The 120,170-nt window shown below is 42.2% G+C and overlaps 2 protein-coding genes across 5 annotated transcripts; one reads left to right on the top strand and one right to left on the bottom strand.

Moving 5' to 3' along the window:
* Nucleotides 1–9,974: 9,974 nt before the first annotated feature.
* On the top strand, nt 9,975–35,046 carry LOC128732945 (E3 ubiquitin-protein ligase Nedd-4-like). Of its 4 annotated transcripts, XM_053826424.1 has the most exons (13): nt 9,975–10,592; nt 11,547–11,629; nt 11,688–11,981; nt 12,097–12,126; nt 12,238–12,352; nt 21,950–22,089; nt 22,161–22,242; nt 23,016–23,275; nt 23,352–23,493; nt 23,742–24,276; nt 24,344–24,468; nt 32,803–33,794; nt 33,860–35,046. In XM_053826424.1, exons 1-13 carry the CDS (start codon nt 10,542–10,544, stop codon nt 33,960–33,962), a joined length of 2,952 nt encoding a protein of 983 aa, XP_053682399.1. In that variant the 5' UTR covers nt 9,975–10,541; the 3' UTR covers nt 33,963–35,046. The 4 variants fall into 4 exon arrangements, with proteins under 4 accessions (XP_053682399.1, XP_053682401.1, XP_053682400.1 ...); XM_053826426.1 differs by lacking the exon at nt 12,097–12,126 and having other exon boundaries at nt 11,688–11,972; XM_053826425.1 differs by lacking the exon at nt 12,097–12,126.
* A 10,093-nt stretch (nt 35,047–45,139) lies between these two features.
* Nucleotides 45,140–115,801, bottom strand: LOC128732419 (uncharacterized). Its single transcript, XM_053825667.1, has 6 exons — nt 115,752–115,801; nt 106,321–106,403; nt 99,279–99,484; nt 67,817–67,888; nt 46,835–47,087; nt 45,140–46,760 (listed from the first exon to the last, which is right to left on the bottom strand). The coding sequence occupies exons 1-6, from the start codon at nt 115,799–115,801 to the stop codon at nt 45,214–45,216; spliced, it is 2,211 nt and encodes a 736-aa protein (XP_053681642.1). The 3' UTR covers nt 45,140–45,213.
* Nucleotides 115,802–120,170: the final 4,369 nt, after the last annotated feature.

The following is a 120,170-nucleotide window of genomic DNA, read 5'->3' as shown; positions in this document are numbered from 1 at the left end:
ATATATTAAGTTTTATCGCTTTTTTCAATGCCCGGTCAACTTAACCGTCAGTTGTGTATGACGCTTGATCAGTTTTTAATGTGAATATATTCATATCACTGCTTATTATTTTATTATGTGTCCATGTCCGCCGGTCCGGCAGAACAAAGGGATGAAATCAGAGATCTCCACTGCTGACGGTAACCCGCCGTGACCCATACCTGTCGCCAGGACAGGTGCTTGTCTACAGCCCGGTTCACTGCGGTTCGGATTAAAAATGTTCAGAGTAATAAAGGCTAGTTTACAGTTCGGAAAACTGACTCCGGGATTTTGCCTCCTGTGTTTTAAATGGGCATTGGGAATTCAATTCCCGTGACAGGAAATGAAGCAGCATAGCATAGCATTGCATAGTTTGACCGCCCGTGAGTTGCCCGCGATTGATCTAGATCAGCTGAGATTGCACAAAGAACCATCAGAATGATGCTTGGGAGTAGCAGATCATTCTCAGTGTGCATTTTCTGGTGATCTAATTCTTTGTGATGATCAATAGCAAGGCTGGCCACGCCCATGCAGGTCAATTGGGAGGGAAAGGAATGTTAGTTCGACACTTGCTGCTACTAGAGACCGAGGAATCCTCTGCATCATCCACAAGTGTCACAGGAAGGAGTTGTTGTTAGTAGAAAGGAATTGATCTGGATCCACCGAGGCAGGTGGTGCGATCATTCGAGCTCGTGTACGATTTGAGGACGTTGTTGGTTACGTGGCCATTGCGTAGTGGAGATCCAACATACCGATACAGGAAAAAACTATGAGACATCAGTTCACCGCACCGAAAGACATGTGCTATCAACATATTCGATTCGTTCGAAATCGCGCGCGCTCAGTTATTAAATACCGATAGACATCTGTTGTTATGCACGAAAGCTGTCCTGAGACAAACGGGTTTATTTTGGCAATTAAATTGAAAACATTGACTGCGCGAGATACGTTTCGGCATCCCTCGATCATAGAACCCGCTTAAAAACTCTGACCTCTTTATCAGGGAGCTGTATAAAAGCTATCAAGGTTTTGATATTTGATAATCATATGATTGAAATAACGCGCATTGTTCCTAGGTAACCAATTTTACGATTAAAATGCACGTTTATAAGATTTCAATAAAAGTTCCGGTTTGTAAACGCATCATTGGTAAATGTGCTCAAATGAATTCAAAATGGCGTTCTAAAACAACCGCTGTCGGAAAAATGCAACGAGCGAGACACGAAAGCAAACGATGCCAAATTACCATACGAAATGTACCATCAGTATGTAAGCACCGGTTCTATGAGACTAACCTGGATATTCGGAAACTTTCGTGTAAAGTCAGAAATTAGAAAATTTATATCGAGAAATATTATGCACATGCAAGATTTACGGTGGCTTGAGAATTTCGTGACAAACTTAAATTTATTATACCGGAAATTAGAAAACAGGCACAATGAAGTGTGCCAATATAGTCCCTAAGTTGATAAGCATTTCTTCCTATCAACACTAATATGCAGAGATATAGCGCCCTGCACGCGTAATTCCCGTGACGGGAAATGAAGTCTACATAAATGCCAGATAGTTAAAATAAAATAAATAACAATGCACAGTGGTCCAGGAACGAAAGTTAAGTGGAAACTTACTTTTACGGCTAAGCGTTTTATAATAGCTCCCTACAATGTTCAGCAAAGTTGTTCAACTCTAAAAGACAATTAATGCGAAATCAACGACTAAGTTCCAGTTTGGCTTGTAAACACATAATCCATAATAACTTTTTATAAAAAAGAGATAGAAGGATAACTTCTTTGACAAAGTTGTAGCTAAAGATTATATAAGTAACTTTGCCAAAGACATAGTAGGCGTATTTTTAGGCGTTTCTAACTTACAGGGTGTTTTACAACAAGACCTCTCAAAAATCACTTTTTCGCTGATTTCTTCAAATTCAGTGGTTTTATCGCATCATAATGTCTTACAAAGTTGGTTATCTTATCAAAAGACATATTTTTGTAGAACATTGTATGTTGAAAACTCGTTCGTATAACGAGTTCTAACGTTTTTCCTGTGTTTTTTTAATCTTTTTTGGAATAGAATATCTCAAAAAGGGGCAAACGAAAAAAATCAAACTTGGCCGTTTCTGAAAGCTTGGAGTGTTATCTCAAGCATATGTGAAAATAAAAAACTGGTTTTTTCTCTAACTCGAGTAATTTCATTTTAATTATTTCATGTTTGACCATTTTCTACTATGCAGTATTTTCCAATATCTTCTTGAAGACGATTAAAGTCAACATGTCAATAGTAAAAAAGAAATTTGTCGTATCTTGACACAATTTCTTCTGATTGTCACGTAAAATAGTCTTCGAACTCCAGATATGACATCAGTTTTCTATCAGCACCAGCTGTTTTTGATAAATATCTATCTGTCAATTTTCATTATTTTGCAAATATGCTCAATCTACCATCAATAATGTTTTAAAATTAATTTTCAATAAAAAAGCAAAAAATATTGGTTATTTCATACGTAATATTGTTAACTGTTATTTTAGTTTTATGTCATTTTTTAATCGCAGGTAAGTATATCAAAACAGAACTATAGATCCTTTTCGAACTTCAACCACCTTATATCAGTACCTATATCGTTGATTTGGAAAACAAAAAGGGTAGTCATTTATTTGAGAGATTCAATAAATGTTTTGTTTTCGAAATATTTTATTATTGTTAGCAATATAATAATTTATTATATTAATAATTGGTTTGCGCTTGGTGGAAGCTCCAGAGTACGTGTACAATACGAACGATTCTGTATTGCAATGACTGGATCGAACGACAGCAGGAGGCGTTTGAACACATCCTCCAAATTGGCAATCCGGTTAAATTTTCTGACGTGAAATTCCCTGAACTTACAAATACATTTATTTAGCGTTTCCTGTACCTCTTCGCTTAATAACCCTATGAGTTGTGCCGTGGCCTTAATAATATCTGCGCCGTGTACTAGCATTTTATTAACGGTTGACGATATAGCTAATATGGAATTGAATGGGAAATAATCTCCTAAACTACCGAATTACTTTCACGAACATTTTAGATACTAATTTAAAATAACAATAACGGTACCCTCAAATCTTTTGACAAAAAACTCCAGGGCTCTAATAGGATTTGCTTGAAAATGTTCTTCCTTTTTTACTACGATCATAGTCATGTTCCTGTTCCTGAATACGTATAAGACGTCAATTTTGAAGACTTTTCAGCTTTCTGACACTAAAGTAATTTAAAAGATTACTTTAGACTAGAATCAGAAATATCAATATAAAGTTTAATTGCATGTGCATATATCCAAGTGAAGATTTCCATGACTATTTGTAAATTAATGAAAATTGTAAGATAGATATTTATCAAAACCAGCTAGTGCTGAGCTCCATTTGCAGAAAGGACGATACGACAGTGATTATTTGAAATCCAGGATAACTGCTAACCAGAGTACAGTAGTTCTGTGGAGACCACGGCCCTTCACTCTAAACCACCGTCGAACTAACTACGCGCGCAATGAACCAGCCTGCCGCTGTATGCAGCTAATGAACAATTTTAGAAACATACTAAACTTAAACATGTCGACTGATACTATTAAGAAAAAACTTTCGGACTATTTCTGAGAGGTCAATTACATGTACTCTAATACCACTGCATTTTATATTATTTTGTATTTGGTATTATAATTTATATTTATATGTATGGATTGGATGACGGGCGAAGTCCATATATCTTGACAATAAACAATTGTCCGTTATAAAAACTTATTTGATGAATATTTCAGCAGTGGTTCGAAAACTAGCACTAGGTCAAAAAACTAGATCTCTTAACTTATCCGGAGTTCGAAGACTATTTTACGTGGCAATCAGAAGAAATTTTGTCATGGTACGACAAATTTCTTTTTTACTATTTACATGTTGACTTTAATCGTCTTCAAGAAGATATTGGAAAATACTGCATAGTAGAAAATGGTCAAACATGAAATAATTAAAGTGAAATTACTCGAGTTAGAGAAAAAACCAGTTTTTTATTTTCACATATGCTTGAGATAAAACTCCAAGCTTTCAGAAACGGCCAAGTTTGATTTTTTTCGTTTGCCCCTTTTTGAGATATTCTATTCCAAAAAAGAGTAAAAAAACACAGGAAAAACGTTAGAACTCGTTATACGAACGAGTTTTCAACATACAATGTTCTACAAAAATATGTCTTTTGATAAGATAACCAACTTTGTAAGACATTATGATGCAATAAAACCACTGAATTTGAAGAAATCAGCGAAAGAGTGATTTTTGAGAGGTCTTTTTATAAAACACTATGTAAGTTAGAAACGCCTAGAAATACGCATACTATGTCTTTGGCAAAGTTACTTATATAATCTTTAGCTACAACTTTGTCAAAGAAGTTATCCTTCTATCTCTTTCTTATAAAAAGTTATTATGGATTATGTGTTTACAAGACAAACTGGAACTTAGTCGTTGATTTCGCATTAATTGTCTATTAGAGTTGTACAACTTTGCTGAACATTGTGGGGAGCTATTTTGAACCACAAAAAACTTTCCACTTAATTTTAGCTGCTGGACCACTGTGCAATGGTAGAAATAACGATTTGGTTAGCAGTGTCCTAAAAAATGAACTAACGTTACATCGACTTCTACCTTGCCTTTGTGTGTATCTCGTGCGTAAGAAGAGTGTATAGCATACAACATATGATGTTTCGTCTTAGGTCCGCGGAGAGTTATCGTCAATATGCGGGCGTGTGCGTGTGGTCTGGTTGAAAATAAAAAGGAACGAGAGAGAAAGAGTAACAAGCTGCCTTTAATAACTTTAGAACCAACACAAATTCGCGAGGAATATGTGCGTATGTGTGATGCAGACAAGCGAGACAGACCGAGGTAAATCCAAATGCTTTACAAGACTGAACGATCAGTTTTTGGACAGACGTACAGATGAACAGTTCGGTGAGCGGTTTGCGAAAGCGCAAATTAGTTTGACTGGTCACGACAATAAAGATGATAGTTTTCCAGAAGTGTAAACCAAACAGCGGAATTTCAAAAGCTTTTGAAGCTTTCGAAAAAGTATCTCTACAAACTCTTTTTCCAGCTGAAAAAATACATTCTGAATTGTTTCCGAACGGAAAAGGTGAACAACGGTTTAATTCACATTTTAATTCGCAAAACACTCTTCCCGCGTAACGTAAACCAATCGTTTTTTTCGCTGGTGGAGACTTGTATAGAAACGTCACCGGAAAATTTTCCCGTGCCAAATTCCGTGTCAAAATCCCGCGTCAAATCCCATGATTCGCTTTCCGAACTGTAAACTACGCCTTTAAGAAGGTCATTCCAGCGGGGGCATGGTATCGCTTGATTAAATTGTTCTTTGACACTCTGTACCAAGGGTATGTAATCATGCTATCGCTTTCACATGTAGGAATGAAGAGACCATCCTTCAAGTAGTTCGCCGACAAGCAGAATTTCCATTGTATTTGTATAAAGAGATAGCTGTCACTCAGACCAAAACGTCAAAAAAAAAAAACGGTTACACACAAGGGTAAGACGCTTAGAACATTGTGGCAGGCTTAATTTAGAGAACAGTTTATCACTGATGAACTGACGTGACACGGGCGTTTCATTTTTGACTCGCAAGGTCTTGCAAGTAAACAACCACTTGCTTACAAGCGAGCGATCGCTTATGTCAAACAGCAGAGCGATGTACAAAGGTACGGGAGACAGATTTATGCAAAATTCAGTTTGTTTCCCTGGAAATCTGTATGAATATTGGATATAACCCGGTAATTCTTTGTGTATTGCAAAAACAAAGGATAAAGTAATTTTTACAAAGGGCAAAGTTAGTGAATGCCATTCTGCCAAATCTGTTCTCTACTTTTCCAAGATAAATAGCGATCCGTTGTGCAGATGGTGTTATACTGTTTAACGTATTTTGATACAAATTTTCGGACACAAGTTTTTCAAGGAAAATGTATGGGATGTCATGTCGGTTCGTCGGTGATTTAGGTTTCTCTCCCCTAAGTGGCCGAAACGCAGATGCCACAGTTCACTTGCCATTATCAAAATTTTGCACTTTTTATCTTTCTTCGCTCTATCTTTTCCTGCTTTTTCCTTCTGCTGAACGACCGCCGCCGCTTCACTATCTTCGACTTTAAACTCTGGCACATCATCGATTTCGGTCTCCACCGTCTCCACACATTGCACTAAATCGTATTCATCTAGAAGTGTGAGCATCCGAAATTTCCAGGCCGAAAAATTGGCCCAGCGCTACGCGGTGGCACTCTTCCTTCTCGCGTTTCCCCATTTCGCGGTTACTTCGACACTACGACCGGAATCCACTTGATTCGACCGATATTCGTCCTGGACTCGATGCTGGGCCCATAACCTATGGGCGGAATGAGATGACGGAAGAGAAAAAACCGACTCAAATTTATCGAATAAAAATGGGGGGCTCCGTAGCCGCAAGGTTACCGAGTCTGTTTTGACAAGCGAGTGGTCGTGGGTTCGAACCTTAGTAGAATCAGGTCATTGGGTGTCAAGTGACTAGCATGAGTTTATTCTCAGGCCCCTCATTTACCCTTCCGTCATGCTGAATTCTCTATTTACCCACTGAAGCCGCTTGACAGTGCAAATGTCCCTCCTATAGTTAAGTGTACTGGTCAGAGGAATGAATGAGTCCTCGCCAGGGACGGCTATAATATGGGATAGTACTGGCAGCGAGGAATAAGTGGGTAAAGTAGATCAAGCGTTGAAGAAAGGGTAAACCCTGTAGGGACTATAGCAAATGATCAGTAATATCTCATTGAGTAAACGGAATGCAAATATTAAATTTGCTAAAAATTCTATCTTTTATAAGAAACCATTTTAGCGTGCATTAACGTGTTGCTCACAACGCAACAAACATCGTTTGCTTGCTCTGCTTGACTCGAGTGGCGAACAAGCACACGAAAAGGATGACTAGCAAATAGCCCGGAGAAGTGCTATGTCTTTCGGTTATATAGGAAGAAAAGATATGGAAAGAAATAGACGCGGGAAAATTTGGTTGATTCAAATGTATAGAGCGAGAGAGGGATTGATTTGGTGTTCATAGTTCATTCAATTGGTTATAGTTGAGAAAGATAGACGTGAAGTTAAGTTCGGTCACGACAAACCCCAATCGACCTTTTCGCGTGCCTAATAGCGGCTAGTTAAAGCCCTATAAAGATATACTTTTATAGGGCTTGGCGGTTTGTGGGTACAACCACAGACAAACAGACGAGACACTCGCGATAATTCCATCGTCCAATCAAAAACCACTCATTTTTCAAAAAAGCATGTTTCGCAACATGGCCACACCGCGGCGCGCGAGTGTTGCTTTGAGGTTTCGATATAAAACCATTCAAATGTACAAAACCCTACAGCATAAAACCCTGCAAATGCAAGCTACTCCGCAACATGCATAACAGAGGGTGCTAGTGTGCAAGCAAAATGTGCAGGACGATAGTTTTTAAAGGATTTTCTTCTAAGTCGGTTCGTCAGTGGTACAACTATCGGTAAAAATAACATGCTTTTGGCAACTCAGATCACGTCAATTTTCCCCTTGCAAAACTGTCAAGCGTACGTTAGCAAAGTTGCCAAAAACATTGAAATATTTTCCAAAAGTTGCGCCCATTATCCGCCATTAAGCACGCGGAAAGGTGGATACACACAAGCACGCATAAAATTTAATAAGCATATCGCTCATTAGCGATTATAGCAAAAAGAAATGCAGTGCAGGTCATACAGCAAACACCCGGGCGGTGTCACAATAGATCTATACTATACTGGTCGCAGTGATGAGTCCACACATGGAAAAAAATCGAATTAAAAACATTAAAATGTTTGACTTTTGATACAAAGCACAAAAAAAGGTATCTAATGTTTGTGTTGTCAGCAGTGACTTGCGCATCTAGGGATAAGACAGTTGTGAAAAATACACTGAACGAGATTGCACTCCGTTACCTTAAGCACCCTGATCTTGTTAGTTCTTGCACGCCCAACTTCTCAGCGAGACTTCGCTCTATTCGTTCTGCAGGGTTTCCACATCCGCTTACAGGATCCGTTATGTTTTCACAGGCACAGCTTGCACTCCTTCACCGTTGCACTTAGATTCGTAGCTGAACTCTTCAAACCGCTTGTACGGGACGGTCACGAGGAAAGTGACCAAAGGCAGGCTCAGAGATCGGATCCTCTCTGGAGCCACCGAAATGTACGGGTTGACCACGGTAAATGGGACCAAAGGCAGGCTCAGAGGTCAGTTCCTCTCTAGAACTACCAAGATAAAAAAGGTGGCTGGATTGCTGAGTTTAGAAGGGCTTCCAGCGTCGTTAAAATGTTAAACCCAGAAAAGAATATCCAGCGTCGTTCCGCGAATTCTTAACAAGGGTGATTTTAATGACGGATTACTGTTCGGATGCTCAACAACCAGTGGATGGATACGTTTAGATCTCGTGAAGAGAGTTACCTTAACAAATGCGTGTGTTCGTCTGAGACACTAACAAGTACTAACAATTTAACCAAAAACTAACCGGTTTATACAAAGTTACAGGTAAATTCATTTATTCTTAATCCTTACGACTAATTGGAGCGAGAAAGATAACTTTTGTTTATTCCTACTTACCAATAGAAATTCAAGTCATCCTACTCTTCTATTCATTTACTCTTGATTGGCTTATTTTTCAATAAGGATTCGAGATTTATCTTTTCTGTTCTTAAGGCTTACATTTGATCCAGGTGAAAATGAAAAAAGAGTTAGAAAAGTGCAAAATTATTTACTGTCTAATTTCCTAAACTGTACCTGCGTGGTTGATTTTTCCATTCTCGTGCATTCATTCTTAAAAGGCGTTGACAATCTGACCAAATGAACAATATGAATGATTTACTCTGCCTGGCCTACCAAATTCATAAAATGATCTTTGTTAATGTCTAGATACAAAGAATTTCTTGGGTGATTCCGTTTCTTGTCTGATCTATTTAATGAAAATGTTTACGTCCTGCTTTATTCTGGTTTTTCCTAACGAGATTTAAATTAAATATCAAAACTTATTAAAATTAAGTAATCGATCCGCTACACCGCTTGGACTTCGTTCCGACAGTTCCCCTTACATACTGCCCATTGCTCCTTAATTACAACAGCGGGCTTAGCCGCCGGTTGAGCATGCGCTCATAGATTTCGACTCGGAAATTCAGAAAGCCGTCTTTTACCTCCCCGAGTTTGCTATTCGTTGCTGCTGTTACCGATCATCACTGCGCTTGCGTCGTCTGCGGTAATAAATAAATATACAACCACGCACTAAATTCGATGAGTGACGGGGGGAGAATCGAGCCCAATCCATCTTGAAGGATGACGGAAGTTTTCCGATCAATTCGTATCCATCACGAATCGACGCAACGCTAGCATGCCTGCATCGTGACAATAAGATTCTTCACCGTAACTTCTAACCTCTCTACTTTCGGCCCCATCATTTGAGCCGCTTTCGTATGTCTTACGGAGACGAATGAATCTTTAGATTTAAAGTCTCCGTTAACCCTTTATAAGGCCGTGGCAATAAAATTGCCACCAACGAAAAATATTTGTTTTGCGTCTATAATGACATCAATATAATTATAGAAGCAAAATAAAAAATTTTTGTTGGTGGCAATATAGTTGCCACTGCCTTATAAAGGGTTAACAAATAAAAACGAAACGAAACGTATGTCTCACCCCTCGTCAGAAAAAGTCCAACTGAAATAGAGCAACGTTGCAACACGCCCTCACTGTGATGTGATGGCAAATGACAGGGCGGCTGACAGCCGCAGTGGGTACAAACGTGCAAAACGTCAACTTTGCTGTCAGTCGTCTGTCGCTTTTTGGGTGGAGGCAGGAGGGTCGCATTTCACCAGCCAGAATAGGTGGGTGCATGGACGAGAAAAGTGTTGGGCGAAGAACGGTTTTCATTTCGAGTGCGCGATGTGCGTATAATTTTTTAGCAAGAGAGCTGTCGCTGCTGCTGCTACTGCTGCTGCCGCTGCCTCTACTGCTGTGTTCTTATTAAATTAAAACACTCCGCGGATTGGGGAATCTACAGCAGTGACAATCAGGTGTAAATTTTCCCGAGAATCGAGGATTTTCCAGCCGGAATTTGTGACGTTCCAACCTGCAGTGTGTTTTCACGGTTCTCCGTCGAATCCGAGTTAGGCCTTATAGCCTGGTTTTTGCGGTATAGAATGTGACCTTTATGGCAATTGGTTTGGCGGACTGCAGACGAAGACGAAAGAGAAAAGTGAAAATTTTTGTGCATTCTCTGGTGGTACGGAAGAAAAACATTAGCAGGCGGAAACGGTGCTACTGGTCTGGAACCGGGCGGTGATTAGTCATCGTCTCGCTGCCCGGACAGACGGGGGACCATTGTGAAAATTTCGAAAAAAGGCAAAGGAATTTGCCTTCTTTGCTTGTTGTCGCGGCGTTATTGATTGGTTCCTGCCTGCTGCTTGTCTGCCTGGGAAAGTGCCATGGCTGCTTTGCAGGAGTACGGTTTTCTTTCCGGAGCGGATGATCAGAATGTAAGTTAAAGTTTACATCAGGTGACTACCCGGGAAAGCTTGAGAAGTTGCTGAAATGTGAGAAAAGTATGCGAAGCTTGAAGAAAATCAGTGCCACGGTGACTCAGTGCTGACTCCTTCCTGTGGATAGTTAACCGACGTGGATGGGACGAATTTAAAAGTCATGTTTTTCAGAAGAAACGAATTGTGGAACCAGTTACGGATGGGTAGGCCACCAGCAGACCCATTTCAGCACTGGCCGTGAAACTAAGTCGAGCACGGCGGTTCTCGATTAGCTGCGGGGTGTTAATTGATTCGAATTAATTATGAGAGTTGCACTGCAACAATCCAGGCCGCAGGCCGATCGAAGTGTGACTTTTAGGTAGAAATTTTGTTTTCATTGCCGTAAGCGCTCTCGGCGGCACCGTTATCAGCCAGCACTGACGACGCTGACGGCGACCAGCTTTTGATTGCGGTGGTAAAAAAAAGAAACGCCGACATACAAATTTTCGTTCCTCGGATTTTCCTTTGTTTGCCAATTAAGGATACACCTTTGACATTTAACGCAAGGCTTCCAAACCAAACCACCTGGGACTGGGAGTGACATAGGGTGGGGTGCTAATTATACGTTTTACCATTAACGGACTGAATTTGTGGTTGTCTGCTGAACTCACGCCAAATGTGTGATAAGAATGAAATGATTTCGTTATCGATACCGGTGCATACGGGTTATCTTCGGTTTAACGTGAAAAAATAATAAAATGCGTGCCGAGGGACAGACTTTAGTTTGAGTGTGCTTACGAGCAAACAATTATGATTCGATTCCATAAATGTTGGAACCGGTACCGAATTAGATTACACATGAAAAGTATGACTCATCAGCAGCGCGCAATGTTGATAATAATAGATAGCTGCTTTTGGTTGCTACTGTTCTGATTGTTGGGATTGATAACTTAAGTCTTGCCTCTGTTGCAGAATGAGGATGGTGCCTGCTGCCGCTTGCGGCTAAAGGTCATTGCCGGGCATCAGCTGGCAAAAAAGGACATTTTCGGAGCCAGGTACGTCCCACCATCGCAAATTAATCGCAAATTATAACACATCTGTTCTGTTATGCAGTGACCCCTACGTTCGGATCGATTTGAACACCATCGCCGGTGACGAGAACATCGATTCGGTGTTGACGAAAACGAAGAAAAAAACGCTGAACCCCCGCTGGGATGAGGAGTTCGTTTTCCGCGTAAAACCGAACGAACACAAGCTGGTGCTGCAGGTGTTCGACGAGAATCGGCTAACGAGGGATGATTTTCTCGGTATGGTCGAGCTGAATTTGGCACAGTTGCCGAAGGAAAGCGCGGATGGTCCGCCGGTGCCGACGAAAAGTTATCCTCTGCGGCCCCGAAGGTCAGTAGGGTACGTTTGAGTTCGTTTTGTTTACCCTCGGTTCTGTTGTTTTTGGTTGGTTAATTTCCGTTATGTTTCGTTTTTCTTTTTTTTTGTGGACACTTGCCGGTGTCCGTTTTGCTAGGTTGGCTTGGAATCCCTCGACAGTATTTAAGTTTGTATAATTTGGAATTACAACATATTTAGTTCTATATTTGTTATATGCTGCAACGTTCAGAAACATAATTGACACCGATGTTAATATTGGGTAATTTTTCTGTTTTAGTGCTCGGTCCAAAGTGCGAGGTCAGTTGGATTTGTACCATGCTTATATCCAGGATCAGAATACCACCGGAGACACAGACTGGGAACTTATTGAATCGAATAACTCAATCTCTAGTGTAAGTATTCTTGATTGTTTGTTTCAACATCTTTCAGCGGTATCTATTCAATGCTTTTTAAAAATTAATCTAAATTTTGAGTTTTATATAAAAAATAGTTTATTTCAAGGATACTATTTTGGAATTAGCTCTCTAGAATGTTGTTGTTTTTACCTATATTGCAAGTGCTGTCAATTTTTGCAAGACATTGTGTTAATCATCAAAACTTAAACAATTTTAACGACAAGTTTAAAAAAACGCATTTGCTTCAAACTTAGCATGCCATGAGTTTGATAATGAAACATTTTCAGAAAACCATGTAAACACATAAGTACCAATGACTACATGATGGATTCACACTTAGCAACGCAGAAAACAACAGTAGCAGACATTTTAGACTGTCAAGCAATTTGCATTTGCACTTTTAGCCTAGTCAATACGGAGAACATTTAAAAAGTTCTTGCGAATTGTTTTACGAGAAAATCACACCCAACTGACATTCGGTGGAAAACTCTTTGAAGCCCAACGATTGCTCCGTTTGTCCCATAAATTGTTCTTCGGAACGGCAACTGAAGGAACATTCTGTGCTATGAAGGGCTCTGGGTTGAAGTCGTATTGTTTCATGCGAGACGACGGAGGCCGAATCCAATGAATTTTCGTTGTATTTTCTCTAAGCGATTAACGCCGTTCCGATAGTAGAAATCTCATAATCAGGCGTAGACTGCAGGATGCTGAGACTACAATGCAATGGACGTTGGCAAGAACACGTCGTCTTCTACATGTTTGACCTTAAATGGGTCTTGAGATTATCAGCAAAGGAGAGCCTGAATCCAAAGCAAAGCAAAGCCTGGATGCTAATTCCGTTATCGAAATTTGACCTTCTGTTTTTATACGACAGACGATTGTATAACAATTCCCGGAAAACTATTCCCCAGAAAATAAAACGCCGAAGCTTTTTTCCTAGAAAACCAAACCCCGGAAAGCACCAATAACCAGAAAACCAATGACCGGAAAGCATTAATCCCCTGAAAACTAATATCCAGAAAGTACTAATTTCCAGAATACTATTCTTCAGAAGGAACTAATCGCCAGAATACTGTTACTGTAAGTGCACCTAATTCTGCGCACCCCGCATTTCAGTAAAAACTTTCCAAATTCCGATGAATTTTGTCTTTTAACGCAAAATACGTATACCTTTAGTTCTTAATTAGAGAATATTTCAATTTTTATGTAAAATAATCAATGCGCACAATTGGGAGCAAGTTTTAACGTTCTTAGTTTTTCTGAAACTCTGGTTTTCGAATAACATTTCTTTATAAATGACTATTAATGACTATTACCAAATTCGTAAAGTAGTATCACAAACTGGTAGTATCTTATGAGTTATGGAATACAGTACCACCCCGCTAATCCGACAAATTCATGGCCGGATTATCGAATTTTGACTCGAATCCGGCGGTCAAACTAATGTCAGTGGGGTATTGAAATGTCGTGTTGTTTACATCCAGACTCTGGAAATTTCCGAAAATTTTTTCGCAAATACGTAATAAAGTTGTGTTGTACTGAGAAATGCTCAATTTATTCTATAAAATGCTTTTAAATTCTTGTTTAGCTTAGAATTGCGCAAGAACATTAATCTTTTGAGAAGAGTGATGAAAAATGGAGCTCCTGGCAAAATTGAACGCAGTTATAAGGAGCGCCATTTACCCTTTCCATTTAGTTGGAATGAGTAACATCTTGACTCAAATAAAAATCCCCAATGAAGGCAGTGTTCGGTTGAATGAAGCTAAGTACAATGCTTTTTAATTCGTCATCCGGATTAGCGGATCGTCGGATTATTGGGTGTCAGATTAGAGGTATACTGTAGAGTAATACGGGTTATTTGATTTAACTATTACAGTTGGAAAATTTAAACAGTATGTCATAGAAACCTCCCAGTTGGCTTAGAGGTATGACGCTGGCCTAATAAGCCAGTCATCGTATCTTTGAATCTCGACTGGGAGAGGCTGTTAGAGTCAATAGGATCGTAACAACTGGCCCTGGAATTGTCCTGCACTCTAACAGCTGGCTACGAAGTCTGTCGTATAAAAAAACAGAAGGTCAAATTTTGATAACGGAATGTAGCACCTAGGCTTTTGGCTTTGCTTTGTCATAGAAACCATTCACAACTTTCGGGCTAATCAATTGTTGGGTAATTATACTAAGGGGACTCAACTAAGTGATAACTGCTACTAGTCACTAGTCAGAAAACCTATAAAAACACATGCACCTAATTAGACGTGATCTCTGGGTGCTGCCCCCCCGCAGTGGCCGGCGCTTCCGACAGCGGGTCGCTAGCGAACACTCGCCTTGAATCATCTAGGAAACGTTTGCTATTAACAGGATAAAATGGGTGCCACATCTTGTAATAAGCGTCTCATTTGCGAAAAAAAGAAGTGTAATTTACTTACTCGTTACGAGTTACTCGTAGCATATTTCTGGATATTGGTTCTTTCTTGTTAATAGTTTTCTGGCAAATAGTACTTTCTGGGAATCGGTTTTCTGGAATTCAATACTTTCTGGGAATTGGTTTTCTGGAATTCAGTACTTTCTGGGCATTGGTTTTCTGCAGAAGGATTCTTTCTGGGGAAAATCCTTCGGTATTTTATTTTCTGGTGTTTAGTTTTCTAGAGAAAGTCGGACAACCCGACAGACTTCACAACCAGCTGTTAGAATACAGCAGCGGTTCCCAAATGGGGGTTCGCGAACCCCCAGGGGTTCGTCAAAACTTTAGTTCGCTGCAGAACAATATAGGGAAATCCGTCAGGGGGTACGCGAACCGAAAAAAGGTTGGGAACCGCTGGAATACAGGACAGTGCGGGGTCAGTGCTTCGATCCTATTGATTCTCACAGCCTCTCCCAGCCGAGGCTTATTAGACCAGCGTCTTACCTCGAGGCCAACTGGGAGGTTAGAGCCTGAATCCGCGTACCGTAAAATTAACATCGTTCAAATATAAGCACGAAGATGAGCGGGCCAAGATGGCTGCCTTATGGACTGCCGGACTTAGCAATAAACTCGTATAATATTGATTATTTGATTTTCGAAGCAAGACGTCGATCAGCTGTCTCAAAGCTCAGCTGTTTTCGAAGTTAGACGTCGAGTTTCTTCTTCTTCTTCTTCTTTTTCTTCAGCATTGAGCCGGGAGTTGCCATTTTGAAATCTGTGTTTCTGGTTTGAAAATCTGTAAAACTATCGAAAAAAATCTGTTACTAAATCTGTGTTACATAATTATGCTCCCATGAAGAAAAATTAGCATTTTAATGTTTTTGAACAATATGATTCATTCAATATCATCCATACGCTTTGTAAATTTTGATTGTGATGTGCAGTAATTTCGGTTTTGTAATTTTACCTCCCGATTACCTCGCCATTTCGCTTCCAGTGATAAAATTGATAAACTATTCTTCAATATGTAGCATATCTGTGTAAATCTGTGATTTTCAGAAATATCTGTCATCTGTGATCACAGATTCTGTGGTTTAAAATGACGAAAAAATCTGTTATTTTACAGAAAAATTTGTGAAAACGACAACGTTCTTTATTCAACTCGATCTTGGGCCACTCGTCGCCAATTTCCTATTCGTCTCAGAAGTCGCAAATCGCTTTCGACCTGGTCGAGACATCGTGCACGTTGGGCCCCCTGTTCCTGGTACCGGTGGGGTTGCTGAAGAGGACTATTTTCGTCGCACTGTCGTCCGGAATCCTTACAACGTGTCCGGCCCACCGTAGCCTGCAAACTTTTGCTAAATGTACGACGGGAGTCTCCCCAAGCAGTGCCTGTAGCTCGTGTTTCATACGCCTCCGCCACTCTCCGCTTTCAGTTTGTACTCCGCCAAAGATCGTCCGCAACACTTTCCGCTTGAACGCGGCAAGGGCGCCTATGACCTCCGTGAGCAGCGTCACGGCTTCAAGTCCATAAATAACTGCCGGTCTAATAAGGGTTTTGTACATTGTTAGCTTCGTGCGGCGGCGTATGCTTCCTGATCGTAGCGTTTTACGAACGGCAAAGTAGGCCCGAATTCCCGCTTGGATGCGCCGCTGGATCTCCTAACTAGTGTGGTTGTCCGCGGTCACCAGCGATCCCAAATACACGAACTCCTCTACCACTTCTAGTTCGTCGCCGTGAACGGTTACCGTCCGTGGGAGACGCGCGTTTGTTTCCTTTGAGCCTCTTCCTTTCATGTATTTGGTCTTCGACGCATTTATTTTGAGCCCAATTCTCCTAGACTCCGCTTTCAGTCTGGCGTAGATTGTCTCCGCCGTCGAAAAGTTCCTGGCTTTGATATCGAAGTCATCTGCAAAGCCTAGATGTTGGCTACTCTTGGTAAAAATCGTGCCTCTCGTTTCGATGCCCGCTCTTCGGATCACCCCCTCAAGAGCGATGTTGAACAGCATGCAGGATAAACCGTCACCTTGTCTCAACCCTCGCCGCGTCTCGAAGGGACTCGAGAGTGTCCCAGAGATGCGGACGAAACACATCACTCGATCCAATGTAGCTCTGATCAGTTGCGTCAGTTTGTCCGGAGAACCGTATTCGTGCATTATCTGCCATAGCTTGTCTCGATCAACTGTATCGTATGCTGCTTTGAAATCAATAAAGATGTGATGCGTGGGCACGTTGTACTCCCGACATTTCTGCAAGATCTGTCGGATAGTAAAAATTTGGTCCGTAGTTGCATGAGCCCCCATGAAACCCGCCTGATAATTCCCTACGAAACCTTGTGCTATCGGTGACAGCCGGCGTAACAGGATCTGGGAGAGTACCTTGTAGGCGGCGTTTACCAGCGTAATACCACGATACTTGCAGCAGTCTAGCCGATCACCCTTTTTTTTAGATGGGACAAACAACTCCTTCCATCCATTCCTCCGGTAGCTTTTCCTCCTCTCAAATCCTCGAAATAACCCAGTATAGAGCCTTTGATAGCGTTTCTCCGTCATGTTTATGAAGCTCTGCCGGTTGGCAGTCCTTCCCAGCGGCTTTATTGGTCTTCAGCAGCCCGATTTCTCGTTTGACTACTTGGAGATCAGGTGCTAGGACATTACTATCTTCCATGGGCGCCCCTAGGTTAATTTCCGTTCCGCCTCCTTCTACGACTCCGCCATTGAGGTGTGCATCGAAGAACTGCTTCCATCTGTCGACCACCTCGCGCTCGTTTGTGATTAGATTCCCTCCGTCGTCCCTTCCGAGTTTGGTTCACTTTCTCATAAAACTTGCGCGTGTCATTAGCTCGGAATAGTTGTTCTAATTCTTCACGATCTCTGTCCTCCTTTGGCGCTTTTTCCTCCTCAGGATCGTGGTCAACTGGTTCCTAGCTCGTCAGTATTTGGCCAGGTTCTCTCTAGTGGCAATACTTAGATAATTTTTCCAAGCAGTTTTTTTCCCTCCACCGCTTGTTGGCATTTCCCATCAAACGAATCATTTTGTGTACTCCGAGGCTCAATACCTAGTGCCGGGGTAGCGGCCTCTCCGATGGCCGAGCGTATTATGCCCCAACCGTCTTCGAGGTTTGAAGCACCTAACTCCTCGGAAGAAGGTAGTGCCTCGTTCAGTACTCGCGTGTAGTTCTCTATGCCCTCTATGAGAACGTGGTCAATTTGATTCATTGTACGTTGGTCAGGTGATCTTCAGGTGGCTTTGTGGATATCCTTGCGCGGGAAAAAGGTGCTTCGGATCACTAGGCCTCGGGAAGCTGCGAAGTTTATACATCGTTGGCCGTTATCGTTTGTTTCGGTGTGCAGGCTATGGGGTCCTACCACGCACCGGTCTATACATTTCTTCCCTACCGACTTGGGCGTTCATATTCTCGATGACGATATTGATCGCCTTCCAATCTATCACGCGAACCTGCATTCCGCCCAGCACTACAAAGCCCGTTCCCAGTTCGTTGGTAGGGCCACCGGTAAAACTGGGCCTTTCCGCCACGGATCTTCCATACCTTCTCTCCTTTGCGACAGATTTCCTGTAGAGCTACGATGCCGAGTTTGCGAGGTTCCAGCTGTTCAATCAGCACCCGCTCGCAACCTGCGAAATTTAGCGATCTGCAGTTCCAAGTCCCGAGTCTATATTCGTCGTCCTTATTTCGTCGCCTAGGTCGATGCCGAATATTCCGCTCCGAATATGCTTGAATGTTGTTAGTTTAAGTTTAATTTAGGTGTGTAGCCGTACTGGGGCAAGACTACCGAGTCTCGTGATGGGGCTGCCATCTTATAGTGCCGGGACTCACTATACCTCCTTCCCGGTTAGTATACGACCTTAGTTTCCACCGGGGTTGGTTACCCGATCTCCGCTAAGGTTGCTCGTATTCCGCCTGGTACTACGAGGAGGTCGGGATCGGAGTTGCTGGATAAGCGGCTAACGACCACTATGGGGTCTATATTCCGCATTATCCAACCATATACCAGGCGACGTCGAGTTTGGCAATTGCAATTTCAGAAGCAGCAGAGAGGTCGGAGTAGATTGCATCCGTTTGGAAACGCCTTGACATGTTATCCGTAGCATAATTATTACACGAAAAAAGATTTACCATGCTTGATCGATGTTTCATGATTCCATATCGAGGATCGGCGATGAATTATGTTCAATGGTAGAAAACTGATGTCATCAAAACTAGTTTTTCGAATAGCTTGGATTCCACTCACAAAGCAGCCTCGATAATTATCGATGTATTTTATCATTTTTCTTGTAAACCAGAAACATGAACACCGTTTTTCATAACGAGAAAAATTGAAAAGATTAAGAAGAGCAAGCAAACTTGCGTTGTATTTCTTGAGAGGAATAGCGGATGTCTCATCCGATCCAACGGAGGTAGAGTCTTCCCATGGGAGAAATCCTCAGCCGCACGAACCTGTCCGATTGGCGCGTTGGACACAGACGAAACTGAACGAAATGGACAGACTTACAGAAGTCTGTCCATTTTGTTCAGTTTCGTCTGACAAAAAGAGGCGAACTGGCCGCAGCGAACTGCATTGACCAATACGAAATAAGAGCTCCGGGCGCAGTTTCATGACATGGTTATGCAGGACAATCTGGTCGACGTTCATCGGTTTTCTAATGGAATGTGTTAGTGAGGACGGTGGCTTACGTATGCAGATTTGTGCTCAACTGCCGAAGGCGAATGAAAGGCGATCCGATCGAAATGTTGAAGGCAATGAAGAGCCAGGCGAAGTCGTTGAAGTTGGGGAGGTGGTTAGACGAATTGAAAACCATGATGAAGAATCGAAAACGTCCTACGAGCGTCCCACTGTACAAGTTAACGCCACTGGTCGACGAAAACGACGTGATTCGGATGGAAGAGCGTTCGGAGAAAACCAAATTTTTATCATTCGATCTACGCCTTCCGGTGATTCTATCGAGAGAGCACCATGTGACGGAGTTGATCATGTAGCACTGCCACGAGCGTTTCGGGTACGGTTATCGAGAGACGGTTAAAACGAGATTCGGCTGCGGTTCTACATTCCGAAGGTCGGTACGGTGGTGATGTACAAAGTATCGAATGCGTGTCAGTGGTGTAAAGTTTACCATTATCGAAAGGAGCAAGCAAGACGCTGACTGGGAAGATAAATGATATGAACAGCGACTGCAGCTGCCTCCCACAATGGGTAGGGTATGGGAGCGGTCGGTCAAATCGGTTAAGGAGGCGTTGGAAGCATCGAACGATGGGAAACGGTTGACAGATGAAATTCTGCATGCGTTGGCAACGACTGCTGATCAAGGCTCAGTACTTTTCGGTATAAAAACCTCTTAGCCAGGAAAAATTCCAGAAGGCCGAGACCGTTCTGCGGAAACAAGCGCAGCTTAACGGTTTAAAGTTAAAGCATAACGAGTTCCAGCAGCATCTACAAGCTAACACCGCTTAGATCAGAACAGAATTCTACGGATGGGCGGTCGAATGGAGGCGTCTACCGACGTGCCGTTCGCTAAGAGATTTCCCAGCATCCTACCCCGAAAGCGTGGGCTGACGGGAAAACTAATTCAACTTTACCACGAGAACTTCGGACACGCGAAACGGGAGACCGTGGTAAATAAGCTTCAGCAGCGGCTCTGAATTCCGAACAACGGAAGTGCAATTTCCAAGGTATCAGTAACTCAGCGGATGAGTCCGGTTCCGATTCAGCGAGTGACGCCCTATTTTCGCACACATTAAGCGCGATGGGTATAGGCTATTTGGGTCCCATCGAAGTGATCGTCTGCCGAAAAAAGATAAAAAGGTGGGTCGCAATTTTCATCTGCCTAACCACACGCGCGGTACATCTTGAAGTCGTCCTTTGTACCCAGTCTTGCATGATGACCATCCAAAGGTGCCACAAGGCGCTTGGGGCACCGACATTGCTCTTTCCGGAAAATGCCACGTGCTTCCGCTGCCCCCCAGTTGGCCTCGAGGTACAACGGTGGTCTAGTAAGCAAGTCTAGCAAGCAAGCAATCCTATGTTCGAATCTCGGTTGGAAGATTGCTAGAGTCAATAGAATCGCAGCATTAGCTTCGCGATTATCCTGTACTGTAACAGTTGGTTGAGAAGTTCGTCGGATAAGAACAGAAGGTTAAGTTTTGAAAATGGAATGTAGCACCTAGGCTTTGCTTTGCCTTTTGCCAAGTACTTCCGTGGTGCCGCCAACGAGCTGCAGAAAATCCACTACAAATGTGCGGAAGTTCCAGGCAGCGGCTATACAACATGGCATTTCAATCCGCCAGTCTAGCCGCACATGGGTGGAATATGGGAGCGGGTGGTGCGGTCGGTGAAGGAAAATTGGACGTTGGACGATGGATGAACCCTAACGAACGAACTGCTGCTGAAGGTCCTAGTGCAGTCGGAACATGCAATTAATTTTCGGCCATTGACATACATGCCGCAGGAGTCAGCCAATGAAGAAGCGATTACGCCGAACCATTTCCCTCGGGGAACAGTTGCGGCCAACTAGACTTGGGAGAGATGGACCACGGAATATCTGCCAAGCATCAAAAAGCGGACGAAGTGGTTTAAAGACCAGAAGTGGTTGAAGGTGAACGATCCGGTGTTCGTCGTCAATGGGAAGAACCAGAAGTGCTGGACCAGGGGCATCGCATCAGGCAAGCGAACGTCCGAATGGTCAAAAGAGTACTTGGCGATGCTCGAGGTAGATGCCGGTAAATCCAGGCCTTCCGGAGGACCCACTGGATGTTTTGGGCTGGGGTATGTTAGGAATACTGTGCAGCTCGACGGTATGAGCGCCGACGATAGAATAACTTAAACGCTTTCGACCGGCAGCCGCTTGACAGCGGGAAAGAATCAAAACTAAAATCATCATCAACTTTTATCCACAATCCACTCACGTTTTTGTAAAAAAAACTAACGGGTGTCTTTCCTACAAGCCTGTGAGTGGGAAGGATCGGCCGCTAGATGAAGAATACAATTCAGATAGTGCAAGTAACCTCTTAAACGCAGAATCAGGGCGACTGTAATGAGCGCAGGCTTCATGGGGTCCTGGTAGAGATAATTTCATTATTTTTGGTCACTATCCCCTATTCTAAAGTACGAAGAAGCTCATGAACTCTTTCGTTTCGACTCGGATTAATCCTTTCAAATAATTTATTACATTGCAGAGTTCGAATACCGCCAGCGGCAGTGGCAATGCAGTTGACGCGCTACCTTCCGGTTGGGAAGAGCGACAGGATGCCAATGGGCGCACCTACTTCGTGAATCATCTCGCTCGTTCGACGCAATGGGAGCGTCCTACTGCCGCGTAAGTATCCATAGCAGAGCTTCCAATTTTTTCGACAGCTGCTTAACAACAACACTTTTATCTGATTCTAGTTTGACTCAATCATCACAGGACAACGACATGGCGGCCGCCTTTCAAAGACGCGTTCATATCAGCGTGGACGATAACATTACGGTAACTATCCTACTGCGAGGGGGTTTACAACTGACTATCATGGTATGGTAACAACAGGCCTAAAAAAACAGGACTACGGGACAAAAATCTATCCACCCACACAAGAACACACTAACACCACCGATCCTCCAGCGCCGGATCGGCAGTTGGCGCATGACAATAGTTTTCCCCCCAAGTCTCATTTTGTGCATCTTTTCGTTTTTGTTCTATTTTTTTAACGCATGCCTACCATTTGAAATCGCGTGTTTCCGTTCTATTGGATGCTTTTATCTTAAAACTTCTTTAACACACAAATAAGCAGGATCACGATAATCCAAGCCTTAACTACGAATCGATTGATTTGCCCAAAGAGGATGAAGGTGAGGACGACAGCAACGGTGGGGAACAGACCACCGACGACGACCAGGCTTGGTTTTGCCGTAGCCAAACAATCGATTCCCAGTCCTCGCCGGTTGTCGAAACCGAAGATGAAGAAGAAGGAGACGATGAAGAGGAACGGTTGACTCCGGTCGAAGCTACGCTCGGCACTCGACTGCGACCGGAAGATTTGGTCGATGTGCTGTACCTAGACCTGGAGACCAACGACCAAGAGGTGGTTCCACGAACCAGTGTGCGTTTGCCGTTGATTGTTTTAATGTTTGCAAACTTTCGATTGTTTTTAGACACCTTTATTCTTTAGTTTAGTTTAGTTTCGTAGCTTGGAATTTGTTTCGGTTTGTTAAATGTTTTGCACTTCTTTTTGTGCTTCTTTCTGTGAAATGATAACAAAACAGGCCAGTACTGTGAGTCTCTCGTCGGAGCAGGCAGCGGCTCGGTTGGATAATTCGTCGGTGAACAGTTCCGTATCTTCGCTGCTGGCGGTGAGCTCAAACAATGGTATTGACGAAGGGTCGGTAGTGCTTCGTTCCGATTCACTGCAGTCCCTTCCGACTATTCGGGTCAGTTCGCCGCCCCATCTGCCGGCCGCTCTGGTGCGCAGCCCAACGCGGGTTGCTTCGATGGCACACCCGACCGCATCCGGCGTCAGTCGAAGGTTTGTTCTTCCTCGTTCGGTCGACTGCCAGTGTGGGTGTTCAAATAATGATTTTGGGTTTTTTGAAATTTTGAAGAAGAAGGCTCCCGACGGCGCTTCCGCCGCTTTTGCCGCGCCAACCGACCGTTGAGCTCAGTTCGGATCAGGAGGAGGATCCTCCATCGCCGCGAGACATTCCGGAGCTGCTGAATGACGAGGAACAAGTACCCGGTGGAGAGGTAAAGTGTTGGTTGTTTTATACGTGCTATTCGGTTACTGCTGTTACTTCCGTTGCTGCTGCTGCTCCTATACTGCTGCTGTTCCCCGTGTCCCCATGTGTGTGCGTTTGTTAGTGGGTAGTCGTCGTTTTATTTCCCATGCGGGTATCGCTATCGTAGAGCCTGTTGGTGGTGGAATGTTTCTAATTCGTTGCACATTCAAGTTGACTAACCAGAGGTTTGTTTCTTTGTTTTTTCGTCCACCACAGGACCCGGACCACGCAGTGCAGAATCGAGTTTTGCAGCATTTGAACGAGGCTAGCCGACGTTCTTCGAGTCGTTCGTCAATCGGTAGTGACGGCAGTGCTCGGGGACCGACGTCCGTCGGCAGTGGAGGTCCACCGGCTGCGGACGATGAAGCCGATGGCGGTGGAGGTGTAAGTGCAAGAAGACGATCGTCGACGAATAATAATAATGACCCTGGGGATGATCGTTCGTCAACGCGGTCCTCCACATCGAATGAAAATGATTCGTCCAGTAGTAGTCCAGCCGGTGCTGAAGCGGTTCTGCCGACGGGATGGTCCATGCAGTTGGCCCCGAACGGTAGAGTGTTCTTCATCGATCACAATGAAAAGAAGACGTCCTGGGTGGATCCACGAACCGGACGGGCGAGTCCGATGCCAAACGCGTGGAACAACTCGTCCGGTAGTGATGCCAGACGGCCCGAGGAAGGTTTGGCACCGCTGCCCGAAGGTTGGGAGGAACGGGTTCATACCGACGGGAGGATTTTCTTTATCGATCACAGTATGATGGCTTGCGTCGTTTGATTTATTATACAATTTTTGATTTCTTGTTTTGCATATTGTTTCAGATACTAGGACCACACAATGGGAGGATCCACGTTTGTCGATGCCAAACGTTGCCGGTCAGGTGGTTCCCTATTCCAGAGATTACAAGCGGAAGTACGAGTACCTTAAGGGACAGTTGCGGAAACCGGTAAGTTTATGGTTGAATGATCGGTAAATTCTCGAAAGTGAGACTTTTGCGAAGCAAATGGAGGCATGGAAGGTGCTCTACCTAAATTAAGTTAAGCAAATGGAGGCATGGAAGGTGCTCTACCTAAATTAAGCTAAGCAAATGGAGGCACGGAGTGCGTTGTTAGAACTGCAAATGTGCTGGAAAAGCAACAGGGCTCTTGAAAAAGGCACTGAATGTTACTGGAATACAGTCTCTGTACTTATCAGGGATAACTTGGTTTATAAAAGTAGTCTCCCTGATCGGAGACGCAAATCAGATCTTCTTGGACTTAAGCGCGGACCAGACTGTCGCCGTTCGTGACTAAACATCTTTCAAAGTTTTTACCGTGACAGCTTTGCCTTTATTCTAGCACTTCCTTGGGAGGTTTGAAACGACAACTAATACAATATCTCCAACGGAAATCGATTTTACAGGACTAAATCACTGCTTGACGAAAATATGAGTTAACGGTCTGTCGTTCATTAAGTTTTTGATCCCGACCATCAGATTCCTGAGGACTTCATTGGTACACAATCGCTTCGGTTTAATTTCTTCGACTGCTAAAATTAAAAAAAGAAGAAAACTTATCCAATTTAATTTTACTATGTATCAACACATTGGTCTGAATCGGTATTAGAAAGTTGATTGTTCCACTTCACGTCTGATGCGTCAAATATTGACACGTCTATCTCGTCAAGTAGTAAAATGAATGGTGCGTAATGTCAGCCGACAGACAACAGTGGAGAGGACGGTGCAACTATATCAAAAATATTCTGGGAGGTTGGTAAATATTATCTAAGAGTCTAAGAGTCTACCATTCGTATTGACAATATGATTAATCTGACTCAAGCCGTTGGCAAATATTGGGTCTGTTAAGTGAAACTCAATTTCAGTTGAGGCATTCGAAGGAATTTACCCGCTAAATCATCGTCCACTTCTTACTTACTTACTTAGTTGGCTTGCCATCCTAAGACATAGCCTGTTGAAAAAAGTTTTTCCAACTTATTCGGTTGTTAGCTACCGCTCTCCTCGCTCCACCTGGTCTAACCATCTTGCTCGCTGCGCCCCTGGCCGTCTTGTTCCTACCGGATGTGAAGCGAATGCCATCTTTGCAGGGTAGTTGTCCGTCATTCTTGCAACATGCCCTGCCCACCGTATTTGTTCAGCTTTAGCCACCTTTTGAATACTGAGTTCGCCATAGAGCCGTGCGAGTTCATGGCTCATCCTCCGTCTCCATACTCCATTCGGAAATGATCGGTTTGGGCACGGAAAATAATTGACATCCAAAAACCTTCGTTTTGAATTTTTAGACTTTCTGCGGAAACGCTGTGATACATTGGAGATCTGTTGTTCGGCTTTGCGTAGAAAACATTGTTTGACACCGTGTAGAAGGAGTACTTTAAAGCCAGTAGCGACAAAAGGAAACTAAGCTTTTTATGCTAATGCTGCTGCTACTCCTCTATCTTGTGCAAAGTGTTCCAATGATCATTCAGTGTGAGCCCTTTAAAGCAAGGGACGTACCAGCCCGTCGAAAACTCGCACTTTCTTCAAGGTTATGCTACAACGCAGTACAAACAGCTATTGGCAGTTCGGAACCGTGCACATTTCTACATGCTGCCAACGGTAGTTCCCTATATCAAGGGAGTGAAACGCATGTGTCAAACACCTTGGTCTGAAGCAGATTAACGCAAATGTGGTTGTTACCCAGATGCCGCTGAGTCGATCAAAAAGCACACTTTTTGTAAAAGCGCTCTGAATACATTGGTTGCCTGAGGAACGTGTTTTCACATTCGTAGTATATTTTCGAGAAGATGGCCGCATCAGCTGCTGTCGGATACTGCGCGATTGTTCAAATCGTTGGATGGTTTGCAATGGCGTAGATAGGAAATTTCCCTGGGAGGGGCCTAAGGAGTGCCTCTGAAAAAAATTTTCACTATGAAAATACCGATCTGCCAGTAACTATATAAATATAATGTTCTTAGCATAAATATTTTATATTGCCGAGTCGTCCCGTTTTTGACGCATTTATTTTTAGCCCAGTTCTAGACTCCGCTTTCAGTCTAGCGTAGATTGCCTTCGCTGTCGCAAAGTTCCTGGTTATATCAAAGTCATCTGCAAACTTTGCAGTGCAAAGCCTACGAGTTGGCCTCCCTTAGTGAAAATTGTGCTGCTTACTCCGATGACCGCTCGTTGGATTACCCCCTCAAGAGCGATGTTGAACAGCATGCGGCATAAGCCGTTATCTTGTTTCAATCCTCGTCGCGTCTTCAAGGGACTCGAGAGTGTCACATGAGACAAATCACTCGATCCAATGTAGTTCTGCCCAGTCGCGTCAGTTTATCCGGAAAACCGTGTTTGTGTATTATATGCCATAGCTAATCTCGACTGTATCGAATGCTGCTTCGAAATCAATAAAGATATAATGCGTGATGCACGTTGTACTTTCGAAATTTTTGCAAGATATTTCGGAAGGTAAAAATATGGTTCGCAATTGCGCGAGTCCTCATGAAGCCTGCCTGGTAATTCCCGGCGAAACCATATACTATCGTTGACAGCCGGCGTAACAGGGTCTGGGAGAGTATCCTGTAGGCGGCGTTTACCAGCGTTATGCCGCGATAGTTGCAGCAGTCGTGCCTATCAATCTTTTTGTAGATGGAATAAACCACTCCTTCCATCCATTCCTCTGGTAGCTTCTCCTACCAAAGCTTGAAAATAACCTAGTGTAGAACCTTTGTCAGCGTTTGTCGGCCATGTTTGTAAAGCTCTGCCAGTTGACGGTCTTTACCAGCGACTTGCTTGGTCTTCAGCAACCCGTTTGCTCGTTTGATTTCATGTAGATCAGGTGCTGGGACATTACTATCTTCCATGGGCACTCCTAGGTTAACTTCCGTTCCGCCTTCTTCTGTAACTTCGCCATTAAGGTGTTCATCAAAGAACAGCTTTCATCTGTCGACCATGTGGTACTCGTTTGTGATTAGAATCCCTCCCTCGTCAAAACTTTGTAACAAACGCCTAGCTCAGCAGCACTCTTTCTATCAGGGCCGGCTCGCTCAACACTGCTTGCGGAAACTAACGACCTTTATACTTACGTGTATACCAGACAAAAGTTGGCTCAACAAGACAAACAAACCTTTAGTTTCTCTTCTCAATAATAACTCTAATGGTAACATAACTTATTTATTGTAGGGATCTATAAATTGGGGAAAGGGATAGGGTTATGTTGCGGCCGTGCAGGATACGGTGAAGCTCATTCCGGTTTCTTGCGGGTCATAAAGAGGCTGACTTACTCTCATTTCTGTTCTTCAACGGGAACGTGTTTTGGTGGATGCCATCGACGTAATCCTCGACGAATTTGTTCAGTTCCTTTGATCACGTGGGCGAAGGTTCTATTCCTGGTGCTCGGATGCGGAGAGGAAACTCATCGGTTTCGGCGTTGGTAAGCTTTAGCCTTCGAAAATTCCGTTTCTTCCTGGCAACACACCCGTGTGACGAGGACGATATCGGAAAGGGGCTCGCCGGTCACTAGCACCCTTCGACAGTCCGGCGTATAGGCAACAGATGAAACTTACGGACGATTTCTGTCCGCTAATGCTTTCAGGGTCTTCTTCCGGTGTCGAGTGAGGTTATCGAAGAAACTGGATGCCACTACGGTCTAAAACAGACGATGTGCCGGTAAATGCACGTGGTACGCAACAACGATCGTACTTTACTGGTTCCGGAGCACTATTTCCTGGCGATTAGTTGGCTGGGCGTCGTGAGGGTATCTCGATAACTGCAGCAACTATGGGCCGAAATGCGTGGTGCAGATACTTGGTCCCGTAGGAAACGTCGAACCCACAATTCTGCCTCAGTTCCGGGAACTTTCCAGTTCGCTGGTTTGCGAACCTTTTAATACCGGATACGAAGCCGAAATTCCAATCAAAACTTGCACACGCGGAACACTTCAAAATGTGCAACAACTAAAGTGGCTTCTGTTTCACACAGCCAACTGCCATCCGTTTTCGATTCCCCTTTTCTTTCGCGTTTTTCAACCAGACAGAGATCAAATTTCGCACTCCTTCGTTTTGTAAAACTGCGTATGGTTGGTTGTATCGTAGAGCGACTCTATTGTCATCGGTATAACACCGCTAACAACTTAAGGCAACTTGAACAGGTGCAAATTCTCACGTGGATGTCAAACTTTCACGATCGTATTGAACTGCACGGCTTCTCAGACACTTTTGGGGAAGCTTGCACCGCAGTTGTGTATATGCGATTAGTCGAGGAAGATGGTCGTATTCAGGTCGGCTTAATTGCAGCTAAAACAAATATAGCCCCGTCCTATGTCTCGGCTTGAACTTAACGCAGCGGAAATTTTTTGCAAAGCTGATGAAACCGGTGACCGAATCGCTCGATCGTTTTCAAGCTCAGTAGTATGCTTAGACCGATTCGACAATAGTTCTTGAACGGCTTAGCAACTATTCCCTTAAATGCAACATGTATGTGGCGATAAGAGCATCCATGATTCTGCACATATTACCACGATGGCACTGGGACCATATGTCCACACACGAAAATCCTGCAGATTGTGCTATCCGATCATCCGCTTTGGTGGTCTGGACTGCTTTGGTAAGCAACGGAATATGTTTGTTAATTCACCTTTCAGGTACCAGTTACGAGATCGACAAGCGCATACTCGAACGCTAGTCTGCTTTAAATGTGGCATGTCGGCAACTAGCATATGTTAATCGTTTCATAACAATTATTAAAACAGTGAAGTATGCAATGCACGCTTTCCGGCACGTTCACACCATCAGAACTACACGAAGCGTAATACATTTATGAAGAGATTGATAGCTTGATAGTAGCGAGGTTTCTTCAAAATCGAAGATCAGCGACATGCTTCTATAACCAGACAGTGATGGAAGCATGGGAACCATGGGCAGCCGACTCGACCATTCTGCATTAAGCACTCCGTAATTGTAGCTAAAGGACATCAGATCACTACCTAGTGATGGTAAGAATACGTCAAAAACTATCTGTTGTAAACAACATACGATACCGGCGCCCACCACGGTATAATCTAGCGCGACTGAAGCAACCGGAGGTCGCCGAAAACTACGCGTTATCTCTCGAAACCGCGCCGCCGGAAGAGGGTGAGCTGGATGAAGCCCCTCTTGAGGACTGTTGGAATGCCGTGAAAACAGCCATTAACAGCGTAGCGGAGAACGTCCTAGGCCGTGTGGCACCGAATCGACGTAACGAATGGTTTGACGAGGAATGCCAGCAGATATTGGCTGAGAAGAACGCAGCGCGGGTACAAATGCTGCGTAGAGCCACCCGTCAGAATGTGGAGCGATACAAACAGAAGCGGAGGCAGCAAACCCGACTCTTCAAGGAGAAGAAGCGCCACCAAGAGGAGAAGGAGTGCGAAGAACTCGAACAGGTGTACCGCTTTTACGACACACGGAAGTTCTATCAGAGACTCAGCGGATCTCGCAAAGGCTTCGTGCCGCGGGCCGAAATGTGCAGAGATAAAGTTGGAGATATCTCGACTGACGACCATGCGGTCATCGAAAGGTGGAAGCAACACTACGAGCAACACCTGAATGGCGTGCAGGCGGAAGACCATGATAGCGGAGGAAGTGACGACATTGGTGTAGTAAGCAACGAAAATGTGCCACCCCCATCGATAAGAAGAAGTTAAAGTAACCATCCAGCGACTGAAGAACAACAAAGCAGCGGAAAAGAATGGCATTGAAGCGGAACTTATTAAAATGGGCCCGGACAAGTTGGCCGGCTGTCTGCATCAACTGATTGTCAAGATATGGGATACGGAACGACTACCGGAGGAGTGGAAAGACGGGGTTATCTGCCCTAACTACAAGAAAGGTGATAACCTGGATTGTGAGAACCACCGAGCAATCACTATCCTGAATGCCGCCTACAAAGTGCTGTCCCAAGTCATCTTTCATCGACTATCGCCAATAGCCAATAGATTTGTGGGAAGATACCAGGCCGGCTTCATGGAGGGTCGGTCTACAACGGACCAAATCTTCATCCTGCGGCAGATCCTCCAGAAGTGCCGCGAATTCCGAGTCCCCACGCACCACCTGTTCATCGATTTCAAAGCCGCATATGATAGCGTAAACCGACAAGAGCTATGAAAAATTTTGGACGAAAACGGCTTTCCGGGTAAGCTTACTAGACTTCTCATGGCTACGATGGATGGGATCCAGTGTTGTGTGAGAATCTCGGGTGGATTGTCGGACCCATTCAAATCTCGCAGGGGACTTCGACAAGGAGATGGTCTCTCCTGCCTGCTATTCAACATTGCGCTTGAAGGTGTTATAAGACGAGCGGCGATCGAAATGCGGGGCACGATTTTCAATAAATCCAGTCAATTTATCTGCTTTGCTGACAACGTGGATGCTGTCGGCCGAACATTTGAGGCGGTGGAAGATCAGTACACCAGACTAAAACGCGAAGCAGTGAAGATTGGATTGAAGATAAATACGTCTAAAGCGAAGTATATGCTGGCGGACGGGACCGAGCGCGACAGGGCACGCTGGGATGAGTTCGAGGTAGTCGACGAGTTCGTATACCTTGGCTCATTGGCAACAGAGGACAACAATACCAGCCGTGAGATTAAAAGACATATTATCAGCGGAAGTCGGGCCTACTACGGACTCCACAAACATTTGCGGTCGAACAATTTGAGCCCCCGTACAAAGTGTACACTGTGCAAAACACTAATTAGACCGGTTGTCCTCTACGGGCACGAAACGTGGACACTGCTAGAAGAGGACCAACGAGCACTCGGAGTTTTCGAACGGCGGGTGCTAAGAACCATCTTCGGCGGAGTGCTAGAGAACGGTGTATGGAGGCGCAGAATGAACCACGAGCTCGCACGTCTCTACGACGAATCCAGTATTCAGAAAGTGGTTAAAGCGGGACGGATACGTTGGGCAGGATATGTTGCTAGAATGCCGGACAACTATCCTGCAAAAATGGTTTTCGCATCAACTCCGGTAGGAACAAGACGAAGAGAGGCACAGCGAGCGAGGTGGCAAGACCAGGTGGAGCGAGATCTGGCGAGCACTGGGTGCCCGCGGAACTGGAGATCAGTTGCCATGGACCGAAACAGATGGAGATATTATACTGCGCAGGCCTTGCCGTAAGATGTTAGGCCAATTAAGTAAGTAGACATCGCGTCACACGACTATTAATACAAGAACTACACATTCAGAACTGCCATGCCGGTAAATCGCTATTGACTGTAGTTGGTGGTGCACTTAGAAGCAGCAGGAGATCTAACGGCAGCTATGTCCTTTTGAGCGTTAAAACGGATGTTTGCAACGAGATCTGGTCTGCTAATGGTACCAACCTGGTGGCAGCTGATCGGTAACTAAAGGAAACTTACATAGCCTTGATGTCACCCAGCAAGCGCTTTTGTTAGTAACCTTGGTATGCAGTGGAAATTTATTTCGTCGTCGTCGTCCCCATCAAGGCGGTATTTGGGAAGCGGCGGTGAAAAGTGCCAAGGGCTTACTTCGGTCAATCGTTGGGAATGAAGGGATGGCTTTCGAGGACCTGACCACTGCGTTTTGTCAGATAGAGGCTTACTTGAATTGCAGGCCTCTTTACCCGATTTCATTATCACCCGATAACTGCAAGGCGCTCACTCTAGGGCACTTCCGCCTGGGATAACCGTTAAACCTATTGCCCAAGCCAGATGTCTCGCGAGTTCAAATGAATCGACTTGATCATTGGGAGAAGGTCCAACGGTGCACCATTGAGTTCTGGAACAGATGGTGAAAGGAATACTTGGCAACGCTGCAGTCCAGGGGCAAGTGGCGAACCAGAAAGGAGGTGAAAAGCGTCAACGTGTCGCCTTCGTCTTGGGAGTTGGTCAGAGTGTCTGTAGTGCATCCGGATCAACAGAGGTCAGTCCGCATTGTCACGCTACTTCGATGCAAGACTGAGTATCAAGAGTCCAGCAAGAGTCCGGTTGTGTTCTCTTTCAGATTGAGGTGCTAATGCGCGTAACCAGTCTATCAACTAACGATATCTATATATACTAGCAAAAAGCAAAATTTCAAATCTTTTACTTCCAGCGAATAAGTCGAATTCTCTGGTGTCAGTGATTAGTCCATGTTCCATTACCTTCTCATTTTCCGGTTCGTCTGCTGCAACAGTGACTGAGTCGAGTCGAGTTGCTCGACATGACCTACATAATAGGGCTCATAACCTATATTATAAATCTCGAGACATCCTGTTTCTTCTTTGTCACCGAAAAGCAACATTGGTAAAAACATTTTTTTTTCGTTAAAGGCCAACGTTCCGAACAAGATCGAGATTAAAATCCGTCGTGCGTCCATCCTGGAGGATTCCTACCGGATCATCAACAGCATCACGAAGGTCGATCTGCTGAAGACGAAACTGTGGATCGAGTTCGAGGGTGAAGCCGGGCTGGACTATGGCGGCCTGGCCCGCGAGTGGTTCTACCTGCTGTCGAAGGAGATGTTCAATCCGTACTACGGGCTGTTTGAGTACTCGGCCATGGATAATTATACGCTGCAAATCAATCCCTTCAGTGGGCTGTGCAATGAGGATCATTTGCATTACTTTAAGTTTATCGGGCGGGTCGCCGGGATGGCGGTCTATCATGGTAAGCTGCTGGATGCGTTCTTTATTCGGCCGTTCTACAAGATGATGCTGCAGAAACCGATCGATTTGAAAGACATGGAGTCGGTTGATATGGAGTACTACAATTCGTTGCTGTGGATTAAAGAGAATGATCCGAGTGAGTTGATGTTGACGTTCTGCGTCGATGAGGAAACTTTCGGCTACACAAGTCAGCGGGAGTTGAAGCCGAACGGAGCGGACATCGAAGTGACGAACGAAAACAAAGACGAATATATTAAGTTGGTGATTGAGTGGCGTTTCGTTGCCCGTGTCAAGGATCAGATGCAAGCCTTTCTGGATGGTTTCGGTCAGATTGTTCCGCTGAACTTGCTGAAGATTTTTGACGAAAACGAGTTGGAACTGCTGATGTGTGGCATTCAGAGTATCGATGTGAAGGACTGGAAGCGAAACACGCTCTACAAGGGTGACTACTTTGCAAATCATGTGATCATTCAGTGGTTCTGGCGAGCGGTGCTATCGTTTTCGAACGAGATGCGAGCCCGACTGCTGCAGTTCGTAACCGGCACCAGTCGGGTGCCGATGAATGGTTTTAAAGAGCTGTACGGCTCCAATGGACCGCAGATGTTTACGATCGAAAAGTGGGGAACGCCGGAAAACTATCCCCGGGCGCATACTTGGTAAGTGTTTTTTTACAATTTATTGGTTACAAACATAATCTAATTGAAATATCATTTTTAAACAGTTTCAACCGGTTGGACTTACCTCCGTACGAGAGCTACTTAGCACTCAAGGATCGGCTGATCAAAGCCATTGAAGGTAGCCAAGGATTCGCTGGTGTAGATTAGACGAAAATCCCTCCCCTTAATTGAAGCATGTAAATATTGACAAAACCACTTGACCACCGCGCGGCGAGTGGACTCAAGCTACTGCTACCGCAGCTTCCGTTTTTTCGCCCCACGCCCCCTTACCTTCCTCTTCCTTCGCTACTTAGTAACGAAACATGACAATCCTGTGCCAACGCCGAGGGTACATTGCAAGAATCCAACAGAAGAATAGAAGTTTACTTCTCTACCTGCCAAATCTATTCGATTATTTCGTTTGAGTTGAGGAGTCACGTACTCGGGTAAGTCAATCTTTCCCTTTCCATTGTAATTGTATCATAGGAATATTCTAGCAGCTAAAGAACCTATAAACCAATTCTAGAAATCGATCGTGTTTAGAAAAGTAGCAAAAATTGTTAAAAACTGTTTTTTCTCTCCGCCACACATAATCATATGCCTTAGCTGAAAACAAAAAGAGCTCTAATATTTATACTACAAAACAAAAAAACAACGTTTTGGGCGTTACTGCAAACAAAAAAAAGTTGCCCGTTTAAAATCAAAATCAGTCGACCTGTTGTGCAGTTGTGTCCCTCTCCCAAAAAAATTTGCTCGGTTATTTGTTTTTCGCTTTGTACGTGCTACTAAAGAAACACTCCAACCTTGTCGACTCGTGTGTGATCTTTTTCGTTGTCGGTCGACGCCGTCGTCCTAATGTCGTAGAGTAGAGACAGAGACAGAGAGAGAGAGGTAGTCCGCAAAATGTACTTTATTCCACTTTAGTCAGACCCACGGAAAAATCACCGAAATGGAATTTGACACAGTTCCAACAGTCGGTCGCATCCGTGGCCGGCTATTACCGGCCTGGCTGTCACTGCTCTAGTGGTGTTATGTGTTGTAAAATGTAGAGATTAATACAGGAAAGGGAAGAGAGGAACTTCGTCGCCAATGTGATGGAAGTAAAAAAAGAGAAAAAAAAAAACAAGGAAAACACGGGAGAATTGCGTTTGCGAATGCGCACTAGCGCTCAGAGTTGAAAATCAAAGAAAAGAATTATTGCATAGTTAAATATTTTCAAAGTATTTTTAATTCTTATTAGATAAGAATGTAATAAACGATTATTAAAGACATTAAGCGTTGTGATGGTGTGATTTGAAGCAGTGATATTTCACAGTAATCTTACTCAACTTCTTTAATGAAGTCTAGATAAATTCTAGAAACGAAGGTTGAGCAATATATCTGATATCTAGGTACAATCCGGGAGTCTCACAACTGCTTGAACCGCAGGGTTTCATCACTACGAGTCTTGATTTGAACGGTCTTGAACGAAACAGGCAGGACTTCCATGGACTGGTTCATGATGCTGCGGATGGAGCCCTCGGACTTGACGAAAATACATAGACACCGACTGAATTATTCGTATATTGTTAAGCATCATAACAAAGTTACTGTAACCATAAGACCAATGCCAACAATCGTTACCATAGTAATCACATAGTAATGAAGAAAGTGGTAAATCTCCGCTTGTGTCAGGTGACGTGACGTCAAAGCGTGATATCGGGATTTCACGGTGCCGTTCTCAGACGCTTGTGTGCGTTCTGGGCACCCAGGCCGACAGTCCTACAAGATGTTAGCTGAACAGTTTCAGACTAATAATATCCATCGTCAGCAAGTATGACCGTGAAGCCCTTTCCACAGTTAATGCAAACGCTTGTTCTCTGAGGAGGAAACACATCGAGCTTCTTGAAATGAGAAGAATGATATTCCGAACATCACGGAAACCTGTGTTAAGCCCGAAATTAGCGTCCATTCTGTAGACTTTCGTCTCTTAAGACTCGACCGAATCAACGAAGGAGGAGTCCGTAACGATACAGCCATTCGATGACAAAGTGTGAGGTAATTGAAGGAGAAACTATAATGGGAGCATGCTGCTGGAAGGCTTCGAGAGCGGCCACTACAACTGACCGACCTTCCGACCAGAATTTCTAGAATGGGGTTTACACCACGTCGCCGGGCCTGGAATGGAGATGGAGATGGAGGACGAATTAGTATGCCTGGTTGGAAAGCAACTGCTACAGAGAAATATGCAGACGTATTTCTGCCGGAAGTCGTGCTTACTACGGACTCCACAAAATTCTAAGATCTGGTAAGCTTCACCCCCGTACGAAATATATAATGTACGAAACGCTAATAAGACCGGTAGTCCTCTACGAGCAGAAACGTGGACAATGCTCGACGGAGACTTAAAAGCACTGGCCGTTTTTGAACGCCGTGAGGACGGTGTATGAAGTAGAAGGGTGAACTACGAGCTGACGCAAGTCTTCGGCAAATCCAGTATTCAGAAAGTTGCTTAAACTGGAAGGGAATGCGCGGAACATGTTGTGAGAATGTCGGACTACAAAAATGGTGTTCGACTCAAATCCAATTGGTATGAAGAACTGGTTGCTCTAATAGGCTATTTCACGAGCTGCAAAATTGTTGTCAATGCGACTAAAATCCGTCGTCGTCAGCAGCATAGAGCCGAGGTAGCTTGTGTTGTTTCAAGCAGGCGTCTACAGTCGACTCGATCTTGGGTCACTCGTCGCCAATTACCCAGGTGTCTCAGAAGTCATATTGAGCCCCTCTGTTCCTGGTGGCGATGAGGTTCAACAGAACTGTTTTCGTCGCTCTGTCGTCCGGTATCCTTACAACGCGTCAGGCCGCGGGCAGCGTAGCCTGCCGACTTTCACCAGATGTACGATGAGAATCTGTCAAAGTAGTGCCTGTAGCTCGTGATGCATGCACCTTCGCTACTCTCCGCTGTCAGTTTATACTCCGCCGCACCTTCCGGTCGAACACGGCAGAAGCGCGTATGTTCCCCATAAGCAGCGTAACAACTTCAAGTTCATAGAAAACTACCGGTCAAATAAAGGTTTTGTACATCGCCAGCTTTCTACGCCAGCGAATGCTGATCGTAGCGTTTTGCGAAGGGCAAGGTAGGTCCGATTTCTCGCTTGAATACACCGCTGGATATCCTTACAAGTGTTGTTTTCCGTGATCATCAACGATTCTAAATATACGAACTCATCTACTACTTCTAGTTCGTGGCCGTCAAGGATTACCGTTCGTGAAAAGCGCGCGTTTGTACCCCTTGAGCCATTTTATTTTATGTATTGGGTATTCGACGCATTCAAGTTTTAGCCCAATATTGCCCAAGATTGCCTTCGTAATAGTAAAGTTCCTGGCTATCAAAATCATTTGCAAAGCAGTAGGATAAGCCTTCACCTTGTCTCAATTGTCACCGTGTCTTGAAGCGACTCGAGAGTGTCTCGATGCAATGTAGTTCTGATCAGTCGCGTCAATTTATCCGGTAAATCGTGTTCCTGAGTTATCTGCCATAGCTGGTCTTGATCGACTGTATCGTATGCTGCGTTGAAGTCAATAAAGATGTGATGCGTGGGCATGTTGTGGCGCGTTGCCATTTCTGCAAGATCTGTTGGATGGCAAAAATTTCATCCGTTCACGGGCGTAGCCAGAAAAGTTCCTTGGGGGGGGGGAGGGTTTACAAGAACAAATCTGACATATCCTAACCGTAGGCAGCTTATTCAGGAAATGGAGAATTATTTTCAGTTAGAAACTATTTTGGTTGAAATTGAGTGTTCTTCTTCAGACAAATGCCGCTTAGTTGGTTTCGAGGTACGATGCTGTTCTAACAAGCCAGTCGTCGCATGTTCGAACCTCGGCTAGACGATGCTGCAAGATAGAGTCAGTAGGATTTTTACACTAGCCCCGTCGTAACTGTCCTGTACTCTAGTAGCCGACTGCGAAGTCTGTCGATGAAGAAGGGTCAAGTCTTAGAAGGACGTTTAATCCCACGGCTTTGCTTTGCTCAACAAACAAAAAATGAAGTTGAAATAACAGAGTTAAAGTTATGGCTTCCCAGCTGGCATTGAGGTACACGTTGTATGCGCGAATCTCGGCTGGGAGAGGCTGTTAAAGTTCATAGAACTGAGTCTCTTCGAGACGCAGTGAGGGTGCTTAAGAACAACTTATCCTGTATGATTCTCAACATCGCTCTTAAGGTGATCCGATGATCAAATTTCGAAAAGAGAGGTTTGATTCTCAGTAAATGTAGCATACTAACTTCTTGGCTAAGCAGATGACTTTGCCAGGTGGCTAATCCGGTGACAGAAACTTTGCCACGACGAAGGCCATCTGTGCTAGACTGAAAGCGGAGCCTAGCAGGATTGGGCTTTAAATCAACGCGTCGAAGACCAAATACATGAATGATAATAACTCAATAATTGGTCGTTGTTAAATCAGACCGAGCCAAGTAACAAAAATCTTATTTCGAGAAAAACGCGTTCAAATTTTACTACTCTGAATGGTTTGTAGCTATTAATTGTTCGAAATCATCTCATAACATTGGCTGTTTGCAACATTTATGTAGTCTTATTAGAGTAAAGCTTAGAGCTTAGAGTAGCTTAGAAAATTCTTGATCGTTTGCTGTCATTAACTCATTCTTTTAAATTTTGCGATTCGGTCATCCAGCGGCATATTCAAGCGTAACGGGCCTTTTTTGTTTTTTTTTTGAAGGGGATTTGACTACTTTGTCCATTAATTTGAACTTTTGTAGTATATCCCTGTTTACCGTACGTGCCATGCAAGCCAATTGCCATTTATAGACAACTAGCCATTTGCTCCTGCACATTCCTAGTCAGGTATAATATGGTTTATGAAACCGATAACCTTCCCGGGATTAGCAGACCAAATTTCACTAGGAGATAAGCATGTCTTGTCAAGAAATTTAGCTCTGCTCATGTAAAGCGCACTACTACTGCAAAGCAGGTGCAACGGGCCTACTTTGAGCTTCGCTAAACGCTGCAATTAAGAGGCATAAGCCACCTTAGGAACCTGACAATGTACAAAACCCCTATTAGACCGATGGATCATGCTCACGGAGGACTTACGCGCCTTTGCGGATGACATTTGACGAAGTACAAGCTGAAAACGAAGAGTAGCGGAGGTACATGAATCAAGGGCAACCTCCCCTGCTTGGGAAGATTATCAACGTACATTTGGCGAAAGTCGGTAAACTACAGTGAACCAGTCACGTCGTAAGGAAAACGGTGCTATATAACAACTCCACCGACACCGGCACAGAGAGACTCAACGTGCGAGATGGATTTTCCTGTGCTTTAAACAACATGGCCGAGCGATGCTGGCAACGAATCTCCCCTGGGTTATTACTAAGATTTGGGAGGAGGTGAAACTACAGGGCCATAGATTTAACGAGTGGTTTGGTCCCATCTACAGAAACGGTAATCGGCTCGACTGCTGCAACTATCGTGGCCGTTTAAAATGTCGGGAGCACAACGTGCCCATGCAACACATCTTTATTGATTTCAAAGCAGCATACGATACAGTCGATCGCGACCGTCTATGGCAGATAGTGCACGAACACGATCAGATGAACTAGATTGGATCGAGTGATGTGTTTCGTGCACATCTCGGGGATACTTTCGAATCCCTTCGAGACGCGGCGAGAGTTGTTATAAGGTGACGGCTTTTTTTTCATGTGTGGACTCATTACTGCGACCAGTAAAGTTGATCTATTGTAATATCGCCCGGGTGTTTGCTGTATGACCTGCACTGCATTTCTTTTTGCTATAATCGCTATTGAGTGAGCGATATGCTTATTAAATTTTATGCGTGCTTGCGTGTATTGAGGTTTACCCTTCCTTCAAAGCTTGATCTACTTTACCCACTTATTCCTCGCTGCTAGTACTATCCCATATTATAGCCGTCCCTGGCGAGGACTTATTCGTACCTCTGACCAGTACACTTAAACTATAGGAGGGACATTTGCACTGTCAAGAGGCTTCAGAGGGTAAATATAGAATTCAGCACGAAGGAAGGGTAAATGGAGGGGCCTGAGAATAAACCCATGCTAAAGTCACTTGACATCGAATGGCTTGATTCTACTAAGATTCGAACCCACAACCACTCGGTTGTCAAAGCAGACTCGGTAACCTTGCGGCTATGGAGCCCCCCAAGGTGACGGCTTATCCTGTATGCTGTTCAACATCGCCTCCGTGGGGGTGACCCGGCGAGCTTTATGGGCTTGAAATTGTGACTGTTGGAAGGTGCTGCGGACGTTTTTTGGTTGAACTGATAGCGAAGAATGTCGAAGGCATATGAATCATACCGAACGACAGCGTGATGAAAACGGTATTTTCAAGAACCACATCGACTCCAGAAACAGAGGGACTAAACGTGTAAGATGGCTCAATTTGGTCGAAATAGATTTGCGATTTCTGAGACGTCTGGGAAATTGGCGATGAGTGGCCCAAGATCGAGTTGAATGGAAACGATTGCTTAAAACGAGCACGAGCTACCCCGATTACGACATTTTGGTGTTCTACAGAGGAGTCACCTTGGACTGTTACTTTTCTGCACATTTTGTTAAGTGTGAGGTCTATTGAGGATTGCAAGCAGCTAAAATGGATGCAGGTTACTACTTACTTAGTTTAGTAGCCGAGAGCCGGGGTGGCTCTTGCCGTATCAACATTTCCTCTCCATTGTAGTCGGTCCTGGGCTACTCGTCGCCAATTCGTTGCGCGTCTCGACACACGTAAGTCGGCTTCAACCTGGTCGAGCCATCGTGCACGTTGAGCCCCTCTATTCCTGGTGCCGATAGGGTTCTTGAAGAGAACGGATTTCATTACACAGTCGTCCGGTATCCTTGCGACGTGGCCGGCCCACCGTAGTCTCCCAACTTTTGCCAGGTGTACGATGGGAATCTCTCCAAGCAGTACCTGTAGCTCGCGATTCATACGCCGCCTCCGCCACTCTCCGCTATCCGTTTGTACTCCACCAAAAATGCTTCAATACATCGTTGGGTCTCCTTACTCGTATTATTGTCAGCGGTGACCTGAGATCCCAAATATACGAACTCATCAACCACTTCCAGTTCATCGCCGTCAATAGTCACTGTCCGTGGGAGGCAAACGTTGCTTTCTCTGAAGCCTCTTCCTACCATATATTTGGTTTTCGACGCATTGATTTGTAACCCTATCCTCCTAGCGTCCGTTTTTAGTCTGCCTTAGATTGCCTCCGCCGTCCCAAGATTTCTAGTAATGATGTCTAGGTCGTCTGCAAAGGCTAGGAGTTGGAATTCTTTTGCTATTAGGGATAGACGACGCAACAAAATCTGTGAGAGCACCTTGTAAGCGGCGTTGACCAACGTGCAGCAGTCTAGCCGGTCACCCTTTTTGTACACCTTCCATCCACTGCTCCGGCAGTTTCTCCTCCCAAATCCTAGAAATTATCCAATGAAGTGCCGTTGCTAGCGGTTCTTGGTAATTTTTGTAGAGCTCTGCCGGGAGTCGGTCCTTTCCGGTGGCTCTATTATTCTTCAGCTGACGAGTTTCTCGGCGGATCTCATCGAGATCGGGAGCCGTCATGCTGTTGTCGTTTTTAGGCACTCCGAGGTTAACTTCCATTGCGTCTCATGCTGCTATATCGCCGTTGAGGTGCTCATCGAAATACTGCTTCCATCTATCGATCACCTCGCGCTCGTTTGTTATTAGATTCCCTCCCTCGTTCCTACACATGTCAGGTTTAGGTGTGTAGCCCTTACGAGTTTGGTTCACCTTCTCGTAAAACTTGCGCCTGTCATTAGCCCGGAATAGTTGTTCAAGCTCCTCACGATTTCTGTCCTCCTTCTGGTGCTTTTTCCTCCTCAGGATCGTGGTCAAATAATTCCGCGCTCGTCGATACTAGGCCAAATTCTCTTTCGTGGATATTTTTGCCAAGCTCTTTTGTACCTCTCTATCGTTTGATGGCATTCCCCGTCAAACTAATCATTTCGTGCACTCCTAGCACAGCGGTTGCGGCCTCGTTGACGGCCGAGCGTATCATTACTCCATTCGTTTCCGAGGGTCGTAGCATCTAGCAGCTCATGTTCCTTATATGATAAAATCCAACATGGTGGCCAAATTCAAGATGGTCGCCGATATTTTTTCTCTTCGTTTATAAGCCCTATCTCTCCTCTTTACAAAATCGTGTCGTTTGTAGTTTGTTTCATAGCAAATTTGGGAAATATCACAATAGTTATATGAAAATTGTGAACCTTGCTACAAAGAACTGGTTGTTTTATTGAATAAGTTAATGTAGCATTTTTTCTCAGCTTTCCAATGGTGGTTTCAAATGAAAATCGATTGGGGGGCTCATGGTGAAAACGGCGATTTTTTGATAAAATCCAATATGGCGACCAAATCCAAGATGACCGCAAATTTTTTTTTTTACTCCATTTGAAAGCCCTGTTCTTTTTACAGAATCGGGTCATTTGTTAGTTGTTTCATGGCAAATTTATCAAATATCTCTTCATAGAGATATCAAGGTTTGCTCAAAATTCAACTTTTTTGAAACTGCTAGGCCCCTTGGCGAACGTGGGATTCACTATTTCGAGGTATTAAAAATGTGAATATTATTTTTTAACCATTTTCAACCAGTTAAGTGCAAAAGTTCCAATATTCGAAGACCCCGTGTCAGTAGTGGCTCCGTTTCAGCGAGAATTACTCCAATATAAGAACTCAAAGAACTAATACAAAGATTAAACATCTTCGCAAACACTGGCCAATGGAATGTATCCGCAGTTTTCGGAATTCTGAACAGACATTTATATTTTCCGGATCGTAAGACTCGGGCTCAACTAGTCATTTATAAACAGCGAAAATAGTAAAGGCCGTAGAGTGCTACCCTGAGGTACTTCTGAGCATTTTCCGAACCAGTCAGATAACGATGCACCAAGTTTCCCGGCCTTTTGCGGTTCTTTAGATGAGAGGCAAGCCATGTTGGAAATATTGTCGAAGCTCCGAGAATATAGTGTTTGCCTCCAGGTCGGTATAAACGGCGTCAATCTGATCTAGCTGGTCCATTGTACACTAACACAAAGACGTAAAATCAATCAAATTTGATAGAAACTGATCTACCGGGGGAAAATGGCGAAAGAGGTGGATTACCTGGTGATCCGAGGACATGCTGGTCGAAAGGGCGCGTCCTTGAACTGGTAAACCAAAACGGATAAGTACGCACGGCTAGAGAATCACGGCTGTGACAGTATCACTGAACTCATTCTTGTACTATAAAGCTATGCTTCTGTTTTTATTGCAATATTTATTTTCGCTAAACTAGTGATTTCCCTTGATTTACTTCGCACCCTGATTTACTGGAGCCTTTAGCTCGGATTGTTGTGACATTACGACAATACAGTATACAGTGACGGGCGCTGTTGGAATGGAATGGAATTCTATTATAGGGCAAACTTGTTCTCGGGGAATGATTATGGAGCCCATTGATTGTGGGGAGGGGTCTGGCCTCCAGACAACAGTGAGTGCTGCCGCACTTAAAAGCTACTACATTTTTTAAGGTAGAATAAATTACTTACGGTACTAGTACTGTCTGTGTGTATTGTATTGTGTTTTTTTCTTCTTCGCTTGAAGCTTTGAGTTAACAACTACTACTTTTATTTTCAACAGTATAAATATGATACATTTTACTCGCACAAATATATAATTGCTTACATATTTTTGATTAATGCAATTCGAATTACTACACATTTAATAGCTCGGAGTTTTCGACTAACCTACAATAAATATCATTTATCAGTTTATTATAATTAGTCTAAAATAGAGCAGGAATAGGTGGTGGAAGTTTTGGAACAACCGCGGACCGAGTGTCCTCACTGTCCGCGTGTCGGTCGAAAAAAAAAATATAGGTTAGCAGGTTAGGGAGGGGATTCTCGAGGGGGTCACATTTTTAAAATGTGGCCACAGTCGTGTTGTTCGATGCCGGTGCCTTTTGGCGCCTCACCGGCACCGGTGAGAGTTCATATATAAATATATTTATATAGAAAGTTTACCTTTTGTTAGCACTGATTCAATAAATAATCAAGATTACAAGTTCGGAATAAGTTAAATAAATAAATAAAAGAGGTTTCCTCCTGTGGCTAAGTGAGTATAAATATTAATAGGAGATTAAAGTACATGCGCGCGCGCACACCGTTTTTAAGCAAGTAAAGCTGCTGCAGCATCTCTGCGTTTTTTTCTTCCTCTTCTCATTTTCATTTTCAATGGTTCCACGATGCTCATCAGGCTAATCAGGCGAAGAACCGTCGTCGCATTCCACAGGGCGCTGCCGGCTGTCATGTGTTTACCCGAAAACCGCCTCCTTTTCCATCTCCTGCTCCCCTTCCTTCCTTCCGCCCCCGCTGGAATCGATGATGATACCGACCTGAGTATAGAGAGAGTGAACCTGATTTCGCCCGAAAATCGCGCGGCGGCAAAGCAGGCGGCGACACGTTCGCACGGTGGAACCATTGGAATTGTCTATTGGCTATAATATAGTAACGTTTAGGTAAAAATATCGAACGAACGGGAAAAATAAAGACACCCATCATAAAAACGAAAAAAATAACGGAAAAAGGAAATAAAAAAGCGAAATAAATAAAAACCAAGCGCACCGCCGGCGGGGCGGTGCGCTGCTCTGATACGCGCGTTCTTTAAAAGTAATTAAAAGTAAATATGGCGACCCATTTCTAGAGCAGGAATTTTCTTCCTCCGGCTTCGCCTTCGCCCTTAACTTTTGCCCGCGTGTTTGGCCGCGGAGGAAAGAAAATTTCCCGATGCCTGTCTGTGTGTCCTATCTTTAAAATAATTGCCTAGCTGAACTCTGAAAAAAAAATTTGCTTGATTGTTTTGCTGGTTTTGCTGCGCCTACTATGATGATGAACGATTAACAACAACAACAACGACAGTAACAATCTCCTTGGTGACGGACGGGGCCGCCAGTGGGGGTCCAAACAAAAACTTAACAGAGTTTGGCTGTCACTTTCTAACAACAGTATTAGACAGCCTTTCGAACGACCGGATTGACTAATTGACACTTAACCTTAACATATAAATAAATAATTTCGGCTTCCTGTTTTGTTTACTCTCTACCTAGTTCCGTTGCGGATTGCGCTTCTCTCTGTTGGACTGTTTCGAATAAGAGATAACGAGTCAGAGAGAGAGGGTGACTGTCAGTTCGGTGCTGGGTGGATCGATGGACGGATGGATGGATGGATGGATCGAGGAGGTTTGGGTTGTGTTCAACGCTGAGAACCTTGTACTTGTACCTGGCTATTGTTTTTTTGTGTGTGTGCTAGCTACTTGGGCGTGAGACTCGGCTTTTCACTCGTTTCATCTGTCCCCATCTGTTGCCAGCAGTCTTCTGCTTCTGCTTCTTTTGGTCACGATTACGAGTAGAAGTTTCTCGACTTGAGCGATTTGGTGGACTTGAGCGTGCCGCTGACCAGCGAACTGGGCCCGCTGGACACGATCGAAGCCGTCGACGGCGTTAGGCGCGGATTGGTGAAGGCGACGGCACGTTCTTTCCGCGAAGTTAGCGAGAACGGCTTCAGCCGTATGCAGAGGAAGGCCGACGTCAGGCAGGACGCGATCAGGATCGATAGGAGCACCACAATCGTAACGGTGAAACCGGGAGTAGTCATGCAGATCAGGCCCTCTTCCCGGGCCGGGAAGATCATGGTGGAATCGTTGGTACTGTTTTGGCTGCCGATCGGGAAGGTTAAATCGCCGGGTGCAACGACGCGGATGATTCGCTTCATGCCGACATCTTCCTTTTGTTCCACGCCGGCTTCGCCGGCTTCACGAGTTCTACGGATTCGTCGGTCATCTCGCTTGCGATTGGCGTACACGTGAGCATCCAGTGAGGACGGTGGTGGAGGCGGTGGCGGTGGACCGTACTGTTGATGTTCCGGACCACCGGATAGGTGGTGGACGTCCAGCACTCCTGGATCGGTACACTGTTCCGGACATTGGTAGCGACAGATTTGAATCGTACACTGGAAGTGAACCTCCATGGAGTCGGGGAATTTAAACGCCTGGAAGTGCGCGTAGGACAGTACGGAAGCACTGGCTCCGAAGTTCTTGATTTTCGTGAAGCGAGACATCAGCTTCGGCCGCGTTACGCAACCTCGTTGATCGACCAACTGAATCGGAGCACGCTTACCATCGTGAGCCATACAATTCCTGACCAACATATCGAACTTGCTATCATCATCCTTGATCGCCAGCACCATGGTCATCGTTTGTCCGATCTTCACCAATCCGGAAACCTCGGAAGCCCACGGTCCTTTACCAACTTGAATCTGCATCCAACAGCCAACATTATCCCCAGCAAAGTCAGCCCGAATCACATCCAACATATCCACCGGGAACGGGCGGAACGTCACACTCTTCTCGTACTGATCGTGCCACGTACATCTCAGCTTCCGCGCTTGATCCCAAACCTCCTGCACCTGCGGATCGTACTGCAGCACAATAATATTCTCAAAGTACGACCCAGCACCGGACTCCGTTCCCGAGTATCCATTATACAGCGCATTATCCGTATTCCCAGCCGTTCCACACTGATGAATTCCGATATCGAACGTCGCAGACGTCTTACCCAATCCAGCCGGCAGATGGACACAATTGATATTGCTGTAGTGCCCCTTGGAGAAGATGATTCCGAAGAAGGGTTTGTCGAACTGGACAAACACTTTCATGCCCTGTTTCTCGCATTTCACGTCCAGTGAAACGATTTTGGGCATATCCTGCAGTGGCGAGGACCACAGGTCGTTCCCGGCAAGCGGGGGAGCACCGTAGAGCTTGTCCGGCCCCAGATCGGTGGCTTGCAGCTTCGGTGGCGGCGGCGGTGGCGGTGGACCGTGATAGGCATGAGCAGCCGGCAAGGGTGGCGGTGGTGGCGGACCAAACGGTTGGCCCAGTCCATGTGGGGCTCCTGCAATGGAACGGGAGAAGTGGAAACCGAAAGATAGAATTCACAATTAGAGTTTTACGCACGGAACTCACCTCTGCTCGGTCCGTGTCCTATGTGTGGCCCATGAGGTCCGACCGGCGGCGGACCACCATGCTGCTGGGGCCCCGGCCCGTGACCTATCGAGAGAGGAATGTGCTGCGGAAAGGGATGCACCGACGACGCACCCTGATGGTCCGCATCGACGGACTCCAGTGCCACCTGATCCGAGTCGTTTTCACGCTTCTCCGCTTCCTCGCCGGGACTTATTGATTTGACCACCTCCACCGTATCGTCAGCCACCGTGATCTGTTCCGTAGCCGTTCAGAAGGGAGAAAGAAGAAGAAAAAAAAACAGATCAATTAGTCGACGGGTACAAACGGGAAAGTGAAATTTCGTCACTTTCCAGCGGCAAGTCGCAAGATCGTCGCGATCGCCGCACCGCGGCGGATCGCAATCGTTTTCTAATTTCTATAAAAATGGCTAAAAGTGAGATCTGTCAGGTGCCTGTTTACTGGTAGGTTGGTTTTTTTTTTCTACCTTTCATTCTCCTTCTGCATTCAGCAGCAGCAGCAGATTGCACATTTTTGTTTGACCGCACGCAGCAGCACAACACAACACAGGAGTGAGTGAGTGACATACGTTCGATCGGTCGGTCTCGTGTGATGCGCTTTCCAATTTTTGCCATTTTTACCCCCCTGGCCGTCATCCCCCCGAACCTGTCCCTTCGGGATCGGGGCTCGCATGCCAGACGACACACATGTCATGCCGCTCTGTAAGAGGCATGTACCTGTCCGTCTGTCTGTGGCGTGGACCAGTTGTGAAGGGCAGCAGACTGCGCGGTGCATCGATAGTGGCCGCGGTGCTATCAGTCGACCCTACGCAACGCAGTCGGTGCGCGGTGCGTGAAAGTGAACTTGTCGGCCGATCCGGTGCCGGTCGGCTCGGTGATGTACTGGTTCACTGGAAGGGAAGATTTTAAATTCCGAACCCCCTCCCACCGTCGGTGCTCGACAGGTTCGTCGGGGACGCACGTAATGACAGGGTTCGCGCAATGATTGAATGGGATATCGTTTACTGTGGCTCGATAAGTGAACGAATTTTCCTTTCATAATTCTCGAAAGTTACTTTCATGCACCGCGCTGTGTTTCGATGGTTACCAGTTATTTATTGGTGGTGGAATTTTACATCACAGTAGACGTTGGATTCGTAGGTCAGCCAAAACTGACAGTTACTGCAATAATTTCAGCTAATTCACGACTTAAAGATATAATGTGTGAGGTTAGCTCATAAAAATTAGAGTATAAACATAAATTGCGCTTAAGTTAATGTAATTTGTCGGTGTAAACATTGCAGGTAGGCCTTAACTTATTTTGCACGTGGTGAATGTTTTTCTTCCATTCATAACGTTGAAAATTAAGTTAACCACTTGAAGCTGAATAGGGAGTAAACTGTCAGTTTATTGTAGCGAATTAGTGGGTTTAGAAAAACTGATCAAACTAAAAACAGTAGACTGTAATTGTAATTATGTCAAATCATTAAGTGCACGTGACTAAATGTGGTGCTAAATTTAATTCCAAAAACCGGAGATGCCAATTTGCCTGGTTTTCTATCCGCCGAACTCTATATAGAAAGTAACTATAGGCTGCACTGTCATTTAGTGGTAAAGTCGACAAGCCTTGAGAGCTGTCAAGTATTCTTAGCCAACTAAAATAAATAGTTTGTTCAAGTTGTTGGACGTTTTGCAATCCTTAACTCGGTAAATTTTCCGTTTTATTTTCGGAATGTCATCCGGTAGCGTGGCGTGTGCTGGGAATCGTTCCCGGAAGAATAAAAGTGATTCTCCTGGCAATGAGGAGATATGAACCACAGTGCTGGCAAGTTGATAACAGTCGTATAGTACAACTCCAAAACCTGCAGAATAGTCGATTGGGCGCGACTCCAAAACTATGACGATACTCAGATGTAGGTGCGATAGGAAGCTGAAAGAGCGACTAGTGTTAGGAAAGGAGATGTTGGAAATGAGCGCTTCTGATCCAGAGACTATCGGAGGTGTCGAGAAGATGGATGGTTGGCTTGAAAGAACAGTCCAAATAGTTATGGACTTTGGAACATTTGGATGAAACCCCCTTATCGGCCTACGATAAAATTACACAAGTATCGGTAATGACGACAAATCATCAGAAAGTTTCTAGCAGACGATAATAAGAAGTGCTTTGTCATTAGCGACGTCCCACCCGAAGGTTTTGCAACCAGTTTAAAGAAGTTACGTTCCAAGTGACGGATACTTTGAGTCAGAGCCGGCGTTTAGGCCGACAAATCCATTGTTTTTTGTTCTCTTTTATTTAAATGCAAAGCGTAAAGTAATAAAAAAAATCGATGAAATTAGGCCTCGCTGCTCTGGGGTCTTTACATAATGTGTCAAACGACTCGGCTCAGCCTGCACGCCGATTGTTTACGGAGGCTTCGACCGAATTGGCTTTCAGATCAATAAGTCTAACATCAATGCTTCTTAAGTTGATGAAGAAAATCCCAGATAATTATTATATCTGCAACGAGATTTTAAAGAGCTCTCCGTTCCATGGAAATCAACATACATACCCACATGGCAAATCTACGGAAACTGCACTGCACTGTGTAGTGACGTTAATTGAGAAATCAGTCAGATAACAGAAAACGGCACTTTGTTCTTTCCTTGATACTGAAGCAGGTTTAGATTATCACGTCCTTCGTTTTAATTATTACGGCTCTCTTTTAAAACGGAATCGTCCACACTACAACAGGCTAGATTCAAGCAATGCACAATGGGCAAAAACGAGCTCGTAATTCCAAGTATTAGAAGCCGCTGGTTTGGGATTTTACAAGATACCTATTCTTATGCAAAAAAATGCTGACAATCGATTGGTGGCGGTTTCATCCTGCGCAGACTTCGGGAAGTGGTCCATTTTGTCCTATTTTCCCTAAAAACCATGATAAAAGCTAATTAAACAGTATAAAAACTTATTTGCCGCCCGTGAAACGAACTCTAATAGCTTCCAAATTTTGTCAAAACATCAGAAAATCAAATTCCATCCATTCCATACTGTGCGAAATGCAGGTAGAGTCCATTTTGTCCAATTGAAATACATAGTAAAACCTAATTAGAGCCATTAAAACTAATTCAAAGACAGGGGGATAAACGCGAGTAGTACCAGTTTACTCGAAAGACATCAGGAGAGTTGTTTGTCATCGATTTAGTAGCGTGATGAATTCACAATCGGTTCGTTTTGCCTGATTCTCTCCTAGATCTACAAAAACACGCTTTTGCTGTTGCGTAAAAATCGTAATTTTTCAACGATGGTGTCTTTGGAGAAGTTTATCGCATCTTTTCAAACTATCAAGGCAATCTCATATTCATCTATCAGGGTGATACAAAGTTTTGTTTTTTTGAATTCGTCCAAAAAAAATTTTTTATTCAGAAAAATTATAGACTACTCTAAAATGAGCAACTGCTGAATATAGTAACTATCAATCTTTTGCTAGTTGCGAGATATAATGATTTATTTAAAAAGTACACCTAAAATTCAATTCTGTACAATAGCTCCGCATCCAATTAATTTATTGCTTTCAACTGTTCTCCGAAGTTATTCAGTATGATAAAATACACATTTTTTTGAAGGTTGTTTGTGCCTTTGAGTTAGTTTTTATTGCGTTAATTATGTCGATGGTAGTGGTCAACACTACTGGAAGTTGGCAGAGTAGAGCCAGGTGGTCAGTGTGTTTCCTGAGAGCCGCTCTTCGGGTTACGAGGTAAATTGAGAGATGTTTTTAATGCGTGTGCTTTGGTCATCTAGCAAGGAACTGCAAAGGTCCTGACAGATCTGATCTGTGCTGGAAATGCGACAAAATTGCAAGATACTACAGGAAGCAACCAAGGTGTCTGCTCTTTAGACAAGAGAATGGTAACAACCATATGACGGGAGGTTTCAATTACCAGGCGTACAAGCCGGTGTTGGCTGGCCAGCATTGCTGGAGGTAATCCAAATCAATTTCAACCATTGCGACCGTATAGAGTCCCATCCGCCAACGACAACTGGGTTACGGGTAGCAGAACAATAACTGCCATACACGCCATCCAGGAGGTGATTTCCAACGCGTCTGATGGTTTCGTGATAGCCAAAATTGACGGGATCTACCTATGCAGTTGTTATGTGCCTCCTAGGTGGACCAGGAGGCAATTCCTTCAAATGTTAGACGCAGTTACGGTGAAGCTCATCGGAAGAAGGCCGGTAAAACTGCGGCAGACCAAGAAGAGTGTAGGTTGGTGATCCAAGCAGCAAGGGGCGCACAAAAAAGGGAGGTCAAAGTGCGAAAGCGAAAAAAGAGCTGCGCCGTGACGCTGATGACAATCTCTGGGGCGAGGCGCACCATATTGTAATGGCAAAGGTTGAAGGATCTGTGATAAAAATGGACATATACCCAGGTGAACATGAAGGCCATCGTAGAGAAACTTTTCCTGAAGAACGACAGGCGAAGCCACTGAGACTATACAGGTCTTCAACGAGGAACTTGTAGCGCTAGCAGTAAACCTAAGCTTAAAGGCGTCAGCCCCGGTGGAATTCCTAGTGTAGCCCTGAAAAGCGCAATTCAAGCATTTGCGGACATATTTAGGACGGTGCCTACGAAATGTGTCAGGAGGAGAACATTTAGTATACTGTCATCCGATTATGGTGCAGCTGCAACGAAACTGGAGAGACGATCGGCGAACAAGTAACGATGGAGCAGCACTCAGCTTGAAAAGGAGCCCTGTGAGGGTGCCCGTGAAAGGATGGAATTCAGGATGGTCGCCATCTCCGGACCGGTACACATCTCGACAGGTGTACGGAGCTGTGGGATGACACATTCAAAGACTCAACAAAAGGTTCGTAAAAAGTTAACAAAAAGTCAATAAAAAATCAACGGAAAACCAACAAAAACTGAACAGAAAGTTGTCAAAATGTTAACAACCAAAGACCAAAAGTCAAAAATTCTAAACGTAAAAGTTAACAAAATTCATCAAAAGCCAAAAGCCAACAAAAAGTCAGCAAAACGTTGATTAAAAATCAATAAAAAATAATATATAGAAAAATCGACAAATAGCCAAAGTCGAAAAGTCAAAACTTTAACAAAAGATGAGAAAAAACTTGACAAAAATGCCAACAAAGGATTAGCGAGATCGAAAAAGAAAATCAACATAAGATCTACAAAAAGTCAATAAAAATCCATTAAAGAGTCATCAAGAAGTTAGCATAAAGTTAACAAAAATTCGATAAAAAAATCAATGGAAAGTCAATATTTTTTGAAATGGTTGTTCTATAATTGATGAAGGGAGGTACGGTAGGGGAAAGTAATGAAAACTTTTTTAGAATGCAGGGGAAAGACCGGAAACTGTAACAAAAAATCATCCAAAAATCGAAAAGAGTCAATAAAAAAAACAACAAAAAGTCAACGAGAAGTTAGTAAAAAATCAACAATACCTAAAAAGTCAAAAAGCTGAAGAGAAAAAATCAAAAGTTATAAAACTTAAATAAAAGACCACAGTAAACTAGCAAAAGGTCAGCAAAATTTATTGCAAAATCAGCAAATAGTTTACGAAAATTGACAAAAAGGTAATAAAAATATAACAGATTGTCGATAAAAAGCCAAAAGTTAACAATAAATCATTTAAGCATCAAAAAACGATGCGAGTCCTGGGCATCTTATTGGACAGGAAGCTGTCGTTTCAACAACATTTTGCACAGGTGAAGCAACGCTGCAAAACCACCATAAATCTTCTCAGAGCGATATCGGGGCGCAGAACGAACAGCAGTAGGCAAACGAGACTGAAAGTAGCAAAAGCAATACTAGACTCCAGGCTACTATACGGCATTGAACTGACCTGCAGCGCTGATACCGAACTTGTCCGCACACTTGGTCCTACCTATAATCATTCTAGGAGGATCATATCCAACTTACTCCCCTCCACTCCAACATTGTCAACCCACGCCAAACTGGGAACACTACCTTTCGATTTTCTGGTAAGCCTTACCATCGCAAAACGAGCCGCAGGACACGCTGAGAAAACCAAACCAAAAGACCGAAGGCTACACCTCCTTACCCATGCAAACCAATCATTACGACAGACAACGGGGCTGGACCGGTGACAGGGGCTGGGCTCTCCACCCATTACGCACTGACTGTAGTCTACAGCATGAAATGCGTCGGAATCGCAACCCTGAAAGCATCAAAATGGCTGCAGCGGAACTTTTACGTGAGAAGTACCTCAATCATACACACCGATATACTGACGGCTCAAAGGCATACGAACGTGTCGGTTTCGGCGTCCACGAAGATCTAATAGACCAATTCCACCGTCTTCCGAACATCACCTCGGTCTTCTCAGCTGAGGCAGCAGGAATATACAGAGCAGCAACATCTCCGTCTGATCAACCAATCGCAGTTATTCGCGTTATTAGCTCAGCGCAATTCAGGCACTCGAATCGCAAACAGCTCGCCACCCGTGGATTCAGGCAACACAGAAGGACACCAGAGCAGACACAATTTTCATCTGGGTTCCAGGGCACTGTGACATCCCTGGCAACGAAGCTGCTGATAGACTCGCCGGACTCGGGCGAAAAGGAATTTTGTACACCAAAAAAGTGGCCTACATAGACGTCAAAAAGTGGTTGGAAAGCAAAATGAGACAAGCATGGGAAGAAAGATGGCGCGGTTGTGAAGATATTTGCTTACGAAAAATAAAAAACGCAACTATCGCCTGGACTGAAAAAAAGAACTGAAAAGAAAGAAAAGTATTATCAAGGCTAAGAACTGGACACACAGGAATAACGCACAATCTAACAGGCACCGGAGAATTCAGGAAAACCTGCTCGATATGCAACGTCACATAAACTGTGGAACACATAATTATGTTCTGTCCGGATTTCGAGGGACCACGACGCACCTACAACATCCCATCAAGCGTAAGGGAGGCACTGAGCGACGATCCTGTGGCAGAAACGACGATAATATTGTTCCTGAAAGACTGCAGCTTATTCGACCAAATTTGAATTGAATGCTTTGGCAGAAACAAAATTGTATTTCTTTGCTTTTTACAAAGAGGCGAACCAGCCACAGGCTGAAAACCTCTCTAATATAGATTAAAAAAAACAATAAATCAACAAAAATCGACAATAAATCGGCTAAAAGCCAACAAAACAACCAAAGTTGAACACAAAATCAGCAAACTGGTATCAAAAAATCACGAAAGGTTCACGAAAATTTGACCTTAAACCTTAAAAGTTCAATAGCTCGTAAGAAGTTTCCAGAAAAGTAAAAATTAGTTTAAATTATTTAGCAGACCTATGATGCTGTTTGCTCGAAAATGGATGATGCACTCTAATCTGTCAAAATATTGTGCTCAATAATAAGGAATGTGAGTGTACTGGTGTATACTGACGTATTTTTGTTGTGTGTGTGAAATCCACAAATTGGATCGATCATTATGGCTTGGCACAATCTCACCCCCGTGAAGCTCGAAAAGTACAAAGTTTCGAAAAATACTATTTTCGTAATCAAAACTTATCCAACGCGTAATAACCTTTCAATACATTGTAAATGATTAGTTTATATACCTTCAAAATAGCAAGTTGATGCGATTTCTTGTTTGGGTTGGTTTATGGGGGACATTTTTTACAAGCGTTATTTCCGAGTATTATTGATCGCAAACTTTGAAACCCTGTTTAGGCTAAATAGTTTGCTAATATTATCTGTGTTCCATTCTAAGTTATGAAAAAATATGTTATCTACATCATCACTTGGAATTTAGGTCACCAGTTTCTCTAGATATAATAAATTTTCACAAATAAACATTTTTGGTTTTTGGCACAATCTCACCCCGGATGGCGGTGCGCAAAGATTTCTGTTTTATTTGTATGAGAGTCCTTATCCCCCTACCACAGAGGTAAGGCGACTAAAACCATCATAAAAAAAATTCCTGCATCCAAAACCACCTCCCACATGCCAAATTTGATTCCATTTGGTTGATTAGTTCTCGAGTTATGAAAAAATTTGTTTTTCATTTGTATTGGAGCCCCCCCTCCTAAAGTGGGGAGGAATCAATTTGTGAATCAATTGGTATATAATCCAGCAATATCCATACAGAATTGACGGTCGTTTTTGTTTTCGTAGCATGCCACCCCTTTAAAGTAAGACGTAGTCATACGTCAAAAAGTCCAAAATACTTAAATACTCAAATTTAGAGCAGCCAAGAAATCAAAACTTAAATGAAAGAGAAACTTTGCGACTTGTTTGCTGTTTGCTGGCTGGAAAGTTGGGTGCGTGAGTCAGTGGTTGCTGAGGTTTTTTTGATCTATCAAAAGTCATAAAATTAAAGAGTCACAAAATCCTAAAAGTAAAAAGTAAAATAGTCAAAAAATCACTTAATCTTAGTGTCAATAAGGTAAAAAGTTAGAGAATCCAATAGTTAGAAAATGATCTACGTTATCTATGTGCTATTTCAGCTGATTTAGATCAATAACCATGAGTTGCCCATGGGCGGTCAAACTATGCCCTGGCTATGTTAAAAATGGCAGTTTGAAAAAATCGAAGAGGTGAACTGTTCTAACTGGAAAGTTTATTTGAACTGAAGCTGCATTTTGTACTCCTTCAATGAAAGTTATTTTTTTTTATTTAGCTGAATTTTGACTGTGTACAAATATAGAGACATACAGAGGACAAACCATACGAAAATTGAAACGTGAAACCTGAATTGATTGCCTTCTCACATACAGCCAGGGACAACGGGCAAACTTTTCGGCAAATGCAGTTGAATGCAGTAATTGCAGCACCATAAAAATTCAGCCGCACAGATAGAAACAATGCCGTAACAATGTACGGCGGGGAGATTTTTTTTTTCTCTCGACATAATGTCTATTCTTAAACATCACTGAGGTTTTTATAGAATAGTTCCAGTAAATTGTATGGCGTTTGATTACGGCATGATGGCATGTGCTTTTTTCATTTTCATTTCTATGTGAGGTATTTTGGCAAGGTGACTTTTTACGGCACATAACTGTTTCTTAACGTTTCGATAGAATGAAAGATACTATTTGCCAAACGTTTTCAATTAAAAGTTAGTATCTCTAAATTCCGCTAGGAAAAATAAAATCTATTTTTTAACGATTTTAGCGAAAACGAAGGAAATAGGTTATCATACCTATAGTTACGGTAATCAAAACCTCAACTATCAGATTCCACATAAAAACTGTTTTCTTTTGAAAAGAAAACATAAATTTTATACCGAAAAATTAGGCTAAAACGCCTTTTCTTTCGCCAAAAGAGCATAACAGTTATAAAGGACTTGGCAGTGAGCACAGATGTTCAACGCACAGTAAATGACTGCAGCAGTGACTTACAGTGACTTACATCCGTTGAAAACATTATAGTTCTTATTTCTCAGGGAACAAGTCAACAACAATAACAACATATAGAATTTCACGTGTAAAAATTGATGAAATTTTGGGTTCAACTAGATTAGCGTGTAATGTTTACATGTGCAAAATTTCGTCACATCTGTCAAGTGATTACCGAGTTGGCTTCCAAGCAAGAAGTGCTTCGACAAAAAATTATAGGCGCGGTCGTCGAAAATCCGGGCCAGTCCCATAGATGGATCACGAAACGGTCGGGAATCGACCAATCGACCTTGTTCCGTGTGGTAAAATCGTTCAAGGAGACCCAAACGACCTAGCGGCTAGCTGGTAGCAAAAATAGCTGGTAGCTGGTAGCAGGGATTACTTCGGGTCTTTGATTCGTTATGTGGCCAAGAAGGTCAATTCTTCCGTCAGGTTTGTCCAGCAGACAATGCAGCGGGCTGGACTTCATGTCGTCTGGTTAAAAAAGGCGCCTAACCTAATCGATAGACGGAATACGATGGTTAAGTCCGCGCATTAAAGCGGACGCCTAACAGATCCGCGGGTTGGAATTTTTCATCGGCATGTCCTGCCTGAATGTTCCGGAAAAGTTCCGGAAATGGCGGGCAAGGTCGAACTGGTTGCCTGCACCAGTTTTTTTTACAGTGCCAGTTAAGCTTTTCAGCGAAAATTCAAACTCTCGCCAAGTGTTACATATGAGATCAAATTATTTAACAACATTTTAATATTAATTGGAAGCTCATTTGATTCAATGCAAAATTGCGTTACACAATACGCTGGATCTGGTTAACGAAAGCGAATCAACCACTGCTTAGCGAAAGTCCGATTTCAAGCGGGTGATAAATAACTGCCGATGAGCCGCGAAAATCTAATCACTAGCAAACAAACGGCTTCGCCGGCACCATCGGTAATGACTCGCTGGAAAGCCGACCAATTAACAACAGTCGAATGAATTGACTCCCAATCGAGGTATCGGCCAGAGATCGCACCCAGAGATCATCGCACAGCCACACAATCATCATCACGGCCCCAGCATGCCAGCAAACGGCACACTACTTAGCGTTGATAACCGGCCCCTCCGTGCCTGGTACCTGGTACCAGTACCAAATCTCCAGGGAGAAGCACAAGAAGAGAAAAAAAAACGGTCAGCAATCTTTCGGTCATTGCGTAGCGCACCGAACTGGCGAAATACACCGGTAACAATTACTTCAACTGTCTGTCTGCACACAACAAGCCAATGTGCAGTAATCCATCGTCCAGTGGCCCGTCCAGTCGGCTGGGGGTCGTTGGCCTTCGCCACCATTGGACCGCACCAATCCCGGTGCCAAAAAATCGAAAGTTCCGAAACAAACCATGGACCATGGTCAAGTAGTCAGTCGTAGTCGTGAAGAAGGAAGAAACAGAGAAAACCAACTCGCTGTCATTCACCTCTCACTCGAACTGCGAGTGGCCGAACGGAGGGATGGATGGACGGACGGACGGTGGATTTTGGCCCAGGTCGACCCCGCGGGCCAATCTATATCGATCATCTTTCACCACGCGGTCGAACACCGCTGCTGGCTGACCGCGAAAGCATCAAACAAATCGATTGGACGTGCCTTTCGAACGGGTCGCGCGTTTAGGCCGAACCTCCGCTGGAACGTTGCGAGCTGCGGATGCAAATTTCCCTCGGTCGATCGCGAGGTTCCCTCAATGAACAATGCTAGGGTTTAGAGATCAAAGCAATGATTGGTTTCTACGCTCTGCATGCGGTCCGATCGTTGTTGTTTTTTTTCAGCTTCAACCAACGAATGAAACTAAATTCCCCGCCCGATAGGGATCTTGAGCGGTTATTGTTTGTCACAGTTGACACCCAATAATATTACAATACCTAAAAAGGCACAGCCAAAAAGTATCCTCTCTGCCATTGCCGGGCAGATGGGCTAATTTTCGCGGAAGCTTTAATTGGCCAGTTTTCTCAGTCAGCCGAAATCCGCACATAAATCGACCGCCCTGAAACGAGGTCACCGGCGCATGTAAATAACCATCCCGGGTGCCCCGCCCGGGTACCGCTGCTGCTGCTGCGGCTCGCCGTAAATCATCCGACAGCTGCGCTGCACACAGGACCACTGGCCCTGGCACTGGCCGACTCGGTAGGGGAGCCCGAAAAAAGGACCCAATAATTATCGCGGCATCGCTCAACGACGACGACGGGATCCCACCCTGTTTCGACCTCCGCTGCGCTGCGTTCGTAATCAGGGACCATCGTTGTTGCGCCCCGGTGCGGAGCCCCGCACAATCTGCGCGGCGCGCAATCGGCAGGCTTATTAATTTCCGGCCCCGCGCGCAGGAAAGTATGTTCCCTGACGAAACGGGCAGCGCGTTCACGCGGCAAACCCACTTTTGATTCACAGTTTACTTTTGATTTCGCATCAACCTTCGTTCGGTGCCGCTCTACCGCGATAATGAAAAGGGACGATCGATTTCATATTTCTTGTTGATTTTTTTTTTCGTTCGCCGTTCGCTTTCGGGTCCTGCAATCTCGTTAAAAAAGGACCACGGTGTAATTTGGTGAATTAAGTACATACTGCCAGTGCCAGTGCCTCCGCCGCCACTGCCATTACCGCACCAGCATGGCAGCGCCGCCATCGGAGCTGTACGGAGCGGAGGAAAATTAATGCGCAACCGTCAGTCGAAAGTAAGACATCGTCGGTCGGTCGGTCGGTTGGCCGGTACGTCCCGGAGGAAATGGTCGTAAACTTTTACGACATCGCCGATAGGGCGACTCAGCGGGAGCGACTCGATTACGCCTTGCCTTGCCTGGTGCCTGGTTGCCTTGGTATGTTTTGATGCAACACAGTTTTATTTGCGAGTGATTAATAGTAGCGGTTCGTCGTCTAATCAGCCAGCGGAGCTATCTCGCATTGAAATCGTTTGAATGAAGCTTTTCCCTAGAGTGCACGCATAGATTGCGTCCCACAAGCTGCCAGAGTTTGTGAGGAGGAAAACCAAGTGTTATAAGCAAGTCCGTATTGTCTTTAAAAAAAATTTAGATTGAAATAACGTGAATCAAAATCAATAAAATTGTTCCAGTTTCAAGTTCAATTTCAAGTACCATTTGAATTCCTACATTAAGTTTAATTTCAAGTCTAATGTCACGTCCATTGCCAAGTCTCAAATTACCTTTGATTTTAACACCAATTCATTATATTTTAAGTGTCGGAAACCCGTTAATGTTCTGTAACATGGAATTTTTTTAAAATATTTTTTTCTTGCTTGTCAATTTCTAATATTTTAATGATATAATTTTTCTTGATTTTTTATTGTTCCTGAGGCCGAAAAACTCGATTTTCCTGCATAATTCAAAAAAAATTTATCTCGTGAACGAACGCTATACGAACAAACAGTCAAAATATAAGTAATTTTTTTAGCATATTCACAGATGAATTACTGATAGTTCTAGAGGCAGCCCGTCTTCTACTCCTTCTGGAGAAAAAAGTGAAAAAGTAGAAAAACGGAAGAGAAAAGAAGAAAAATTAAAGAAAAGAAGGAAAAACGATAAAAATGAGAAAGAAAAGGAGGACAAATTGAATAGAAAAGATGAAAAAACTGAACAAAATAGGCAAAAACACGGGTTAAATTAAAAGGGGAAAAAAGTAAGAAAATTGAGAAATAAGAAAAGAATAAGAGGAAAATGGGGAGAAAAAATGAAAATGAAAGGGAAACGGGATAAAATTCAAAACAACTTAACTGAACAGGAAGGAAATGAAAGAAACGAAAAAGAATAAAAAACACAGAGAACACGAAAGAAAATCAAATCAGAAATCAGAAAATGATTGAAAACAAGGAACCGAAGAAAAATGAAACCATGAAACAGAAAATATGGGACAGAAACAGGAAAGTCGAGAGAAAAACAGGAAAAACGGAAAGAAAAGAAGGAAAATTAGAGCAAAAACCAAGAAACACAACAGAAAAGTAAAAAAAACGGAACAAAGAAAGAAAGAGAAAAAACGGAACAGAAAAGATGTAAAGTGTGTGAGAAAGTAAGACGAAAAATGACAATTCCATATTATGGTAAAACTTCGTGTTCAAATCCAAATTCAAGATTAATTTAATGCCCAAAGTCATGTTCACTTTCAAGTCCGTTAATTCCAATTTTAAGTCAAAGTTAAGCTCTGATTTCAAGTCCAGTTTCTAGTAAAATTTGAGTTCCAATTTCATGTCTAATTTCCAGTGGAATTCCATTCTTATATCAAGTCCAATTTAAATTTAATTTACGCCTAATTTCAATTTGTTTTGTCAATTGTGCATTACTGTCAATTTGAAATTGAAGCAAACTTTTTCACGATTGAATTCCACTACTAACTTTTGGTTGAAAAGTATCTATTTATATAAGAGGCTTATGTCTGTACCGAAACCCAGGTCTCTGATATGACGTGATAAGAGGCTTATCGGTAACTATAAACAGGTCCCTGACAGGACGTCATGCTTTCGTAGCAATGAATTGTATTCCCTACCGTTTTCTCCGGAGTATTTTATTTTCTCGATCTAATCTTTTAAATAACAAACAGTTTATGGAGTACTTTAAAATTCAGGAAAATTAGTAGAGCCAGAAATCACAGCAACTGAAATAATTGATGGGTCTCAAATTTATGCATGCACAAATATCTGTATTTGTGGCAGCTCTGGTTGTATTCTCAGTCACCTCTCTGGTCGACTGCTGGACTGCTCGATTGCTCAACGGGTTGACTAGACTGCTCGATTGGACAGGTCGATTAGACCGCTCGATTTGATTGCTCGACTGGACTGCTTAACTGATCTGCTCGACAGAACTGTTCGGTTCGACTGCTCGACTTAACTACTCGATTCGACTGCTTGACACATTTGCTTGACTTACTACTCGACCTGTCTGCTCGATTTAACTGTACGATTGAACTGCTCGACTGGATTGTCCGATTCGACTGCTTGATTGGACAGCTTGATTTATCTGCTCGATTCGACGCTCGACTCAACTCCTTGATTCCACTGCTCGACTGGACTATTCGATTCAACTGCTCGACTCGACTGGTCGAATGAACTACTTGACTCAACTGCTCGATTGGACTATTCAAATCGGCTGCTTGACTCAACTGCTTGACTTAACTGTTTGATTCGACAGCTCAACATAACTACTCGACTGAACTGCTCGACTCACCTGTTCGACTTAGCTGCTTGACTGAACCGCTTGACCCGACTGCTCGAGTAGACTGCTCGACTCAGCTACTCGACTAGACTACTCGATTCAACTGCTCGACTCAACTGTTCGACTTAACCAGAGATGCCATATTTTCTAAAAAAATGTCTGGAACAGCTCGAAAACCGAAAAAATCGCGCAGTTTGCCGGCTACTCGAATTTTCTGGTTTGAAAATAATCTGCGAAAATCTGCACACTTTTTTAGGAAGTCTGTGAAAGTTTAAAGAGCTTCGAACAAAAATCTGCACCAAAACAATAAAAGTCATAAAAACTGTAAATATCTGCAAATGTATAATGATCTGCAAGACCATTCCAAAAATCTGGAATTTGCAGACAAATCTGCAAGTTTGGTATCCCTGGACTTAACCGCTTGACCCGACTGCTTGACTAAACCATTCTATTCGACTGCTAGACTCAAGTGCTCGCTAAACTACTCGATTCAACTGCTTGACTGGACTACTCGACTTATCTGCTCAATTAAACTGCTCGACTGGACTGCTCGATTTACCTGCTTGACTCGACCACTCGACTCGACTGCTCGACCGGACTGCTTGACTGAACAGCTCGTTTTAATTGCACGACTTGACTGTTCGACTCGACTGCTCGATCCTACTGCTCAACTCGATTGCTTGTCGCGATATCATATGGTCGGTGTTAAATCAGACCGGACCAAGTCGCATAATTTAAAAAAAATGAGTTAATGATAGCAAACGATCAAAAATTTCTTAGCAACATTTTACTTTAATCAGACTACATAAATGTTGCAAACAGTTTTTATTCAGTTAAATAAAATCCAATACGAGCATAAAAAATGTTTGTTTCAGTCTTCGGATCTTTTATGTACAACGTCTTAGAGCTATATTATGCAATATAAGAACTTAAAGAACTAATACAAAGAATAAACATCTTCGCAAACACTGGTGAATGGAATGTATCCGCAGTTTTCGGAATTCTGAACAGACATTTATACTTTGCGGATCGTAAGATTCGGGCTCAACTAGTAAGGCCATTACAAATATTTTAAAATGTTTTTGTCCCTCCAGTGTTGGGCCACTGAAGGGGAGGGGGCGAAAAAAAAACAAAGAGAATTTTTTAATCGAGCAAAAAAAATATGGATTTTAGGCTTTCTTATTTTAAGTTTAAACGTGAAAACCAAATCTATTCTTGCTTTTAATATATACGTTGTTAATTTCCATGCAAAAATCTACGAAAAAAGACAGAAACGAAAGAAAATTTTTTTTGGCCGATTTTCGGAAATTTCGCTGTTTGAATTTCCATTTCTTTTTAATGCTAGAAACGTTAACTCAACTCGTACACTCATTTTCAAGTTTTTCAGGCTGTAGAGCCCACAGACAATTGATTTTATAAAAAAAATTTAACTCATATCCTGCAAATTATTTTTTTGCCCCCCGAATTTTCAAGCCAATTTCCAAGGGGGAAGTGACAAAAACTTTTGAAATGATAGAGATTTCTTTTACGCGGATAAATCCTGCTTCATTTTGCTTACATGTGTGATCACCCTTTATTGCATCCGTTTTATAGGTATTATTTTTGATTGTTTTTGAAGAAAATTGCTACTTTTCTAAATACAATCAGTTCATGATACTTTTTTGATTTGACCCAAATTAGGCCATTACAAATATTTTATAAAGTTTTTGTCCTTCCGATGTTCGGCCACTGAAGGGGGGGGGGGGGGCGAAAAAAAAACAAAGTGAATTTTTTAATCGAGCAAAAAAAAACATGAATTTTAAAAAATTTTTATTTAATGTTGAAACGTGAAAACCGAATCTATTCTTGCTTATAATATATACGTTATTATTTTTTATGCAAAAATATACGAAAAAAGACAAAAACGAAGGAAAATTGTTTTGGACGATTTTCGGAAATTCCATTGTTCGAATTTCCATTTCTGTTCCATGCTAGAAGCGTTAATTCAACTCGGAGACTCATTTGTCGAGTTTTTCAGACTGTAGAGCCCACAGACAATTGATTTTATAAAAAGAAATTTGACTCATATCCTACAAATTATTTTTTTGCCCCCCGATTTTTCAAGCCATTTTCCAAGGGGGGGGGGGGGGGGGTGACAAAAACTTTAAATATGATTTGCAACGGCCTTATTCAAAGTTGCTTACTGTCTTTCGTGCTTGATCGTTCGTCACAAGCCTTTCGTCTTTGTTTTTCACCTTTCAAATAACTTTTTACGTTTTTTTTCTTAAATTTTTCATCGTTTTTTAATATGTATATTTTATCATCGCTTTATCTTGTTGTCTTCTTGTTTGTTTTTTGTTGTCTTTTAAATATCCGTTGATCGTTTTTCCGTTTTTTTTTTCAATATTCTATCATGTTTATATCGTCTTTTTTGAGTGATTTAAAGCCGATTTTTTATTGTCCTTTGTGGCGTTTTAATAGTTTTTAATGACGTCTTTTCATCGAATTTGGTTGTATATCGTCTTTTCACCAACTTGTCATATTTCCCTCATCTTGCCGTCGTCTTTTCGCAGTCTTTTCACCGGCCCATCGTTGTCTTTTTGTCGTTCCCGTGTCATCTTCATCGTCTTGCCGTCATTTTATTATCTCTTTTTTGTCTTTTCGTCGTATTCGTTACGTTTTTGTCATCTCTCTGTCGTATTATCGAAAGTTACGAGCTATTTTATTGTGAATATTTTGTGTATGACTTTCATTCGCTTATGAATGTTTGGTGAAGGATCGATGATTTGGAACGAGGAGAAACTACCGAGGAAGTGACTGGAAAGGGTAATTTGTCCCATCTACAAAAGGGCGATCGGCTAGATTGCTGACCGCGAGATTACGTTGGTCAACGCCGCCTACAAGGTGCTCTCCCAGACTCGGAATAGGTTGTTCGATCAAGTTGACGCCGACTTGTGTTTGTCGAAACGCTCAATGAATTCACGACGAGTAGCCCAGGACCGTGCACAATGGAGATAAGTTCTTGATACAATACGAACCACCCTGGCTCTATGCTGCTAGCATAGCTTTAGAAATTTAAAGCTTTAGAGCTTTAGAGATCGAAGCCAGTTTAATTACCGAGGACCTACTTAAGAGTGGTGTTGGCAATTTCAGGAATCCTGATTTTGAGCCGATTAAGATACTCGACTGCCAGTAACTGCACTAGGCATCGCTTGAGGAGGGTACTAGAAATTACATTCTGTCAAGCTTATTTAGGATGACTACACTGCCCATAAACGCATAACAGTCCCATATGACTTTTCACGATTTTTGAGATAAACCTGGGAATCATCTTTAAATTACCTATTCTTTCAATATTTCAAACAAAAAAGCTATGTTTGTTCCCAAAATGTTGAAAAAAATATTAAACTATGTCAGTCCCATATTACAAATAAACGCATAACAGTCACAGTAGTGAAAATATATGAATAAGCATTTGATTTTGGAAATTCCTGAACCGATTTGACTGCAACAACTACCAAACAAAAGATTTTATGGCCTACAAGAATACTATTGAAGAAAATTTGGAGCGGATCAATGGTTCCGAAGCTATAGTCGGAACAAGTTCCGGAATATACGGAACTTGATTCCCCTTAAATCACAATAATTCCATTATACGACACCTCTAAGTACTCGAATTTGAAAAACTAGACCACTGGTAGTTGTATAAAGTGTTCAAGACGTCATTGACCATATCTAACCATATATCCGGAAATGTTCCGGATACCACTACAGGGATCAGTTTCTGAATAGAACTAAAATTCAACATGTGACATCTCTAAGTGCGCGAAAGTGCAAAACTAGTTCAGAATAGCTCATTTGTCGTCACATAATGTGTCCAGGATCACATTGGTCACACTCGGACACGTTCTGGGAGTGTTCCGGACACACAGGAAAGCGACCAGTTTCTGAGTTGAACAAAACCCCTTATGCGACCCCACGATAACAAATTACAAATAAAAGCAGAAAATGCTCGGAACTGGAAGATCCTTACTCCCGTAAAAATTCAGATAGTCCAGTACAGACATTTGAAACAGTTGAATTAAATGTGCACGTGAATTATCAAAACAACAACGACGAGTGGTCTTCAAAATACTCCTGAGTCACCGGCAATGCAAGGATCAAGGCATGCTGTGACTGTTATGCGTTTATTCTTGCTTATTCAAGCACAAATAAACGCATATCAGGAACTTCGGTAGTTTTTCTAGGTTTTGGAACAAATTGTAGGTCATTTGCGAACAAATTGCTTGTAAAAGTGTTCTATAATGTACATTCAAGTGATATCATGATGATTTGGGCGATTTGTTTCCAAAATTTACTCGATATTAAAGAAAAAATGTAGCGGTTTCAAAAGCGTTTTTGCATATGTGACTGTCTTCCATTTATGGGCAGTACAATCGAGTCGAGTTTATTGAATTACCATTACCATTCAATTACCAAAGAAGTTCGCTGTTTTCACCGAGTGCTAACATTTTTCTGTTTAAGTTTCAGATACAAGCTGAATTACTCCCAGAGTACAAATTGTTCAACGGTTGCTTTTAAATGTCATGAAATTGGTCCCCTCGCTAAGGATTGACAGCGAAAAATTTCAATCCAAATGACGTAGCTATGAGTTTTCTAATTTCGTTCCGTAGTTTCATCTGAAATCTTTATTGTTTTAAATTCTACTTAACTAAGAGTTCAAAATTTTAGGCCAATCCTAAATCAAACCCCACATAACTTATTTACTTACTTATAGTAGTGCGGTGCGATGTCTATTAGGATTTCACCCCCCCCCCCCCCCTCTCCCTGTCGATTGTAAAAACGACACCGCACGCTCAATAAAGAGGTTCTGAAGTATGTTTTTTGTCAGGTCTGTTGGGGTTTAAAGCTTCACCAATACCTCCGATCCACAGAACTTGGGAGAAATTGAGTTCGAATTAGGCCATAATTGGCTCCCATTATCAGCGGATCCCTCAGCTTGGACAAAAAGGAACGGTAATTTTTCGGTCTTTCCCCTGAGATACTAGTAATACCACTACTAAACAAGCAAAGCCATGGGTATAAACATCCTTCAGAACTTGACCCTTCTTTATCGACAGACTTCGCAGACATTTACTAGAGTACATGAAAATTACGGGGCTTGTGCAAAAATCCTATGAACTCTGTAGTGGCGCCGCCTAGTCTAGATTCGAACATACGACGATTGGCTTGTTAGGCCAGAATCGTACCCCGGATGAGCTAACAGGGCGGGCTAAAATACCAAATAATGCCACTACTATTATACCACTATAAAGATCTAGACAGAAACACGGCATTGGTCCAGCTAGGAGGAGATAAAGACGTGGTTTCTTCGGCAAAGTTATAGAAAATGTAAATGTAGAGGCACTCAGCGCACGGGATGGGATTTCGCTATCGCCAGAATAGCAGAAAGCGATTCTTACGTGGAGAAATCGCCCAGGGCACTAGACGAGGTGGGGAATGCAATGTTTGCGTAAGAATAAACGAGTCACGAGTCGGTTCTGAACCGAGTCGGTAGTCGCCCATCGAGTTCGTTACTACCGGCCAATTATCTTGGAGAAAGAATGCATTCTCCACACTAGCTCTAAGCTTGCTTGACTAACGGCAATTTAGTCTCCTTATGTTTTAAATGTCTGGAGCCCCATTTTATGCAAAGGTCTAATTACCCCGACTAACTGATCAATCAGAAAGTTTTCGTCGTATTGAACAAGCGATATTGCTACAAGAAGGTCTCTATTTTTGGGGGCGCATGCCTCTTACTTTTTGGTATTACATATTGCCGAGTTTTCAGGTTGTTGAGACATATTTAGATCGTCTTAATCTCTGTTCGCTGAGATTCAGTAATCCTTACACAAAAAATGAACTGCAGATGTCTATGTTTTCATGAGTGTAGAAAAATGTAGGAGTTAAATCGAACTATACCAAAGCGTTTGAAATAAATCATAACTCTGGAACTTATAAGCTAGTAAATTGCACTTACCGAAAATTCGTAACAAGTTAGTAGAACGATAGTTCATCACCTGGTTCGGAGGAAAGGATTTCATACTACTGTTACTTAATATGGGTAGGCTAGAAAGTTGAAGAAAGGTTTATTGATCTGGAGTTTTTTTTTGCAGTTCCATAAAGTAGAAAATGAGCAGGGTTGAAAGACAGAGAAACACTACTCTACACTATCACTATTTGGCACTACATTTCGAGAGAGATTCTGCCACCCCACAGGCAGTTCCCAGACTCTGGCGACTCTGGAGCTGCGAAGTGTAGGGAGGCGGCTGGTTTTGGTGAAGCTGTACACATACGGGGGCAGGAGATAGGCAGGGGGGTTTACTGGAAGTTTAGTACTTTTTGGAGCAACAGTATACAGACAGGAAGCAGAGCAAGACAGAGCTTGACAAGAGAGTATGTACGTGTGGGTGTGTCTTTGCGTCAAAGCTTACCTCCAGCGCCTTCCTACACTTCAATCGCGATGACCTTTCGCAGTGAACTAAATAGCTGGGAGGATGATTTATCTGGAAATAATTGGGCAGCAAAGAGAAAAAAGAAGAAAACAGTACGGTGTTTTTTTTTTAATAAAATATATTGGGTTAAATTAAATGTGTTGAGCACAGCAAGCTGTGCGTTATCGTCGGATCTGACAGCAACGGAACATTTTCAAATCTGAAAATCGTTTCGATGGCAACGTGATGTAAACAACAACGATAACAATAACAACAACGTCGATACCAAAAGCCCGATTTCCGGACCGGAGGCCCCGAGCAGCAAAAGTGAAACCTGCGACCACCTAAAAAGCGAAACTTCCTCACGCAATGCCTGCAAATATGCTCTACGCTGCAGCGCACCGTCCGTAGGTAGCGTACGAACGAAGGCTCCCTCCCAGCAGCGCCGCGCCGGGCCGGCTTCGGCGCATATTTTCGGCGAAAGTGAAACCGCGCGAAACGCGCGAAAGACACAGAACAAGTTCTAGCCCGGGGGCAAAATCCCGACCAAAAACCCCGCCGACAACAAGTGTGGCCAACGGCCAGCTCCACCGCACGATATCCGACCGCGACCGCGACCGTTTCCTTATTTATGTTTTCTGTATTCAACTTGTTTCGGCGTTTCGTTTCGTATCTTTCTTTCCCAGCAGCCGGCCGGACTTTCATTAGCAACCAATAAACTTTTATTTTATTTTAACATCTCTCGATGCTCCACGCCTCGGCCGGCCGGCCGTTGGCCGTCCCGCCTGTGTTTGCCGTTTGCCGAAACCAGGGAAATATTTGCACTTCCACGATCCCGGCCCCGAACTAGGTACCTACGACGACGAATCAGCCAGCAGGATCTCGAAATATGGAATGGAATATTACGCAGTGTCCGGAGTAACTGCACGATTATTACCGGGTAAACTCCCGGTAGTCACGCACGCAACGAAACGGTCCACGAAAACAATCAGAGCAGGGCAGTCCGGACCGGGTGTGTGGCGGAAGAAAATTAAATACTGTTTTTTTTTCGGGATGGGAAAGGTGTACCATATTTCATCGTTTTGAAGCAAAATAAAATGCGGGATAATTTACGAGACAGTCACGAGGGAAAACTCACGCACGAAACCGTGACGGTACAACGAAATTCAGATTGGAAAATAATCCCAAATCCAATCACCTTTTCGAACTCGTGTCAAACTATAACTTATAAATGTCAAAATAGTAATCATAAATGAGCATAATTGTTGACGTATGTTTTAACGGACAGATGTTCCTGGGATGAGCCTACTTCGATGAGCAGGTACACGCTTGCCTCAGTCAGTACAGTGCAATTCAGTGAAATTTCTTCATCGATGTTTGATAACCTGCGGCGATTGGTTTGTTTTACGACAGTCAAGCATTAACTACTCAATAATGCTGCCTTCAAATCATTAGTGTCTATCTCTCTTTTGCATTCCTTGGCAAATGCCCCCCCGATCACTCTCTACTGCATAACAATATTTTTTTCAACATTATTACAACACGCTGTAGGGATAATCAATTAACAAGCAAAATTTCATCAGACAGTCTTCCTTCTAGCAGCAGCAGCAGCAGCAGCAGCCGAGTCCGTTCGTTGTTTTATTGCGGCAATTAAAAATAAAAATCTTTGGCGATTCACTTTCTCTACCATGCGAGCAAAATGTAATAAAAATTCTGGTTATTAAAGTCAAATGATATGCATCGCAAATAACGTTATGAGTGAGTGAGTGAGTCATGAACATTTTCTATCCAATGGAAAAGTTTTTATTTTCGTTAAAGTGTAGTTTCGATCTCGTTCGAATCGAACGATTGTAGCATCGAATAAGCTTTCTATATTACGTAAATCCTACGAAAACTGGAAAGTCTATTTGCAGGCCCATTTCTTATCAAACCCAAACGTTCGTCGATCTAGTAGTCCATCCGCGTGCAGTAGACAAACGTCAAAACGTTGGAAAAAACAGCTGTTGTTTCGCTCCGAAAGAACCGGTGAAAAACCGACCGCGTTGGTCTAGGACGAAGGCTACACTTGCGGCGACAACCCGGACAAAACAGCAAGCTGCAGGTGCCTAACAAGAGATTGATGCCAAGAAAACCCCTTTCGCGACCTGCCAACGGCCGGAATCCCCAGAATAATAAACTTAAGGTGCAGGGCACACTTATGCGCATTTTGTCGCTAAGGAATCTGAAAAGGAATTTTTATACGCCTCGTAAAATTTCACGATTTAAACGTATTTGATTGATTTTTTATGCTTTAGGATGAACATGTTAAGTGAAAACCTGTTCCACTTTTGGACCAATTGTCCAGTTTCTTGACATGCATTCTGCATTGACGAGCAATAGGAGATTCTTCTTAACGTGGGCATTATATCACCCACCCCCCAAGCAACACAATTTTCCTATTTCTAGTTGCGGCCACTTATTTACAACCAGAATTAGTCATATAAGGAGTTGCCAAGGCAATTTTATAACAACTATGTTAGTCGTTAGTGGCGAAGTCGCAGAAGGAGGCGGAACGGGAATTAACCTAGGAGCGCCCAAAGTAATGTCCTAGCACCTGATCTCCAAGAAGTCAAACGAGAAATCGGACTGCTGAAGACCAATAAAGCCGCTGGGAACGACCGCCTACCGGCAGAGCTTTATAAACATGGCGGAAAAACGCTAGCAAAGGCTCTACACTTGGTTATTTCGGGGATTTGGAAGGAGGCAAAACTACCGGAGGAATGGATGGAAGGAGTGGTTTGTCCCATCTACAAAAAGGGTGATCGGCTAGACTGCTGCAACTATCGTGGTATAACGCTGGTAAACGCCGCCTACAAGGTACTCTTCCAGATCCTGTTACACCGGTTGTCACTGATAGTGATAGCACAAGGTTTCGTAGGGAATTATCAGGCGGGTTTCATGGGGCCCGCGCAACTACGGACCAAATTTTTACTATCACATCTTTATTGATTTCAAAGCAGCATACGATACAGTCGATCGAGACAAGCTATGGCAGATAATGCACTAACACGGGTTTCCGGACAAACTGACGCGACTGATCAGAGCTACATTGGATCGAGTGATGTGTTTCGTACGCATCTCTGGGACACTCTCGAGTCCCTTCGAGACGCGGCGAGGGTTGAGACAAGGTGACGGTTTATCCTGCATGCTGTTCAACATCGCTCTTGAGGGGGTGATCCGACGAGCGGGCATCGAAACTTCTAGGCTTTGTAGATGACTTCGATATCATAGTCAGGAACTTTGCGACGGCGGAGGCAATCTACGCCAGACTGAAAGCGGAGTCTAGGAGAATTGGGCTAAAAATAAATGCGTCGAAGACCAAACACATGAAAGGAAGAGGCTCAAAGGAAACAAATGCGCGCCTCCCACGGACGGTAACCGTTAACGGCGACGAACTAGAAGTGGTAGAGGAGTTCGTGTATTTGGGATCGCTGGTGACCGCGGACAACAACACTAGTAAGGAGATCCAGCGGCGCATCCAAGCGGGAAATCGGGCCTACTTTGCCCTTCGTAAAACGCTACAATCAGGAAGCGTACGCCGCCGCACGAAGCTAACAATATACAAAACCCTTATTAGACCGGTAGTTCTTTATGGACTTGAAGTCGTGACGCTGCTCACGGAGGACATACGTGCCCTAGTCACGTTGGAGCTGCGGACGATATTTGGCGAAGTACAAACTGAAAGCGGAGAGTGGCGGAGGTGTATGAATCACGAGCTACAGGCACAGGCTACGGTGGGCCAGACACGTAGTAAGGATGCCGGACGACAGTGCGACGAAAATAGTCCTTTTCAATAACCCCACCGGCACCAGGAATAGGGGGCCCAACGTGCACGATGGCTCGACCAGGTCGAAAGCGATTTGCGACTTCTGAGACGACTAGGAAATTGGCGACGAGCGGCCCAAGACCGAGTTGAATGGAGACGAGTGCTTGAAACAGCACCAGCCACCCCGACTCTATGTTGCTGAAGAAGAAGAAGAAGCAGACGTCCAGTTGTGAGGCTTCAAGGCATCTCTCACCAAATACAACGCCGAGTTTCGCAAAGTGTTACCCTAGGATCATAACAATGGCCTAGGGCAATTGAAAAAAGTGAATGGTGGATGGTCAACGCTTCACAATTTGAAGAAAAAAAATTACGGATAATCGCATCCACAATGAGTTCCTAAACATTCCCCTCTAATTACATGGCAATCAACATCAACGCTGCTGGTTGAAAAGTCGTTCCAATATCAAGACTATGGCACTCTGCGCTTTTCTTGACATTGAAGGCGCTTTCGACAACACGTCCTTCGCTTCAATTAACGCGGTACTTCTTAACAAAGGAACATGAGCTGCATTCAAACAAAGCTGTCAAGCAGGCAAATCACACAGGGAGATACGTCGATCACGATTTCAGCGAGGAGGAGTTCTCCCCTTTTGCTAATGTGGACCATGCACTCTTGCTCAAGCTATCACAGCAGGGTTATTAGGTCATTGCGTACGACGACGACGACGTAGTACTGATTGTCAGAGGTAAATTTGACGAAGTGCTGTCTGTATGCAAGCAGCTCAAAATACCACTATTTCGTGCTGTTTACAAGAGGGACTTAATATAAACCCCACTAAAACAGTCGTGAAAGACGGAGGAAACCTACTCTTACTTCCCCTACCCTGAATGGCGCTAGACCAAGCTTCAATCTAGTGCTCTTCTGGCATACAAAAAAAAGTGACAGAGAAAATTGACCTTTGTATGCTGGTCCAATGTTGCTACCTTGAGGGACCTTTGCAAAATTGATAAACACAGAAGTTTCAATTCAACTCCAGATTTCAATGGCAGTTTCAGTTTGGGTTTAGTTCATAGCTTGTTCATAAATTTTCTGTTTAGTTGTGTAAATTGATTTTTAATGTATGCACACCGCTCAGTTAGCTTCGAGGAACGATGTTGGTCTAACAAGCCAGTCGTCGTATGTTCGAACCTCGGCTAGGCGGTGTTTGCTAGATAGAGTCAGTAGGATCGTTACTCTGGCCCCGTAATTTTCCTGTACTCTAAACAGCCAGCTGCGAAGTCTGTCGATAGGAGGATAAGGCAACGAAGACATCCAAATTTACTAAGCGAGACGCCAACAAACCATCGACTGATCCATCGACTCATACGCAAGCGAACGATATAGTTTTGGCTGCTACGCCTTTTGCTGCGCTTCGTCATTCGGTCAGTGGCTTTGGTAGGTGACACATCGGCAGGCAGCTTTTGAGTCACATTCGTGGCTTCATTCTAAAGGTTTCAAGCCGTCCTTTTTAGGACGAACGAAATCATTTTGATGAAGAGATAAAAATTTTCTTTACGAATCGTAATGAAATTTTCAAATGTAGCTGTTTTGTTAAATCACGAAGAACTTTCTTCTGATTAGTTCTTTGAAACGTTAAATTTGTGACGGTGAACCCGTGTCCAAATAGAATTATTGCTACTTATTGTGTTACACGTCATGGATAACTTAAATATAATAAACTTCGAACCTAATCTAATTTCGACTTCTGTCTACCATACTAAAACGTATTGGACAAATTTATCTAAACGATCATAAACATAAAAGTCTATCCTGATTACAGATCCTACCAGTAGCGTTTGTCCGGTAAACAATATTCCCAATTGTGTGAATCCTCACAACAATAACCCATCTAAAGGACGAAAGTTGACAATGGACATTACGAGTCAGAAATTTGAGAACTCAAGATTAACAAACGGACCTTTTCAGGTCCACAATTTAAGTTATATGAAGAGTTGAAATTATGAATTTCTCACGTGTAAGAACACAATCCTTTAATGCTTTCTATACACGAAATTCATACAAAAATCACCGCTTTTATCATTGGGAAACGAATTGCTCTACATTCGTAGCTCTACGTCAAGCTTGCGCCCATGCCACTAGGCATGGATCCTTGTACTTTTTTTTCGGAAAGTGAAGAAGCGTCTGGTGCGAAGAGTGCTAAATTGCTAAATTGGATGAACTGAAGAATTTCGATATATAAACCAAACATATATCGAGTGGTGCCAATGGCAGGTGGGATTTCGATCCACAACAACGGTGGTGGGTGTAGAATCGCTATCGTATATCGTATATCTCACCCAGTTATCATCACCAACAATATTCTTTACGACCCGCGCAACGGGCCACTTGGGTGGGTGGTAGGTTGTATTCCTATACTTGCACCTTGTCCCCGACGCGACGAAGAGTTTCGGATGCTTACCAGGCCATTTTTGGATTTTTTGAAGAGTAGGTAAATACTCTTTATGCCAGTGCACAGTAGTCCAAAATGGCGAAAAGTGTAACTTTTTTCCTAGTTTCTTGTTTTCATTTTACCATTTATGGTCTTCAGCACTTTTGTTTGTATGAATATCCCCCTTAGTCTAAAACTGTCAAAATTTAGTCATTGCTTACTATAATGAAAATAAAAAAAGAACTTTTTTGTGTTAGGAAATATAGACATAGTTTCTTTGACAAAGTTGTAAATAATGTTAAAACAAGCCACTTTGCTGAATAAACAAAATTTCTATCTTTATCGAGTGCTGAACTATGGGGCATACTATTTAAAACTTCTTTAACAATTGGTTTTTCATACTTAGCTTTTCTTAGTTGCGTTTTACAAGAATATAATGTTCTAGGCAATTATCGAAACACTCAAAATACACGTTTTTGTAGAAGACTGAAATTCTTTTGGACCTTTACTTGTTGAGTTATCGCATATTCAAGCTTCCCAAGCAACAATTTGGCTTTTGTTGTACTCTTATGATTGCTTTTATGACCAAAATTGGTCATGAAAACCGCAATAAGAGTGCAATAAAACTTACGTTGTTACTTGGGTTTGAGTTTGTCGCAAAAAACAACTCACTTTGAATGAGGTTCAGCAACAGTGCACTAAGTTACTGGAAAAAATAAACTAGATGTCTAATCGTTTGATTTCTAGTGAAAATCGAATTGATGAAATCGTGAAAAATCAGTTGGTTGAATTTCAAAAAGGATTCATGTCGCAATGTTTGCCAGTCGTCATTAAGGCAATCAATGAAGCAATTTTAGCTGACATTTCCCAACCGAAAACAATGAATGCTACTTACGCTAGTGTCGCTGCGTCAAATGGTAAGCGTAAAAACCCTGATGTTTTTGCCACTAGCCAAAATAAAAATATACCGGTGGGCATTTCTCAAGTGAATGAAGGTGGTCTACTAAGATCGGGCGAACGTAGGAAGATCTCACCTAGCGAAGAAATATCGAATGATAATGTGCAAACGATTAACATAGACAATTCCCCAAGAAAAAAATCGAACGTCGCAAAGCGAATTGAGCAAACCGTGTTCTTTAAACCTAAAGTAGTGCAAACTGCCGTGACTACCAAGGAAGATATTCGCCAGACACTGGGCCCTGCTTTGTTTGCAGTTAAAGATGTACGTTGTCATGATAATGGTGAGGTAATCGTTAGATGTAACACTTCTGAAGATGCGGAGAGAATGCGATGTACGGCTAGCGAGAAACTTGCTGATAAGTACGGGATTGAAATGCAAAAAGCATTAAAGCAGTGTGCTGATTGCCGTCTCTAACCGCATCAATTCTTCAAGAACATCTTTAGAAGTGGAATGTGAGATAGAACAATTGTGGGTTAATATTGTTTTTGCTAATGGCAACACAATCGGTTACTGCGACATAACTGGGGCAGCTGAGCCCCTGATAAACGCCGACAAATATCATCCTCCGTTACTTGTTAATTTGCGGTGTCCGTCGCTTGTCAAATTTAGTGATTTAGCAGATGGAAGAGACTTCGATTTTCATCGTGCTGATTTCTCTGGATTGAATCTCGCCCTGCAAAGAATTGACTGGTCTGGACTCCTTAACGTAGGTGGCATAAATGAGGCAGTGCATTTGTTCATCCAAACTGTGACTTCGCTGTTTTGTGCATATGTTCCCAAACCTAAACCGAAGCGTAAACCTCCATGGTCAAACCACCGTCTTCGCGTCCTCAAGCGCAAAAGAGCAGCTGCATTGAAGAGGTACTCCCGCTCTCGAAATGTAAACACCAAGCTAGATTTCACTACCGCAAGCTCCCGGTACAGAAAACTACAACCGTCAACTGTACTCGATTTACGTTAAGCGAAAGCAATACGAGTTGAAACGGAACCCCAAACAGTTTTGGTCGTTTGTGAACGAGAAACGCAAGGAGAATGGCCTTCCTGCTAAAATGTTTCTTGGTGAACAATCTTCAAACAAACTTGAAGATACCTGCGGCTTATTCGCTCAACAGTTCTCGAGCGTTTTCAGCGATAGTGATGTATCAGTTGAAGAGCTTGATGAGGCTATTAAGCTTGCTCCAGAGAACTTCCGTGAACGATGTCATGAACGCTTTAGATAAATTGAAGTCGGCTGCAAATCCCGGGCCGGATGGTATTCCCGCTCTCGTATTAAAAAAATGTGCAGGCACACTCGTGCATCCACTCCGCAAAATATTCAATCGATCTCTAGGCGAGGAAACGTTCCCAGCAATTTGGAAAAAGTCTTTCGTTTTTCCTGTGTATAAAAAAGGAAGCAAAAGTGATGTTGCAAATTACCGTGGAATCCGTTCACTATGTGCAGGCTCTAAAGTGTTTGAATTACTCATTAGTGAGGCATTACAGCGTAACGTTACATGCTATATTTCACCTGATCAGCATGGGTTCTATCCTGGTCGCTCCATCAATACAAACTTGGGCGAATTCACTTCATTCTGTATCCACCATATCGAAAACGGAGCCCAGGTGGATACTGTCTACACCGATATTAAAGCTGCGTTTGATAGCGTCAACCATCGTCTACTTTTAGCGAAGTTGAAACGTCCAGGAGCCTCCGTTTCATTCACGCGTTGGCTAGCATCGTTTCTCTCCAACCGCTTTCTATCGGTAAAACTGGGAAACTTCAGAAGCTCTGGCGTGCCGCAAGGTAGCAATTTGGGACCACTGACCACCTCGCTTTTCTTCAATGACGTCTGCTTAGCGCTACCGTCCGGATGTCGGATTATGTATGCAGACGATTTGAAAATCTTTTTCGTGGTACGGTCGAAGGAGGACTGCAAGCGACTTCAACAGTTGGCTGATTTGTTTTTTGAGTGGTGTTCGTGCAACAGACTTACTATCCGCGTAGCAAAGTTTACCAGAAAAAAAATCACCTTTGGACTACTGCTACACTATTAATTGCCAGCCAATTCAGCGAGAAACAGTGGCGAAGGACCTTGGAGTTTTGTTGGACGCCGAACTGACTTTCCAGTGCCACTATAACCACATTATCGCAAAAGCGAACAAAAACCTGGGATTCATTATGCGCATTGGAAAGGATTTCCATGAGCCTTACTGTTTGAGATCTCTCTACTACTCATTAGTGCGGTCTACCCTTGAAAAAGCTGCAGTGGTTTGTAGCCCTTATATCGCAGCATGGTCCATGAGGATTGAGGCTGTGCAAAGAAGGTTCATCAGGTCAGCATTGCGGTTCCTTCCGTGAACGAACCCGCTTGAACTCTCATCGCATGAAAGTCGTTGTAAACTATTAAGTATGGATACCTTGTGGAGAAGAAGAGACTGTATGCGTGCCGTATTTATTGCAAAATTTCTTTATGGAGAAATAGACGCACCGAATATTCTGATGCAAGTAAATATAAACGCAGCTTCGAGGTCTCTACGGTCTAATAACTTTCTTCGCCTGGCATTCCACAGGACGGCCTACGGTCAAAATGAGCTAATTCGAGCAATGTGTAATATATTTAATGACGTGTATCATTTGTTTGACTTTTGTATTACTAGTAACTGGTTTAAGAATCGTGTTTATAATTTTTATAATGTTTGTAGTGTTTATAATTGGAAATTGAGTGCTCCCGAAATGATGTTTTTTGAATTTGTCGAATAACAGATGGAAAAATGAATCCAGTAATACGATTAGTTTTGTCATATTTGCAATTTTTCATGAAACGCATACAATGAGCGAGCATTCGCAGGGCAATAAGTCATAATTTTGATCACGAAGGTAATCACGAATCCATTCACACACTGTCGATATGACAGTTGAAGCGTCGATGTTTCCGGTTACAGGTATACCTCGATAGTACGTACTTCTTTGCTTCGTTTAGCGTACGTATTACCGAAATGTACGTACTATCGAATCACAATTTTAGGCTTTGAAGCATTGTTGTATTATGCTTAATATTGCATAAAATGTGCAAATTTGCATACACTATTGAATAAATATATATTTGTGGTATCGACTTAATATAGCAGTTAATTATTAATTTTTTTAAATCAATGATTTTGTCCTTTGTGAAGCTTGGAATGAAACAAATAAAGTGTTGCTGGAAAATTTACGTACTATCGAGGCAAAATGTACGTATTATGGAGGGTACGTATTATCGAGGTATATCTGTATTTATTTTCAGGTATAGTAAGCTAACGTGGACCGTGCCACCAGAAGCTGTTATCAAAGGAAGCTATCGTTGAATCTGACCACAAGTACACCGGACAATGGATTTCTGTGCTAGCGGAAATCCTGTTCTGCAGATTTAGTTCCAATTTAGCAAGAGAAGGCCTACGTTTTTCTAATGGCGTAATCTGCACACTTAAAAAACTCAGCAAAATTTGCCGAGATTTGGACAGCCGAGCGTTCGGTGAAAATTTCAGTTTTGCAAATCGACGTTTACGGATCTTTACTAACGTTTGGCATCATAAAAATTTTTACCGAACGCTCGGCTGTCCAAATCTCGGCAAAATTATGCTGACTTCGGCACTTTTTTTTTAAGTGTGTGTGATTTAGCCGTCATCAAACGAGCACTGACTGCACCAGAGCAGCTTACAGAACGCAAATAAATGCATGCACCATACGCATGGAGAGACCCGTCGGCGAAACCGTGCATTTGCATAGAAATCATTCGGTCAGCTAATATGAATCATGGAAAGTTATCCACTTATCCAGAGTAATCCAGAACCAAAAAAATACTTCGTTTTGTTGTAATTGGTTGCTTGTGCTACTTCGAAAGAGCTTTAAACGTAGCTGATTAATCAAGCACTAGTATGGAGTATGGTTGTGTCTTTCACCGAGAATATAGACGATCGTATAGACGATAGAAAGTCTCTATCTATATGTTTACGTCATAACCGCGTATCGAGCCATATACAAGTAAATTAAAAGAAGACTGGGTGGTGCGACTGTCGGCAACGCACTGCCTGTTTCTATCGCACTGATCGAATATATCTTCTCGGTGGTAGCAACAAAGTGTAGTCATACAAAAATATTATAGTCGCAAGAGGCAAGAATGTTCTTTGCTTTCTTTTTTGCGGCCTCTGATTGGTATGGAAGCACAAAAAAAATTGATTTAAATATGTCACGTTTAATCACCCTATTGACATCTTTATATTGAGCTGCAGTGGATAACAGCGCCACAGTAGTCCAAAAGGGCGAAAAGTGGAGCTTTTTTCCTAGTGTCTTTTGCTTTCATTTTATCATTTAAGGTCATCAGTACTTTTCTTCGTATAAATATCCCTTTGAATCTTAAACTGTCAAAAGTTAGTCATCGCTTACTATAGTGAAAATAAAAAGATAACTTTTTTGCATTAGGAAATATAGACATAGTTTCTTCGGCAAAGTTGCAAATAATATAAAAACAAGCAACTTTGCTGAAGAAATAAAATTTCTATCTTTATCGAGTGTTGAGCTATAGGGCATATTCTTTAAAACTTCTTTGAAAATTGTTTTTTCATACTTAGCTTTTTTTAGTTGCATTTTACAAGAATATAGTGTTCTAGGCAGTTATCTAAACTCTCAAAATACACGTTTTTGCAGAAGACCACAAATCTCTTGGATCTTTACTTGCTGAGTTATCGCATATTCCAGCTTTAAATTTCCATAGCTTCACGAACCCATGGGGTAAAATGGGACAAGCGGATTTATGAAATCCCGCTTGTCCCCAACCACTCAAATGAGAGTACGGCAAGCATACGTTTTATGCGTTTCACGTTCGCTAAAAGTTCAATACATGTCCATTTTTTTGTGTTCGTAGATAGACACAGGGTTTCTTTGGCAAAGTTATAGAAAATACAAAAGCAAACAACTTTGCTAAAGAAATGACATTGCGCAGAGCTATAGAGCATTTTCTTTGGAAATTCTTTAAAAATTAGTTTTTCATACTTAGCTTATGTTGGTTGCATTTTACAGGAATATATGGTTCTAGGCGATTATTGAAGGACTCAAAATACACATTTTTGTAGAAGATTGCAAATCTCTAGGACCTTTCTTCACACTTTAACAGTGTAGAAAGTACGCTTGTTTTAAATCACTTTTAGTAAGTTGCTAGTTTTGATAAGTTACGACAATTAAATTTTATTAGTTGTCAGAGGGCAGAGGCTGCCGGAGCTTCATCATTAAATCAAGTGCTACAGCAAGCCAAGGTCTTAAGGTAAAATAATAACTCACCAGCAGCAGCTGCCTACCTCGGTACCTACTGTAGTAAAATTTTAAATCAACAAGATTTAAACGTCTATTTTACATTTCAGTTGTAAAATTGTTGATTATGATTCGAACCGGATGTGAAATGATATGAAAGATTCGAACCGGATAAGACTCGCGGAACCGTTCACAATCACGGTGGTGGCGGCCGCGACCGCGGCGCAGCTCTACTACAGTACGCTGATAATTTAAATCAACATAAATCAATTAATCATCCTACTGAAGACATTATACATCGGTCCGCGGTGAATTAACTCGTAACCATTAACCGGCTGAAATGGATTAATTATCCCTGGTGCCCACCGTCGAACGAGGTGGATTTTATTTATCCCACGATAAAAATTTTTACAGGCCGTGAGCCGCGAAGGAAATCTGTCCTTCTTAAGGGAAATTACATCTTGCGCCGGTCGTGGTGGTGGTGGTGGAAATAAAAAAATTTCTTGATGTAGCCTCTATGATGGTTGTCAATTGAGTTATATTGACTGCAATTAGATCAAATTTTATGACGAAAGCACAACGATCTTTGATACTATTTGATAGCTACAAAGATACTTCTTCAACCATTACTTTTCGAAAATTTGCAGTTGGCAACGTCGTTTGTCCGACTAGCTGATGTGAGTGGGAAACTTTGAATGTCAAATGTTTCTCAAAAAGGTCATAAACCGGCGTAGGATAATGCTAGTTGGGTATACAACCCTATATTAGCATCAAGGCTTTAAAACTCCGCTCTACTATGAAAGATTTTACTATAAATTAAAGTTCGGTTGCAATTTTATTGCTGGGATCGCTACCTTTTGGAATAACTGAACTATTAGGATCTACTTCCTGGGAATCGTCAGCTTCGCTGTGTGATTGCGATGCCAGCAAACAGTTTCTTCGACAACCTCGACTTGTCGTGCCTCTCGGCAGTCGGCAGGCTAAACTGCTTGTCAGGCAGTAAAAAATTCCCAAAGCAACAACAATGCAGCATACTGCATCATAAACCGACCATAACGATGATCGTTCCGAGCATAGCGAGCACTTGTAAAACAAACTGTCCAACCAACCAAGCAGCCCCAGCAGCCTCCACGCCGTCAAACGACCTTTGCCGGGATTTTGCTCTGTTTTTCCGGCGTGAAAAAGACTAAACAAAAGAAGAAAGTGAACTATACCAGGGCTGAACATATAATGAAGTGGAACAAAAAAAAAACCAGAAGCAGAAGCAGCAGCAGCAACAGGAAAAAATCGTGATAAACCACAGCAGCAAAAACGGATCTCACCCAGTTCCCATCCTACCTACCTACCTACCTACCTACCATCGGTCCCTAAGTGAATTAAAGCGCGGGGGGAGGTCAATTACAGCGCAAGCGCGTAGATGGTTCCCCGGCCCCGTTCAATCGATTTGTGCAGCGTCGTCAGAATGCTCGCTCATATGCTGCGAATGCGCGTTTTCCCGCAGCGACGAACCCGCAAACGGTAGCAGCATCAGCAGCTGGAAAAATCAGAAGTCATTGACGCGCACGCGCGTCTTGCAAAATTATACATACATCACAGACGGAGTCGGCACTGCACTCTAGCGTGGCCAGACGTAAGCAAAAGGTGGGGCACTCGACCTTCTTAGAAGACTAGAAGAGTGTTTTGGTTTAAAAAAATACGGAATAATCGTAGGATGGCGAATCTATTATTACTTAACACAAAAATACCAACCGATTATGTTGAGAACTTCACAGACTTTTGGGTCTGGTGAAATTAGACTAGAATTAAGACTTGAAACTAAATGAGAAATTAGAGTTGAAAGAGGACTTGAAACTGAACTAGACATTGGACATTAAATTAGATTTAACCTTCGACTAATTTGAACTTGAAGTTTTACTTCAAACCGGACATGGAAACGAAATTTTACTTGAAATTAGAATTAACATTTCTCGTCTTACTCTCGTACACGTTATAAGTACCTCCTTTCTGTTCCGTTTTTTCGTTTTTCTAGTCGCGTTTATCCACTTTTTGTTTATTTTTTTCTCCTTTCCGTGTACCGCTTTCATGGTTTTTGCTCACACTTTTCTTTCGTTTTTCCTCTTTTTCTTTCGTCTTCCTTTTATTCTGTTCCGTGCTTCCTGATTCATTGTTCTCTGTTTTGCTCATATTTTTCATTCATTTATTGCTACTTTCTTTCCCGTTTTCCGTCTTTTCTCTTCTCTTTTTTCCTTTTTTTTTTTGATTGCATTTTTCATCTTTATCTCCTTGTTTTTGGTCGCAATCTGTCCCATTTTTCCTCCCGTTTTATCTGTCAACTTTATCCTGTTTTTGGCCCCTTTTTCCTTTTCCCCTGTGGTTTTTCATTTTTATCTCCTGTTTTACCTTTTTCTTTGCTTCATTTTTCCTGTTTTTCATTTCTTTTTTTCTGTTCATTTTTTCGCCTTTACCTGTGCCATGATGTTTCTCTGTTCGCTCACGTTTTTCACCTGTTCATGTCTCGATTTTTGTTATTTTCTGTCCCAACTTATGTTTTTTCTAACCAATGAAAAACATGAGGTAAAACAGGACTGATAAGAAAAAATGGGAAATGAAGAAAAACGGGACAATGAAACAAGAAACACGGAACAGCAAAAAAATGAGAAATTAGAGTTGAAAGAGGACTTGAAACTGAACTAGACATTGGACATTAAATTAGATTTAACCTTCGACTAATTTGAACTTGAAGTTTTACTTCAAACCGGACATGGAAACGAAATTTTACTTGAAATTAGAATTAACATTTCTCGTCTTACTCTCGTACACGTTATAAGTACCTCCTTTCTGTTCCGTTTTTTCGTTTTTCTAGTCGCGTTTATCCACTTTTTGTTTATTTTTTTCTCCTTTCCGTGTACCGCTTTCATGGTTTTTGCTCACACTTTTCTTTCGTTTTTCCTCTTTTTCTTTCGTCTTCCTTTTATTCTGTTCCGTGCTTCCTGATTCATTGTTCTCTGTTTTGCTCATATTTTTCATTCATTTATTGCTACTTTCTTTCCCGTTTTCCGTCTTTTCTCTTCTCTTTTTTCCTTTTTTTTTTTGATTGCATTTTTCATCTTTATCTCCTTGTTTTTGGTCGCAATCTGTCCCATTTTTCCTCCCGTTTTATCTGTCAACTTTATCCTGTTTTTGGCCCCTTTTTCCTTTTCCCCTGTGGTTTTTCATTTTTATCTCCTGTTTTACCTTTTTCTTTGCTTCATTTTTCCTGTTTTTCATTTCTTTTTTTCTGTTCATTTTTTCGCCTTTACCTGTGCCATGATGTTTCTCTGTTCGCTCACGTTTTTCACCTGTTCATGTCTCGATTTTTGTTATTTTCTGTCCCAACTTATGTTTTTTCTAACCAATGAAAAACATGAGGTAAAACAGGACTGATAAGAAAAAATGGGAAATGAAGAAAAACGGGACAATGAAACAAGAAACACGGAACAGCAAAAAAAGGAAAACGTCAGAAAAAGAGGAAAAGAGTTTTCCTTTCTTTTCCTTTCTTTTCGCTTTACAACTCTTTTTCCAGCTCGTTTTTTCCTGTTAATATTTCCTACTTTTTCTTCTTTTGTGTGACCCTACGTTTTTCTTTTCCGTTTTATCGATTTTATCTTCAGTGTTCATTTTCTTTTTTTTCTGTGACATTTATTTCTTTTTCTGTTCTCTTTTCTCCATTTTCAGTGTTAGTTCTCCTCATGTTTCTCACTCGTTTTTTGTTATTTTCTTTTCCGTTTTCCGTCTTTTTTTTCCTCGTTTTTTTCTGTTCCACTTTCGTTTTTTTCTAACTCTATCTCCTTATCTTTCTGTTTTTCATTTTCGCTTGTTTCATTTTTTCTCGCTTTTCGATGCCTCGTTTTTTCCCGTTCGTTTGGCTCCCTCTTTTCCCTTTACTTTACGTTTCGCCATTTTGCCTTTTCCTCTGCCGTTTCACCTTTGTTATGTTATATTTTCTGTTGTTGTTGTTTTTTGTCCTGTCACGTACAGATATCAGACACACGCACACGTCTCTTGTTATATCCCGTTTGGTCGCTTCTTTTTTTCTCTCGCTATTCTTTTAGCTTTTGTTTCTCTTGTTTTCTGTTCCGTATTCCCTGGACTCATGCTGCCTCTTTTCCTTTCTCGTTTTTTTTTCTTTTTTCTGTTTCCTTTTTCTTCTTTCACTATTCATTTTCTCTTTTTCCCAACGGCTGATTTTGCTCTGTTCCGTTGTTCGTCTTTTTTTACGTAAGCCCGTTTCTGAACTTCAGTGCGTCTTCACTGTCCGTTTTTCGCTTTCGTCTGTCCCGCTTCTTTTTTTTTCTCTTGTTTATCGTTGACTTGTTTATCGTTTTTTCTCTCACGTCTATTTTTTTACCTCTCTTTTTGCGATTTCTCTTCGGTTTTTTATCTCCCGTTTTTCCACTTTACCTCTTCCGTGTTACCTCTTGATCTATTCCATTTTCCTGTATTGCTTTGCTTTTTCTGTCCCATTTTCCTCGTTCTATTTCCTCTATTTTCCCGTTTTCTCTTCCGCTATTCTTCCTTTTTGTTTTTGCTGAATCCTGTTGTTCCTCTGTTCCGTTTTTCATATTTTTGTCACGTTTGCTGTTTTGCAGTTTTCGTTTTATCCCTTTTGTCTTTCATTTTCATTTTTCTCTTTCCGTTATTTTTCTTTTTCTGTCACGTCTTCTGCTTCTACATTTTCCCCTTTCCCTTCCCGTTCTGTTTTTCCTCATGGTTTTTCACTCGTTTGTGGTTGTTTTCTTTTCCGGTTTCGTCGTTTCTCTTCCTTTTTTCTTTTTTTTTATTTCAGTTTTCGTCTTTTTCTAATTTTAATTGTCTTCTTGTTTTTCGTTTTCGTCTGCTCCATTTTTCCTCTTTCTGAAGCCCTATTTTTTCGTCTTTTCTGTCATGTGTCCTGTTTTCTTATTTTAACTCCCGTGTTTCGTTTTTTACTCTGCCGTTTTCCTCCATGTCTATTTCCGTTTCCTCGCTTTATGTCCTTTCGTTCTCCTTATACATCCTTTTTTCCGTTTTCCTTGTTTCCTATATTTATTTACTTTTTTTCTCGCTATTTTTTCCTTTTGTTTAGCTTGTTTTCTGTTCTGTTTCCCTTGACTCGTTGACTCGATTCCCTTGACTCGTTTTGCAACTTTTCCTCTTTAGTTCTTTTTTTAAGTCTTTTTTTCTGCCCAATTTTTCCTCGTTATCTTCATTTTCTCTTTTTCCTTAGTCTTGATTCCTCTGTTGCGTTTTTAGTCTTTTTTTTCTTCCGTTTTCCCACATTTCAATGCCGTTTTTGTTCGTTTCCTGCGGCGTTTCTACTTTTTTTGGGACTTGTTTCCTGTTCTACTGTTTTTCTTTTTCTAACTCATTTTTTCTTGTTTTTCTTTTCTTAGACAAAGTCAGCCATTTTTTGGTTTTTTATCTCCTCTTTCTCCTTGTTTTTTATTCTATTTTCTTTTCCTTTCCCGCTATTCTTCTAGTCTCTTTACGTCTTGTTTTCTATTCTGTATTTCGTTTCCTGTCTCGTTTTCTCTTTCGTTTTTCTTTGTTTTTCGAGCAGAGCAACTTCTGCACTCTTTCTATTCTTTTCCTATGGTTTTTGTGATTTTCCTGAGATCTGATTTACCTCTGCTTTTCCGTTTTGCTCATTTTCAAGCCCAACTTTTTTTCGCTCTCGTTTTCATATTTTTGTTTCCATTATTTTACTTTTTCTGCTGCCGTATTATTTACTTTTTTTAGATTTTTTTCTCCTTTTTCGGCTGTTTCGTTTTTCCTTTCTGTGCCCCGTTTTTCTGTCTTCGTTTGTTCTGTTTTTGGCTTTCTTTTTGATTTTTCCATATTTTATGACGTTTGTTGCAATGTTCAGTTTTTGCTCTCTCTCTCTCTCTCTCTCTCTCTCTCTCTCTCTCTCTCTCTCTCTCTCTCTCTCTCTCTCTCTCTCTATCTATTCGTATTCTCCGTACTGTCTCGTTTTCCTTCTTTCATTTTTACCCATTTTTCCTTTTTCCGTTTTTCCTTTTTTCCTCTTTCTAGTTTCAACTTTTTGCGGTCTCGTTTTTTGTTTTCGTCCGTCCTTTTTTTTCGTTTTATCTTCCGTTTCGTTTTGCCTTCCGGTATCATTTTATTCCTTTCCATTAATATTTTTTTGAAACGATGGTTCTACAATTGATGAAGGGACGGTAGGGAAAGAAATGAAAATTTTTTGGTGAAGGAGGGGAAGAGCGAAAAGGAAGGAAAGGAAAGGAATGCTTGACAAGTAGTCATTTTGACTCCTACCTTTTGTCCATTGCTGGAAGGTGCATGAGTCGAACCAAGCTGTAATCTGAGATTATAACCGGATTCGAACCCACAACACCCGCCAGTCCAGCGCCTCTATGGTTCAAAGGTACAAGTACCTTCCATTTTCATTTTTCTCTTTCCGTTATTTTTCTTTTCCTGTCCCGTTTTTTCCTCTTTCTTTGCTGCCGTATTTTATCCGTTTCTTTTTCGTTTTTTCTCTTTCTTTGCGTTCTTCGTTTTATCTCCTTTTGCGTCCTGTCCTGTTTTTCTACATGTTTTTCTCGTGTTTTATTCCTCATTTTCTTTAAGTTTTTTCTCTTCTACCCGTTTTGCGATTCCAATTCCTTTCATTTCATTCATTCCTTCCGTTCTTCGTTTTTCCCCTTCCGTTTTTCCTCTGTCTTCGATACTCCGTTTTTTCGTCTTCTGTCCATTTCCATTTCTCCATTTGTTTTCTGTTCCGTATTCCCTCTTTTTCTTTCTTTTATTCCTCTATCGTTGTTCATTTTTCGTTATTTTTGGCTCATCTTTTCTTTTTATTCCCGTTTAAACTTCTTTACGCTTCCTCTATCTACTTTCTTTTTCCCTTTTAGTTTGCAGTCTTGTTTGCTGTTTCGTACTCTCTTGTCTGGTTTTTCTTCTTTTCCTTTTTTCCTAGCTTTTGTGCTCGCTGTTCCTCTTTCTCTGAGCACTGATTTTCCTCTGTTCCGTCTTTTTTTTTCGTTTTCGCCATTTTCAACCTCGTATTTGACGAGAAAACGGAAAGCATAATAGGCATTTTCCTATCTCGTTTCGACTTTTTTTCGGTCCCGTTTTCGTTTTCAGCTGATCCGTTCACCTTCTGATTATATCCTTCGTTTTCTGCCACGTTCTGTATTTTTCTGTTTTATCCCCGTTGTCCATTATTTTTCTTTTTCTGCTCCCGTTTTTTTCTTTTTATTTCGATTGTAATTTCCGTCTTTTTCTAATTTTTTTTATCATCTTTCTTTCTTCTTGTATATTGCCGTATGCTTCTCTGATGTCTAGCTATTTCGTTTTTTCTGTTACATTTATTCTGTTCATCTTCTGCTTATTATTTCAACTCCATCTTTTCCTTTTCCTCTTCGTTTCGTTTCCTCCTTTTCTCGTTTTCCTCGTTTCCTCTCGTTATCATTCTTTTCCGTTTAATTTCTCTTGTTTTTTTTCGTTTATCCTTTCTTGTTTCGTTTTCCCTCTTTTTTTCTCGTTTGTTCCACATCGCGTTCCTCTTGCGTTATTTCTTAATTGTCTATTCTGTTTTCCCTCTCCCTCTCCCTCCTGTTTTCCCTGCTGTTCTCCTTCGTTTTTATTTATTCCTACCCATGGCCTGCTCTTCTTTTCCTACTTTTTTTTTGCATTTTTTTCTTCCATTTTTAGCCGGTTTTCCTATTTTCTAGTCCCTTTCTTATTTCGTTCGGTTTTGGTTTACCCCCTATTTCCTCTTTTTCTGTTCCCATTTCTCAATTTCCCTGCTGACTTATTTTCTTCCTTTCTTTTCCCTTTTTCTGTTCCGTTTTTTCTCTATTTTGTTCCGTTTTTTCTCATTTTTTTCGTCCTCATTTTCTCGTTTCATGGACATGAAATAAACACGAAGTTTTACTTGTGATTAAAACTGACATATTTCGTCTTACTCTCACATACGTTTCCCCTCTTTTCTGTACCGTTTTTCTCTTTCTAGTTTTCTTCTTTTCTGTACCATTTCCGTGGTTATTACTCTGACTTTTATTTTTTTCACTTCCATTTTTCCTCTTTCGTTCTTCTTCGTTTCCTGTTCCATTTCTTATTTTTAGTCCTGTCTACTTGTTTCATTTTCTTTTTTCACTGACTTTTTTGTTATTATTTTTCTCGTTTTCAGTCTTTTCTCTTCCCTTTTTTATTTTTTCGTTTCCAGTTTTCGTCTTTTTCCAAATATCCTTTTTCGTTTTTCGTCTTCGTATTCCGATTTTCCTCATTTAAATGCTCCGTTTACTGTTATTCTCTATCACATTTATTTTGTTTTTGGCTTCTTTTTTCTCTTTGCATTCCGGTTTAGTCCTTTTTGACCTTTTTCTTTGGTCAGTTTTTCCTGTTATTCGTCTTTTTCTGTTCCATTTTGATCCATCTTTCTCCTAATTTACCTTTTGGCCTTTCTTATGTCGTTTTCACTCTTTTTCTTTATCGTTTTTTCACTTTTGCTGTCGCATTTTTTCGCTTTTTTTAATCCGTCTTTCCACTATTTGTCTCGTTTTCCCTGCTTTTCACTTTCATTATTTTCCCGTGTTTTCGTTTTTCATTTTTTCCGTTTTTCCTTTTTCTGTTCCCCTTTATTCCTGTTCGGCCGATTTTTCTCATTTTCTTTATTTTCTTTTTCCTCCCTTGCTATTCTTCTTTTCCCTTTAAGTTTTCTTTGTTTTCTGTTGCGCGTTCCCTTTCTTGTCTCGTTTTTTTCTTTTTTTCTTTTCTGCCCGTCTTTGTCTCTGTTCCTTTTCTATTTTTCTGTCTTGTTTTTTCTGATATTCAGATTTTTCTCTGTTCTCCGTTTTCGCTCTTTTCCTGTTGCGTTTCAACGTTTATTCCGGTTCCATTTGGCGTCCGTTTTCGTCCGTTGCGTTCTTCCTCCCTCCTATTATGCTCTGCTCCTTTTCTATCACGTTCTGTGTTTTTCGTTTTATCCCTTTTACCTTTCGTTGTAATGTTTTTCTCTCCATTATGTTTCTTTTTCTGTCACGTTTTTTCACTTTTTCTACTCCAGAATTTCCTATCCCGTTTTTTCTCTCTTGTTCCTCCCCTTTTTTCTCTTCACGTTTTTTACTCGATTTTTGTTATTTTCTTTTCCGTTTTCTATCTTTTTCTTCCACTTTTTGTCTTTTTTAAACTCTTTTTCACCTTTTTTGGTTTTTCGTCTTTGTCTGTTCCGTTTTTCCTCTCTCTGATGCCTCAGTTTTCCGTCTTTTCTTTCGCATTTAATCTATTTTTGGTTCCTTTTTTCCTTTTCCTCTTCGGTTTTTCCTTTTTATCTGCGGTTTGTCGACTTTTCCTCTTCCGTAATCCTTGTTTTTTTATTTCATTTTTAAGTTTTAGTCTTTTCTCATTTTTCTGTTACGTTGTTGCCTAATATTTCTCCTGTTACATCCCGTTTGCCCAGGCTTCTGTCGTGCTCTGTAAAATATCTCAATTCTCGGTGTTTTCCTGGCAAAGCACAGAAGACGAATCGATTTGCTCTCTCTCAGTCGGATGTTACCTTCTCCGACGCGACGGGTTCTGTTTTGCTTTTGCAATGCTTTGCTGCTTTGCTCTGCCGAAGCGCTACCGAATGCATACTCTCAAGGTCACGGAGCAAATCGTTTCAGTCCATATAATTGCCTATCGCCAGGCTTGGCATACACTTTTCGCTTCGATTTTGCTCTTTTGATTACTGCATCTCAGCCAAGCAACATTTGAAAAAGTGATGTATGGGGCGTTTGTAGAATTTGTTATTATCTACGATCTTGCTGAAGTACGCATTACTGTGCGTTTTGTATTTATGGCGCAATGAGGCTACTACCCTTTTAGTAGCAAAAAGAGCGCTCTTTATGCTACCAATCGCATTGCTGCCCTACAGCGCCGTAAATACAAAAGATAAAACTTCTCTTTCTTCAGCATTAGTATAGATAATTACTAGCTCTACAAATGCCCCATACATCATTTTCTGAAATTCTACTTGATTGAGGAGCAGTAATCAAAAGAGCAAAATCAAAGCGAAAAGTGTATGCCAAGCCTGCCTATCGCATATTCTCTTTGGGACACAGAGTGAATAGCCTCGTGTCTCCAGTGTGCTCTGCATGTCGTTGTGCTCCTTCTGCGCAAGATGAGTGGTCGTAAGAGAAAACAGTATTCAGGCATCGTTCGGAGGGCGAGGAAATGGTTGAACAGAAAACGAAAGCAACTTAATCGTTGTGAGAAGCAAATTGCTCGGCCTCTGTATGCACCAGATGAGCAAAATGAAGCCTGGTTTGGCCCCTCTTATCCCCGTTTTCCTCTTTTGCTCTATCTATTCTCTTTTTTCTTTTTCGCTTTTTTTCCCCTTTTGGTTTCTCTTGTCTCGTTTCACTCTCTTTTTCCCTCGTTTTTCTTTTTTGATTTTTCCTGTCCGGTTTTTCACGTTTTTCCTGTGTCCTGATTTTCCTCTGTTCGGCTTTCGTTGTTCCTCAGAGCCACTCCTGTAGGGTCCTATATTCTATTTTCGTCTGTTCCGTTCTTTCTTTTGTTATGTTCTGCGTTTCCTGCTTTTTTGTCACGTTCTGTGATTCTTTTCCGTTTTATCTCTCCTTTGTCTCAATTATTGTTCCCTTTTTTCCCTCTTTTTCTGCTCTCATATTTTCACCTTTTCTTTTACTCCCTCTTTTTCTCTTCCATTTTCTTCTTTTACACTATTTTGTTCTCTTTTTATGTCCCGTTTTTCCACCCATTAAGTCGCGTTTCTTCTTTCGTTTTTGTTTTGTTTTCACTTTTTATACGTTTTTCCTCGTTGCGTTTTACCTCTTTTCTAACCAGTTTGTCCAATTTTTGTCACAATTTTTCATGATGGTTGTTTTTATTTTTACTCTTTCCGTTTGTTCTCCTTTACTGACGTTTTCATAAGATACTGTTTACTTCACGTTGCTTGATTCTTGAGAAAACAATTTTTGAATCAGCTCAATATTCAGGAAAACCAATTCGGTTCAGCCATAAACTCAGGAACAACAAAAAAGGTTCTTATGAAAACTTTATCATCAAAACGTTAGAAATTAACAAATTAGCAAGAAAAGAATGTTTCCAAATACATTTCCTGTGATAGAACATAATTTGCTGACTTTTCTTTGCGATTGTGGACTTAAAAATGGAAAATAATTGGTTTCAAATTGGGCTTCAAAATAAACTCGGAATTGAAGTTGAAGTTGGACTAGAAATTATATTTGAAGTTGGACTTAAAATCAAATCAAACTTGAAATTAGACCTGAAATTGAACTTAAAGTTGGATAGAAATTGCACTTGGACTTTTACTTGGAATTGTACATGAAACTAGTCTTAAAATTGAACTTGAATTTGGGATACAGAATTGTTTTATGCTTAATTTTACAGGCAAGGTGGGGCAAGTGCCCCATTGTGCTCCAACCTAGACACGCCTGTGCTCGACAGTATTCTACGCCGCAATCATCAGCAACCGAACAGAGGAAGGGACTCAGAGGTAGGTATCAGTAGGTAATTACATTGTTTATGGCAGTACTTTTCACTTTTCCCACCGTTGTTGTTGGTTGGTTCCACCGTACCGAACCTAGGCGCAAGGGGAACGGGGATGGGGGTGGTGGGTCGAATCTAACCTTCAAGCGAAAGTGATAATCTGCCGGCAGCATAAGCGGTAGAGCAGAGCGTAGGCGTCAGCAGCAGCAGCACCAGCGCAGCAGCGGAGCTGTGAAAGGTCGACCATCATCATGACAGACCGACCAGCCACTGCGACTGCTGTTGCGCGGTTGCTGCGGCTGCCGCGGCGCCGCTCGTTGCACATAAATCATCGCAGTAGGCTTGGACTGCCGCGCCGGAGTGACAGTCACGAGCGCAAAGCTGAAGTAGCCTACCACCGAAGAGCAGGTAAGCATATAATGGTGTTTTACTGTTTTGCTTGGAAACCATAAACGATGGAGGTGATAAAGTTTTGTGAAATGACGCCGGTCATTTAAAAGGAAAATATATCATTTGGCTGTGGCGGCTATGCCGCCGAAGGATAGTGAAGCTGCGCGAATGAAAAGGTAAATTAACCATGAAAGTATGCGACGGAATCATTGGAAGAATAGCTTGAAATAAAGTGCAAATTTGAAAGAAATTGCGAAGGATTTTGCAAGTAACGCTGTGTTATGCAATACAATTCTAAAAGATTAAAACGCACAGTCAATTATTTGCAATAATTTGCTACAAATCTGTTAACAGAAAAAAACAAAGAAAAGCAAACTCAATTGATGGAGCAATAAACGGAAGCCAATGGCTTAATTTCCTCTTCCTCTCGCTTTTGACCTACCCCGTATCAATAGCCGCTCGAAATATTTTCCTTCAAAACAATCGATTTTCGAGGCACCCATCGACAGTCGCAGTTATTTGTCCACTTAAACTCGACAAGCTGCGTCGAGCGTAATCCTATCGGCTCTCACAATTTGCATAACTGCTGGAGAGGAAGGAAAAGCCAAAACGCAAACGAACAACATTTACGCTCTCTCCAAAGAGCACCTACGCGCGGCCACTTCGGCGAAGTGGCCACTCTAAAGGTGCAGCACACACGAACGGCCGGCCGTTCAAATTCCCGATGTTTAAAGAGTCCCACGGTCAACAATGACGAGATCCGATCAGATCGAAGGAGGCAAACGAAAACGAAATCGAAATCAAGTGCCCGCGGCGGCAGCCCAGCCAGCACCGCATACTTTGATTTCGCGCGCACATACCCCGTAACGTAACCGGCGACCATCGCATCGCGGTTCACTGACCTTTCGCCCGTTCCCGTTGAAAAAGCTCAACCCAACCCATCCCGGCAACCCTTCTTCTGCTTCCCGAACTGCGTCGTCGTCGGTGTTCGTTGGTTGGTCGGTTGGTTCTGATGGACGGACGAACGAGCGCAGCATTCGATTCGCGCGGACCAGCATCATCGATCGACCGGCTCGGCTGGAAAGAAAGTGAATGAGAATGTGGCCGGTTTGGCGTATTGGCGATGCGATGCGATGCGATGGCGAGACGACACTCACTCACTCCGACACCGGCAACGGGTGGATGATAAAATAGGTCAATTATAGTCGTACGGTGTTTCCTGTTTCGTATCTTCGGTCGTCGGTCGTCGTTGTTTGGAATGCCACAGCTTGCATCCATCATCATCATCATCATCATCATGCGAGAGGAGAGCTTCGAAAAGAAAGAAAAACAGTACCCCGCTGTTGGCTGCAGTCATACAGCACTAAGAGTCGTAACGGAAAGTGCTTCTTTATGTAATAAATTATTACTGAAAATGTAACAGTAACGCCTTCGTTAACTGTGGTAATGGATAGGTGCTGTTTTACGAACTTGCTTCGATACCAAACAGCATCGCCGCTAAGGGAAGTTATTTTTTGAAAAACAGTTTTATCTCTGCGTTATTTTGTATCGGTCCAAATTTGCCGTAATTCTGTTGGATTTGGCATTCAACAACGATAGAATTTTTTTTGTTCTGCTTCTAAATGCTAACTAATCCTCTGATTTCCTCTGATATTTTTATTATTTTTAGGGTTGCCTGAATATTTGAACTACGATCCAGAAAACTTCATTTCGAGTCGGCACAAATCGCAGCAAACAGTAGCAATTGAGGATTGAGGACATCGGAAACACATGCTGAACATTGGACAATAGGGCAAATCCATCCATCCATCCAAATGTACAGATGAAAAAAAGACTGAAATACTCGCAGTATCAGCATGTAACAACACTGTTATGGTCTTTGCACAAAGACGGTATCAAGCTAAAAAAAAACAAAAAAAGGTTCTTGTACGAATACTTTGTCCGGAAGTATTTCACCCCTCGGTTGAAAGGGGCATCAACGCATCAAACTATTGGAATGGGCGTCTCGAGATCTATCGAGCACGAAAACGACCTATTTCATCGGCGATTTCGGTTTCATCGGAAACCGGCTGGTGTTGAACAAAAATCTCCGCACGTGACGGGTCTCGAAGCGCGGGGTAAGTGTTTATAACAATTATTTTAAATTAATTTTTTTAAGGAAATAATACAAAAGAACATGCTGGAGGACAATATTTTACGAATATTTTAGTTCCAAAATAAAACTCGCAAAATCGATATGGAATTGACCGATAAGAAAAACAGAAAAACGCAAGTTGATGTCCTGCAAGAAAACCGTAATGCAAAACTGCACGGCAACAGCATTGCCACTTTGCTAAACCAAAATCTGCATTTTTGCTCTCGGTGGTTTTAGCATCGAACAAATTAAATGTTTGTTAGTTTTAATGAAAATTGTAAATTAATTCCTTAAGGGGACATGAACGACTACAATTTTAAAAAAAAATTATTTTTTAATATCAGATTTTGATTCTGTAGTCTTTTCCACTTATTTTGATACAAAATTTGTAATGATCCGACCACGGGAAGTGATCGAAAAACGATCATACACATAAGCATTCCAGTGCGGCGTGGAACAACTTCGGCGGAATAAAACGCCACTCCTGGAAAACCATGGTTTTCAAACTTTATGTACCTTTTTCTCAGAAACTACACAATGTTATGGAACAAACCTTTTTTTTTGTTTTGTTGGTAGTGGCTTGGCAAAGACTTATATAAGTTTGTAAACGAAACACAGCCTGAGAAAAACGAAAAAGAAGAAGAAAAGATGACTGAAAAAATAAAATTTTGTCTTCTTCTTTTTTCTTCGGCTGTGTTTCGTTTACACTTTACATCACACATCACTTTTCTGCATCTATTCATAGTTCGTAGTTTTTGTTTATTGTCCTTTTTGACATTTTTTGTCGTCTCCTCTTTGTCGTGTTGTTGTCAATGTTGCAAATCGAGCGAGAAGTTAACGATGCCTACTCTCACGCGACAGGGAAAGAAAAGCATAGCATTCAACGTTTACACCGCTCACGCAAGCGTAAAACAAACAACTGCCGGACCGTTGTCTGCAGACATTCTGCTACCTACACACGCGCGAAAGCACAGCCTTATATCGTCTTTTTACGTAGCTTACTCGCGAGTCAAATAACCCGTGAGGAATCAGCTGCCCGTGAAGTCTAGCGGCGCACTGGGATACAGATTCTGCATTACTTTTTCTTTTCTTCTACATCTTCGCCCTCGATTCTATTCACGGGCGGGAGTGCGAGCCCTCGCAAGTAATCGGTATCTGCAGTTCGGGTTGCAATGATCAACGAGAGCGACGGCCGTAGCTGTTAGCTAAATACACACTCGGAAAACTGGTCGCAGTGCATGAATAAATAAAAGCGAGAGTCCGAAAGGGATGCTTATGCCGGCGTGTTTGTTAGAATCAGTACGCTTGTGTGAGAAAATTAGACCACAAGAGTGTGGGCTTCGCAACATTGCTAGTTGTCGTTTATTTGCTGTTTTTCATCGTTCTTTTGTCTTCTTTGCACCATCTTACCACTATCTTTCCTATGCCATTTCACCGTCTTTTTCATATCTCTTTGTTGCCTTTTTTCGCATTCATCGTCCTCTTGTTAGCTCTCTGTCGCATTTTTGTCGTCTTCATCTGTTTTTTTGGTCCGTTTCATTGTATTTTCGTCGTTTTTTGACGTCTGTTTTGGTATTTTTTGAGCTTTTTTCGATGGCTCCTATTGTTTTTTGTCGTCGTTTCACCGTTTTTTGTTGCATTTTCGCGACTTCATTGTCTTCAACTGTCAAAAAGAGCAAAGAAAGCCGAAACCTAAAGTGAAGAATATCAGGCCATCAATGCATATAAAGGTGAAGAATTCTATCTGCCGTCAAAGTGTTAACTGCAGGTTCAAAGATCACGCTGCCAAGCCACCAAGCGAAACTTTAACCGTACAACCGTTTTTTGTACAAACAGTGTACTCTACGAATGCAAGGATACCTCCGCAGAAATGCGAAGAAATTTTGGTCATTTGTCAACTCTAAGAAAAACGAAGACGGCCTAACTGTTGATCTGTTTCTGGACGAACGTAAAGCCAACGTTGCTCGCGATGAATGCAACCTGTTTGCTACTCACTTCAAGCAGGCTTTTAATCGTGCTCCTGCTTCCTCAGAACAAATTGCTTCTGCTGTTAGAAACACACCTAACGAACCACATCAACCTCAACGTCTTTCGTGTAACGGAGGAGATTGTGAAAACTACCATCGGAAAATTAAAATATTCGTTAGTGGCCGGACCGCTCGCACTGTTGTTCAATGCTTCAATCCACCAGTGTAAGTTTCCTACGCTATGGGAAGAATCAGTAATGTTCCCTGTACACAAGAGGGGTGATAAGCGCAACGTTCAAAACTATCGAATAATCGTGAACGACGCTCTGTACGCAAGCTTTCAACACTACATTTCCTCAGACCAGCATGGTTTATTTTCTAAAACGTTCAGTCTCCACGAATTTCGTCTCGTTCTGTCTGCGCATCATGAATGAAGGGGTGTAAATTGATGCAGTGTACACGGACCTGAAAGCTGCGTTTGATCGGGTGGATCACGGCATCCTCCTTTCTAAGCTGGAGAAGCTGGGCAATTCCGCACCGTTCTGCAAGCGGCTACGTTCGTACCTAACACACCGTAGGCTGAGTGTGAGCATCGGATCAGTGTTTTCCGACTCGTTCAACAACATCTCTGGCGTACCGCAGGCGAACAACCTTGGACCCTTGCTCTTTTCTCTTTTCATAAACGAACTATCAGCTCTTCTGCCACTAGGGCACTAGGCTGTCGATCTTGTTATGCCCACGATGTAAAAATCTTTAAAGTAATTAAAATGGACTCCGACTGCATTGAACTGCAACACTTTGGTGCTCGAATAACATGCTTACCGTCAGCATCTCAAAGTGCTTTGCCATCTCCTTTCATCGTAAAAATAACCCTATAGCTTTTAGCTACAACATGGCAGGACATGTGTTACAAAGCGTTTATCACATTCGTAATCTTGGTGTCGTCCTAACTAACTAACTTGCGTATATACTACAACGACGTTATCTCCAAAGCCAATAAGCAACTTGGATTTATTTTTAAAATCGCTAAGGAGTTCCGTGGCCCACACTGTTTTCGATCTTTGTAAGGTCTGTTTTGGAATTCGGATCAGTGATCAGGTGTCCATATCAATAAATTTAGATCACTAGAATCGAAGCAGTGCAGAAAAAATTTCTACGGTATGCTTTACGCAGTCTTCCATGGCGTGATCCCAGAAACCTTCTGCCATATGAGGAACGCTGTCGTTTGCTTAACTTGGAGACTCTTGAAAGAAAACGTGCCAGTTTCCATAATTCCTACAGATATGTCACATGGTCCCGGAGTTATTCCGGTGTTCCTTAGGGAACCGCTGATGGCTTTTTCAGATAATATTTTGACAAATATTTGAAATCTGTTTGAAAAATGTTGATTTTTTAAACAAATCATCGACTGTGGTCAGTGGCTTTGCTGCAGTTACGAGCCACGAGCTGCTGCGCGCCATCTGGATTCGGGGGGACACCTTGAATCCGGAACCGGTTCATATGGAAGGTCATTTCAACATCAGATAAATATGTCATGTCGCATATCAAAAGTTCATTAGCACTCGGCAAAATAGCCACGACAAAATACGGTCACGTTCTGTAGGAATTATGAAATAGAAAATTTTTTCCGGAAGGTTCTCAAAATTGGTGGAAAAATATTGAAAGATGAAAAAGTTACGGCCATTTAGGCGAATTTTTCGGCGTTAAAAATGCTATAGGCCCCTCCGGAGTTAGTAATAAAAATGACTTGCTGATTTAATGATTTAATAAGTATATGCTGATTGATTGTTGCTGTTGATTTGATAACTTGATAATAAGGAAGAGATGTTATGATGATTTATTGGTAACGATGATTTGATAATTTGATTAAGATTTGATGATTCAATGATAAAGAATTGATGATTTGATGTCTTAATGATGTTGATGACTCACCGATTTAATGACGATATCATAGAATATTTTGATAATTTGATGGTTAAATAGTTTTATGATTTGACTTGATTTTAAAAATTATAATGTCCTAATTATTCCATGATGATGGGCTGATATTTTAATGTTAATGATAATTTGATGATAATGATGATGATCTAATGATAATGACGATGATGATTTGCTGATCTATTTGTGCTGATAAATTGCTTATTATTATATATTATAATAATGATGATTTAGTAATGATAATGGTTCGATTATTTGATGATGTTGAATTGATGATTATTAAATCATTAAATAAACGAGAATGATAACGGGCGGCAATAGTTTAGTGAGTAAAACATTCGGGTACTAAGCGAAAGAGCGCGGGTGCGAGCCATACCTGCCATTGCATAACCCAATATATTAATGGTCTATATCGAAAGTTTCCAGTTCACCCAAATAATCATTCTTCGCATCAGAAACTTCTTCCCTTTCCAAAACTATAATTAAGGTTTTATTATTTGACTAATTGGACATTTGATGAATATTACTTGATGAGTCGGTGTGATGATGATTTAATAATTTAATGATCTAATGGTGATGATGATTTCAGGAGTTGATATTTTTATGGTTTAAGGTTTAAATGAATTTTTATTTCAGATCGTCGTCGTCGGCGCCGGGGTTGCTCGTGCTGTTTCAAGCAGTCATCTCCATTCAATTCAATCTTGGGCCACTCATCACCAATTTCCCAGTCGTCTCAGAAAAGCAATTTGCCAGTCGTTTCAGCAAATCACTTTCGACCTGGTTGAACCATCTTGCACCTTGATCCTCTCTGTTCGTGGTTGCGGCACGGTTGTTGAAGAGAACTGTTTTCGTCGCACTGTCGTCCGGTAACCTTGCGTGTCCAATCCACCATAGTCTACCGACTTTCGCCAGATGTTCGATGCGAAACTCTCCAAGCAGTGACTGCTACTGCTGGTTCATACGCCTCTGCCACTCTTCGCTGGTACTTCGTCAAATATCGTCCGCAGCGCTGTCCGCTAGAACGCGGTGAGTGCGCGTATGTCCTCCGTGAGCAACGTCACAGCTTTAAGTGCATAACTAACCACTTGTCTGATGAGAGTTTTATACATGGTCGCTGCATACGGCGGCGTATGCTTTTTGATTGTAGCGTTTTTGTGGAAGGCAAAATAGGCCCGATTTTTCGCTTGAATGCACCGCTGGGTCTCCTTATCAGTGTTGTTGTCCCCAGCGGTCACCAGCGATCCCAAATACACGAATTCATCTATCACCTTTAGTTCGTCAACAGTTACTGTCCGTGGAAGGCACGCGTTTTTTGCTTTTAGGCCTCTTCATTAGATGTATTTGGTCTTCGGCGCATTTATTTTTAGCCCAATCTTCTTTGACTCCGCTTTCAATCTGGCGTAGATCGCCTCCGCCGTCGCAAAGTTCCTGGCAATGATATCGAAGTCATCTGCAAAGCCTAGAAGTTGGCTACTCTTGGTAAAAATCGTGCCTCTCGTTTCGATGCCCGCTCGTCGGATCACCCCCTCAAGAGCGATGTTGAACAGCATGCAGGATAGACCGTCACCTTGTCTCAACCCTCGTCGCGTCTCGAAGGGACTCGAGAGTGTCCCAGAGATGCGCACGAAACACATCACTCGATTCAAAGTAGCTCTGATCAGTCGCGCCAGTTTGTCCGGAAAAACGTATTCGTGCATTATCTGCCATAGCTTGTCTCGATCGACTGTATCGTATGCTGCTTTGAAATCAATAAAGATGTGATGCGTGGGCACGTTGTACTCCCGACATTTCTGCAAGATTTCTGCAGGATAGTAAAAATTTGGTCCGCAGTTGCGCAAGCCCCCATGAAACCCGCCTGATAATTCCCTACGAAGCCTTATGCTATCGTAATGCAGCGTAATACCACGATAGTTGCAGCAGTCTAGCCGATCACCCTTTTTTGTAGATGGGACAAACCACTACTTCCATCCATTCCTCCGGTAGCTTTTCCTCCTCCAAATCCTCGAAATAACCCAGTGTAGGGCCTTTGCTAGCGTTTCTCCGCCATGTTTATAAAGCTCTGCCGGTAGCCGGTCCTTCCCAGCGGCTTAATTGGTCTTCAGCAGCCCGATTTCTCGTTTGACTTCTTGGAGATCAGGTGCTAGGATATTACTATCTTCCATGGGCGCTCCTAGGTTAATTTCCGTTCCGCCTCCTTCTACGACTTCGCCATTGAGGTGCTCATCGAAGAACTGCTTCCATCTGTCGACCACCTCGCGCTCGTTTGTAATTAGATTCCCTCCCTCGTCCCTACACATGTCAGGTTTCGGTGTGTAGTCCTTCCGAGTTTGGTTCACCTTGGGATATTTGAAACTAGTTGAGCCCGAATCTTACGATCCGGAAAATATAAACGTTGGTTCAGAATTCAGAAAACTGCGGATACATTCCATTGGCCACTGTTTGCGAAGATGTTTATTCTTTGTATTAGTTCTTTGAGTTTTTATATGGCATAATATAGCTCTAAGATGTTGTACATAAAAGAGTCACAGCCGGAAACTGAGACAAATAGTTTTTATGGTCGTATTGGATTTTATTCAACTGAATAAAAACATTTGGCTGTTTGCGACATTTATGTAGTTTGATTAGAGTAAAATGTTGCTTAGAAAATGCTTGATCGTTTGCTATCATTAACTCATTCTTTAAAATTTTGCGACTTGGTCCGGTCTGATTTAACACCGACCATATGATATCGCGACAAGCAATCGAGTTGAGTAGGCGAGTCGAGCAGTCGAATCAAGCAATCGAGTCAAGCAGTTGGGTCGAGCAGTCGAGTCGAACAGTCAAGTCGAGCAGTGAAATCGAGCAGTCTAGTCGAGCAATAAAATACGGTCTAGCAGTAAAAGCAGTTCAGTCGAGCAGTTGAATCGAGCAGTTAAATCGAGTTGTCGAATCAAACAGAAGTCAAGCAGTTGAGTCGAGCAGTTTAATCGGGCGGTTAAGTCGAGAAGTTCAGTCGAGCAGTTGAATCGAGTAGTCTAGTCGAGTAGTTGAGTCGAGCACTCGAATCGAACGGTTTAGTCAAGCACTCCAGTCGAGCAGTCGAGTCAAGCGGTTCAGTCAAGCAGTTAAATCGAAGAGTTGAGTCGAGCAGTTCAGTCGAATAGCCCAGTCGAGCATTGAATCGAGTAGTTAGTCAAGCTGTCGAATCAAACAGTTAAGTCAACCAGTTGAGTCGAGCAGTCGGGTTGAGTGGCTAAGTCGAGCAGTCTAGTCGAGCTTTTGAATCAAACTGATAGTTGAATCGAGCAATAAAATCGAGTAGTCTAGTCGAGCAGTTGAATCGAGCAATCGGATTGAGCAGTTGAGTCGAGCAGCCGATTCGAATACTCCAATCGAGTAGTTGAGTCAAGCAGTCGAGTCGAGCAGTTCAATCGTGCAGTTAAGTCGAGCAGTCGGGTCTAGTAGTAAGTCAAGCAAATGTGTCAAGTAGTCGAACTGAGTAGTTAAGTCGGACTACTCGACTCAAGCAGTTAAATCGAGCTGTTCAGTCAAGCAGTCAAGTCGAGCTGTCCAATCAAGCAGTTGAGTCGAGCAGTCGAATCGAACAGTTCAGTTAAGCAGTACGGTCGAGCAATCAAATCGACCAGTCCAGTCGAGCAGTCTAGTCAACCAGTTGAGCAATCAAGCAGTCCACTATGGGCCAGAAATTAAAATTTCGGGACAAAAATATTTGCGATTAAACGGCATGTCTCAGCTCAATGTGGTCTTCGGCAACTTTTTGAATAAAAAATTGATGGATATTTTGAAGGTGTCGTCCAATGCTTACACGTTACTTGAACAACAATTTAAGTAATAACTTTTTGAGTAAATTTTTTCACCTTTTTGGTTTCAAAATATTAAAAATATTAAAGATAAACCAATTTCAAGTATTTTTTCTGAAGATACCAAACCTTTACCTTTTACCCATTTTCAGCAATAGACCTTTGTTTATAAACGACCCCTCAAATCACATTTCTTCTCGTAATATGTTTATTTAAACAGACAGCTCAATGTTTTAGGAAATATTTTGCACATAAAAGAGGAATATTTTTGCTGAAGACTGTTTTGCTTTATATGCATTAATTAATAAGATATAACTGATTTTAGGTTAAAAACCGTCTGATGAAAAATCTGAATATCTTAGCCATCTGCAAGTGTCTGCAATTAGTTTGCATACCAATTTGTAGGGAATTATTGAAGCTATCTGCCCAAATATGTATTTCAGAGAATACCTGGGAATACCATGGCTGGGAATAGTGCGGATTTTTTTTTTCATACATTTTATAACTTAATAAATATGCGTCCTAGCATCAAACAGTCTTCACAGAAAATATGTATTTCAAGATACTAAATAACTTTGTAGAACATTTGAAAGCAATAAAATAATCGTGTGCAAAGTTATTGAGTGTAATTGACTTTTAAATGCTCTTTTTTAACACATCATTATATTTCACAACCGGTAAGAGATAGATAGTTACTTTATTCAGCAAAGTTGCTTATTTTAGTATGTTCTGCAACTTTTGGAGAAAAAAAACTTTTTTTTAAATTATTTAAGAAAACAAAAGTTTGTATCACCCTAATAGGTGAATTCATGGTCACCCTAATAGTGCAGGAAGATGCGCTATATTTTATTAGTTTACTTCTCCGAAGACACCACCCTTGCAAAAAAAAACCATTTTTCATCAGATAGTTTTTAGCCTAAAAACAGTTATATCTTATTATTTAATGCAGAAAAAGCAAAACATTCTCCAGCAAAAGTATCCCTCTTTTATGTGCAAAATGTTGTCTAGAACATCACATTGAGCTGTCTGTTGAAATAAACATGTTACAAGAAGAAATGTGATTTGAAGGGTCGTTCATAAACAAAGGTCTATTGCTGAAAATGGGTAAAAGGTAGAAGTTTGGTATCTTCAGAAAAATTACTTGAAATTGGTTTATCTTTAATATTTTCAAACCAAAAAGGTGGAAAAAAATTTACTCAAAAAGTTATTACTTAAATTGTTGTTAAACTAACACGTAAATATTGGACGACCCCTTCAAAAGATGCATCATTTTTTCATTCAAAAAGTTGCCGAAGACTACATTGAGCTGAGATACGCCGTTTAACCGCAAATATATTTGTTCCGAAATTTAAATTTCTGGTCCATAGTGCAGTGAGGTGACTGAGAATACAACCCATTGCTACGAAAACATGACGTTCTGTCAGGGACCCGTTTTTAGTTACCGATAAACCTCTTATGACGTCCTGTCAGAGACCTGGTTTTCGGTACAGACATAAGCCTCTTATATAAATAGACTATTAATCGTGTGTCTTAGTAGAATTCACGAATAGTCTTGGAAAAGTCTTTAAACTTGCCACACTAGTTGTAACCGAAATGTACCGGATGTAGTGACCCTACCTTCCACGTTACGAATTTTGGGATCTAGCTTGGACCCGGAGAAGTAAATCCCGATCAATTCATACAAAGTAACATCAACCGCGTTGGTCAGAAAGTAAAACCGCCAACGGTGGTATACATCAGTGACAAAGACGTTTTCAAGAATGCGCGGCCCAGTTTGTCGAGGGCGCGCTGCGAAATTGAATTTAAACGGGCGGGAAAAAGAATGGATAAGGATGGGAGAAAGCGATTGGAGAACTTGCCTTGGGAGACAGAGTAGGTGGGTAAATTTTCCTGTTTCGGTAGATTGGGTTAAGACCTATAGCTGTTTGGAGAAAATATACGAGAGTTGTTCTTGACTTGTCTAGCAGGATTGAATTGATATCTTGATGACAATTCTGATTTGATGGTTCGACAATTTGATGATTTAAAGATATTATTTTAGTGTTTTGATGATGATTATGATGATTTGATAATCTAATGGAAAAGATGATAAAATTGTTGATGATGATTGTTTTATGATTTGACCATTGGTCAATGTTTTATGATTTAGTAATAATGAAGATATGATTTGATGAGTTAATGACGATGATGATTTAATGACTTAATGGGCTTGATAATTTAATTATAAAGATGATTTAATAATGATGATATTATTCGTTATAAATTTATTGATTTGATAATTTGCAATGAATGACGGTTTAGTTATTTAATGCTAACGGTTATTGATGATAATAAACCTGATGATAATGATGATGTAAGATTAAGTTAAGGAACTGATAAATGATTTTGCATTGTTCTTTTCCTCAATAAATGATTTAAAATTTGGATTTTCCTTCGATATTTCCTTATTTTTCTCTCTGATTTTCCGCAACCGGGAACAATTTTATTTTTTTTTTTTTCAAAAAACACAACATTTCCAAATTTTGCTATAACTTTTGATTTTCAAACGAAAAAAAAAAATGCTTTTTTTGGCAAAATCATTGCTATGAGTTTAAACTGTTCATTGCTTCAAAAAGATGCATAATTAAATCATCCGATCGAAAGTTATGGCCAAAGCACAAAACCTGTTTCGCAACCTGGACATTCCTGTATTTGATTCGATTATCATAATTGGATAATTTAATGGCAATGGCCATTTCATGATGATGGCAATATTAATGGTGATGATGTGATTTAACGACTTGACGATGACGATTTAATTGTAATGATGAATGAATGTTGATTTATTGATTTGATACATATGTTGTGATTTTAGGCCGTATTGATAGGAAAAATATATTTTTGATCAAATTTCTACACTTTCTCGAGAATTTAGTTTGGTTTAGGATTGGAGACTTATACCGAATCAACGAAAGGGATTGATTGGCAAAGCTCCTTTGCCAATGAACACGAAACAAGATTAATCATCGTACGAATAAATTGTCAGAAGGCGCTAACGCTATCATCAGTTGAAGAATTTCACTCCAATCAACTTCATATCGATGACAAAGGTCCAATTACTAATCACACCCTTTTAGGGAAGGACCGAAATTACACACATTTTTTTCTGTTTCACAAATTCATTCGGCGCTGGTGACCATTCCTGTCCGATTCAGCTGATCACGACTGATTAGAGACCGGGAAGGAAGAGAAATTTTCACGCTAATTTGCAATCCACGTGCCGCGCCGCGCCGCGGCCACGGTGATGATAATTGTGTCGTGGTCCTCAGTCTGCAGAGTCTCGACGACGACCGACGCACAGGTGGGAACCGTGAATTCTCCATTCCGGTGCGGCGGTCGGTGGCAGTGTCTTGATTTGACAAAAAAAAGAGTAAAAAACATGAAGAAATTTTCCGCATGTCCGTCCATTGTCGCGATCGTCACCTCCGCAAAATCTGCTGCCTCAAGCGGTAATGGCGGCGGAGGCGGCGGATGAGGGAATGGCATTTAAATGAGCTATTCAGTTAGCTAGCTGGTAGGTAGCAGACGGAAGGACGTCGCGTCGCGACGGCGGTGGCGGTAAGTGATTCTGCAACTCCGACGTGAATGGACGAAAAAAAAGTTCAGAGGCGACAAACCCGGGGAAGGAAGCAGAAAAAAAATTATGCTTCTCATGACAGGTGTGAGAAATCATGCCGCAATCATTAGTCAGTCAGTCAGTCAGTCAGTCAGTCAGGCAGTAGTAGGCCGTTGACTTTTTGAGAATGGAAATTGTCGGGGTGTTTTGTTGACAAAACACCACTGTAAGGCTGATTTCTTTTTTCACGAGAAAATGTGAATATTTAAGTGGAGTACTCCAAATTGAACACGCTGTGTGGTCCACTTCCCGGTTAATTGGTTTCTGTTCCGTTACGGGCGAACCACACGCGAAAAGCATGTAGATCTCGGAAAAATTACCGGTCGTCCGATGACAACTACATAAAATAAACGCCGTGGTCATGCGTGAGCAGCACACGTTGGCGTCGTTGTTGTTGTCATCATCAATTGCCTACGCTTTTAGTTAGCCCTTGGATGATGGCTTTGCGTGTTTAATTTGCTCCGTCGGGACGGGAGAGACCCTGTGTCGTTGGTCGTTGTTAGGACTAGCGGAAGTTTAATTTTCGAACTCAAGAAAGCGAAGCAAATTGCTGGAGACCCCGATGTGACACGTTTTGCGTGAATGAAACTGGCAGATGCAGGTGCACGGGGAACACAGACGTTACCTACTAAATACGTGACCGTGTTGGATGTAATGTACGATACTCACCTGCAATATGCCGATGAGCAGCGTTGTGTAGAACAGCCGCGTCAACCGCATCCTCAGCCGTGTGTGTGTCTAGACCGCTGTATCTGGAAAAAGAAATAAATAAATAAAAATTAACAACCAAAAAAGATCGATAGTTGTTAAGAAATAGGTACCTAAAGCTTTTTTTGTTGTGAAAATAGACTGTAAACAAACTATGTTCTCATGGCAACCACATCTCGTGTTCGGAAAGGATAATTATTACTATCAACCTTATTCCCGATCACTTTGATTGCTTTCACTGTCGAATACAAACGCACTAACAATACAGCATGTACTATCCACCCAACAGGCCAAGCAAACTAATGTTTTACCAAGATTTTGCTTATTAATTTAATTGGATGGTAAACTAAGATCTAGCTAGTGAATTAGTCGAAGCGTGAAAAATGCTGTACTGGTAAAGAAACACATTCAACTTTAGTGTTTAGTGTTTGACTTTGAATAAGTTGAGTGAGATCAGCGTTCGGGCTGAATGGAACGACCTAAGTTCCTAAGTAACCGTCCTAAAACCCCGTCGTTCAAACAAACAAAATTATAGTCGAAAGTAAGTCCGAACAGTTTCGCTTTCATGTTTATGTGTTTGCTGCTCCTGCTCGAGGCATATTTGCAAACGGAAACTGCCCTGGTTTTTTTTTTGTTTTTGTTTCAAGCCGCAAAGGTCAGCCATTAAGCGATTTTACTGTGTTCCATCGGACTCCGTAGCAGTACGCTGCTGCTACTGCTTGGTCACTTTCATCTTCCGTAGACCAGCCCTGTCTCCGAATGTCTCAGCCTCAGATCAGATGTATAATTGTTTCTCTCTAATCACTCGGTGCGATCAAAAAAAAAAAAAAACTTTACAACCGTGGCCATGAATCGGACGGACGGTAGCGGTCTTAACGATTCGTTTGTTTGCTTCTGAGTTATCTTTCAGTAAATGTTAGATAGTTTTTTGAAAAGTGAAAGCTTAACGATGTTTGCCCCCCAAGAAAAGCGAGCGCTTCGACCTTGAACCGTAGTAATTACCGTTGGGATGTGCAATTTCCCTAATGCAGTCCCTATCTATTCATTAATCAAAATCGGTAAAAAATTTCCTTCTTTTTAACGTAATGTTTTCATCGTTACAGGTTGTAATGAACTGATGGATATGGCACTGACTGTGTCATCGTTCGTGCATTGACAATAATTGCTAAAGGTGAGTGACTTCACGTTTATGGTCCTTTTGAGTTGTGGAAAAATCGTTCATTTAGTGTCTGCGTAGTCTGTTTGAAGTGTAGATTTTTTTCGAAAAAAAAAATGATACCTTTAGCGCCAAATGCCACTGGGCTAGATTCAATCTTTTGATATCGGAAGAAAGTCTTTTTTACAGGGTGATTGCCAATGGTGTGATGTTTGTTTACGACACGCGTGTGTTTCTAGCAGTTTTCTCCATTAAAAAGAAACAGATGTAAAAGTCAATATCTCTGGAATTCGCGATAGGAAAGCTAGCCCAGATTGTCGATGAGCATTAGCATAAGCAGTAAATCAACCGTTTATTGGCATCTTCAGCGTTTTACTGACTGCAGTATAGCTGCAGTAAATTGGCATTGAAAATTCTATTTAAATTCTTCTTGTCAGTAATCAGCTGCAAATAAGAATTGTCAGCACTACAGGCGAATTAGCAGTAAAGCAGCCGTATATTTCGTCAAAGTAGTTTTTAAGTCGCACTTAAGGTGACTTAAATGCTTATTGACGTGCATTTTTAGTGCACTGGTAATGCTTACCAATACCTAGATATTTTCATGTGAAATTTGCTAAAATGGTGCTAGTTTATGGCACATGGTTGTTTTTTGATGTTTTGCTCAATGAATTGCCTTTTACGCTAATTTTCCTCGATATAAAAATAAGTATTTCTGGTTTCGCTGGATTAAACTCTAACTTTTTGCACATTATTCGTTTGTTTATGGTAAAGTTGGTAGTAATGGTAAATTACATTGACGGAGAACAACAGTATTGCAGTGACTGTAGAAAATTACCTGCATGTTACCAATGTTTTACTAATTGTAAAGCGGTAAGATTGCAAAACTGATTGTTGTATAGATCTTTTCGATAGAAAATTTCGATAGTGAAAGCAGCTTCAACACCAACGTCGTTAGTATAGATTATAAAGATAAAAGGACCTAGCACACTGCCTTGAGGGACGTCAGACAACATGCGAAGTGTTCTGAAACGCACTCGGAGTTTACTCGATGGCTTTCCGGTCCGAGCAAAACTATTCTGTGGGACATGATCGAAATCTGATGTGATTCAATTTGTCAAAGACGAAATTGTGTGGTACAGTATCAAAGACTTTGCGAAAATTAAATTAAATCGATCGGCGCAACTGCACTATACTCTATAGCTCTGTGGATCAGTTTTTAAAATGGTTCTCTAAGGCGGCAAAGTATGAATGAGCCTAGAACATTTAGAAACACCTAGCGGTCTTCCGGCCAGCTACCCTATGTTCCAGTCTGTTGTCGGTCCGAATGATCTTCACTGTCCGAATGTCCGGATTGCCGCCTCCAGGCCAGGCCATGTGACTGCCTGTTGCCACTACATCGCCACTTTCACTGAGCGCTTTACATCCTTCGTTACCGAAAATCACGGTACACCCGTTTTTCACAATCTTCTTCACGGGTCGGAGGTTCACCGATAGCTGGACAGTGTACCGCACGTCGTTGACTTGAAGTCCAGAACTACTTTTCCGGCAGCGTGGCTTCAGGATAACAACAAGTCCGCCAACAGTTCAGTGCCTTTTGTGTGTCATGTCGACGTTTTTCTCTAGAGTCAAAAAACCATCCGGTGTAAGACCTAGCTTAACACGACCTGGGTAACTTTCCTCACCTACCCTATTCTCCGGAACACTTCTCCATGCCAAAAAAAGCTTTTCTGTATTTTGCTAATAGTTAAATTGCACACCGTGCCTGACTTCCGTTTTTGTTTAATTTCCTTTTTGCTACGCGCACCCAGGGAGAAACTGGGCCGCGCATTCTTTAAGCACTTTAAGCAGTTTTATTATTTTATGCCACCGTTGTTGGTCCTTTTACTTTCGGATCAACGCGGCTACTTTTGATTTGTCATGAATTGATTTAGATTTTAATCCTCCATGTCCGGGGTAGATCCCAAAAAATCGTAACGTGGAAGGTAGGATCGCTACACTCCTGCACTCCCGGGCAATATGTGATCGAATTTCTTGCACTTCCTGTATTTCAGACCCTTCGGTTGGTTGAACGTTTACGGTTGCTGGTTTGGATGTTTTCTGCTGCTGACAATTGAATCCTCCTTGCTTCCCTTTCGTCAACTGAGTCGCATCCGATCTCGTGGAGTATCTTGGTCCCGGGCCGAAGCAGCGCAGGCATCAAACAGCGTTACACAGTAGTCCAAATGGGCGAAAAGTGGAACTTTTTTTTCTAGTGTCTCTTGTTTTCATTCATTTATTTCATTCATTCAGTTAGTCATCGCTTACTATAATGAAAATAGAAAAAATAACTTATAGACATAGTTTCTTCGGTAAAGTTGTAAATATTGTAAAAACAAGCATCTTTGCTGAAGAAATAAAATTTCTATCTTTGTCGAATGCTGAACTATAGAGCATAATCTTCAAAACTTCTTTAAAAATAGGTTTTTCATACTTAACTTTTGTTAGTTGCATTTTACAAGAATACAATGTTCTAGGCAATTATCGAAGCTCTCAAAATACACGTTTTTGCAGAAGTCTGCAAATCTCTTGAAACTTTGCTTGCTGAGTTATCGCATATTCAAGCTTTAAATTTCCATAGCTTCACGAGCGCATGGCGTAAAATGGGACAAGCGGATTTATGAAATCAGCGCTTCATCTTAAAGCTTGAGTCGAGTACTACAAACTTGTACGGGTTCCGCTTGTCCCCAACCACCCAAATGAGAGTACGGCAAGCATACGTTTTATGTGTTTCGCGTTCGCGGAAAGCTCGATACACGTTCATTTTTTTGTGTTCGTAGATGGACACATGGTTTCCTCGGCAAAGTTATAGAAAATATAAAGATAAACAATTTTGCTAAAGAAATGACATTTCTATCTCTATCGAGTGCACAGTTGAAGAGCATTTTCTTTGGAAATTCATTAAAAATAAGTTTTTCATACTTATCGTATGTTGGTTGCATTTTACAACAGTGTATGGTTCTAGGCGATTATTGAAAGACTCAAAACACATGTTTTTGCAGAAGATTGCAAATCTCCATGACCTTTCCTTACAAAGTTATCGCTTATTTAAGCCCTATTTTTCCTTAACTTTACGAGCCAAAAGCGATAACTTTGTAAGGAGAAGTCTTAGAGATTTGCAATCTTCTGCGAAAATGTGTATTTTGAGTCCTTCAATAATCGCCTAGAACTATATATTCCTGTAAAATGTAACCAATATACGCTAAGTCTGAAAAACTTATTTTTAAAGAATTTCCAAGGAAAATGCTCTATAGCTCTGCACTCGATACGAATGGAAATGTCATTTTTCTAGCCAAATTGTTTATCTTTATATTTTCTATAACTTTGCCAAAGAAACCATGTGTCTATCTACGAACACAAAAAAAATGAACGTGTATCGAGCTTGCCGCGAACGTGAAACACATAAAACGTATGCTTGCCGTACTCTCTTTTGGGTGGTTGGGGACAAGCGGAACCCATGCAGGTTTATAGTACTCGACTTAACCTTTAAGATGAAGCACTGATTTCATAAATCCGCTAGTCCCATTTTACTCCATGGGTTCGTGAAGATATGGAAATTTTAAGCATAAATATGCGATAGTTCAGCAAGTAAAGGTTCAAGAGATCTGCGGTCTTCTACAAAAACGTGTATTTTGAGTGCTTTGATAATTGCCTAGAACACTGTATACTTGTAAAATGCAACTAACAAAAGTTAAGTATGAAAAACCTATTTTTAAAGAAGTTTTGAAGAATATGCCCTAAATTTTGATGAAAATGTGGTCCAAAATCTGGTGGAGGTTCGCCAGCATTTGATCCGATCCAAAGTCTGGTTGGTGGTTTAAAATCTGACCCAAATGTGGGCCATAATCCGGTGTACTTTCCGGTCCAGATCCAACATCTGGACCTAAATTTGATACAAAATATGGTCCAAAATCTGCTACAAAAAATGTGGTCCAGATTCAGGGCAAGGTCCACAATCTGGTCCAGGTCAAGAAACTGGTCAAAAATTTGATGAAAAATGTGGTCCAAAATATTATTCCAAAATCTGGTCCAAATATGATAAAAATGTGATCCAGAATGTGGTCCAGACCAGGTCTAGAATCTGGGTCCAAAATCTAATCCAAAGTCGCATTCAAAACCTGATCAAAAATCTGATCCAAAATGTGGTTTAATATTTGGTCTACAATATTGTCCAAATCTGAAACAAAAATTGATAATAACTACAAGATATACAGCTCTAAGGGTTGTACGAATGGGTGACGTAGGACTATTTCAGCTCATTAGATCAAAGATTAATGTAAACTGAATTTGAGGCATATGTAAGTTTATAATAATCTATGAGTGCCATTGTTTAAGTGAATGTTTCAAAGAGAAGAGCGAAATATTCAGATTCAATTCTTCATTGAATGCAAGGGGCTTTGAAAATACGTGGACGGGGGTTCATAAGTACAACGCCTGCAACCATTGAAACATAGAGATTTCTTTTAAAAATCACTTGTGTGCATCATAAAGGTTGAAATAGTAATGAATGACCAGCCCGCAGATTATTGTATTAAATATGATTATGCGTAGCTTGACATGTTTCAATAATCTTACTTTTACTCGCTTGTGGCCTTTAAAAGGGCCATTGGTTACAAACAACATTAAAGCCAAAGTACGTTCAACGCAAATATGACGTGCCATTGGAATGTCTTTCTTTTTTGGCATGAATGGCAATAGGCACGTAAGTTAACGGCGTCGATTCACTGTCTTTTGCTCCGAGAAGGTTTTACTAGTTTACTTTCACAGCTTACCGCATGTTAGATAGCAGAAAATGTGGCTCATACGCAAAAATTTCTGTTTTATTTGTATGACAGTCCTTATCCTACCACAGGGGTGAGGAGTTTCAAACCATCATAGAATAAATTCATGCCTCCATAAACCCCCACATGTCAAATTTGGTTCCATTCGCTTGATTAGTTCTATTAGTAAATTAGTAAATTTATGAGGAAATTTGTATTTCATTTGTATGGGAGCCCCCCTCTTAGAAGGGGAAGGGGTCTCATTATACCATCGAAAAAAATCCTACCTGCTGAAACCCCCACCTGAAAAAACCTGAAAACCAATCAGTATGGGAGAAGTAATAGTATGCTTTCTTCATTTAGTGAATGATAACAACGGGTTTTGTGGGATTTATATTAAGCCCGTCTTGTAAGCATCATAACATGATGATGTTTAGAGCTTCTAACAAACAACAACTTGACAGTACTGCGCCAACCTTTCCTCTGACGATAGGTTCTACGTCGACGGCTTAAGCAATAGTCTCATAACCAAGCTGCGATATCTTGTGAAGCAGTGCGTCAGCCAACAGTATCCAAAGCAAGGGAGAGAGAACTTCTTGTGGCGTTCCTTTGATCACCGAGATCGTAACCGACGAATCTCTCAATGATGCTGTGATTTCTCTGCTCGAGAGCATTGCTAGAATCTAGCCCATTGTGGTGCAATCGGTTCCGTTTTGAAAGAGAATCGTAATAATTGAAACGAAGGCCGTGTAACCGAAAGCTCCTTCAATATCAAGGAAAGAACAAAGTGCCGTTTCCTGATATTTGAGTGGTGTCTCAATTACCGTCACTGCACAGTGCACTGCGGTTTCCGTAAATTTGTCATGTTGGTATGTATGTTGATTTCCATGCAACGGAAAGCTCTTTAAAAACTTGTTGCGGATATAATTATCTGGAATTTTGAATGAACACACCCTCTCCTTTCCGCCAATTCTCCGGGATATGTTCCAAAGCGAAACTGGCTCGAAAGAGGTTGACGAGCTCTGACTTTATAACGTCGTTCATTTTCTATAACAAACTTCGAGCCTGGAGATTTCATTGGTTCAAAAGAATGAAGTGCCCATTTGATCGAAACCTCCGTAAACAATCGACGTGCAAGCTGAGCCGAGTCGTTTGGCACATTATGTAACGGCCTATATTGCAGAGCATCGAGGCCTGATTTCATCGATTGTTTCTTAATAATTTATTTTATTGGACGACCTCTTCAAAATATGCATCAATTTTTTATTCAAAAAGTTGCCGAAGACCACATTGAGCTGAGACATGCTGTTTAACCGCAAATATTTTTGTCCCGAAATTTTAATTTCTGGCCCATAGTGGAATGGCGAAACGGTGATCGGTGAACTGGAGCACGGCTTTGGTTCGGCAGTCATTCGGGCAGATGTTATCTAAGCTAATATTGTTGCATTCCAGCGTACTCCGGTGCTTGTAGGAACTAGAGTTCCACTTGTGACGAATGCGGATCCGAGTTAACCCGGAAGTCGCCACCGGATTTAGAAAACTTCTGGTGTGAATAAATCTGGATCTTAGAAGGCCCCCAATAGTTTTTGGTAAATATTGTTAAAAGCCGGCAGAGCTAACCTTCAAAAACTTGGTTGCTAACGAATTTTCATTTTAAAACGAATTAGGGTAGATGCTCCAGTAGAAACAAACGAAATCATTGCAAGAGAATTAAGCTTAATTTTTGTTATCGTAACAACCGTTGCTGTGGGAGTAAATCGTACCCAAAAGGTTTTAGGTTAGTTTCATATAGTCAATCATCATGCATCTTAAGAAGCGATTGAAACAACTATACCTAACAAGCAATTGAGACGTTCCCGTCGTTGCCCGCAGAAAAGTGTTCGACATTTACCACCATAACATACTGCAGTAAAAGTCAAATCACACACATGAGTACTTTCCCGGCCAATCCCTGCAGCTGAAATAACACCCTGCGTTCGGAAAAATGTCAATCCGCCGTCCTGTCCGCAATAAACATCGGTGTCTAATGAGTCCAAATGAACACCGCAGGTCCCGGCAGCCGGCAGCGGTACGCCAGTGCACCCGTCTTCGCGCGGAAAGAAAGCTAACGCGCTAACCGATGCAATGCCGCGGTGATTGGCGTGGCATGGCCCCTTCACGGCACGGGAATCACCGTCGTCGTCGTCACAGTCGAGGCGAAATAAACCAATATATTTTATGACCCGCAGTTTCCCACCCCGCAGCTTCCAGGTCCGCATGCCGAGAGTCCCGCCATCGAAGTGAGTCGTTCGGTCGGTGGGTCACCATGGCCGGTCGCCGGTCGGTGACGAGAACTGCGCTCTCTCCCCCGCAGAGTGAAATTATCAGTCAAATGATTGCCATAGCGATGGCAGTTTTGCCCAGCAGTGCTGGCAGTTCGTTGATTGAATTTCCTAGGTCTGACTAAACTAAACACAACAAGAAACGTGACCACACAGCCGAAAACTCTCACCCCCACTGTTTCGATTCCTGAAAGGAAAGTTCAGCGCCTGGCTTGGCTTCCTGTCTTCCACGTTCACGTAACATTCGCTTCGCGGCGGTCAGTTCGTGAGTGACCACAACAACGCAACGGCGAGGTACTTGACGCACGTCACTCTGTCAGTGAGTGGCTGCAGCCCAGCAACGGATGCTGTGTGTCATTAGTCAATCATAAAAACAAAATATGTATGCGTTTCATTCCTCAGCGCCTGCTTAGGTTGCATATCTATTAATATGCCGGACTGGTTTGACGACGCGCTGCGTCGCGTCGATCTCTGTGAATTTCATCATTACAAACCCATTTTCGAATGTTGACAAACTGACGCGTATGACGGAACGAACGAACGCACGGGGGCTCTGCCGCGCCGGACGTGCGGACGATTATGATTTGGAATTTATAGGCGGGGAAATTGGAGCGGTTCACATCACGGAAAGTGAAAACTACTACTGCCTAGTGGTAGTGACGGCTGCAGCTGATGATCCGTGAGGATGGAGGCCTTTCATCGACGGTCGTCGACGCGACGCGACGGTAGTCGGATGGAATTTGTTTACGGTCTAGCCCCCATGCTTGTGCAGTATCCGCTGGCACGCAGTGAGTTGTTTGACAGAGCAATCAAAATATTGACGTCAATTTTCGACGAATTTCAGGCATGGACTCGTAGGCGTGCCGAAATCGAAGGGACGGAGAAAAGGGTTAAGTTAACATGCCAGAGCCTATGGGGTAAATAGTTTTCAAAGCATTGCTATTCCGGTGGATTCGAAATAATGCTGTTGGAAAGCTCAAACAATAGCAAATTGAATTCAGTGCTCAACTTTCCACATTGACGAAGGTTACAAGTAGTAGCCGAAATAACCGTATCTGTGACGATCGCTTTCTAATTCGAATTCGAATTCTTGTAATTAGAGCCATTATTTTCCTGTACTTGGTCTTGATAATGACGGCTTCCAGATTGTTCTCCAGGGCAAGCTCCATTTCAACAGTATCTTCCCATCTGGATCGTCCAATAACTGTTGCGGCTAACTTTGTGGAACTTGCTCACCTCATGTGCCTATACTATCAAAACGTAAGAAGATTACGACCCATGGTTTGTTTCTTGGCGAGCTGCAAAAAAGATTTCGGTACAGGCGATGGATGGCGCCGAGAACGATAACTTCATTGAACCGTCGTAAATCGGATAAGATCGGAACCGTCATAAATCGGCTATAGACTATATAGCTTGCCACAGTTAATACCCCTAAAATCATTCTAGCCAGGAACATGGCTTGAGCGTTGGCACGTCTGCTTTCAAAAGTCTCAGAATCAATCATACGTCAACGTTCGTCATATGGCACGGAAGATTTCTGGGATCACGCTATGAACGACCGTACAAAGATAGGCTTAGAAAAGTGTGGTGGTCCAAGATTACTCCCTTGTGATACGCCAGGAATGTCGCAGAAAGAAGTCGAAAGACTCTGACCCGATCTTCACGCTCAGTCTGCGGTGTGTTATGTACGAGTGAGCCACTCGCAGAACGGTGCGGGAGCTTCCAGCTTCTCAAGCCTTACAAGAAGGACACCGTGACGCAGGCATTTGGGAAGTATGGGAAAAACCCATGCTGGTCTGAAGAAGTGTAGTCAAAGCGTCGTTCATGATTATCTCGAGTACTTCATAGGTTCAGCACAACGATGTAATCCTTCGATAGTTTTCAACGTTGCACTTATCACCTTTCTTGTGTGCAGGCACCACAACGGAATCTTTCCATAGGGTAATGAACTTACACTGCTGGATTAAAGCACTGCACAATAGTGAAAAAGGTCTAGATGCTCCTTTACATTTATTATAGTCAACAGATAAAGTATAATCCTAATGACAAAATCTATTTAAAACATATATGAACTAACCTAGCACAAACATCTTTTAAAACAACGCTTATTGTTTTCACGAGACACATTAAAATCAAACACTTCATAGCAGCTATTAAACCCGGCACATACTAAGCACTGGTTCGTGTAACCCATAGTTAGTTCTTGAATGTCGATTGACGAGAAAGGCGTGCGAACGAAGATTACGTCTTCTAGTGTTGATATCTAGGCGACTAAGCAATTCAGGACTATCGATATTTCCTTGAAGAAGATCGCCGACAAAACACGCCTTAGCCACATTGCGCCTTCCTTCCAGCGGTTTTAAATTAATCAGCTTGCAACGGCTTTCGTAACTTGGCAGGTTACGTGGGTCACGCCAGCGTAGGTGTCGCAGAGCAAACCTGATAAATTTGCTTTGAACTGCTTCAATCCGATGAATTGCATTTTGGTAAAAAGGTGACCAAACAATGGCGGAGTATTCCAGCATAGGACGAACTAGCGAGCAATTTTAAGCAAGCGAGATTTTAAGCAATATACATCCTTGAAGCTTTTCGCAAAGCGGAACTGAAATCCTAGTTGCGAGGAAGCCCTGGATACAACGTAGGAAATGTGGTTCTTGAACGTTAGTTTAGAGTCAAGCAAGACTCCCAAGTCTTTAACAGTTGTTTCGCGCTTTAGGGCCGTCTCACAAAGGGCGTAATCGTGCAGATACATGTTACGTTTGCGACCGAAGGAGATGACTGAGCACTTGGACACATTTAGTGACATCTTGTTAATTCGGCACCATTCGTCAAAGGTCTCCAAATCCTGTTGCAAGAGATGGGCGTCATTAGGGCTTTTTACTGTACAGTACATTTTCAAATCGTCAGCATAAGATAATCTCGAACATTTGAGGATACTGTTCACGTCATTCATGTACAGCAGAAATAAGAACGGTCCCAAATGACAGCCTTGGGGAACGCCGGAAGTTGCCACGAAGGGGGACGATACGTAATCGCCGATTTTGACTGACATAGTTCTGCCGATGAGATAGGAGCGAAGCCAAGTCAGCAGATTGTCGTGAATACCCAGTTCGTGGTATTTAGAGATGGCTATTTCATGGTTTATGCGGTCGAAAGCTGCAGAAAGGTCCGTATATATAGCGTCAACTTGATTCCCTTCTTGCATTGCACGGATGATGAACGATGTAAAGGCGATTAAATTAGTTGTCGTTGAGCGCTTTGGCATAAATCCATGCTGGTCAGGAGAGATGCAGTGTGAGCAATCTTGCATCAACTTTTCCAGAACGATTAGCTCAAACAGCTTAGAGACAGCACTTAAGGCAGCAATACCACGGTAATTAGCAAAGGTTCTTTTGCATCCCTTTTTGTGCACAGGGAAAATAAAGGAATCCTTCCAGCACTCGGGGAAAACTCCCATCGTCAATGATATATCGAAAACCTTAGCTAAGGGCAATGCAAGAGTATTTAAACAGCGTTTCAAGACTATGGAAGGAATGCCATCTGGGCCGCATCCAGTTGAGGATTTCAAATGTTTCCCAGCAGAGACCACCACATCGCTAGTTACGTTGTACGGGAAACTGGAAACGGTTAAGCTAGTAATGTTACTTGTGGCTGCCACAATGTCATGAGCAAGGGCGATCTCATCAGAAAAAAACGCTACTGAATTGCGTGCGAAACAAGTCGGCAATACCTGCGATTGAATCCGCTACTTTAACGCCGTCAGTCATATTGGAAGGAAGTCCAGATTCTTTCCGTTGTTCGTTTACAAAGGTCCAAAACTTCTTGGGATTTGCTCTAAGAGAGCTCTGCAGATGCGAATTATGGGCAATAAACAAACTATTATTTAGGCGCTTGTAGTTGGAGTTAGCATGTGCATAGTCAACTTTGGTACGGTCCGAGCGATATTTGCAGTATTTCCTAAGGGCAGCGCTTTTCAGTCGTTTCAGGCGTTTAAGTTCCGAGTTGGAACATGCGGGCTTAGAAGGCTTGCGTTTGAATTTTTTGGGTGTAAACTGATCGATCGCGTAAAGTATGATGCCACAAACGGTGGAAGCAGCAAAGTTAACGTCATGACTAGCGGGTAAAGAATTCCAGTCCAAGTTAGCCAAAAAACTGTTCATCGCCTCGAAGTCTGCTCTGAGAAAGTCGTAATAGGCGGTTTCAGCATGGTCTAAGAAACGATATTCGGGTTTCAAATCCAGTGTCAACAATAGAGGTGGATGATGCCTGCAATGCTTGACGAGTGGTGTTGGGGCTTGCAGAATTAAACAACGTTGCTCTAATTCTTCGCTTACGAAACACAGATCAAGCAAACGGTTATTTGCATTCAAAATGCCATTCAGCTGTCTCAGTCCGGCTGTTGAATATGAATCAAGCAAGGACAGTGAAGCTGGACGAAACGAGGAATGAGCAAAGTCAGGAAAGCGGAAATTATTCGTATCGCAGAGCCACGAAACTGTGCTGAGGTTGAAATCGTCTACAATAATAATGCTATCATTAGCTTCCATTTGAGAGACAACCCATTCGAGAGAGAGTGCGTGTTTGTCGATTATGCTGCTGTCATTGATGCGGTCAGGGGGAAAATATACGACACAGATAAAAACCGTTCCAGATTGAGTCGATATCGCTACCCACAGATGCTCGACCGTCGTTATTTCGGGAGGTTTCAATTGCCAGGATTTGATGCAGGAGCGCACGGCCAAAAGAACTCCGCCGCCAGAGCTTTTGTTACTATTTAAGGCTGTCCGATCGTGCCGATAAACCGAGTACGTGTCGTCAAACAGTTGCTTCGATAGTGTGCTGTTCTTCAGCCAAGTTTCCGTGAAAGCGTAGATATCGTAGCATGCGTCACTGCAAGCCAGCTGGTACTCAGCAAGAGAACTATTAATACCACTAATATTCTGGTAGTATAGAAAAACTTGCGATGTAGTGGCTGATAGAACTGCTGACGTCGAGCTGGAAGTGGAGGCGATATCAGGTCGAGCAACGTCACGAGAAGATGGATACTTGCCAGAGAGGGCAGCTTGGTAAGCCCTGATCGCAGCACTAGACTAGATTTAACTGTGATTGGGTGAAACCGGCATCGGGCGAGGCTGAGCTAGGCGGATCAAGGGCTACCATATTGCTTTGTGTTGTGCGTCCCGGACTGATGCATCTCAATTCTCCCGATCGGACCCTGCCATTTGGTAGACTAGTAGACGGTTCGCTGGAACACGGATGTTGATCAGGCAAATGAATGTTACTAACGTACGCATACTTGCCTGAGAACGATGTTTGGGAGACCCCGCTACCAATCCCAACCGCAGGACCAGAACGACTCTGATGGCAGGAAACGAGATGACTACGACGACAAGAAACTTCCAGCATGTCTGGGTCAGGTGGGCTGAGGTCTCCCATAATGCGACAGGCAGTGCGTTCTGGTTCCTGGTGTGTCAGTGGTAGAGCAGCGCTGGTACCTACTGCACTGTGTCTAGTGAGAACATTTGCACGTTTCAATCA

This window comes from Sabethes cyaneus, chromosome 1 (assembly GCF_943734655.1).
Source record: "Sabethes cyaneus chromosome 1, idSabCyanKW18_F2, whole genome shotgun sequence".
In the NCBI taxonomy this organism is placed as follows: domain Eukaryota; kingdom Metazoa; phylum Arthropoda; class Insecta; order Diptera; family Culicidae; genus Sabethes; species Sabethes cyaneus.
Note: the sequence above shows the minus strand (reverse complement) of the source record. Positions and strands in the feature narration are given on the sequence as shown.

Coding starts and splice junctions, on each gene's coding strand:
- LOC128732945 (XM_053826424.1), top strand. CDS start 10,542: ATGGCTGCTTTGCAGGAGTACGGTTTTCTTTCCGGAGCGGATGATCAG. Junction 12,353..21,949: donor CGAATAACTCAATCTCTAGT/GTAAGTATTCTT, acceptor ATTACATTGCAG/AGTTCGAATACCGCCAGCGG. Junction 24,469..32,802: donor AGGGACAGTTGCGGAAACCG/GTAAGTTTATGG, acceptor TTTTCGTTAAAG/GCCAACGTTCCGAACAAGAT.
- LOC128732419 (XM_053825667.1), bottom strand. CDS start 115,801: ATGGAGCTTGCCCTGGAGAACAATCTGGAAGCCGTCATTATCAAGACC. Junction 99,485..106,320: donor TGCTCATCGGCATATTGCAG/GTGAGTATCGTA, acceptor TTCCACGGACAG/TAACTGTTGACGAACTAAAG. Junction 67,889..99,278: donor AAACTCTCATCAGACAAGTG/GTTAGTTATGCA, acceptor AATTATTTCCAG/ATAAATCATCCTCCCAGCTA.